Here is a 144,179-nt window from a genome sequence, read left to right on the forward strand (position 1 = left end):
GGAAGAAAAGAATGATGACCTGATGTTTACAATCGTTTGACCAAGTTTTTTCATCAAGAATTTTTTTTTAACATGATCCTGTTAGAGGGAGTATTATTGATGTGTTTAACCTGGATACTTTTGTTTGCAGAATTGAAACTTTGTGTGGATCATTTCAGTTCAATTCAATCTTAAATGGCTGTATCTTTTTAGAATTTGTTCTCCTGATGGTTGTTGGTTTTATTTGACAGGAAGAGTCATTAATACTGACATGGACCATGGTAACTCGATGCTTCCCATCCCGCTCCAAGTTCCTGTTCAGCACAGAAGAGATGCCCCGAACCTTGGCACCAGGTTGAGAACACAGCCTTCAGGACTCTCTGTGTTTGCTGCAGAGAATAATAGTTCCATCATCCCCCTGAGGGCTGTGCTGTCCTCTGCACTGAGAGCAAGGAATTTGTACCAATTGGACAAGACAATGACCAAGGCTACTTGAATCACAGTGGTAGCCATCAACTCCCACATAATACAGATGCTCAATTATCTCTATTCTATTTCATTTAATAATTTGCATGTTAAGTAATTTTACAGCTAATTGACTAACTGTACAGACATAGCATCATACAGTTCTGAAGTCCGAACCAACAAAATATTGCTCTAAATCTACATGAGTCTCATTTTCTAGCACTTGGCCCATAACTTTGATTTATCAAACGTTTTAAGGGTCTATCCACATGCTTTTTAAAAGCTGTGAAGTTACCTGCCACACAAATCCTTTCGAAACGTCCGGTCCTTCACCTTAAAATTATGCCCCTTTGTTATTGACCTCTGTCAGGGATCCTCCCACCTCCACTCCCCTCCAAAGAAAACCACCTGAGCCTATCCAGCCTGTGTTCATAGCTAAATCCTTCCATCCCAAGGCAACATCCTGGTGAATCTCCTCTGCACCCACTCCAGTGCAGTCCCATCCTTCCTATAGTACAGAGACTAAAACTGCCCACAGTATCCCAGCTGTGGCCTCATCCCAGTTCAGTGTGGTTCCAACATGACCACGTTCCTGTTCTATTCTATGCCCCGACTGATAAAGGCAAGTGTCAGACGTTGGTCCATCGATAACTTGATGTTGTGTCTGTGGACGGAGTACGAGACATATTATACCTTGGACATATTCCTTGTGCATGGTCTGTTTGGGGGAGTGCACAGGTTTTTGTAGATGCAGTAGCTGATGCTGTAGGGTCCTGTCGCTGCCAATAGCCTTTCCTGCCACCTGCTTTCCAGAATGGTTTGATATCTGGACGCTTCCTTGCGGAAGGCCACCCCTTCTCCATGTCTTGCTACATTTGGGTGTTCCTTTGATTAGTCACGCTGCAAATGCTTCTTCTGGTTTTGCATTTCCTGTTGCAGCTGCCTTGGTACAGGGTTCCAATGTGGGAAAACACCAAACATTGTCCTTTAGCTGCTGTGAACCTCCGAAAGGGTTGTTCAAATTACTTTGGCTGCTGAGAGCCTGGAGTGAAATTCGCAGCACACAGGGATAGACAGGGATCCCAAACAGGAGAATGTGGATCGCAGAGTCTCCCTTCCACTGTATAAAGATACTGCTCAAGTGACTTGTGGTAACTCATGGGGGCCCTGTGGGGAACTTACCCACAGCAGCGAGCTGGAGGGAGCAATGAAATGAGGAGAGCCAGGACAGAATATGCCTGACCTTAACTGGAGCTTGGTCCCATTTAACGGAGCTTTGGTGTGGGATAGCAGCAGCTGGAAGAGTACCTTGCATGTTGACATTCAAAGACTACGAACCTTAAATGTGAATCCTTTTGATTTATTGCAGCAGAGCAGCAGCTAAGGGGTTGTTTTTAAATGGTGACAACTTTAGTACATTAATTATTCCAGCTCCTTGCCTGGATGGAGTGAATATTTGAAATGGCCTGAGCCATTCCCCTTCTTTCTGACAAGTGTTTACGAAAAGACTAGAAGATAAACCTTTCTCTGGCTCTGTCTTTCTGGAGGAGAGACTGGAACTGTCAGCCTTTGGAGAAGCTGAGAACAAAGGCAGCCCCACAGTTTGCTGCTGACTCCTCGTGAGTCTTCTCCTGGCTGTGAGAGATCAGTACCAGCTCCTTGTGCCAACTGATGGGTGGAGGGCACCTCCCAGAGAGAAGAAAACATTTCCCCCATCCCCTGGGATAGACGTGGCAGGGGAAGGCAGCAGTTGGAGGGTGACAGATTCAGAGTCTTCGAGTTGTTGAGCAGAGAAACAGACCCTTTGGACCCTTAGGCCCATATTCCTCTAACCCCTCCCTATTCATATACCCATCCAGATGCATTTTCAATATTGTGATTGTACCAGCCTCCACCATCTCCTAAGGCAGCTCATTCCATAACTGTACCACCCCCTGTGTGATATAGTTACCCCTTAGGTCTCTTTTATATCTTTCCCCTCTGACCTTAAACCTATGTCCTCTAGCTCTGGACTCCCCTACACTGGAAAAAGACCTTTATTATTTATCCTATCCGTGCCCCTCATGATTTTATAAACCTCTGTAAGGTCACCCCACAGCTTCCGATGCTCCAGGGAAAACAGACCCAGCCTATTCAGCCTCTCCCTATAGCTCAAACCCTCCAAACTTGGCAACATATTTGTAAATAACCTTTGAACCCTTTCACAGTTAACAACATCTTTCTGATAGCAGGGAGACCAGAATTGAATGCAGTATTCCACCAGTGGCCTAACCAATGTCGTGTACAGCCACAACATGACATCCCAACTCTTACACTGAATGTACTAACCAATAAAGGCAAACATATCAAACACGTTCTTCACTCGCCCATCTAAATGTAACTCCACTTTCAAGGAACTATGAACCTGCGCCCCAAGGTCTCTTTGTTCCATAACACTCCCCAGGACCTTACCATTAAGTGTACAAGTCCTGTCCTAATTTGCTTTTCCAAAATGCAACACCTCGCATTTATCTAAATTAGGCTCCATCTCCCACTCTACACCCCATCGGCCCATCTGATCAAGATCCCATTGTACTCAGAGATAATTGTCTTCACTGGCCACTGCACCACTAATTTTGGTATCATCTGAAAAGTTAGTAAGCATTCCTTCTGTATTCACATCAAAATCATTCCTATAAATGACAAAAAGCAGTGGACTCAGCACTGATCCTTAAGGCACACAGCTGGTCACAGGCCTCCAGTCCACCACCCACTGTCTCCTAGCTACGAGCCAATTTTGTATCCAAATGGCTAGCTTACACTGTATTCCATCTGATCTAACTTTGCTAACTAGTCTACCAATTGGAACCTTGTTGTCCGATTTACGGAAGTCCAGATAGACAACGTCCACCACTCTGCCTTCATCAGTCTTCCTTGTCACTTAGAGTCATAGAGATGTACAGCATGGAAACAGACCCTTCTGTCCAACCCGTCCATGCTGACCAGATATCCCAACCCAATCTAGTCCCACCTGCCAGTGCCCGGCCCATATCACTCCAAACCCTACCTGTTCATATACCCATCCAAATGCCTCTTAAATATTGCAATTGTACCAGCCTCCACGACTTCTTCTGGCAGTTCATTCCATTTACGTACCACCCTCTGTGTGAAAAAGTTGCCCCTTAGGTCTCTTTTATATCTTTCCCCTCTCACCCTAAACCTTTGCCCTCTAGTTCTGGACTCCCCCACCCCAGAGAAAAGACTTTACCCTATCCATACCCCTCATAAATGTGTAAACCTCTATAAGGTCACCCCTCAGCCTCTGATGCTCCAGGGAAAACAGCCCCAGCATGTTCAGCCTCTCCCTATAGCTCAAATCCTCCATCCCTGGCAATATCCTTGTAAATCTTTTCTGAACCCTTTCAGGTTTCGCAGCATCTGTCCAATAGGAAGGAGACCAGAATTGCACACAATGTTCCATCAATGGCCTAATTAATGTCCTGTACAGCCGCAACATGACCTCCCAACTCCTGTGCTCAATACTCTGACCAATAAAGGAAAACATACCAGACACCTTCTTCACTACCCTATCTACCTGTGACTCCACTTTCAAGGATCTAGGAGCCTGCACTCCAAGGTCTCTTTGTTCAGCAACACTCCCTAGGACCTTACCATTAAGTGTATAAGTCCTGTTAAGATTTCCTTACCCAAAATGCAGCACCTCGCATTTATCTGAATTAAACTCCATCTGCCACTTCTCAGCCCAATGGCCCATCTGGTCAAGATCCTTTTGTAATCTGAGGTAACCCTCTTTGCTGTCCACTACACTTCCAATTTTGGTGTCATCTGCAAGCTTATTAACTGTACCTCTTATGCCCACATCCAAATCATTTATGTAAATGACAAAATGTCGAGGACCCAGCACCAATCCTTGTGGCACTCCACTGGTCACAGGCCTCCAGTCTGAAAAACAACCCTCCACTACCACCCTCTTTCTTCTGCCTTTGAGCCAGTTCTGTATCCAGATGGCTAGTTTTCCCTGTATTCCGTGAGATCTAACCTTCGTCATCAGTCTCCCATGAGGAACCTTGTCGAACGCCTTACTGAAGTCCATATAGATCACATCTACCGCTCTACCCTCATCAATCCTCTTTATTATTTCCTCAAAAAACTCAATCAAATTTGTGAGACATGATTTCCCACTCACAAAACCATGTTACTATTCCTAATCAGTCCTTGCCTTTCCAAATACATGTACATCCTGTCCCTCAGGATTCCCTCCAACAACTTGCCCACCACTGACGTCAGGCTCACTGGTCTATAATTCCCTGGCTTGTCCTTACTGCCCTTCTTAAACAGTGGCACCACGTTAGCCAACCTCCAGTCTTCTGGCACCTCACCTGTGACTATCAATGATACAAATATCTCAGCAAGAGGCCCAGTAATCACTTTTCTAGCTTCCCACAGAATTCTAGGATATATCAGATCAGGTCCTGGGGATTTATTTACTTTTATGCATTTCAGAATATCCAGCACTTCCTCCTCGGTAATATGGACATTTTGCAAGATGTCACCATCTATTTCCCTACAGTCTATATCTTCCATATCCTTTTTCATAGTAAATACTCATTTAGTATCTCCCCCATTTTCCGCGGCTCCACACAAAAGCCGCCTTACTGATCTTTGAGGGGCCCTATTCTCTCCCGAGTTACCCTTTTGCCCTTAATGTATTTGTAACACCTGTTTGGATTCTCCTTAATTCTATTTGCCAATGCTATCTCATATCCCCTTTTTTCCCCCCGATTTCCCTCTTAAGTATACTCCTACTTCCTTTATACTCTCCTAAGGATTCACTGTCTATCCTGTCTATACCTGACATATGCTTCCTTCTTTTCCTTAACCAAACCCTCAATTTCTTTAGTCATCCAGCAATCCCTATACCGACCAGTCTTTCCTTTCACCTTAACATGAATATACTTTCTCTAGATTCTCATTATCTCACTTCTGAAGGCTTCCCATTTTCCAGTTGTCCCTTTACCAGTTTTCAAAAGTTCATGCCTAATGCCGTCAAAGTTGGCCTTTCTCCAATTTAGAACTTCAACTTTTAGATCTAGTCTATCCTTTTCCATCATTATTTTAAATCTAATAGAATTATGGTTGCTGGCCCCAAAGTTCTCCCCCACTGACACCTCAGTCACCTGCCCTGCCTTATTTTCCAAGAGTAGATCAAGTTTTGCACCTTCTCTAGTAGGTACATTCACATACTGAATCAGAAAATTGTCTTGTACACACTTAACAAATTCCTCTCCATCTAAACCCTTAACTCTATGGCAGTGTCAGTCTATGTTTGGAAAGTTAAAATCTCCTACCATCATCACCCTATTATTCTTACAGATAGTTGAGATCTCCTTACAAGTTTGTTTCTCAATTTCCCTCTGACTATTGGGGGGTCTATAATACAATCCCAATAAGGTTATCATCGCTTTCTTATTTCTCAGTTCCACCCAAATAACTTCCCTGAATGTATTTCCAGGAATATCTCCCTCAGCACAGCTGTAATGCTGTCCCTTATCAAAAATGCTACTCCCCCTCCTCTCTTGCCTCCCTTTCTATCCTTCCTGTAGCATTTGTATCCTGGAACATTAAGCTGCCAGTCCTGCCCATCCCTGAGCCATGTTTCTGCAATTGCTATGAGATCCCAGTCCCATGTTCCTAACCATGCCCTGAGTTCATCTGCCTTCCCTGTTAGGCCCCTTGCATTGAAGTAAATGCAGTTTAATTTATTCGTCCTACCTTGTCCCTGCCTGCTCTTGGCAAAAGCCCTCAGTCAAACTGGAGAGACATGATTTCCCACACACAAAGCCATGTTGACTATCCCTAATTAATCCTTGCCTTTCCAAATGCATGTAAATCTGTCTTTCAGAATCCCCTCCAACAACTTACCCAACACTGACGTCAGGCTCATCAGTCTACAGTTACATAGCTTTTTCTTACAAGCGTTTTATAAATAATATCACATTAGCCAACCCCAGTCTTCCAGCACATCACCTGTGGCTATCGATGATACAAATTTCTCTGTAAGGAGCCCAGCCATCACTTACCTTACTTCCTGCCAACTTCTGGGATACACCTGATAGGGTCCTTGGGATTTATCCACCTTTATGTGTTTTAAGATGTCCAGCATCTCTTCCTCTATAATACAGACACTTTTCAAGATTTCCCCATTCACCACTCCAAGTTCTCTCGCTTCTATATTCTTTTCCATAGTAAGTACTGATGGACAGGACTCGTATGTCACGTACCACTTGAGGTTCTGTACATAGGCAAACTTGGTGATCTTTAAGGGGTCCTATTCTCTCCCTAGTTACTCTTTTGACCTTAATGTATTTGGAGACTCTCTTTGGATTTTCCTAAACGCTATTTACCAAAGCGCTTTTGTGTCCCGTTTCTGCTCTCCTGATTTCCCTTTTGGGTAAAACTCATACTGCCCTATGCTCTTCTCAGGATTCCCTCGACCCGAGCTGTCTGTACCTGACACATGCCTCCTTCGTTTTCTTGACCACAGCCTCGATTTCTCTCAGCATCCAGCATTCTCTATTCCTACCAGCCTTGTCCTTCTCATGAACAGGACCATACTGTCTCTGGACTCTCATTTTCTCAGTTTTGAAGGTCTCCCACTTTCCAACTGTCTCTTTTCCTGCAAATATTTGCTTTCAATTAACTTTTGAAAGTCCTTGCCTAATACCATCAAAATTGACCTTACTCCAATTGAGAACTCTCACTTTGAGATCAGTTCGATCCTTTTCCATCACTATTTTATAACTAATACAATTATGGTGCTGGCCCCAAAGTGCTCCCCCACTGACACCTCAGTCACTTGCCCTGCCTTATTTCCCAAGAGAAGGTCAGGCTTTGCACCTTCTCTGGTAGGTACATCCACATACTGAATCAGAAAATGTTCCTGTACCACTTAACAAATTCCTCTCCATCCAAGCTCATAGCACTATAGCAGCCCCAGTCTATATTTGGAAAGCTAAAGTCCCCTATCTTTACAATCCTATTATTCTCAAAGATCGCCTTATAAATTTGTTTCTCAATATCTCACTAACTACTGGGGGCCTATACTCCAATCCCAATAAAGTGATCATCCCTTTCCTATTTCTCTGTTCCACCCAAATATCTCCACTGGATGTGTTCCCCAGAATATCTTCTCTATGTACAGCCATAAAGTTATCCCGGAACCAAAAATGCCTCTCCACCTCCACTCTTGCCCCCCTTTCCACCCTTCTGATAGCATCTATACTCTGGAACATTATGTTGTCAGTCCTGCCCTTCCCTGAGACATATTTCTATCATAGATGTTATCCCAGTCCCATGTTCCCATCTATGCCCTGAGGTCATCTGCCTTACCTGCCAGGCCTCTTGCTTTGAAATAAATCCACTTTAATTTATCAGACTTACCTCATTCTCTGCCTTGTTCTTGCCTGCATTGACTATCTGACTTGCTCCTCTTCCCAACTGTACCAGCCTCAGACTTATCTCTTTTCTCATAATCCCTTTGGGTACCCCCTAGTCTTACTAGTTTAAAGCCTCCCGAGTAGCACTAGCAAACCTCCCCACCAGGATATGGCTCCCCTTCCAATTCAGGTGCAAACCATCCTTCTTACACAGGTCTCTTCCCTAACACTAACCTTAACCCTATCCCTAAACCTATCCCTAACCCTAACCCTGTCCCTAACCCTAACCCAAACCCTAACCCTAACCCAAACCCTAACTCTAATCCTATCCCTAACCCTATCCCTATTCCTAAACCTAACCCTAACCTTAACCATGTCCCTAACCCTATCCCTAACCCTAACCCTAACCCAGCCCTAATCCTAACCCCATCCTTAACCCTATCCCTATCCCTATCCCGATCCATAACCCTAACCAAAGATTCCAAATTCCAAATTCCTATCCCGTCCATCCGCTCCTTAGTGACACATTCACCTGCTCTATCCTCCTATTCCTACTCTCATTAGCAAGTGACAGCGGGAGTAATTCAGATCATCCGACCGTCAAGGACCTACTTTCTAACCTCCTGCCTAATTTCTGACATTCTCTCTTCAGAAGCTGGTCCCTGTCTCTTCTACATCGTTGCTATCAATGTGTACAATGACCTCCTGGTTGTCCAGAGAAACTGGTCACAGGACCATGAAAGGCTCACAGACCTGTTAAGATCCACCAGGCCAAGTGTGGAACCATTTCTGAGATGATCCTACAGGGAAGGGGGTGGGTCAAGTGCAGCACTGTCTAGAGCCTTGCCCAAGTGTCGAGGTGGCATGAAGCAGCATGCCAACAACAAAGGGATTTTTAGGGAGGTGGCGATTTCTGAACAGTAATGTCTGTTCATTGGCAAAGAACACTGAGCAATGTGGCTCATTGAGACAGGACGTGTCACCAACACAGTTGGAGCTTGACATATGTCTAACCATGTCACTTTGTCATTACAGAAGAAGACACATAGTGCCTGAGATATGGATAGGCTGAGGGTGGTCTTCCCAACCTGATCATTCTCCACCTGATAGAGGGAGAGGAACTGTCATAGGGTTAGGGTTAGGGTTAGGGTTAGGGTTAGGGTTAGGGTTAGGGATAGGGATAGGGATAGGGATAGGGATAGGGATAGGGTTAGGGTTAGGGATGGGGTTAGGAATAGGGTTAGGATTAGGGCTGGGTTAGGGTTAGGGTTAGGGATAGGTTTAGGGACATGGTTAAGGTTAGGGTTAGGTTTAGGGATAGGGATAGGGATAGGGATAGGGATAGGGTTAGGGATAGGATTAGAGTTAGGGTTAGGGTTAGGGTTAGGGTTTGGGTTAGGGTTAGGGACAGGGTTAGGGTTAGGGATAGGTTTAGGGATAGGGTTAAGGTTAGCATTCGGGATAGAGTTAGGGTTAGTGTTAGGGTTATGGTTAGGGATAGGGATAGGGATAGGGATAGGGATGGGGATAGGGATAGGGATGGGGATAGGGATAGGGATAGGGTTAGGGTTAGGGTTAGGGTTAGGGATATGGTTAGGGCTAGGGATAGGGTTAGGGTTAGGGTTAGGGATAGGGTTAGGATTAGGGTTAGGGTTAGGTTTAGGGTTAGGGCTGGGTTAGGGTTAGGGTTAGGGTTTGGGCTAGGGTTAGGGTTAGGGCTGGGGTTAGGTTTAGGGTTAGGGCTACGGTTAGGGTTAGGGATACGGTTAGGGTTAGGGATAGGGATAGGGTAACGCTTATCAGTCAGGTAAGGTTTAGCGTTAGGGTTAGGGTTAGGAGGAGGGTTAGACTTTGGCATGGGTTAATGTTAGGGCAAGGGTTATGGATCGGGTAATGGGTTAGGGCGAGGTTGAGTCAAGATTTGGTTTAGGGATGATGTTAGATTTAGGGATGGGGTTAGGGTTAGGGCTAGGGTTAAGGCTAGGGTTGGAGTTAGGGCAAGAGTTAGGGTTAGGTTTAGGACTAGCGTTAGGGTTAGAATTAGGAGTACGGTTAGGGCTAGGATGAGTGTTATGTTTAGGAATAGTGTTGGGGTAGGTTTACGGATAGGTTTAGGTTTATGGTTAATGCTATTGTGAAGGTGAGGGTTAGTGTCAGGCTTAAGGTTCAGGTTTGGGTTAGGATTAGGATTAGATGTGGGGTTAGGTTTATGAGTAGGGTAAGGGCTTTGGTTACAGTCAGGAATAGGCATAGGGCTCAGGTTAATGTTAGGGTTAGGGAATGTATGTTTCAGGATGAGGGTTATGGTTAGGGCTTGGGTGAAGGTGTGGTCTAGGTTTAGAATTAGGGTGATAGGGTTAGGGTAGAGGTTAGGTTAGGGTTAGGGTTCGGATTAGGTTCAGAATTAGGGCTAAGGTTAGAGATAGGACTAGGGTTAGGTTTAGGGTTTGGGCTAGGTCTAGGGCTAAGGTTAGGGTTCGAGCTAGGGTTAGAGTTAGAGCTAGGGTTAGAGTTAGGGTGTTGTTTATGGATTTGGTTAGCGTTAGGGCTAGTGTGAGGTATTCGGGCTAGGGTTAGAGTTAGGGCTACGGTTAGAGTTTGGGTTAGGGTTAAGGCTAGAGTTAGACTTAGGAACAGGGTTAGGGTTAGGATTAGGGTTAGGTTTAGAGTTAGGGCTCGGTTTATGGTTCGGGTGAGAGCTTGGATTAGGGTTAGTGTTAGCAATAGGGTTAGGGCTAGCGTTAGGGATAGTGTTAGGATTAGCTTTAGGGTTATGGATAGTGTTAAGGTTTACAATTAAGTCTTGAGTAAGGGTTAGGGCTAGGGTAAGGGTTAGGGTTGGGATTAGTGTCAGGCTTAGGGTTTAGGTTCAGTGTTGTGTTAGGGTTAGGTTTCCGGCTGGGTGGGGTTTAGAGTTAGGGATAGGATTAGGGATAGGTTTAGGTGCATGGTTATGGTTAGGGCTAGGGTTATAGTGAGGTCTAGGTTTATGATTAGGGCACGGTTTCTTGATAGGGCTCGGGTTAGGCTTAGGGTTAGGGTTAGTGTTAGGGTGAGGGCTCGGGTTAGAGTTAGGGCTTGGATTAGGGATTGATTTAGGGTTAAGGCTAGGGTTAAGACTATGGCGAGGGTTAGAGGTTGGGCTAGGGTTAGAGTTCGGGCAAGGGTTAGAGTTTGGGTGAGGGTTACGCTTAAGGTTAGGTTTAGGGATAGGGATGTGGTTATGGTTAGAATTGGGGTTAGGGTTTGGGTTAGGACTAGTGTTCGAGTTTGGGATAGGGTAAGAGTTAGGTCGGGGGTTAGCGGCAAGGTTAGGGTTCGGGCTAGGGTTAGGGCTAGGTTTAGGGTGAGGGCTAAGATTAAAGTTAGTGTCAGGGTTAGGTGAACGGTTAGGTTTAGGGATATGGTTAGGGTTCGGGTAAGGATTAGGGCTAGGGTTCGGGTTGGATTAGGGCTAAGGTTAGAGTTAGGTCTAGAGTTAGGGTTAGGAATAGGGTTAATGCTCGGGTTTGTGTTAGGGTTAGGGGTAGCATTTGGGTTAGGGTTAGGGTTAGGAATAGGTTTAGGTTGAGGGTTAATGCTCGGCTGGGGTGAGGGTGAGGGCTAGGGTGAGTGTTAGTGTCAGGCTTAGCGTTTAGGTTTGGGTTAGGGTTATGGTTTGGTTTAGGGCTCGGGTGAGGTTTAGAGTTTGGGATAGGGTTAAGTTTAGTTCTCAGGTTATTGTTGAGGCTGCGGTTAGGTTAAGTTTGGGTTTAGAATTAGGGTTAGGTTTCGGGATAGGGCTATGGTTAGAGATTGGGTTTGGGTTCGGGATACGGTAGGTGTAGAGCAAGGGTTTGTTTTAAGGCTAGGGTGAGAGTTAGGGCGAGGGTTAGGCCGACTGTTAGGGTGAGGGATCGGGTTAGAGTTAGTGTTCGGGTTTGTGTCCATCTTAGGATTCAGGGCTAAGCTGAGGTTTAGATTTAGGGATAGGGTTAGGGTTAAGTCGAGGTTTGTGATTAGGATTAGGGTTAGAGTGAGGCCTGGGTTTAGGATTAGGGCTAATTTTAGGGATAGGTCTAAGGTTAGGTTTAGGGTTTGGGTTTGGATTAGGGCTAGGGTTAGGGATCGGATTAGGTTAGGTTTAGGGTTTGGGCTAAGGCTAGGGTTAGGGTAAGGGCTGGATTTAGGGATTGTGTTAGGGCTAGGGTTAAGATTTGGGTAGGGTTAGGGTTAGGGTTTGTGTTAGGTTTAGCGCTAGGGTTGGGGTGAGGTCCAGGTTTGGGATAAGGGATAGGTCTAGGGTTCGGTTTTAGGTTTAGGACTAGAGTGAGATTTAGGGCTATGGTTAGTGATAGGGCTAGGGTTATAGTTAGGGTTAGGATTAGAGTTAGGGCTAGGTTTGTAGTTAAGGTTAAGGTTATGATTATGTATAGGGTTTGGGTTAGAGCTAGGCTTAGAGTTAGATCTCGGAGAATGGCTCGGGTTAGGGTTAGGACTAATGTTCAAGTTAGGGCTAGGTTTAGATTTAGGGTTAGGACGAGGGTTAGGTTATGGGATAAGGATGGAGTTAGGGTTAGAATTATAGCTATGGTTAGTGTTAGGGTGAGGGATACTATTAGGGTTATGGTTTGGGTTAAGGCTAGGGTAAGGGTTAGTGTTAAGGCTCGGGTAAGGTTTAGTGTTACGGCGAGGGTGAGTGTTAGTGTCAGGATTTGGATTTGGGTTTTGACTATGTTTAGGGTTAGGGTTAGGGTTGGGGCTCAGGTGTGGTTTAAATTTAGGGATAGAGTTAGGATTAGGTCTAGGGTTAGGGTGAGGTCTAGCTTTAGGATTAGGGCTAGGTTTAGGGATAGGGATAAGCTTAGGTTAGGTTATGGATCAGTGGTGCTGGAAGAGCACAGCAATTCAGGCAGCATCCGAGGACAGGCAAAATCGACGTTTCGGGCAAAAGCCCTTCATCAGGAATAAAGGCAGAGAGCCTGAAGCATGGAGAGATAAGCTAGAGGAGGGTGGGGGTGGGAGAGAGTGGCATAGAGTACAATAGGTCAGTGGGGAAGGAGATGAAGGTGATAGGTCAGGGAGGAGAGGGTGGAGTGGATAGGTGGAAAAGGAGCTGGGCAGGTCGGACAAGTCCGGACAGGTCAGGGGATCGAGTTTCTGGAGGTTAGAAGCTAGGATGAGGTGGGGGAAGGGGAAATGAGGAAACTGTTAAAATCCACATTGATGCCCTGGGGTTGAAGTGTTCCGAGGCGGAAGATGAGGCGTTCTTCCTCCAGGCGTCTGGTGGTGAGGGAGCGGCGGTGGAGGAGGCCCAGCACCTCCATATCCTCGGCAGAGTGGGAGGGGGAGTTGAAATGTTGAGCCACTGGGCGATGTGGTTGATTGGTGCGGGTGTCTCGGAGATGTTCCCTAAAGCGCTCTGCTAGGAGGCGTCCAGTCTCCCCAATGTAGAGGAGACCGCATCGGGAGCAACGGATACAATAGATGATATTAGTGGATGTGCAGGTAAAACTTTGATGGATGTGGAAAGCTCCTTTGGGGCCTTGGATGGAGGTGAGGGAGGAGGTGTGGGCGCAGGTTTTACAGTTCCTGCGGTGGCAGGGGAAAGTGCCAGGATGGGAGGGTGGGTCGTAGGGGGGCGTGGACCTGACCAGGTAGTCACGGAGGGAACGGTCTTTGCGGAAGGCGGAGAGGGGTGGGGAGGGAAATATATCCCTGGTGGTGGGGTCTGTTTGGAGGTGGCGGAAATGTCGGCGGATGATTTGGTTTATGCGAAGGTTGGTAGGGTGGAAGGTGAGCACCAGGGGCGTTCTGTCCTTGTTGCGGTTGGAGGGGTTGGGTCTGAGGGCGGAGGTGCGGGATGTGGATGAGATGCGTTGGAGGGCATCTTTAACCACGTGGGAAGGGAAATTGCGGTCTCTAAAGAAGGAGGCCATCTGGTGTGTTCTATGGTGGAACCGCTCCTCCTGGGAGCAGATACGGCGGAGGCGGAGGAATTGGGAATACGGGATGACATTTTTGCAAGAGGTAGGGTGGGAAGAGGTGTAATCCAGGTAGCTGTGGGAGTCGGTGGGTTTGTAGAAGATGTCAGTGTCAAGTCGGTCGTCACTGATGGAGATGGAGAGGTCCAGGAAGGGGAGGGAGGTGTCAGAGATGGTCCAGGTAAATTTAAGGTCAGGGTGGAATGTGTTGGTGAAGTTGATGAATTGCTCAACCTCCTCGCGGGAGCACGAGGTGGCGCCAATGCAGTCATCAATGTAGCGGAGGAAGAGGTGGGGAGTGGTGCCGGTGTAATTACGGAAGATCAACTGCTCTACGTAGCCAACAAAGAGACAGGCATAGCTGGGGCCCATACGTGTGCCCATGGCTACCCCTTTGGTCTGGAGGAAGTGGGAGGATTCAAAGGAGAAATTGTTAAGGGTGAGGACCAGTTCGGCCAAACGAATGAGAGTGTCGGTGGAGGGGTACTGTTGGGAACGTCTGGAGAGGAAAAAACGGAGGGCTTGGAGGCCCTGGTCATGGTGGATGGAGGTGTAGAGGGATTGGATATCCATGGTGAAGATGAGGTGTTGGGGGCCGGGGAAACGGAAGTCTTGGAGGAGGTGGAGGGCGTGGGTGGTGTCTCGAACGTATGTGGGGAGTTCCTGGACTAGGGGGGATAGGACAGTGTCGAGGTAGGTAGAGATGAGTTCAGTGGGGCAGGAGCATGCTGAGACAATGGGTCGGCCAGGGTGGTCAGGCTTGTGGATCTTGGGAAGGAGGTAGAACCGGGCAGTGCGGGGTTCCCGGACTATGAGGTTGGAAGCTGTGGGTGGGAGATCTCCTGAGGTGATGAGGTTCTGTATGGTCTGGGAGATGATGGTTTGGTGATGGGGGGTGGGGTCATGGTCAAGGGGGCGGTAGGAAGAGGTGTCCTCGAGTTGGCGTTTGGCTTCAGCGATGTAGAGGTCAGTGCGCCAGACTACCACTGCGCCCCCTTTGTCCGCTGGCTTGATGGTGAGGTCAGGATTGGAGCAGAGGGATTGGAGGGCTGCGCGTTGTGAGGGTGAGAGGTTGGAGTGGGGGAGGGGGGTCGACAGGTTGAGGCGGTTAATGTCCCGGCGGCAGTTGGAAATGAAGAGGTCGAGGGCAGGTAATAGGCCAGCGCGGGGTGTCCAGGTGGATGCAGTGTGTTGGAGGTGGGCGAAGGGGTCCTCAGAAGGTGGGCGGGAGTCCTGATTGTGAAAGTAAGCTCGGAGGCGGAGGCGACGGAAGAATTGTTCGATGTCACGGCGTGTATTAAATTCATTGATGCGTGGACGGACGGGGACGAAGGTGAGTCCTTTGCTGAGGACTGATCGTTCGTCCTCAGTGAGGGGGAGGTCTGGGGGGATGGTGAAAACTCGGCAGGGCTGGGAGCTGGGAGCTGGTGTGGGTGTAGAGCTGGGAGTGGGGTCGGAGCCAGTACCTGGAGTGGGTGTGATGGTGGGGGGAATAGGTTAGGTTATGTTTAGGGTCAATGTTGGTGTTAGGGTTAGGGTTAGGTTTAGTGTTTGGGTTAGGATTTGGGTTTGGATTATGACTAGGTTTAGGGTTAGGGTTAGGTATAGGGTTAGGGTTAGGGTTAGTGCTATGGTTGGGATTACTGTTAGGGATAGCGTTAGTGTTAGGGATGGTGTCAAGGTTAGGGTAAGTGTTAGGGTTAGCGTTAGGTTTAGGGTTATGTTTGTCATTAGGTTTATTGTTAAGGGTCAGGCTCGGGCACCAATCAGAGTTGTTCTATGAACTTACATTAGCTAAGGCGAGGTTGGGGCAAGGTCCCAGGGTTGTGAGATTATAAGGCACACAGCCCTCTCCTGTGCTGAGGTCCTGGAGAGATCCCAATGGCATGAATATGACATTGATGAACTTTGACATTGGAGGCTTGCAGAGCTTGGTGAGGAGAATGGGTCTCAGGATTGTGCTTAGCGTTAGGGTTAGGGTTAGGGTTAGGGCTAGATTTAGGGTTAAGATTAGGGTTAGGGATTGGTTTAGGTTTGGGTTATGGCTAGGTTTAGGGTTAAGTTTAGGGTTAGGATTGGGGTTGTGGTCAAGGTTAGGATTAGGGCTAGGGTTAGGGTTAGGTTTAGACTTCAGGTTAGGGTTAGGGCAACATTTAGGGGTAGGCGTAGGGAGAGGGTTAGGGCTGGAATTAGGGTTATGGCTAGGTTTAGGGATTGGGCTAGGCTTAAGGTTAGGGTTCGGGTTAGTTTTGGGGTTAGGGCCAGGGTCAGTGTTAGGGCTAGGGTTATGGTAAAGGACAGGGTTAGGGTTAGGTTTTGGGTAAGGGTTAGGGTTAGAGTTGGTGTTAGGCTTAGGTCTAAATCTATCATTTGGGACAAGGCTAGTGTTAAGGCTAGGTTTACGGATACATTAAGTGTTAAGGATTGGCGTCAGGGTTAGGTTTGTGTTTAGGGTTAGGGCTAGGATTAGGGTTTGGGCTAGAGCTAGGGTTAGGATTGGGGCTAGGGTTAGAGATTAGAGCTAGGGTCAGAAGTGTCAGGCTTAGGGTTTGGGTAAGGGTAAGGGTTAGGGTTACGTCTAGGGTTATGGTTAGGGCTTGGGTTAGGGTGAGGTCTAGGTTTAGGATTGGGGCTAAGTTTAGGATAGGGCCAAGGTTAGGTTAGATTTTGGGTTAGGGTTCGGGTTAGGGTCAATATTGAGGTTAGGGATAGGGTTAGGGATGGTTTAGATTTCAGATTAGGATTTTCGGTTTGGATTAGGACTGGATTTAGTGTTCGGGTTAGGTATAGGGTTAGGGTTAGGGATAGTGTTATGGCTAGGATTACGGTTAGGGATAGTGTCAAGGTTAGGGTTAGGGTTAGGAACAGGGTTAGGGTTAGGGTAGCACTTAGAAATAGGTTTAGGTGTGGGTTAGGGCTGGTGTTAGGATTAGTGTTTAGGGTTTGGGTTAGGGTTGGGGTTTGAGTTTGGCTTTTGGTTAGGGTTTGGGCAAAGATTATGGTTAGGATAGGGCTAGTATTAGAGTTTGGGTTTCGGGCTAAGGTTAGGTTTAGGGATAGAGTTAGTGCTCGGGATAAGTTTAGGGTTAAGATTGGAGTTAGGGTCAAGGTTAGGATTAGGGCTAGGGTTAAGGTTAGGGCTATGTTTAGGAATAGGCTTAGTTTAAAGATTGCATTAGGGTTAGGGTGAGGGTTGGGGTTAGGGTTTGAGCTAGGTTTAGGGTTCGGGCTAGAGTTAAGGACAGCTTTAGGGCGAGGATTAGGGTTAGGGCCAAGGTTAGTGACAGGGTTAGGGCGAGGATTAGCATTACAGCTAGTGTTATGGATAGGGTTAGGGCTTGCAATTTGGCCCATCGCTCCCAGACTGACTCTCCGAAGAGCATCCTACCCAGACTCACCCCTACCCTGTAATCCTGCATTTCCCATGGCTACACCACCGAACCTGTACACCACTGGATATTATGGGCAAGTTAGAGCAGCCAATTCACCCTGACCTGCACATCTTTGGGCTGTGGGAGGAAACAGCAGCACCTGGAGGAAGCCCACCCAGACACGGGGAGAATGTGCAAACTCCACACAGACAGTCGCCCGAGGGTGGAATCGAACCTGGGTCCCTGACACTGTGAGGCAGCAGTGTTAACTACTGAGCCACCGTACCCTTGTGTAGGTCAGGTGTTTCTCATATGTTGGTGTAGACTTGATGGGCTGAAGGGCCTCTTCGGCACTATGGCTCTCTCAGAATTCAGTACATCCTGCTGAAAGGTTTAGCATCTCATTTCCCACAGTGCAACACTCCCTTGGCCCTGTTACTCGAGTGTTCGACATTGTGTTGGGTTCTGGGCTGAAACTCTGAACCTTTTCACTTAGCGGTGAGAGTCTGTCCTCACAACCAAGGCTGACACAAAGGTTCGATCTGAAACAATTTGAGGGGAAGTTCAAACTTTCGGATATAAGCAACAACTGCCTGAAAGACAGCGGCACAAGTTGCAATTTCTTCAGTTCTCTATAGAAAAGACTAAAGGAATTATTTTCCAGGATATTCACAGGCATAATGTCTAAATGCATTGGAAATTGCAGAAGAAAAAACTTTAACAGGTGATCCACAAACTTACTGCAGACCATCATCAAATGTCAAACTGAAATGTTAATACAGACAAGATATAAAATGAAGATTAACATAAAGGTATAAGTGAGCAGGGAATAGATGATTTTTGTTGCATTGACTTCACTTGTTTGTTCATTGAAGTGCAATTAATATCAATCATGATGTAACTGAATTATCTGAATAGAAATTTCCCTCCGGTATAAATACGTAGCTCCCTTGTGCTTAAAGTGATACAATGCCACCGTCTGCTGGTCTCCCTACACCATTGCACAGGGTTCAGTTCAGGTTAAACTTGTGAGTAGGGATTCAGTCAGGGGGAGAGAGGAAGGGACCAGCTCACAACACACACAGACTGGGGGAACAACACCCTATCTTCCGCCTGGGCAGCCTACAGCCCAGAGGACTCAACATTGAGTTCTCCAATTTCAAATAACCTCCCTCCCCATCACTCAACTCCCTTTCCAGCCTATCCTCTCCTCTTCCATTCCTCTGGCCAACCCTTCCTTCTAACTACCAACAGGTTCTTTCATCTCATCAACCAACCAAGCTGTACCCTCTACTTGTATTCACTCTTCACTGCCTCACCACTCCACCCCTCTAATATACTGGCAGGGAAATTTGCTAGAGCTGCTCGGGAGGATTTAAACTAGTAAGGTGGAGGTGGGGAGGGTGGGGGGAAGGGGGTGTGCGGGAGGGTGCGGGGCAGGTGGGACCCAGGGAGATAGTGATGAAAGATATCAACCTGAGACTGGTACAGTTGAGAACAGAAGCGCGTCAAACAGTCAGGGCTGGCAGGGACACGGTAGGACTAATAAATTAAACTGCATTTATTTCAATGCAAGGGGCCTAACAGGGAAGGCAGATGAACTCAGGGCATGGCTGGGAACATGGGACTGGGATCTCATAGCAATTACAGAAATGTGGCTCGGGGATGGGCAGGACTGGCAGCTTAATGTTCCAGGATACAAATGCTACAGGAAGGATAGAAAGGGAGGCAAGAGAGGAGGGGGAGTGGCATTTTTGATAAGGGATAGCATGACAGCTGTGCTGAGGGCAGATATTCCCGGAAATACATTCAGGGAAATTATTTGGGTGGAACTGAGAAATAAGAAAGGGATGATAACCTTATTGGGATTGTATTATAGACCCCCCAATAGTCAGAGGGAAATTGAGAAACAAACTTGTAAGGAGATCTCAGCTATCTGTAAGAATAATAGGGTGATGATGGTAGGGGATTTTAACTTTCCAAACATAGACTGGCACTGCCATAGAGTTAAGGGTTTAGATGGAGAGGAATTTGTTAAGTGTGTACAAGACAATTTTCTGATCCAGTATGTGGATGTACCTACTAGAGAAGGTGCAAAACTTGATCTACTCTTGGGAAATAAGCCAGGGCAGGTGACTGAGGTGTCAGTGGGGGAGCACTTTGGGGCCAGCGACCATAATTCTATTAGATTTAAAATAATGATGGAAAAGGATAGATCAGATCTAAAAGTTGAAATTCTAAATTGGAGAAAGGCCAATTTTGACAGTATTAGGCAAGAACTTTCGAAAGCTGATTGAGGGCAGATGTTCGTAGGTAAAGGAACGGTTGGAAAATGGGAAGTGAGATAATGAGAATCCAGAGAAAGTATATTCCTGTCAGGGTGAAAGGAAATGCTGGATGACTAAAGAAATTGAGGGTTTCATTAAGAAAACGAAGGAAGCATATGTAAGGTATAGACAGGATAGATCGAGTGAATACTTAGAAGAGTATAAAGGAAGTAGGAGTATACATAAGAGGGAGGTCAAGAGGGCAAAAAGGGGGCATGAAATAGCTTTGGAAAATAGAATTAAGGAGAATCAAAAGAGTTTTTACAAATAGATTAAGGACAAAAGGGTAACTAGGGACAGAATAGGGCCCCTCAAAGATCAGCAAGGCAACCTTTGTGTGGAGCTGCAGAAAATGAGGGAGACACTAAATGAGTATTTTTGCATTAGTATTTACGATGGAAAAGGATATGGAAGTCATAGACTGTAGGGAAATAGATGGTGACATCTTGGAAAATGTCCATATTACAGAGGAGGAAGTGCTGGATGTCTTGAAATGGGTAAAGGTGGATAAATCCCCAGGACCTGATCAGGTGTACCCTAGAACTCTGTGGGAAACTAGAGAAGTGATTGCTGGGCCTCTTGCTGAGATATTTGTATTATCGATAGTCTCAGGTGAGGTGCTAGAAGACTGGAGGTTGGCTAATGTGGTGCCACTGTTTAAGATGGGCAGTAAAGACAAGCCAGGGAACTATAGACCAGTGAGCCTGACCTTGGTGGTGGGCAAGTTGTTGGAGGGAATCCTGAAGGACAGGATGTACATGTATTTGTAAAGGCAAGGACTGATTATGGATAGTCAACATGGCTTTGTGCGTGGGAAATCATGTTTAACAAATTTGATTGAGTTTTTTGAGGAAGTAACAAAGACGATTGATGAGGGTAGATGTGATCTATATGGACTTCAGTAAGGCGTTCAACAAGGTTCCCCATGGGAGTCTGATGAGCAAGGTTAGATCTCATGGAATACAGGGAGAACTAGCCATTTGGATACAGAACTGGCTCAAAGGTAGAAGACAGAGGGCAGTGGTGGAGGGTTGTTTTTCAGACTGGGGGCCTGTGACCAGTGGAGTGCCACAAGGATTGGTGCTGGGTTCTTGACTTTTTGTCATTTACCTAAATGATTTGGTTGCAAGCATAAGAGGTACAGTTAGTAAGTTTGCAGATGACACCAACATTGGAAGTGTAGTGGACAGCGAAGAGGGTTACCTCAGATTACAACAGGATCTGGACCAGATGGGCCAATGGGCTGAGAAGTGGCAGGTGGAGATTAATTCAGATAAATGCGAGGTGCTGCATTTTGGGAAAGCAAATCTTCGCAGAACTTATACACTTATGGTAAAGTCCAAGCGAGTGTTGCTGAACAAAGAGACCTTGGAATGCAGGTTCCTAGCTCCTTGAAAGTGGTGTCGCAGGTAGATAAGGTAGTGAAGAAGGTGTCTGGTATGTTTTCCTTTATTAGTCAGAGTATTGAGTACAGGAGTTGAGAGGTCATGTTGCGGCTGTACAGCACATTGATTAGGCCACTCTTGGAATATTGTGTGCAATTCTGGTCTCCTTCCTATTGGAAAGATGTTGCAAAACCTGAAAGGGTTGAGAAAAGATTTACAAGGATGTTGCCAGGGTTGGAGGATTTGAGCTATAGGGAGAGGCTGAACATGCAGGAGCTGTTTTCCCTGAAGCGTCAGAGGCTGAGGGATGACCTTACAGAGGTTTATAAAATCATGAGGGGTTTGGATAGGATAAATAGGCAAAGTCTTTTCTCTGGGGTCAGCGAGTCCAGAACTAGAGGGCAAAGGTTTAGGGTGAGAGGGGAAAGATATAAAAGAGATCTAAGGGGCAACTTTTTCACACAGAGAGTGGTATGTGTATGGAATGAGCTGCCAGAGGATGTGGTGGAGACTGGTACAATTGCAACATTTTAGAGGCATTTGGACAGGCATATGAATAGGAAGGGTTTGGAGGGATATGGGCCAGGTGCTGGCTGGTGGGACTAGATTGGGTTGGGATATCTGGTCAGCATGGATGGGTTGGACCGAAGGGTCTGTTTCCGTGCTGTACATCTCTATGACTCTATGACTCTAAATGTGCAACTTGAAAGATTCACAGGAACTGGTGCTTTCCAAGAGATTATCTGCACATTCTGCAGTGGCACAGGTAGACCAGCAGAGGGTAGCATCTTATACTTCAAACACAAGATGGATAGTCAGGAGAGGGAGAGAGATTCAAAGTTTTTGATCATCAATTTTTCTTTCGTTCATTCAAACTTCCTCCAGGACAAAGTGTGTCCCATTGCACGCTAAGGTGGACACACACCCACACACACTAAAACACAGAGGCACACATAGAAATACACATCATGTGACCATCAGCATTGTACCACTTTGAACACAAGAGGAATTTACAGAGAGAGAGAGAGAGAGAGGAGGTTTAACTCAATTTCAATGAATTCATCTCCAAAACAACAGAGAGCCTATCGCACAGAGATACAGACATAGGGATACACACAAACATAGAAACTGACACTAACTCACTCACTAATATACACTAACACACACAGACCTACAAACGCACAAAGATAGTCAGATATAGATAGACTAACATACAGATACAGAGAGAGAAACATTGTCCCAGTTGGATACATATCCTTCATTGTCAGTGTGCATTAACATGAGGGCGAGCTGGTCGTGTTATTTTTGTTGTAAGCTGAAGCTCATATATTCTGGTGGTGAGTCTCCTGCTCGTGTGTCCTGTATAATGTTTCTCACAGTTGCTGTGTGGTATTTTGTATATCACATTGGTCCTGCATGTAGTGGGTATGGGGGCTTCTGTCTGGGATAGCAGCTGGCAAAGTGTGGCTGTTTGTCGCTTTTCCCATAGAACATAGACGTCTTGTAGTTGGTTCTGAGACTTTTCTAATATAGGGTGAGGTCCAGGTTTATGATTAGGGCAAGGTTTAGAGTTAAGGCTTGGGTTAGGTTTAGGGATTGGGTTAGGGTTATGGTTAGAATTAGGGCTAGGATTAGGGATAGGTTTAGGGCAAAGGTTAAGATAGGTTTAGGGTTAGGGCTAGGTTTCGGGTTAGGACGAGTGTTAGTGTTTAGGGTCAGGTTAGTGATTGGGGTAGAGTTAGGATTAGGGTTAGGGCTAGGGTTCAAATTAGGGTTCGGGTTAGAGTTAAGGCTCGGGTTAGGGCTAGTGTTAAGATTAAGGTTAGGGCTAGGATTAGAGTTAGGGCTAGGGTTAGGTTTAGGGATAAGGTTTGGGTTATGGTTAGGATTAGGGCTAGGATTAGGTTAGGGTAAAGGATAGGGTTAGGGTTAGGGCTCATGTTTGGGTGAGGGTCAGCGTTAGGTTTAGGGTTAGAGTTAGGGCTAGGGTTAAAATCATGGTTAGGATTAGATTTAGGGCTACGGTTAGATTTAACGTTAGGGTTAGGGCTAGGGTTAGGGATAGGCTTAGGATTAGGGCTAGCGTTACGGTTAGGGTACTGGTTAGGGTTAGGGTCAGTTCTCAGGTAATGGTTAAGGCTAGAGTAGGGTGAGGTCTAGATTTAGAATTACGGCTAGGTATAGGGATAGGGCTAGGTTTATATCTAAGGCTAGCGTTAAGGATAGGGTTAAGGATCAGTTATGGGTTCGGATTATGGTTAGGGTTTGGGTTAGGGTTAGAGTTAAGGCTAGGGTTAGGGTTGGGGATAGGGTAAGAGTTAGTTCTCGGGTTAGAGTTAATATTTGGGTTAGGTTGGGATTAGGGTTAGGATTAGGGCTTGTCTTAGGGTTAGGGCTATGTTTAGAGTTAGGGCTAGGTATATGATTCGCGTTAGGGATGGGGTTAGTGTTAGGATTAGGAACAGGGTTAGGGCTAGGGTTAGTGTTAGGTTTAGGGATAGTGTTAGGTTTAGGTGTAGAGTTTGGTGTAGGTTTAGCGTTCGGATTAAGACTTGGGTAAGATTTAGGACTCGAGTAAGTGTGAGGCTTAGGTTTCGGGTTCGGGTTCGGGTTCGGGTTAGGGTTAGGTTTAGGGCGAAGGTGAGGGTTAGAGTTAGGGCTAGGATTAGATTTAGGGCGAGGGTTCAGGATAGGATTAGGGTTGGGGCTAGGTTTAGGGATTGGGCTAGGGTCAGGGTTAGGGCTAGGCTGGGGTTTTCAATGATGATTAGGGTTACCGTTAAGGTTAAGATTAGTTCTAAATTGAGGGTTCGGGTTAGGGTTAGTTCTAGGGTTATGGTTATGGCTAGAGTTAGGGTGTTACAATACTGGGGCAGGCAAAACAAAGCCAATCCTGGGAATGCCTGGAGGCCTGGTGTTGATCCACTGATGCCAGAAACAAACATGTTGAGATAGACCCCCATCTACAGACCTTTACAGTACAAAGCCGGAAATAGAAACACACTCCATGACTGATGAAAACCGTAGGAGAAAGTGAGGTCTGCCGATGCTGGAGATCAGAGCTGAAAATGTGTTGCTGGAAAAGCGCAGCAGGTCAGGCAGCATCCAGGGAACAGGAGAATCGTCGTTTCGGGCATAAGCCCTTCTTCAGGAATCCCGTATAAATTCTGGGGAGGGTCACAACAACAATGCTTGATCCAGAGGCTGCCCCGCACCAACGATGTCACCCAGAAGGGGGACGAAGTGTTTGCAAAAATCAAACCGGCTCAGTGAACCGAACACCAACACGAACACAACCTGAGAGACAGATCTTCACCAAAACCGGAAACTGAGGTGAGTATTGGGGTTAGGGTTTGGGTTAGAGTTAGGGATAGGTTCAGGGTTAGGGTTTGGGTTAGAGTTAGGGATAGGTTTAGGGTTAGGGTTAGTGTTAGGGTTTGAAGCCTGGGGCTCAGCACTGAGATTGCTCAAAGCACTCCACCGAGGGCCATATACCTGCTCCCCCTCCAGTAGCTGAAACTACCCGGCAATATTTATTCTGTGGGGGAGGCAACAAGGAGACTGAGAGTCATTCTAACTGGAGTTGAGCTTAGAGAGAGCCATATCCTCAAAACACTGGAACCCTTGGGTGGTGGCAGCCAGAATCAAACTCTCAGGTCCTTCAAACTTGAAAGTTACCTTCCTCATTGAATTCTCCAAGCCTCCAATGTCAAAGGTTACTAATACTAGCTCCTCACCATTGAGCCCAGAGTTGAACAACCTCTCCAGCCCCTTATCCCAGGAGAGTAGTTTATGCTGTTGTAATCTTGTCATTCTGGGACTTAACCTCAACTCACCTAATGGGTCAACTCCATTGATTGGTGTCCAAACCCTAACACTAACCCTAACCTTAACCCTGACCCGAACCTGATACAAATCCTAACACTAACCCTGACTCTAAACCTAACCCTATCACAGCTCCTCCTCCTCCCCCCTCTCCTCCATTCAGGGGTCAAAAGTCACACTGTGAAGACCATCTTCGGCTCTATCCCTGTCTCAGGCATCATGTGTTTTCTTCGTCTGAAAAGAGAAAGCGACATTGTAAGGAAATGATCAAACTCCAATTATGGTTTCAATTGTGGGAATGACAAGCCACATTGCTCAGTGTTCCTTGCCAACAGACAGACATTGCTGTTCAGGAACTGCCACCCGGTAAAAATCCCAGGATGTTCCCGGGAGTACGTCCAGTGAAGTTATGGGTGGAATTGAGAAAAGGAAAGGGATGATCACTTTATTCCGATTGTACCATAGGCCCATCCAGTAGTCAGCAGGAAATTGAAAAGCAAATTTGTGAGGAGTTCACAGATACCTAAATAACAATAGGATTGTAATAGTAGGGGATTTTAACTTTCCAGACATATCTAGGACTGCCATAGTGTGAAGGGCTTGGATGGAGAGCAGTTTGTTAAATGTGCACAAGAAAATGTTCTGATTGAGTATGTGGATGTACCTACTGCAGAAGGAGCAAAGTGTGACCATCTCTTGGGAAATAAGGCAGGGCAGGTTATCAGTGGGGCAGCACCTTGGGCCTAGTGATCATAATGCTATTAGTTTTAATATGGTTTTGGAAAAGGACAGATCTGATCTAAAAGTCAAAGTTCTCAATTGGATTAAGGCCCATTTTGACAGTATTAGACAAGAACTTTCAAACATTGTCTTCGATCGGACATTCAGAGGTAAAGGGATCATTAGAAAATGGGAGGCCTTCTAAAGTAAGACCACAAGAGTCCAGAGGCAGTATGTTCCTGTTAGTGTGAAGGGCAAGGCTGGTATGTGCAGGGAATGTTGGATTATGAGAGAAATTGAGGGTCTGGTCTAGAAAAAGACAGAAACATATGTCAGGTATAGACAGATGGGATCGAGTGAATCCCTCAAGGAGTACAAGTCTATTCAAGAGGGAAACCAGGAGGGCAAAAAGGAACATGAGATCGCTTTGGCAAATGGAGATTAGGAGACTCCAAAGAGATTCTACAAGTACATTAAGGGCAAAAGAGTAACTAGGTAAAGGATGGGGCCCCGTGAAGATCAACAAGGCCATCCATGTGTGGAACTGTAAGAGATGAGTGGTATTTGAGTATTTTGTATCAGTACTTACTGTGGAGAAGAACATAGAAGTTAGAGAACTTGGAGAAATAAATAGTGGTTTCTTGCAAAGTATCCATATTACAGAGGAGGATTGGCTGGACATCTGAAAATGTATAAAGATAGATACATTTCTGGGATCTTATCAGTTATATCCCAGAACTTTGCAGGAAGCTGGGGAAGTGATTGCTGTACCCCTTGCTGAGATATTTGTATCACTGATAGTCACGTGTGAGGAGCTGGAAGACTGGAGGTTGGCTAATGTTGTGCCATTATTTAAGAAACGTGATGGGGTAAAACCAGGAACTGGGTGCCTGACGTCAGTGATGGGTAAGTTGTTCAAAGGGATTCTGAGAAATAGGATTTACATGTATTTGGAAAGGCATGGACTGATTAAGAGTAGTCATTAAGGTTTTGTGTGTGGGAAATCATGTCCAACTAACTTGATTGATGTTTTTTGAAGAAGTGATAGAGAAGATAGAAAAGAAGATTGATGGATACAGTAGACGTTGTCGATATGGACTTCACTAAATCGTACAACAAGGTTCCGCATGATAGACTCATTAACAAGGTTAGATCACATGGAATCCAGAGTAAGCTCGCCATTTGGTACAAAGTTCCCTTGCAGCTCGGAGACGGAGGGTGGTGGGTGGACCATTGTTTATCGGAGTGAAGGCCTGTGACCAGCAGTGGTGTGCCACAAGGATTGGTGCTGAGTCCACTGCTTCTTGTCATTTATATCAATGATTTTGATGTGATTATAAGAGGAATAATTCATAACTTTTCAGAAGACACCAAAATTGGTGACGTAGTGGACTGTGAGGCAGTACTGTCTCACTGTACCAGACATCCGTGATCCGATGGGCTGCAGAGTGGCAGATGGAGTTTAATTTAGAGAAATGTGAGGTGCTCCATTTTGGGAAGCAAAATCAGAGCAGGACATATACACTTAATGGTTGGGTCTTGGGAAGTGTTACTGAACAAAGAGACCTTGGGGGGGGGGGGGGGGGGGGCAGGTTCACAGTTCTTTAAGGTGGAGTCACAGGTAAACAGGGGAGTGAGGAAGGTGTTTGATATGCTTGCCTTTATTGGTCAGTACATTGAGTGTAAGAGTTGGGATGTCATGTTGCAGCTGCACAGGACATTGGTTCTGCCAGTTATGGAAAACTGGATTCAATTCTGGTCCCAAAACTAGAGGGCATAGGTTTAAGGTGAGAGGGGAAAGATTTAAAAGGAAAATTAGGGGAACTATTTCTTGCTCAGTTATGGAATGAACTGCCACAGGAGGTGGAGGCTGGTGCAATCACAACATTTAAAAGGCATCTGGAAGGGCATTTGAATAGGAAGGGATTAAAGGGATATGGCCCATAGTGTCTGAAGGATCTGTTTCTCCGCTGGGCAACCTGATGACTCTCAGACTCTATAAACCCACAACTGGTGACTTCCTCTGGCACGTCTATGCCGGGGGATGGGGGAATGTGCCCTCCAACCATCAGTGGGCACAAGACCTGGCACAGATTTCTCACAGCCAGGAGAAGACTCACGAGGGGCCAGCATCAAATTGTAGAGCTGTCTTTGTTCTCAGCTTCTCCAAGGCTGATGGTTCCGGTCTCTCCTCCAGAAAGACAGAGACAGTGAAAGGTGAGTCTTTTCATAAACACGTGTCAGACAGAAGGCGAATGGGTTAGGTGAATTCAAATATTCTCTCCACCTCGGCAAGGCTCTTGAATAATTCATGAGTTGTACCAAAATCATCAACATTTAAATATATGACATTATCCACTGTTCTAATAAATCAAAGAATCACATTTATAGTCTTTGAATTTCAATGTGCAAGATGCTCCCTCCAGCTGCTGCTATCCCATACCAAAGCTTCTTTAAATGGGGCCACACTCCAGTTAACATCCTGCATGTTATGCCCTGGACTTGGTCATTTCATTGCCGCTCACTGTCGTGGGCAAGTTCCCCGTGAATTGTCATGAGACACTTGAGCAGCATCTTTATACAGTGGAAGGGAGACTCCGCGATCCACATTCTTCTGGGTTGGACCTCTGTCCATCAGTGTGTACAGCGAATTTCACTTCAGTGTTTCAGCAGCCAAAGTAATTTTAACAACCCTTTCTGAGATTCACACTTGGGAAAGAATAACGTTTGGCATTTTCACACATCAGAAACATTTATCAAGGTGGCTGCACCAGAATATGCAAAACCAGAATAAGCATTTGCAGCTTCACGAGAAATGAATGGCTGTATATTGCTCAGGTCACCCAAGATTGAGAAGTTACGTTCACGTTACTTCATATTTTTATTTTAAAGACTGTTGCTCAGCAAAGTTTCTCTACTACCTATTTGAGCAATTTGGGTGTAAAAGGAAGGGAAACTATGTCCTTAGGAGACTCATTGCATCCATACGCATTCCAGTCCCACCTTGTGTCTCATATCCCGTTGAATCTCCAAGTCTCACCACTATGTCCCAGCGAGGCCAGATCCATCCCCAGTCTAAAGTCCCAGATGTTGCTGTACATGGAGCTCTCCCTTCAGTGTTGCAAGGCTCTGGTATTGCTGGGACGATTGAGCAGTGAGCCATTGGGATTGGTGTTCAACAGCAGGAAGGGGCAAGAGTTCCACTTTCAGCTCATTAAAGCCTGGCCTTTTCTTCTGGTAGTCAACCCTTTAGAGAGCCAGCAAGCTGAAAAATGGACTATTCCACCAGGGTTCGTAAATGGTGTGATAGTCCCATGGAACTCACCCCCAATCCAGAACATAACATATCGGAGCAGGATGTTGCAGGATCTGAAGAATTAGAGCAGTGAAGAGCAAATGAAAGATGGACCTAATTATGAAGTAATCCTCACAGGTCGACCAAGCTTATGGACCTTGAATACAAATTCAATGATTGAGACAATCACAAGAACACCCAAACATAGCAAGCCATGTAGAAGGTGTAACCCTCTATATGCGCCAAGAAAGCATTCAGATTCAAACCATTTGACAAGACAGATTGTAGAAAAAGCTATTTGCAGAGGCATTGCACAACAGCATTAGCTAATGTATCCAAACACGAGCTGTGCATGACCCAAACAGACTATGCACAGGGAGTATCTGCATTCTACAATAAAGACTATCTGGTACCCCATCCACAGATATTAAATCAAGTGATTGATGGACTTGTATCCAACACAGTTGATTCTACACATAGACTTGGTGGGCTGTTACATGCTGCAAGTTTTACTTTCACATGTTTTGTCATAGTTTTTCATGTATATGGGGACATGCTTTTTAACATCCACATGGTTAGCACTATGGCACTTACCCCCATAACATTCTTAGCCAATAGTGAATAATTATCAGCAGAAATTGCTGGAAATCACTGTGAGATGGACCATGAAGTTGATTAATGGACCAGAGCCTGACAATGTATATGAGTCGACAAGGAAGTGTGAACTTAGGCTTCCCATGGTCAGCCCCATGAAGAATATTGCTGTCATCACACTGTCTCAACTGTTTGCAGTAATTCTCACTGTCTGTCCTCACAAAGCTGATAACTGCTGATAAAAAGGGAAAGAGCTGTCGATGCTGGAAATCAGAAACAAAAAGATAAATTACTGCGGAACACTTGGCAGGTTAGTCTTGAAGAAGGGCTATTGGACCCGAAACGTTAACTTTGATTGCTCTCTGCACCGATGCTGCCAGATCTGTTCCCAGTCTGTCTCACAAAGCCACACGTTGACATACGCTATTCACTGTCCATCTCACAGTGATTTCCAGCAATTTCTGCTGATAACTATTCACTATTGGCTAAGAATGTTAAGGAAGTAAGTGCCATTGTGCTAACCATCTGGATGTTAAAAAGCATGTCCCCATATACATGACAAAACATGTGAAAGTAAAACATGCAGCATGTAACGGCTCACCAAGCCTATGCATAGAATCAACTGTGTTGGATACAAGTTGAACCCAACAAGTCAATGTCCATTTTTGACATGACAGACATTGCTGGGACCAACATGCTGTGATCTACTATTAGTCACAATCTATGCTGTCAGTCTAACATCAGAAACCTCGCACAAACTACAGCAGATGATTCAAGAAACACTTGCAGAACTGAATGTGAAAGAAGAGGAGAAAACTTCACTTCCAGCAGAAGTAGTGGAGCTCAAAGTTGAGTTCTTTTCTCTGGTGAGAAGAATGATGGATCAAGATAAAAAAGCTGAACTGCGAACTCAGGATGAATCTAACATTAAGCATCAACCCAGCTAAAAGATTGCCAGCCTTTCAGAAGACATATAGCAATTCACTGTAAAGAAGGTCACGCTCATCAGGAGCAGCTACAGGAACAGAGGGCTGAGATCAAAACTATTTCAGAGAAAAGTCTGGAGAGCACAGCATACAGAACAAGAGGTGCAAATCACTCATGAGACAGTCTGTTCAGAAATAAATGAATCAGCTCAAGCAGTTTATAGGGCATACTCAGTGAAACAACAATCAGAAGAGGATAAGACTGGAACCTTTTCTAATAATTGTCCTCTCTCATTGACTTCATTTCATCATTTCTTGATGACTGGAGAGGCTGCTACCTTCAGTCCATCACAATCAAACCTAACCCCAAGATTATATTAACATTTTGATAGGCAAACACTGATCCACCCTTGTAGCTACATCAATCAGTGTCACTGTGAGACAGATTGGGAAGAGTGTACATCAATCAGCACCACTGTGAGACAGACTGGGAACAGTGTCTATCAATCTGCATTACTTTGAGAAGGACTGGGAATAGTACATGTTAATCAGTGTCACTGTGAGACAGACTGGGAGGATTGTTCAGAAATTCAGCACCTAGTGTGAAGCAGACTAGGAGAGTGAATCTGTTTGGGAAGGTCAATGGCAGCAACAGACAAACCCATGTGGCAGAGAGAGATCCCACAAAGCTGTTCCTAATTATCAGAGCCAATGCATGATGTTACAGCAAAACAGATGGATAATTGGTGAGTATATCATCTGCCTTTCTTTTGGATGACCAAGTAATTAAGATCAGGAGACAATGTCACAGCTAAGGAGTACATAATAATACATGGCATCCAGGGTAACTTGATAAGTTGATAACTGGTTTTGTGACAGTAGGCTGAGACTGTAGGGAGAAGGCTGTTTGTGCGATTGGAACCTGGTGTCCAGGGGCAGACAGGTGACCCAGGGTGGAGAGTGAGGAGAGTGAGCGAGTGAGGGAGGAAATGAATGACAGAGAGAGAGAGAGGGAGTGCATGAGAGTGAAGGGGGGAGGGTATGAGTGACATACGGTGGGGGAGTAAGAGTGAGGGAAAGGAGTGTGTCCAATTGCAGTAACTTTATGAAGTGAAGTTTCTCCAGGTGCTTTTCTGAATCCAAGAATACAAACCAAAGTGGCTGAAGGCTGAGTCATCAACGCTGGGCTGAAGGGCGTGAGGGAGGCAGGAATGAACAGGATCAGAATGGCAAAGAATTCTGGAGTCAGGGAGAAAGTGTGCAGTTAAGGAAGAAATCGAATTGTAAAGGAATTTAAACACAATGATCACCATTTTAAATAGAAGTCATGGGATAACCAGAGGAGTGGTGATAGCCGAGTGGTATTATTTCTAGGTTATTAACCGAGACACGCAAGTAATGATCTGCAGATCTGGGTGCAAATCCCATCACAGCAGATATTGAAATTCGAATTCAATAAAAATCTGGAATTAAGAGTCTAATGATGACTATGAGTTGTTTGCTGGGAAAAACCCATCTGGTTCACTCATATCCTGAAGAGAAGGAAACTGCTGTCCTTGCTTGGTCTGGCCTACATGTGACTCCAGACCTACAACAATGTGGTTGACTCTTAAACTGGCCTCTGGGCAATAAATGCTGGCCGAGCCAGGGACACCTCATCTTGCAAATGAATTTTTAAAAAGGCTAAAGAAAGTTGATAGAGATGGGGGGTGGGCGGGGGGGGGGGGGGGGGGGGGGGGGGTGGGGTGGGGTGGGGGATCGTGAGAGGTGTAAGGTGTAGGGTTGTGTATAGACTGTAGATTTCCCAATGAGCTGCATGTTATTGAAAATGGTGAATGATGTTGTAGCTGGAGGGAGATCAGAACCAGCTCTCATCTCTCATTCCTTTCCTCTATGTAAATTTCCTTATGTCTCTTTGAGGCAATTCAGGAAATTGTTCTTTGCCATAGATGGTGTAAATATTTTATTCTATCATAAACAGATGAATTTTCACATGACTGTCTCCACTTACTTGCTTTATGAAGTGTAACTAATATTTCTAACGAACGTCTCAATTGCAGAATTCCCTCCTGTATAAATATAAGGTTTCTCTGAATGAGATCAGGCAGTTTTATTGTCTACAACTTTAGTGGGATCTGATACATCTCACAGAAAATGCGTGAGCCAACAATACTGCATCAAATTGAAGATGTTTACTACCCTGTTCTCGCAGTTGTTGGGGTTCTTGGTAAGGAACTCTAATGGAAGGAAATACCTTTCGGTGTATGTCTTACTTACAATTGGAACTGGAGCTGTTTGATCATGTTGTTTTGTGACTGAGCTGGTGACTTGAACGTCTTCCTTAATTTCACTGTTAAATCCTTGTGAAATGAAAGGTAAATATGAATCACACAATACTGTGTACGCTGTTACTGAACTTAATTAAATACTGAAACAGCATAAGCAGAATTGGAATGAAAGATAGTCTGAAGGAAGAGATTAAATAGAGGAAAGAATTACAGGTAAAAAAGGGCCTAAAGGTTTGAAATTAAGAGGCGTTTGAATGACTAAAAAATTTCATCTGTGTAAATAGCTTAAGAGCAATAGCTTAAAAATTTTTAGACCAGGTACTGTCAGAACAATCATGGAAAATAACCTCTCACAATTCCTGATGAACACAGGTTCACATTGTGTTACTAAAATGGCAATTGCTTTACCTATCCAACATATTGGCAGGAATATTGAGGCTGGACGTTTTTCTACTGCTACATAATTTACATCATCAAGAGTATGGTGCTGGAAAAGCACAGCAGGTCAGGCAGCATCCACAGAACAGGAGAATCGACATTTCAGACATTTCAAGCCCTTCATTAGGCCTGATGAAAGGCTAATGCCCAAAATATCGATTCCCCTGCTCCTTGGATGCTATGTGACCTGCTGTGCTTTTCCAGCACCACACTCTCGACTCTGGTCGCTAGCTATTGCCTTCGCCTTCAAATATTTATATACCTTTCCCTCAAATACAATGGTTCACTTCAACTGCATTCTGCGATTGTGAGTTTCATGTTCTTATTCCTTCCTGGGATACATGCTCATTCAAAACCAAACAAGAGCTTATTACTTATTTTCAATTCAATTTTTTAAACATATTAAACTCAAACAGCAGCTGTGATGGGATTTAAACTCATGCCCCCAGAACATTAACACAGGGTCTTAGATTAGAGAACATTGATCAGGAGAAAATCTATTGACTGGGAATGAGGTTTTTGTCAAACCGTGGGAGACAGAAACATGGGTTTCAAGCATTTCAAATGTAACTGGTATTGCTCCCTCAGGGATTTGTTGGTGAGATTTGAGCATCACGTAAAGCTGTCATTTATTATCCATCTCGAATTGTCCTTGAGAAAATTGCAATGATGAAGGAATAAACAGAAACTTGCCTCACTTTGCTGACAACACTGAGTGAGTCTGGAGAAGCAAGTTGCAAAGAGAGCTGGATACTGTGAGAGAATGCAACTCAGACAGCACTGTCATCTAATTAGGGTCCAGAAAAGATTGATCAGAGCATTTTGTAAATGGAAGAAGGATTGGAACAGTCAATGAGAAGGGAATTTATATCAAATATGACATGATTTAATGTCATGGATACGCTCAACAAGTTATTCCCACAAGTCTAATGGAATGTTGGCCTTTATCTTAAGATTAATTGGTGTTGAAATTGTGTTCAGGCTATACAGAGCATATCTGTAGGTTGCATTCAGTTGTGGACATCATAGTTTGGGGGGATTGAATAAACCTTGGAATGGATGCTACACAGAGTCACCAGGAGGACATCAGAAGTGTCACATTGCTAGAAAAGCTGAATGGCCTGAAGGTTGACCAGATGGACTACCATGAGGGAGATAGCAGAAGAGATGGTGGAGGCGTTAGTAGTGATCTTTCAGAAATCACTAGAATCAGAGGACTGGAAAATTGCTAATGTGACACCCCTGTTTAAAATATAAGTAAGGCAAAAGACGGACAATTACAGACTGATTGGCCTAATCTTGGTCATGGGTAAGATCCTGGAATCCATTGTGAAGGATGAGATTTCTGAATATTTGGAAGTGTATGGTGAAATAGAACAAAGTCAGCATGGTTTCATCAAAGGGAGGTCATGCCTGACAAATCTTCTAGCATTCTTTGAAGAAATAATGAGCAGGTTAGACCAAGGACAGCCAATGGATATTATCTACCTGGACTTCAAGAAGGCCTTTGACAAGGAGCCTTAGAAGAGGCTACTGAGCAAGACAAGGGCCCATGGTGTTAGAGGCAAGGTGCTCGCATGGATAGAAGACTAGCTGTCTGGCAGAAAGCAGAGAGTTGGGACAAAAGGGTCCTTCTCAGAATGGCAACTACAAGTGGTGTTCCACAAGGCTCAGTGTTGGGACCGCAATTTTTCACTTTATACATTAACAGTCTAGATGAAGGAACTGACGGTATTCCAGCTAATTTTGTAGATGATACAAAGGTAGAATGACAGGTAGCATTGAGGAGGCAGATGGATTTGGACAGATTAGGACAGAGGGCAAAGAAGTTGCAGATGGAGTACAATATGGAAAAGAGTGAGGTAATACACTTTGGTAGGGAGAATTGAGACATGGATGACTTTTTTTAAATGGGGAGAAAATTCAGAAGTCTGAAGTGTAAGGAGACTTGGGTTTTCTAGTCCCAGATTCTCTCAAGGTAAACGTGTAGGTTCAGTCAGTAGTTAGAAAAGCAAATGCAATGATGACATTTATTTTGACAGGACTTGAATATAAAAGCAGAGCCTCTATAAGGCTCTGGTCAGACCACATTGGCATATCGTGTACAGTTTTGGGCCCCATATCTCAGGAAATGTGTACTGTCCTTGGATTATGTTCAGAGGAGGCTCATGAGAATGGTCCCAGGGATGAAAAGCTTAACATATGAGGAATGTTTGAGAATTCTGGTTTGATACTCGATGAGTTGAGAAGGAAGACGGGGGATCTAATTGAAACATACAGAATACTGAATGGCCTGGACAGAGTAGATGTTGGGAAGATGTTTCCATTGGTAGGAGTGACTAGAACCTGAGGGAAAAGCCTTAGAGAAAAGGGAAGACCTTTCAGAATGGAGATAAGAATGGGGCAGCATGATGGCTCAGTGGTTAGCACTGCTGCCTCAGGGCACCAAGGATGGGGGTTCAATTCCAGCCTCAGGTAATTGTATGGAGTTTGCACATTCTTCCCGTGTCTGCGTGGGTTTCCTTTGGGTGCTCTTGTTTCCTCCCGCAGTCCAAAGACGTATGGTTTAGGTGAATTGGCAATGCTAAATTGCCCATAGTGTTCAGGGATGTGTAGGTTAGGTGCATTAGTCAGGGGTAAATGTAGAGCAATATGGTAGGGGAATGGGTCTGGGTGAGTTACTCTTCAGAGGATTAGCATGGACTTGTTGGGCCAAATGGTCTGTTTCCACACTGTAGGGATTCTATGATTCTATAAGGAGAAACTTCTTCAGCCAGGGAGTGGTGAATCTATGGAATTCGTTGCCACAGAAGGCTGTGGAGGTCAGGTCATTGAGTACATTTAAGGCTGAGATAGATAGGTTCTTCACTATCGAAGGAATCAAAGGTTAAGAGAGTAAGCGGGAAAATGTATTTGAGAAACTTATCAGCCATGATTGAACAGCAGAGCGGTCTCGATGGGGTGAATGACCTAATTTCTGTTCCTGTGTTTTCTGGTGTTATGGTCTATTATGAGGTCATGTTGCATAGATTTAGCTTGTAATACCTTGAATATAGGGGGATAAGAGCTGATCACCTTCAAGTCATTAATGCCTTAGTTGATAACACTCTCACATCTGATCTGAAACATTGTGAGTACCACATCAGCACCTCATTGCTATAAAGTTGTCATGCTAGTGCGTTACTAGGGGAGTATTGTACTCTCAGATGTGCTGTATTCCACATTGGATATGAAATTTGGGCTTTGTCTTCCCTCTCAGATAAAAATGGAATGGTTATGAAAATGTGTAAGGAGGTTCTGGTCAATGTGTCTTCTTTAAGGATGGATTATCTAGATGTAATCATGTTACTATCTGTGAAAGCTTGCAAAAGTTAGTCATTTCATTTTCTACATGAGAGAGAACTTACAATTAAAAGTACTTCTTTGGCTACAAAACAAACTCAGGTAATATATATTCAAAAAGCAGCAATATTAATGCAATTTTTTCCAGTTTAAATGATTAAAAAATATTGTGCAGTAGGTAAGGGATTATTTCCTTTGATAAGGGAGTACAAAATGAGAGGCACAAAGTTAAGGTAAGTGTTAGGCTGTTCAGAGTTGACATCAGTAGCAATGTCTTATATAGAATGTACTGGCATGTTGGAATTATCTCACTAGTGTCACTGAGCCAAATCTATTCAATAACTCCAAGCTATTAATGTTTATCATTGATAATTTCCATCTATATCTCCCTTCTTTCTTTTTGCATTTGTTCCAGTTAACGCAGTAGCTATTCTGATCCTATCACAAGGAAAGTGCGGACTCTCAAGATGTGTCACTCACTACCTGGTGTCCATGGCAGCAGCTGATCTTCTGGTCGTTTTCATTGATGTGATACTGTTTACAGTTATTCCCTTTCATTTCCCAGGTACCTACTTGAACATCACATCCATTGTTTCTCTCTTGCTTGTCCTGCTTTCTGCAGCCACAGATATTTCTGTTTGGTTCACCGTCACTTTCACATTTGATCGATTTGTTGCAATTTGTTGCCAGAAATTGCAATCAATGTATTGCACAAAGAAAGCAGCAGTTGTGGTCATTACAACAGTGAGTGTGCTATTCTGCTTGAAAAACATTCCTTGGTATTTTGTATATGAACCTGAATATGTAATTGACAATGTACCTTGGGGAGGAGTTGTCTCAGAAAGTTTTCATACAGAAACTGTCTGGATAATATTTGACTTCAGCTGTATTATTTTAAACCCTTTCCTCCCATTCATTCTGATTTTACTACTCAATGCTCTGACTGTCAGACACATTTTAGTGACTAGCAGACTCCGCAGGAAGCTACTGTGTCACAGCAAGAGAGAGAATCACACTGACTCAGAGATGGAGAGTCGCAGGAAATCCATCATTTTACTCTTTACCATATCAGGCAGTTTTATACTGTTATGGATGACAAATGTTGTGTATTTCCTTTATTGGCGAATTGCAAATATTTATGATTATACAGGTCCCCATGATCCTGCATATATCACTGAACAATCAGGCTACATGCTGCAGCTTTTGAGTACCTGCACCAACACCTGTATTTATGCAGTGACCCAGACTAAATTCAGAGAGCAGCTGAAGGATGTAGTCAAATACCCATTCACTGTAATTGGGAAATTACTGAAATGATTGAAAGATTTCAATCAAATGCCCATGTTTTAAGGGGTGCAACTCTGACCTTTTTTACAATTGTGTGTTGAACATGGTGGAAAATGAGATTCCTGAATTGATTTAAATATTTCTTGACCATGCCATTGACTCAACAAATATTTCAATTTCAGATCACTGAATATATTTCAATTGATTTGGTGATTAAGGCTGGAATTGAACAATATCTGGATCCTGTAATTGTATCAGATACATCCATTTTGTCACACCAATTAAAATCAAGTAGAATCTTTGCAAGAGTTACTTTGCTGCAATTGTGTCTGTTTTATTAATGCTTACATTTTTAAATTAAATCTGTACTGTTTGTTTCACCCATTAATTGCTTATGAATGTCCTTTGAAAGGGTAAGCGGCGACCAATATAATGAACCCCGAGGTTCTGCAGCTATTCTGCTGATGTAACATCACTTAGAGTTTGCAAACAGTGAGAGAAATGGTCTATAATGCTGGAGCTGGTGAACCACAACATTTCCTGGGCAAATCCTTCATATGTTACTGTGAAAAACTAGAAAATTCCTTTTAGGGCTTGGAACAACTAGCTTTCTAACACTTGATACCATTGGCCGTTTGACCTAAGGACATAAATCAGTAATCCAACATTTAGGCTGCCTTTGAATATAACCCAATCTAATCACTGCTGGTAGGGAATTTCGATTCAGCTCATTAAATAAACAGAAATTAGGAGTTAATGTCAGTATTGGTGATCATGAAACTATGAGATTATTATAATATCTGTGCCAGTTCACAAGTCACTTTAGGAAGAAAACCATCTGCTCTTACCTGGACTGATCCAGGTGTGTCTCCACATCTCGAGCTCTTAAATATTGTCTACAATGGCCACTCAGTTGTATGAAGCTGTTATGACTAAATACATGAAGTCTAGTCTTCAAACTGTCCTCTCCTCAGAAACTTGTCTTTCCTTCCCATTTAAGGTATTCACCTCAACATCCTTTAATGGCATCTCATTGAAACCTTTGAGGAACCTGTTTCCTTTACTTTTAATCATGAGAGATTGCTATTATAGGTTCCCAACCTCACAACTTCCCAACTGCTTTATGACCAATGCATTACCATTGGGATTTACTCTCTGTGATTCAGCAGTAACTGCATTAGCCTGTTTGGCACTGTAACATCCTATAGGTAATTTAGGGTTTTCGGTTTTAATTTAAGATTTAAGTTGTGTGTTTTGGGAGAGCTTTTACTAGTTTTTACTGGTCTAACAAGCCCAAAATGCCATTTTATGAATAACATTGCTCCATTTCTACTGAATTACAGCTAACAGATCCAGATTAATGACAATTCTAAAGGTGAGCAGTGTACAAAACCACATCAATTATATAAGTAAGGGATTAATGATCAGTAGCAAATAAAAGGCATTTTTCCAATTCATTTCAAAACATCTTAATAACTATATGCATCTCAAAAATGATCACTGTTAGAAACTTATGGGAATGAAATCAGGAAGGTACCTCCAGTTAATTGATTTTTTACAGGAGAACGCAGACTGAATAAGATACTGTTTTTTTGAATATATATTGATATTAAGAGACACTCCAGCCTCTTAGACTGAGAGATCATATGGAGATATCATCATTTAAAAAATCCACTGCATGATTAACAAATTGGAGTTGAACAACAGCTTTTAATTTGGGTGTGAGGGTGTGGGGGATTTCATCCAAAAGGGATTACTCATGAAGATTTCAAACTCCAAGACTTTTATACATGTGCACAAGATCTCCAGGTAACTGAGGGCAGAGATGCATGGACTAAGTCATCGAGTTAGAGTGATGCAACATGGAATTTGGAGTTCAATTTGGATAAATGTGAGGTATTGTATAGATTAGATTACTTACAGTGTGGAAACAGGCCCTTCGGCCCAACAAGTCCACACCGACCCGCCGAAGCGCAACCCACCCATACCCCTACATTTACCCCTTTAACCTAACACTACGGGCAATTTAGCATGGCCAATTCACCTGACCCGCACATCTTTGGACTGTGGGAGGAAACCGGAGCACCCGGAGGAAACCCACGCAGACACGGGGAGAATGTGCAAACTCCACACAGTCAGTCGCCTGAGTCGGGAATTGAACCCGGGTCTACAGGCGCTGTGAGGCAGCAGTGCTATATTGGGACAACAACTGGGGGCTGGACTTAAACAAGTAATGGTAGAGCATTAAGTAGTGTTGTAGAGCAGAGGAACCTAGGGGTTCAGGTGCATAATTCTTTGAAGTTTATGTCACATATAAACAGTGTGCTTAAAAAGTTATTTAGCACACTTGCCTTCTTTACTCAGTCTTTTGGATATAGGAATTGGAAAGTAATGTTGAGGTTGTACAGGACATCAGTGGGGCCGTTTCTAGAGTACTGTGTCCAGTTCTGGCTGCCCAGTTATAGAATGGATATAGCTAGAGAGGGTTCAGAAAAGATTTACCAGGATGTCACCAGGTATGGAAGATTTGAGTTTTAAAAAAAGACTGGATAGGCAGGGATGTTACTCACTGGAGCGGAGGAGGTTGTGAGAGAACATTATAGAGGTTTATAAAATCATGAGGGGTATAGATAGGATTAATAGTAGGTGTCATTTTGCTAGGATGGGGATTTCAAAACTAGGGAGCATATTTTTAAGTTGCGAGAAGTCTGTCCAAGGAACATTTGAGTAAGGAATGAAGTGTTTTCCTTTCAAAAGCAGGGTTTTGCTAGTTTGAAGTCGGTCATGTATTTCTGATAAATGTCAGATTTTATATTTTTTGTTTGCTACTTAAAAGTTTTTAGTGGTTAGGTAACTGTCTTATTAAGGTTGGAGATTATCTGTTTCCTCAAAGCTCTGTTCTTGCCCAATGGTGTATCTCTGGTGAACCTTGGATATTTACATTTTATAGTTTGAAGGGATCAATTTGACGCTTGATATTAGATGACCTCAGTCAAATTGAACTCATCGAAAATATTGTAAATTCCTCTAAAAAATGTACAATTCCACAAATGGAAAATGAATGATTGTGTCAGCTACCCTTTGGTGGTGGTCATTGACAATACTGTCGAGAACATCAGGAAGACTCTGTGCTGCAAATCATACCAGAACCTCTCTTCTGACCAACAGTATGCAGAGGAACCTCGGTTATCCGAATATCAATTATCCAAATTTCAGATTATCCAAAAAAGATCTCAAAGTCCTGATAGAAACATTTCATCAAAGAGGTGTTTCAACACTGATCACATTTTTTGTTTACAATGATTAAAAGTGAATTTGGCTCATGAAATGCTGCAGAGAACAGTCCTGGACATTGATGGGAGCTCAGGTACCATCTCCAAATGACTGACCACCCACTCTCTCTCTCTCCCCCCTCCCCGACACTTTCCCTGGAGTTCTACAGAGGGGTGTACCTAAATCCCACCCCATCCCCGCCCCAGATAATCTCTCCAATATTGTCCTGTACCTGGCAAAGGTGGAACCTGTCAAAAAATTGCAGTAAAAAGTTGTGTGTGTGTCAGCATGTGAGTGTCTGTGTGCACGCATGTATGTGTGTGTGTGTGTGTGTGTGTGTGGGGCTGTGTGTGTCTGTGTGTGCATTTGTGTGTATGTGTGTATGTGTGCGTGTGTCTGTGTGTGTGCGTGTGTGTATGTGTATATGTGTGTGTTCATCAGTGTGTGTGTGTGTGCGCGTGTGTCTGTTATAACCATTTCCTGTTATAGCAATAGCTTTGTTTGGTTCTTGCTTGGAATTGGTTTATTCCTCTTACATCATCATGTCCAGAAAGGGGTGGAGATTTTTCAGGTGAACAAATGGAGATTGCTTCAAAGCTAAAAAAGGATAGCAAAGAATTTGCATTCATACATCACCTGCCGCAACCTCAGGATATCCCAAGCGCTGTGCACTAAACTAATTAATTTTGAAACACAAACAGAAATTTCTGGAGAAACTCCACAGTCATAAACTCATAGAGATGTACTCCACAGAAATAGAGCCTTTAGTCCAACTCATCCATACCAACCAGATATCCGAGATAAATGTAGTGTCATTTCTCAGCATTTGGCCCATATCCTCTAAACACCTCCTATTCCTATACCTATCCAGATGCCTTTTCAATGCTGTAATTGTACAAGCCTCCACCTCTTCCTCTGCAACTCATTCCATACATACACCAACTCTCTGCATGAAAAAGTTGCCCCTTTTAAATCTTTCCCGTCTCATCTTAGACCTGCGCCCTCTAGTCCTGGACTCCCCCATCCGAGGGAAAATACTTTGTCTATTTATCCAATCCACGCTCCTCATGATTTATAAACCTCTATAAGGCCACCCCTCAGCCTCCGATCCTCCGGAGAAAACAGCCTCAGCCTATTCAATGCTTACCTAGAGCTCAAACCCTCCAACCTTAGCAACATTCTTGTAAATCTTTTCAGAACCCTTTCAAGTTTCACAACATCCTTCCTATATCACGGAGAGTGGAATTGCACACATTATTCCAAAAGCGGCCCAACCAACATTCTGTATAGCTGCAACATGACCTCCCAACTCCAATATATAATGCTTTACAAATAAAGGAAAGCATACCAAATGCCTTCTTCACTATCCTATCTATCTGTGACTCCACTTGTAGGGAACTATGAAACCAGAACTCCAAGATCTAATTGTTCAGCACTCCCCAGGACCTTACCATTAGGCATGTAAGTCCTGCTCTGGTTTGCCTTTCCAAAATGCAGCATCTCATATTTATCTAAAATAAACTCCATCAGCCAGTCCTCAGCCCATTGGCTCATCTCATCAAGATCCCATTTTACTCTGAGGTAATCTGCTTTGCTGTCCACGACACCTTTATTTTTTGTGTCATCTGCAAACTTACTAAACATATCTCCTGTGTTCACATCCAATTCATTTTTAAATGATGAAAAGCAGTGGACCCAACACCAATTCTTGTGGCACTCCATTGGTCACAGGCCTCCAGTCTGAAAAGCAACCTTCCACCACAACCCTCTGTCTTCTACTCTCGAGGCAGTTCTGTGTCCAAATGGCCAGTTCTCCCAGTATTCCATGCGATCTAACCTTACCAACCAGTCTACCATGAGCAATCTTGTCGAACACCTTACTGAAGTCCACATAGACCACAGCTACCACTCTGCCCTCAACAATCTCTTTGTTACTTCTTCAAAAAACTCAATCAAGTTACCTGTATTATCAGACTTTATGATTTGTGGTACACATTTTATTATGAATATTATGTGGCAATGATGACTTGCGTTACAATAAAGTCTTTACAACACTGTGGCTTGATGCTTTGATCATTTCTCATTGGATTTTAATTGAAAGACTGAGTGGTTTAAGGTGTTGCAGAAATTCTGACTCTGTGTCCTCACAGTCCCATTGGGACCAAGACAGCAGATAGCTGGAGAAAGGGTCATGGCTGAAAATGGCCACTTGCGCCATCAGCTGCTCATTGTCATCCATTAGAAAGATCTGACGCCAAACTTGAAAAATATCCCTGGGCATTTCCAGTCCTGTGTGTTTCAGCATTTCCTTATCCATCTGTGGGGCATGGGCATCACTGAGCAGTGCAACATTCATTATCTAGACCATGCTGCCGGTTCACTGAGGGGATTTTAGAACATTTCAGACAATTGCTGTGGGTGAGACAGGGGTTTCTGTAGTGTGGTGGTAATGTCCCAACCTCTGAACCAAGAGGTCTGGCTTCAAGACCCATCTGCTCCTGCCGGTGTCCGATAACATCTCTGAACAGGTTAATTAAGAATACCTTAACCAACAGATTTCCATTCCTAAAGGATAAGAGCAAATAAGATAGATTTTTGCAGACGTCAGTGATAGTTGTCATCATAACGGAGACTCAATTGAGTTGCACATTTATTATATTTAATTTGAATTCCACCAGCTGCCATGGTCGGATTTGAACCCATCTTCCCAAAGCATTATCCTGAGCCTCTGGATTATTCCAGTCCAGTTATTTTCCCACTGTATCTCCAACTCATTGAACTTGTTACCATTGTCCCAGATCTTCCAATGCTACCTCACAGCACCAGGGACACAAGTTCAATTCCAGCCTCGAGCAACTGTGCAGAATTTGTACATTTTCCCCGTGTCTGCGTGGGTTTCCTACCATCATCCAAAGATGTGCAGGTCAGGTGAATTGGCCATGCTAAATTGCCCATAGTGTTTAGGGATGTGTAGGTTTGGTGCATTAGTCAGGGGTAAATGTTGAGTAATAGGATAGGGGAATGGGTCTGGAGAGTTACTCTTCAGAGGGTTGACATGGACATGTTGGGCCCAATGGCCTGTTTCCACACTATAGGGATTCTACGAAATACAAAGAAGGTGAACTGCAAAAACCAGCAGTAGGTTGTTAATTGGTTGAATCCTATTTAATTTTGAATCCTCACACTCACTTACTCATGGACCATACCTCTCCAATATTTCACTCTTTGGGTTTTTCCGAAGTTATAAGTTCCTAATGCATGTGCTACTAGACGACTCTCACATGGTTTTTAACATATGTCTTGTCTTGAGTAACTGATTCACATTGCCATTTGAAGGAGACCAACTCTGAGAAAACACAATAAGGCTAACTTCAGCCAGAGTACTGGTGGAAATTGAGTGTATGAAACTGATGAGAGTAAGGGGAGGATAGTTCTGGTGAGAGTGGAGCGGACAGTAATGGGAAAGCCTTGGAAGATGATGGTGGAATCAACACATAAGAATTAACTGAGGGATGGAGACAAATAAGGAATGTTAGTCAACGGTGATCACAAACTCAAGCAGTAACACTTGTGGCTTTGATAAGGAACCAACTCAGAAGCTATGACAGGCTAATTAGAAGGATTGAAACTTGGGAATTGAGGGAAAGGTGGTCACAGATTTGTAGGTGATCATACATTCAATAGCTTTGGAAAGAGAGGATTGGTTAGAGATGGGCTGCTACTTTACACTAACAGAGGGCTGAAGGGAAATTGTTTAAGGTAAAGGGTGGTAAGGTCAGATGTGAAAAGGGAGGGCTTCTCCTGATCCCCTGACAATACAGATCAACACGTGAACCAGGAAGTTAATGGCGAGAATAAGTACATGGGGTGCTGATCCTCCCGGTCTAACCCCCTTTCCTCCCTCATGACCAGAGCCACAGCCTGCCCTCTAAAGTTGCAAGTCCCAGTCACTGGGCCATGATATAACTCCTGTCCTGGATCCTGGTGAACGTAGCCTAATTTTATTCACATTCCACAGCAATATTGCATGATGTTGTTTGGTTATAAATGAAGCAAATTGTCTCACAAGAAATGTGCTGAACAGAAGGAGACTTTGAGTGCTGAAAAGCAGCTCATTCCAGAGTGGTCCATGTAAATACCAATGACTCTTTCTGTCAAAAATATCAAACAACCATAGGAAATATTATTTAAGAAAGATGGACAATTAAGATGATTTGAAAGGAAATGTTTCAGAGAAAATTTCAATTCTGCAGTGGAAGTATCAAGGTTAAACACATCAATAATGCTCCTTCATGTTAAAAAGAAATTTCTGATCACGTATCTTGGTCAAAAAGTATTCTTTTAATGAAAGACTGTTCATTATTCCTAACTTCTTTGATGAGGAAGTGAGCTTTCAGATGAGTGTCTTCACTTGTTTGTTCAGTAAATTGTAATTGATATGAATGATGATGTAACTGGCATCACACTGATGCTGTCCCACCTTCATAAATGTGTGACTGCTCTCAATGGATCTGAGAATCAGTTGGAGTCTCTGGCATCAACAAAACCCAAAACATGCGTGAACCAACAATCCTCCATCAGATCGAAGACGTTTACTACCCTGTTCTTGCAGTTCTTGGCATTTTTGGTAAGCCAGTTAACAATTCAATGTTCTGGATGACAGCTTCGACGTCACCTAGTTTTCTCATTTCTTTTTAATGAGCTTGTGTTTGAATACGTGAATCTGATTGTGATTGTTAACAAAATCTGAAGAACGTCTCTCTTATTCTCAGTCGTTTTACAAATGAAAATTTTGGTGATTGAATCAAATCATTGATACTTATAGTGCGCCACATGGAGTAAAGTCAATGTGGTTCTACTAGACCAAAAGGGCTGGTCTCGTGGAGGTTCACCCTGACGGTCATCACACCTCAGGTGAGGAGAAGATGATGAGAAGTTAGATTTCTTCATGGTAGCCTCAGATGTTACAGGAATTGAACCCTCGCTGTTGGCATCAGTCTGCGTTGTGGGCCAGCTGTCCAGCTAACTGATCCCTTCAGCTCTTGACTGCCAGCAAATGGGGTTTTGCAAGAAGGGTTACGAGATCATATTGCAGTTTTTCTGAATGGGGTCAAACTGAGAACTGTGGATTAGTAGAGAGAAGTTGATCTAAATGCAGAAATTATGAAAATCCTGTGGAAAAATATGTAAAATTATGAAAATGTATAATGGAATGTTTTGATTGATTTCAAGTCTCACTGGAATACAAAAGAATGGATGTGTTACGTTATATATTACAGCATCTGGAACTCATTTGGACTATTGGACTTTGTAAAACAGTTCTGTCTTAAACTGTCTGTCTTGATAGAAGCTGAAATGAAGTATCCTGGAGACAGAAATGGCACAAAATATATACAGCAAAAGCCAAAAGTGGTTTAATACTAACTCACCCCAGACACAAACACAGTTGACCTGCTTGTTATGAAGTAGACACTCAAATTAAAACGTATTCAAAGTCATGTGATTGTTTTATTATCTCGACACATGGTTTAGGTTCGGGTACACTGTTATTATGTGAGAACCTGAGATTAAAAGTGCAAGAACAATAAGTTTTAGGTTTCCGTTCTGTGAAGGACATTGGCATTTTGAAAAAACATAGGTCAGAAAGTCATTTTGGGCAGAGGATTAAAGACACACTTACTGCTTTTTCAAGCAGCATGTTTTCAAGCTGAGAAACTCCTTTGCACCGTGTTACCTTTGCAAAGTTTCCTGTTGGCATATGGTTAGCACTGCTGTCTCACAGCAACAGGGTTGTGGGTTTGATTCCACCCTCGGGCAAGTGGCTGTGTGGACTTTGCATGTTCTCCCTGTGCCTGTGTGGGATTTCTCTGTGTGCTCTGGTTTCCTAAGATGTGCAAGTTAAGTAGATGGCCATGCTAAATTGCCCATAGTGCCCAGGGATGTAATGATTAGGTGGATTAGCCATGGGAAATGCAGGTATAGGGTAGCTGGTGGATAAAGGTGGGATACTGTTTAGAGGGGTGGTGTGGACTTGATAGGCTAAATGGTCTACTTCTGGATTAGTGGTGCTGGAAGAGCACAGCAGTTCAGGCAACATCCAAGGAACAGCGAAATCGACGTTTTGGGCAAAAGCCCTTCATCAGGAATAAAAGCTTTTGCCCGAAATGTTGATTTTACTGCTCCTTGGATGCTGCCTGAACTGCTGTGCTCTTCCAGCACCACTAATCCAGAATCTGTTTTCCAGCATCTGCAGTCATTGTTTTTACCTAAATGGTCTACTTACACACTCCAGGGATCCTAAGAAAGCATGTGAGTTGATCCAAATTCTATGAGGAGCTGAATGTTTATAAAATTGAATTTATGACCGACAGTACATTTTGTTGCAATCTCCAGGCTGTGAGAGTTGTAGTTTATAGCAAGCTCCAGACTGTCAGAGTAGAGTTTGTAGTGTTGCCTGGCAACTGCGTTCGACAACAGTTATTGGTGAGGCACAAAGAGGCCGAGATTAAAATTTGTATCAACTATCCAATAATGTACTAATATACAATTCAAACTATCTCATTAAGAAAAGGTTAACACTTGGCATGCAATTCATACAAGGCTAACATCCAAGCACACACCTATTGGGTTTTCCAATAACATTCCCTATAGCGTGAACAGAAATAAAGAATACTCCAAGAATAGAAGCTTATCCTGGCCAAGTGATTTCTCCCTGGATTTGGGGTACTCTCCACACTCCCATGCAACTTCATAAAGACTGCTGTCCAGAGGTTTTGCTGATGGTGCACTGAAATCATTCATTTTTATCCTTTCTTCCTATCTTCCTGAATTGTGGTGTCTTGGCCTTACCTCATCCAATGAACCAGTGTCTTTCCACTGCAGGCTCACTCCATGGTCACTTTTAGTATTTGCTCATTACTCCTCCACTAAAAGAGGATATCCCCCTTATGTTATTCTCAGAGATGAATCAGCTCAAAGAGGTTCAAGCCCAAGGTTAGGGCTCGGGTAACTTCAGTTCATAGTGACTGTCTTTACATGCGAGCAGCCCTTGACTAAATTGTCTTATAAATGTGTAGTTTTAGCTTTTACACCTCTTTTATAATGAACTTGTGTTTATTATAATAAACGTTATTAAAAACAAAGTGAAAAACTAAAACAAATGTTCAACAACCCAGGAGTGATTGAAAAGTTGATAGAGAATGCCTTTGATGTGGTCTAGTGCACTAGGTACCTGCAAAGGAATGTTTAGCTAATGTTAATTTTAGTCAATTTGTTACAATAAACATCTGAAAACATAAAATCTTGCTGTGCAATCCTTTGATCACTGGTATTTTCTAAAAAGTGATCTATCTCCATGAAGATCAAAAGAATGGGTGTACTTGCTGTGATTGAGCTGTCTTGCAAAGTCATGAGAATGGTATCAGTGATGGAAAGGTGATGAGCCAAAGTTCAATGGACTGATTTTTTTTCTTTTGCACATCTAAGTCTAAGACACATGCAGCTGAAATCTTTAAGATGAGGGCACTATTTGATACGGTACTTAGAAAGTATTTCTGCTGCTTAAAAGGTGCAGAACAAGGGAATACTTAAAAAAACTTAGAGCAATGTTTAGAGGTGTGTCAAGAGGCAGTTTTCTGCTAAGAGGATGGTGAATGTCATTAATTAACTCCTCCATACGCTGCTAAGGTAAGTAAACCATGATGTGGAGGTGCCAGTGTTGTAGTGGGATGGACAAAGTCAGAAGTCACATGGCACCAGGTTATAGTCCAACAGGTTTATTTGAAATCACAAGCTTTCAGAGCACTGCTTCTTTGTTAAGGGAAGGTCAATTCTAAACTTCAAAAATAGTACTAATAGACTTAACTAAGGAGATTTAAGCTTTACAGCCTTGAGGCAGATAAAGAGAAGCTATCAATCATTCATAGTTAATTAAATGGCAAAATAAATTCTGGTGTGCTAACCCAGTTTTAAAGTACACATGATTTGATTTAATTGTGAAGTTCCAGGAGATGCCTATCCCTGATTCCCTTGTTTTTTTCTTATGCATTCCAGTGAACACAGTGGCAATTCTGATCCTGATTCAAGGAAAGTGTGGACTTTCTAAGTGTATCACAATCTACCTGGTGTCCATGGCAGTGGCAGATCTACTGGTCATTATCACTGATGTGATACTGTTTACAGTTATTCCTATTCACATCCCAGGTACTAACTTGAACATTACTCCCGCAGCATCATTCTCTCATGTTTTACTTTCCGCATCCACAGACATTTCAGTCTGGTTCACTGTCACTTTCACCTTTGATCGATTTATTGCAATTTGTTCTCAGAAGTTTAAAGCAAGATATTGCACAGAGAAAACTGCAACTGTGGTCACAGCAACGTTAAGTGTCCTGTTCTGCCTGAAAAGCATTCCTTGGTACTTTGCATTTGAACCTGAATATATAATTGACAATGTGCCCTGGGGAATTGCTGCATCACTGTCCTTTTACACCAGTGCTACTTGGATAGCATTTGACTTCAGCTGTATTATTTTAACACCTTTCCTCCCATTCATTCTGATTTTACTGCTCAATACTCTGACTGTCAGACACATTTTAGTGACCAGCAGAATCCGCAGGAAGCTACTGGATCACAGCAAGAGTGAGAATCAAACTGACCCAGAGATGGAGAGCCGCAGGAAATCCATCATTTTACTCTTCACCATCTCAGGCAGTTTTATACTGTTATGGATGACCAATGTTGTGTATTTCCTTTATTGGCGAATTAGCAACACTTACTACTATACAGGTCCCCATGATCCTGCGTATATCACTGAACAATCTGGCTACATGCTGCAGCTTTTGAGTACCTGCACCAACACCTGTATTTATGCAGTGACCCAGACTAAATTCAGAGAGCAGCTGAAGGATGCAGTCAAATACCCAGTCACTGTAATTGGGAAATTATTTCATCAATAACGTGGAGCATCTGGAATCAGAGCTGTCAATCTATCACTGACTCTAAACTCTGACACTCCTTCTTTACCTTCTTAATCTCCTTTATCAAATTATCTTCAATTTCTGTTTTGCCTGCTTGGGTGGCATGTAGTGTCTATTACATGGTTTAGTGAATATAGGACTTTATTTGGCCATTTTTAATTTAAAAAATATTTTAAACCTGGAGGGTTTTAATAAAATTGACGCATTACTCGTTTCACTCCAAAAAATCCATCTGGCTTAGCTCTTTCATAATCAGCACATAAATGGTGAAATAAACACAATACACTTCAAATCCAAAACATTGAGCACAATCAAGGAAGCAGTGGAATGGGCTCGGATTTTACCGCACAGGAACAGCCCTTTGGCCCATGATGCCAAATTAAACTAATTCCTTCTACCTGCCCAAGGTCCATATCCTTCCTATCCTTGCATATTCATATGCTTATTCAAAAGGCTCTTAAACATCCGTATGGTATCTGCCTGTACCGCCTACCTTTCCAACCTGCTCATAAAACTGGACCAAGTGCTGGAAAACAGGACTAGAATAGTGAACTGTTTGTTTTTGACATGCACAGATTCAAAAACCAAAGTGCTTTTGGAATTCATTGGTAGGACATGAGAATCACTGGCTTGACCAGAATTTACTGCCGACTCTTAGTTGCCCAAAAGTGGTGGTGAGCTGCCTCCTTGAACCGCTGCAGTCTATGAGCTGTAACGTGACCCATAATGCTCTTAAGGAGAGAATTCCAGGATTTTGACCCTGTAACATTGAAAGAATGGTGACTTATTTTCCAAGCCAGGCTGACGGAGTGGATTGGAGGGGAACTTGCAGAGGGTGCATTCCTGCTGCTGCTACTGAGCATGAGCTATGGATCTCTATGACTCTGTGACTGATCACAAAAGAAGTTATCCCGAAGTCCTACAGTGGTGTCCCCTATCAATGACAGCAATCCAACATGCAATAGCATGTCTGACAAGAATGTAATGATTTTCTGAGGTTTGTCATGAATAAGTGGTTCGATTCTAGTTTTGGTAAAACCTGTGTGATCCATGTTACTACACACAAACAGCAGTTATTGAACTGTTATTACCTCTATTGGATAGGGGACACAGTTTAGGAATAAGAGGTTTCCCTTTGCAACTGAGAAGATGAGGTCTATGTTCACACGTGTTATTAGTCTGTGAATTGTGAAATCCTTACATTGTGGAAAAAGGCAAACTCAGTTTTCTGCATTTGCCCGATGGTGTATCTCTGTTGAATGTGGATATTTGAATAGTACAATTTGAAAGGGTTAATTTGAGGATTTTAATTGGATGACCTCAATCAAATTGAAAAAAATCAAGCTAATATAAATTCACGCTTAAAGCACATAATCCTAAAACTGGGAAATGAATGGATATATAGGCTGTCTTTGCTGTTGGTCAGTGAAAAATATCATCCACAACATGAAGAAGTTGCCCCTTAGGTCACTTTTAGACTTTTTTCCTCTCACCCTAAACCTATGCCCTCTAGTTCTGGATTCATCTACTTCAGGCAAAATTTACTTTTCCTATTTACCCTATCCATGCCTCTCATGATTTTATAAACATTTTTAAGGTCACCCCTCAGGCTCCAATGCTCCAGGGAAAATAGCCCCAGCATATTCAGCCTCTCCCTATAGCTCAAACCCTCCAGCCCATGGCAACATGCTTGTAAATCTTTTTTTGAGCCCTTTCAAGTTTTACAACATCCTTCCCAGAGCAGGGAGACCAGAACTGCACACAATATTCCAAAAGTGCCCAACTAATATCCTGTAAAACTGCAATATGACATCCCAACTCCTATACTCAATGCTATGACCAATAAAGGAAAGCATACCAAACACCTTCTTCGTAATCCTGTCTACCTGTAACTCCACTTTCAAGGAACAATGAACCTGCACTCCAAGGTCTCTTTGATCAGCAACACTCCCCAGGACCTTACCATTAAGTATATAAGTCCTGCCCCAATTTGCTTTTCCAAAATGCACCACCTCACATTTATCTAAATTAAACTCCAACTGCCACACCTTTGCCCATTCCTCCATTTGGTGAAGATCCTGTTGTAATCTGAGGTAACCTTCTTTGCTGTCTACTATACCTCCAATTTTGGTGCTACCTCAGTGCTGTACTGAAGCACAGCTTTGATCATGTCTTCAAGATTGCTTTAGAGAACACTAGGGTCAAAAATTCAAGGTCACACCATTTCAATTTATCCATTTTTTCACTTGCTGGATAACCGAAGTCATTACAAGGCTATTTTAGCAAAGCACTTTCTGTTATTCTTTAATCTGTGGTGGTTTGAATTAGATGCATTTTTTTTCTTTCACACCTCTCAATCTCAAAACCATCTCCCACAATTTTATTTCGATGAATTCAATCATTCACACTTTGCCACATATCAGCTAAAGGCATGAATGATGTAGGAAGCAGCGAGATATTGTGCTCTCTGAAATCAGAGATTGTTGATTTTGTTGGCAGTGACTTTAATCAGGAAGCCCCAGTGTGATAACAGTTCAACTGATCCAGGAACACATCAACAGAGATTTCGAAGCAATAGTAAGTGGACAGTTGTCATTAGCTATTTCGGTAGATGACAGTAATATTAATACAACAGATTCATTTACCTTCAATCATAAGTCAATGCCGCTATTGATATGTCAAGAAACAGGCGGCTTTTTTTGAAAACAAGATATTTGACAATGTGCAGGTGGTCCCCAATTTATGAAGGTCAGATTTAGAATTGCTTTTGCTTTTGAATGAGATCCCATTTTAACATTATTTTTACGGATCTGGCTCATATTTATGAGCATGTATTTGAGATTGTACTGTATGTGTTTTGACTTTTGTACACATTGACTTAGGAACATACTCAGAAATGGTGTCCATTTGGCCCGTAACAGGGAATAGAACAGTTTACCTCATGCAACGTATCATTTTCAGAAATATTCACATTTCCATCTGGCTCCATCTGGTGGCAATCCACAATCAGCAGCTCAGGATCCCACTTCCCACAGAGTCCTCATTACATTATTGAACATGATTGTTGAAGGAAGATGCTGTCTATGTGCACGTCATTCACTTTAACTGTCCTCCTTTCCTTGAAAAATGTTTGGGTCACCTGAAAGAATAGATAGATTCCCCGGCCTCTCTATCTTATTGGGAAGACAGTCCTTCCCTCAGTGCAGCATTCCCTCAGTACTGCAACAGGGGTGTCCATCTTCACCTTTTAACAGGGGTTCTTCCCCCAGAAGTTGGAGGAGATGGCATCCTCTTTGACCACACAGTGACTGGTGAAACCAACAGCAGGCATGTGGCTCTTCAAAGCTGGAAACCTTGTACTGAGAGGAAGCAGAAGCTCAGGTGGTACGAAAGGTGAGTGGTGTCACATGTTCAGGTGCCTGCTCCCACATTCTGAGGGTCGCGGCATTCTGCTGCACAGTGCACCACAACACACCATGAGACTGTTCTCCATCTCTTCCTTCCTGAATCTTCACATCTCCTCCACCTGAGCAGACAGCATTCATCTTAATGCCCCCACACATTATAGTGCAGAGAGAGGCTATTCAGCCCATTCAGCCTGCCCTGATTCTATCACCTGGTGTCAATCTGCTACCTTTTCCCCAAATCCCTGCAACCCATTTCTCTCCTAATAACCATCTCATGCTCTCTTGAATCAACCTCCAGCACATTTGCAGGCAATACATAGAATCTCTACAATGTGGAAAATGGCCATTTGCCCAACAAGTCCACACTGACCTCCGAAGAGTAACCCACCCAGACCCATTCTTGACGTATACAAAATAATTGCAAGAAAATGGGGTATGTACAAGATGGGTGGATTACAATGCCGCTAGACTGGGACACGTAACCTGTCCAGGGCATTCATAAAAAAGAAAATCTGGAATTAAGCGTCTGATGGTGACAATGAATCTATTGGCAATCGTTGGAAAATTCAATCAGATTCACTGATGTCCTTCAGGGAAGGCAACGGCCATCCATACCTGGTCTGGCCCACATGTGACTCCAGACCACAGCAGTGTGATTGGCTCTTCACTACCCTGTGGGAAATTAGGGATGGATAATAAATGCAGGCCCAGCCAGCGATACTCTCATCCTCTGAATGAATAAAAGGAAACTAACATTGTTGGGAGTTGGGGAACAGGGGGTTTCAACGAGAATGAGAAGGAGATCAGAAATCTGAGAGGGAAGGCAAGAGAGAGAGGGACACAAAGATGGAGAGGAAAGATGGAAAAGTAGGAAGCAAAAGTGGAAGGCAATAGAAACACTGACCAGCAGTAAACAGAGCAGGAGTACTGAAGGAAATACATACCAATATCAAAGAGACAGGGCTTAAAATATTATATCCGAATGCAAGGACGATCCACAATAAGGTAGACAATTGAACAGAACAGATAGCTCTAAGCAGGTGCAATATAAATCTGATGACAGGGACACGGTGACAAGATGGGGGAAATTGAAGATCGAGGAGTATTTAATCTTTTGAAAGGACTGGTATAACAGAAAACAGAAAAACTGAATCAGTGTAATAGTTAGAAAGGGTATTGGCAGAGAAAATCTAGAGGTGGAATCAGTCTGGGTGGAGCTGAGAAACAACAAGGGATGGGAAATATTAATGGAAGTTGTCTATCGGCCTCCAAACAATGGTGGTAAGTTAGGGGGTTGCATTAAACAGGAAATTAGAGATGCATTCAACAAAGTGCTGCAGTAGTCATTGTTAATTTTAATCCACATCTCGACTGGGCAAACCATGACCTGAATAATATTGTGCTTGGTGAATTCTTCACTGTACACGATGGGGGTTTTAGACCAGGTCATTGTGGAACTAACTCGGAAACAGGCTATCCCAGATTTTGTTTAGTGCAATATAATAGGATCATGCAGACTCAAAGCATTAATTCTGCCTCTCTTTCTCTCTCTGTCTCTCTGTCCATCTGTCTCTCTGTCCAGACACTTCCAGAGCTGCTGTGTTTCTCCAGCATTTCCTACACTTTGTTTCAGATTTTCAGTAGCTGCAGAAGTTTCTAAAACAAAACAGTAAGCTGGGTGATTGGGAGCTCAGCAAAGAAAGCAATGGGTTGATTGATCGAGTAAAGATGGAATGTGGATGTAAATGTGCAAAGAATATAAACTGAGATTGTAAGAGCTTTCATAATTATGTAAAGCAGAAAGATGAGTGAAAGTAAATGTAAGCCCCTGACAATGTAAAATGGGAGATTTGATAACAGAGAACAAAGAAATGGCAGACCAATTAAACAGCTCCTTTTGTGCTGTCTTCACAGAAAGAGACGCACTAAATGCTTCCTAGAATTGCTCAGGAAGAAGTTACTATTGTGAAGAAGGCATTGAAGGAAGTTAGTACGAATAAATTAGAAACAAATATGCTGAAGAAATCAATGGCATTGAAACCTGACAAATCTCTACATCCCAGAGCACGAAACGATATGGACATGGAAATAATAAATGCATTGATGAGCATCTTACAAACTTCTGAAGAGTTTGTAACAGTCCCAGCAGATTGGAAGGTGGTAAAATGAGATACCGGATGGAAGAAGGAAACAGGCAATTTCAGACCCACTCAGCCTAATATTAGGAGCAGAGAACATGCAGGAGTCTATAATAAAGGATGTTGAACCAGAACACCTGAAAAATACCAATGGATTTGTTAAGACGGACCCGGAGGGTCCCGTCTTTGCGTGTTCTTTTGGAAGGAGAGACTCACACTGGCAACTATGATTAGACGCAGACAGCAGTTTATTCACAGAATCTTAACTGATACAACGAATCTACAGGCATGCATTCGTTGGAGAAGGCGTTCTGCCTTCCCGTTCAAAGTTGACACAATTATACTTCGCGCTGCCTGGAGTCCCCGGTCAGTTCGCCTTCCCCATTGGTCCATTCATCTGCGCGCGCTGGGGATCCGTCCTCCTATTGGCCGCATCGAAGTGCCTGTTCAGCTCCTGCTGTGCTTGACAATGGCTCAGCCATCCCTGGGAGCGGTTCCGATCCCGTATTCAATAGTCCATTGTTTCAAGGAATTACTATGCGTCTGACAGGCTAGCCATTTTCAATAGTTTTAGTTTAACTAAATTGTCAATTACACTTATCAACTTTAGACTTAAATAGAGCCATTCACACTCACTAGTTACAGGTTCCGATAGAGCAATTCACACTTGTCTAACAGTTACAGATTCCGATCAGTTTCTTTATTAATCCCGAGTTTCGATGGGGCAATTGATACTGGCTGGTATTTACAGGCTCCAAGATTTAATTAACATTATGCATATCCCTTACAAGCTCCAGCAGTCATGCAATCGCCTGCAGCAGCTCGCTTGGCTGTTGTTAACCATTTCAGGGCTGGAAGTGTCACCCTCCCTAGCCCTACATTAAACACCGCAGTGAAATCTCCCCAACAGATTCCACAAAGCTAACATGTAGTTATGAAAGGGAAATCACGTTAGACATACTTACTCAAGTTTCTTTTTGAGGATGCAATCAAAAAAATTGATGAGGGAGAACCAGTGGATGTGGTGTGTTTAAATTTTCATAAAGCTTTTTAAAACGCCCCAAATTAGAGGTGATTGTGTAAAATCAAAGCACATGGTATTAGGGGGCAATGTACTTGTATGGACTGAGAATTGGTTAACAGCTGGAAACAGTGAGTTGGAATTGTTTTCAGGTTGGAACGTGGTGGCAAGTGAGGTACCACAAAGATCAGTTGCTTGGATTCTGGCCATTTACAATATACTATCAATGATTGGGATCAGGGAATCAAATGTCATATTTTCATGTTTGCTGACAACACACAACTGGGTGGGACTGGGGGTGTGAGTGGTGAGGAGGACAGAAAGGTTCTTCAAGGTGATTTGGACAAGTGAGTGGGCAAAGACATGGCAGAAGCAATACGATGTGAATAAAGATGAGGTTGGCCACTTCAATAGGAAAAGCATATGGCAGAGTATATTTTAAATGGTGATAGATTGGGAAATGTTGATGTACTTAATGACCTTGTGTCTTTGTAGATTGGTCACTGAAAGCAAGCGTGCAGTGCTGCAGGCTGTTAGGAAGACAAATCGCAACATTGGTCTTTACTGGAAGAGCTGGAAATGTGTTGCTGGAAAAGCGCAGCAGGTCAGGCAGCATCCAGGGAACAGGAGAATCGACGTTTCGGGCATAAGCCCTTCTTCTCCTGTTCCCTGGATGCTGCCTGACCTGCTGCGATTTTCCAGCAACACATTTCCAGCTCTGATCTCCAGCATCTGCAGACCTCACTTTCTCCTTTACTGGAAGAGGGCTCGAGTACAGGAACAAAGATGTTTTACTGAAGCTGTACAGGATCTTAGTGAGACCACACCTGAAGCATTGCCTGCAACTTTGAAATCCTTATCTACAAAAAGCTATACGCACCCTGGAGGGAGTGCAGCAAACGTTAATCAGTCTGATTCCTAGTTTGGTAGCTTTGTCATAGAAGGAGACATCAGTTTCATTGGAACTGTATTCACTGGAAGTTAGAAGAATGAAAGGGAATCCCATTGAAACATATAATATTCTGATAGGGCTGACCAGAATGGATGCTTATTGAGCAAAACATTCAGAAGGGTTATGATAGTATTGTGATTTGATGTGAGGAATGTACTCATGATCTTGCCTCAGTACTTCACAAGTCACACTATTAGCATAAACTCATTGATTTACTTATCTAAATGACCAATTGTTTCTCAATTAATAATCCTTTTCAGACTTAAAATATTTTTCTCTGTGATTCTTAAATGAGCTGAAGAATACTTTGCCTATTATAAATCAAAACTGGTTTCTGAAGCAAGTGCAAAACTGCTTAACTTTGAAGATATCCTCCAGAATGACGCAAGTATATTATAGAATCCCGACACTGTGGAACCAGACCATTTGGCCCAACAAGACCACACTGACCCTCCAAAGAGTAAACCACCCAAACCCATTCCCCTACCCTATTACTTTACATTTACTCATGACTAACACACTTAACGTACACATCCCTGAACACCATGGCCAATTTAACCAGTCAATTCACCTAACCTGCACATTTTTGGATTGTGGGAGGAAACTGGAGCAAACACAGGAAACCAACGCAGACACGGGGGGATTGTCTGCGCACAGACAGTCGCCTGAGGCTGGAATGTAACCCAGGTTGCTAGCGCTGTGAGGCAGCAGTGCTAACCACTGAACCACCATGGCACTGTTTCTATAAACCTTTTAATCTTATCCAGATAGAGACAATTACAAAACAGGAAAGAAAACAAAGACTCTGCAAAGATGCTTTGAAAAGAGCAAATCGAAAGTATCTTATTCTCCAAAGGTCAGAAAAGCAACAGATAGGATTTGGTGAAACCTCACAAACCCCCAGCTTTCCTATTGACAACGTTGAATTGCTGACAGCTGCAGGCTGATGTCAGATTTTCCAAGTGTGTCAAATACATTGGGTAAGTAAACTAAATATTGTCTTAAAATGACTGACTTTAAATATTACATGGAAAGGAAACAGCTGTAGAAAATGTGCAAATGATAAATGAAAATACCGATGTTACATTAATCAGTAATATTCCTCAAATTGGTTTATATGAAACTATTTTCCTTAATAGTATGTCTGGCTTTGAGGCACTGGTTCCTACAATTAATTACAGTTTATTTCATGAGTTACATGATTTTTCACATGATTGTCTCTATTTGTTTGTTCAATGACCTGTGATTGATATGAACAATGAGGTATCTGTCACCTCTCTGTACTTTTCTCTCCATAAATATGATGCTCCTCTGAATGCTTCATGTAATCAGACAGAGCTATTATCTGTGGCACCAGCAGGAAAATCTCTCCGCTCACACAACAATGTGTGAATCAACAATACTCCATCAGTTGGAAAATGTTTACTATTCTGTTCTTGCAGTTGTTGGAGTTCTTGATAAGACATTTAATAGTTTCAAGGAAATGAATTTTTAACATGTAACTTAACCTTGTTATCTCTGATTTTGTTTTTCTTTAAAAGTTCCGTTTAAAACCATATTTTGGTGATTACAGCTCTCACTTACAATCAATGACAAAGCTTTCTTTATAGAAAAAGCAATCTGAATGATTCAAGTGTAAATGTAATTGTTACATATTTTACATTCCCAAACTAAATGTTTTGTTCCAATATCGATTGTTGGTGTGAATCTATGACCAGCAAAGACTTGCAAATAGACTCGCAGCTAACCTGGCTAATAGTTCTGACCTAACACAAAGCTCCATAACCTCAGGGAATCTGGTGTCTGGAAATTCACACAGACCAGCCAAGGACAGAATACTTACACAGACCTGGTAAGGCTTTGATGTTAGGGCTGAGAGGGGATCAGAGTGAGTTGCATAGAATTTGAAGGGCATGGACAGGGTGGATAGAAAGTAACTGTTTCCCTTTAGTTGAAGGGATGGTAAGAAGGGGACATAATTTGAAGGTGAAAGACATGAGACTTCAAGGAGATTTGAAGAAAATGTTTTTCACCCAAAGAATTATGGGAAGCTGGAATGCACTACCCCGGGTACGTATTTGAAGTGGGTAAACGCACAACATTTAAAAAGTATTTGAATAAGCGCTTGAGATGTTCTAACAGTCAAGGATATGGGCCAAGTACTGGAAAGGGGCATTAGTGTAGATGTACATTGTTGTTTGTTGTTGCAGACTCAATGGTCCGAAAGGCCTGATCTGAATTGTATGATTCTATGAACCGTAAATATAAAATATGGAACTGGCAGTGAAAGGTGGCACAGCTGAAGGAACAAGTCTAGCTACCAATCATATAGCAATGTTTGATAAAGATGAAGAGAGTGAATATGTTGCATGTTGCATGTGTATGTATCTGTTTGTCATCCTAATTTTTGTGGTATTACATATTTTATATTGACATTGTAACAGAACTTACAATCATCAAAAATTAGAAACACCATCCCTCATGGTAGTTAAAATGGACTTCCCTCATTTGGTTATAATACCTGGAACTCTTAATTCATATCCTTGCACTAAAATCATTTTAAAAAGGAAAGAACTATTGACCTATGGTGGCTAAAATAGTCACTTTATCATATGTTAAACCAATTCACAAAACCATCAAAAAAGACTATTGTTTCGTTTATACCTTTCTGGAAGTATCACATAATGGAATGGAAGTTGCCTGCAAATTATCTCTGTTTGGAGCCAGACATTGGAATACACAATGGAACTGCCTTTCCAACAAAGCAGGCTGAAAATTGATCAGTTCCATCATCAGTACTGGAAGGTGTGTTCTCCCACTCTCTTTATCAACCTGTTTCTCTCTTGACCTTTTAAAAGTCAACATTCAGTGAAAAGCAGAGAACTCAAGGATATCTGCAGATGATACAGGTCATCAATTAAATAACTGTCAGTTCAGGTTAAGCCTAACTCTTCAACGACTCTTAAGAATGTTTTAAACTGTACATTCTTCATCTTCAGGGAACCAACATATCACCTCGCATCCACTAATTTGTAAGAAAATGTGGAACTCCCTGTCCAAAAAAAAGGCATTTAAGCTCAGACTATGCAAACTTTCAAAATAAATTGCAAGGTCAATGTCAGGGCCTTATAATATAAGTATATTGTATGGCAAAAAATGATTCCTGGGACTCCTATGATACAGTGATATAGTTCCTCCCTCGGAGCAACAAATTCTGAATTCAAATTGCATCTTCCCAGATATTTGTCGTAACATCTCTGAAAAGTTTGATTAAAAGTATCTGTAGCGAGGTTCAGATAAGTCAAGACTGACCCCATGACACTGACATCAGTAACACACCAGTCTAGAGTAAGCATGTGCAGAGAGAGAGAGATCTCAAGCTATGCATGAGAGCCATATTCAATAATCGACTATGTACAGATATGAATAAAGAGGTGCTACAGGATGTAAGGAGTTGAATGCCTTGCTTAGAAATAGTGAGCAAGCAACCTCAAGAATACTCATAAACCAAGATACCTGGACCAGTATTTCAATGTAAAGGCAGCAATATTGGCTCAAGGCAGATAACAGGATCAGTCAGGGCTCACTTCAAAGACAGAACAAGATTTTGGTTGTTGAATAATTTATTCATTGGTAAAGTGCTTGTGAATTCATGTCATTCACATGCTAGTTGAGATTCAAATCTATAATTCCGTATTTATCCCCTGTATGTTTTTCAGTTAACTCAGTATCGATTCTGATCCTATCACGAGGAAAGTGTGGACTCTCGAAATGTATTACTCACTATTTGGTGGCCATGGCAGTGGCAGATTTACTTGTTGTTTTCACTGATGTGATACTGTTTACAGTTATTCCTTTTCATTTCCCAGATACCTACCTGGACACCACTCCTGCACGCTCTGTCTTACATGTCCTGCTTTCCACAGCCACAGACATTTCAGTCTGGTTCACTGTCACTTTCACCTTTGATTGATTTATTGCAATTCATTATCATAAGTTGAAAACAATATATTGTACAGAGAAAACTGTGACCATGGTTATTGCAACTGCAAGCATGCTGTTCTTCTTGAAAAATATTCCTTGGTACTTTGTATATGAACATGAATATATAATTGACAATGTGCCCTGGAGTTACATTGCAACACCAAGTTTTCACTGAAACTGCCTGGATAGCATAATAATACTGCCTCAGTATTATTTTAACTCCTTTCCTCCCATTCATTCTGATTTTACTGCTCAATGCTCTGACTGTCAGACACATTGTAGTGACCAGCAGAATCCGCAGGAAGCTACTGGATCACAGCAAGAGTGAGAATCAATCTGACCCAGAGATGGAAAACCGCAGGAAATCCATAGTTTTACTCTTTGCTATTCCTGGTAGTTTTGTAATGCTATGGCTGACAAATGTTATGTAGTTCCTTTATTGGCAAATTGCAAATATTTATGACCATACAGGTCCCCATGATCCAGCATATATCTGGCTACATGCTGCAGCTTTTGAGTACCTGCACCAACACCTGTATTTATGCAGTGACCCAGACTAAATTCAGAGAGCAGCTGAAGAATGCAGTCCAATACCCAGTCACTGTAATTGGGAAATTACTAAAATGACTGAAGTAAGTCAAATAAAATCAGAGCCATCTTTCTATCTCTTATTCTGGTTACAGTGTTTCTTCAAAAGATTGCAACCTATTTTCTTCCTCGGTCTATGTCTGACTCCATCTCCATTGGAAATCTTCTCTCTCTGGCCTCCAGGATGGTAGCTTTCAGATTCCAGTTTCCATATCAATGCTCATAAAGTGACCACTCCTGGAAGACCCATTGCTCAAGCCTTTTCTTTTCAAATGGTCCATTATATATGATAATGCTCAGGTAGGTGGGGGCTCAGTTCCCATGTGGGGATGACCATTTATCATTGCTGATACCACAGCTCTGTGTGGTCTCACTTTGTCCTTCCAGGAATGGCAGACAATTTCTCAGTTAACAAGAGTGCAGTGGGCAGCATAGTGGGTCAGTGATTAGCACTGCTGTCTCACAGCACCAGTGATCCAGGTTCAATTCCCACCTCAGGTGATGGTCTGTGTGGAGTATTCACATTCTCCCCGTGTCTGCATGGGTTTCCTCCGGGTGCTTAAAAATGTGTTGCTGGAAAAGCGCAGCAGGTCAGGCAGCATCAAAGGAGAAGGAGAATCGACGTTTCGGGCATAAGCCTTTCTTCAGGAATGAGGAAGGTGTGCCAAGGAGGCTAAGATAAAAGGTAGGGAGGAGGGACTTGGGGGAGGGGCGTTGGAAATGCATTAGGTAGAAGGAGGTCAAGGTGAGGGTGATAGGCCAGAGAGGGGGTGGGGGCGGAGAGGTCAGGAAGAAGATTGCAGGTCAAGAAGGTGGTGCTGAGTCTGAGGGTTGGGACTGAGAAAAGGTGGGGGAAGGGGAAATGAGGAAGCTGGAGAAATCTGCATTCATCCCTTGTGGTTGGAGGGCTCCTAGGCGGAAGATGAGTCGCTCTTCCTCCAGGCATCGTGTTGCCATGGTCTGGCGATGGAGGAGGCCAAGGACCTGCATGTCCTTGGCGGAGTGGGAGGGGGAGTTAAAGTGTCCCAGAGATGAAACGTTCCGCAAGTAGGTGGCCTGTCTCCCCAGTGTGTTCCAGTTTCCTCCCATGGTCCAAAGATGTGCAGGTTAGGTGATTTGGCCATGCAAAATTTTCCCATGATGTTCAGGGATGTTCAGGGATGTGCAGGTTAGGTGCGTTGGTCAGGAGTAAATGTCGAGTAATATGGTAGGAGAATGGGTCTGGGTGGGTTATTCTTCGGAGTATCGGTATGGACTTGTTGGGCAAAATGGCCAGTTTCCACAATGTAGGGATTCTATGGTTCAATAATTACATGAAGATGAGGATCTGTCACACACCTCCATCACTACACAGTAGGTATTTCCCCATTGCAAAAGAAAACAGGTTACTTGGATTAACATTTCCTCAATGAGTGTAACTACCTGGTGCATCCACAAATTCCAATAAATGGTTCAAGTTCATAAGACAACAGCTATCCTGGATGATGATGATGATGATCATCATCATCATCATCATGCTGTGATTGTATTTGCCTGTTTTGAGGAAGGGGGTGTGGGTCTTCTTGAGGTTTGGCTGGAATCAGCCTTCAGATCGGTCAGTCGCTCTGCAGTGCCGTCATTCTTCAAGCACCGTCACATTCTAAACAACATTGACATTGGGACAAGAGGATCTGTGCTTCTAAATTTGTGAGTCTCAGTGTCTCAGTCCAGAGTTCATCCCAGTAACCAGGTGGATACTTCATTCTGTTAATGCATCTCAACCACTGTTTTTCTCCAGCTCATCTGACCAAGGGACTTCACCAAGTTGACCCTACCCAAGGGCCACATGGTCTATTAAATATTTTCACTTCAACTGACTCCTCCTTTAGGATTGACGATTAACAAGCCACTCCACACATGGGCTCTATTATTTCTATTGAGCAGCATTATTGACAAGATTGACATTGTGAATGATTCCTGTGAACTGCTAGTCCTGTTACACTAAGTATTTTGCTTAGTTATGACCCGTGTTCATCTGCAGTGGCTTACATTCTTTGCGCTCTCAGAACAATGTGTCCCAGCTCCTTATGAAGCAAAGAGAATCCCAATCAGCCAGAATCGCACCCTACCTCAACTCACACAATCTCAGCTCAACAAATCACTTCGGGAGAGTAATGGCATCCTCAATCCAACATTCCCGGGCAAGGCTAGCCAATAAAGGCTCATATCAACATGGGAATGTTGATGTGACACAATGCACATGTCACCTTCCCAATGATGCCAGAGGGAAACCTGTGGATTTGCAATAAACCTTTGATATATTTAAGGCTTTGTTTAGCCTGAAGACATGGGCATCACTGTGGAGAACCTGAACCGAACATTTCCACTCAAGAGGTTAAAAGGGGGATTTGACTTGTCACACTTGCTGATGGTGAGTGCAACACTAAAACACAACCTTCACTCAGGTCAGGTGTTGACTCAATCTTACGCAAGATTTCCCAGCGGATACAAATCATTGCAGCAGATCTGACCAATGCCTTTTACTGGGATTCCATGAGTAGTATTTTCAAAGGGAGAACTTTACAATGGTCCAGTGCAATCGACACATGGGAACACCACCTTCTGTAAATTCCCCTCCAAGTCACTCACCATTCCTGACTTGGAATGATGTTGCTGTTCTTTCAGTGTCCTTCAAATTCCTGCAACTTATGTCCTAATATCACTAACCAATATGGCAAGGACTGCAGCAGTTCAGGATGGCAGATCACCACTACCATTTCCAGGGCAATGTGATAGGCAGTAAATACTGGCCCAGGCTGTGACATCCGTATCCCTTGAATGGATTCTAAATTACACCCTCCAAAGATGTTAGTACAATCACTCAATTCACCATAGACCTATCTTGGTCTGAACCTGCAGCTCCTCATGTCAACTGAGGAATTGACATGGCGTTATGTTGGTGATGTTGGGCATGGTTGACTGCAGCAGCTGTGGTGTTAAGAAATACTTAGTAACATTTGCCACATGTGACCATGAGTTACTAGAAGAGGGTCTTCTGCTCTAAGACTAGAAATTGTCTGGGATAGAGTCAGCTCCTGACACCTTGCCATCTGGACTACACTATGTGGCCACCCCATCAGTCTGCTCTTCACTGGAGAAAGCAATGGATTGAGATATTCCATTGGAGCTGACAAAGTGCTTTGGAGAGTCCTCGCTCATTGTAGCTGTAAGACAGGTCACTTGGACACTGTTACCATCAGACATCTGTTTTAATGAGAGAGCTGAATGATGGATTCACCAAGAACAGGCTTCCAAATGGTACAATCTGCACCTTCATCAACTAAAGACATGAGCCCTTCCTGTCAAACAATCATCCATGGGCTGTCACAGAGTTTGCTGCTCAAAAGAAAAGCATCATAATCACCCTGTATACCATCCATGACAACAGACCCAAACTTGCTGTTTTGTTGGTGCCAGATTGTGGCATTGCGAAGTCACACTGTGTCTTGTGAAACTGAAGTCCAGTCCATCACCGACTCAACTGAGCACTTCAATGCAAATATTGTCCAGTCTCAGCAGTGACCCAGTGTCCATATAAACAGCAAACCTGTGGGTTGCAATTCTCTTACAAACTGAGCAGTAGAGAGTGCTCGAGCAATGCCACAATTAATACTTGCCTTTCCACAGACATCCTGCTCGAATATCCCAGTGGGATTCTCTGGATTGTGAGGGCTGACATTTCAAATGTGTTCCATCATCCTCCCAAGCTCAGATTCCACCATTCGTCAGCTACCCAATAATGTCATTGTATCAACACCTCTCCCTTTCATCAGAAAGACCACCAGGGTTAGTTATGGATGATTTCCCCCATGGTCACAAATCAGTCCATCTAATAGAAGACACCCACACTGCAAAGATATATGATATCAAATGCTGCCTACAGATGGATACCATTGCACCAAATATTTCACTCTTTGTGCAGCACTATGAACATCTCACCCCGTCCATCAAATGTAGGGTGTTCTGGAAGAAACTTATCTGCATTCTTCGCTTATGTCTTGATTGCCCACGGATTGGTCACTCAGTGATATTTCTAGCCACTCACCATGGATGCCCCTATTAAATGGGTGACTCCTAGCTGCCATATTTGCACAGTTTTGCACGTCACCAGCACTCTGGTCCTCAGAGGAGGTAGGAACCTCATTTGCTGCTAACAATATCAGTTGAGAGTGACAACTCATTTTGATTCATTGAAAGAATGTGATATTTCCTCTACTGTTTCTGGTGTCATTGCCAATGACCAACATGACATCTGGAGAGATGTTCTGTCCAATTGTACACTCTCTGGATGGTCTGTAAACTATCATATGGACTGAACCTGACCTTGGCTTCTCAACCCTGTTGGGTGACAGTCTCTTTTGAGACACCGGTACTGCCATTGTGCTCAGGAGAGTATCGATGCCGGAAACAGCAAATGGAGGATGAGCTCCTTTTCCACAAGCCACATGAAGAACGTCAAAAGTCATTGGCTCTGTCTCTTGCCTTTACATGACTCAACATCCACCTTCATTCTTCAAGCCTTTCGGTGCCAGAGTAATGGACACAGAGCAACCAGTTCACAAATGGTGCAGATTCCTCTGTCCAATGGCAGTGTCATTGAGATTCAACAACACCTCAACAACATCAATCTCACAAACAGTTAGACTTGTAAGGCTTCCCAGGGAGTGCATTCAGCACTTCCATCAGATGACCCTCTCACTAATCACAACAAATCACAGGCCCACCAACACAATGTGGTGATGTCTGTTAAGGACAATTAGAACCTAGAACATCATAGTGCAGTACAAGCCCTTCGGCTCTTGATGTTGCGCTGACCTGAGAAACCAATCTGAAGCCCACCTAACCTTTACTACTCCGTTATCATCCATATGTTTATCCAGTGACCATTTAAATGCCCTTAAAGTTAGCAAGTCTACAACTGTTGCAGTCAGGGCATTCCACGCCCTTACTACTCTCTGAGTAAAGAACCTAGCTCTGACATCTATCTTATATCTATCACCCCTCAATTAAAGCTATGTCCCCTCATGCTAACCATCACCATCTGAGGAAAAAATGTTTTCACTGTCCATCTATCTCATCCTCTGATCATTTTTTATGCCTCTATTAAGTCACCGCTTAACCTTCTTCTCACTAATGAAAACAGCTTCAGGTCCCTCAGCCTTTCCTCCATACCAGGCAACATCCTGGAAAATCTCCTCTGCACCCTTTATAATGCTTCCACATCCTTCCGATAATGCAGCGACCAGAACTGCCTACAATACTCCAAGTGCGGCTGCACCAGAGTTTTGTGCACAAGAGTTTTGTACACCTGCAACATGACCTCATGGCTCCAACACTCAATCCCTCTACCAATAAAAGTTACCACACTGTATGCCTTCTTAACAACCCTGTCAACCTGGGTGGTAACTTTCAGGGATCTATGTACATGGACACCAAGATTTCTCTGCTCATCCACACTACCAAGAATCTTACCATTAACCCAGTAATAGGTATTCCTGTTATTCCTACCAAAGCTCACACCTTTTCACATTAAACTCCAGTTGCCACCTCTCAGCCCAGCTCTGCAGCTTATCGACATCCCTCTGCAATCTGTAACATCCTTCCGCATAACGCCACCAACTTTATTGTCATCCACAAATTTACTAACCCATCCTTCTATGCCCTTATCCAGATAAATTTTAAAATTGACAAATAGCAGTGGTCCCAAAACAGATCCTTGTGGTACAAGACCAGTAATTGAACGCCAGGATGAACATTTCCCATCAAGCACCACCCTCTGTCTTCTTACAGCTAGCCAATTTCTGATTCAAATTGCTAATACCTTATCAATCCCATGCCTCCTATTTTGTGCAAAAGCCTATCAAACGCATTACTGAAATACAAAAAGACCACATCAACTACCTTGCCCTCATCCACCTATTTGGTCACCATCTCAAAGAACTCAGTAAGTTTTGTGAGGCACAACCTACCCCTCACAAAACTGTGTTGACTATCCGTAATCAAATTATTCCTTTCTAGGTGATTATATATTCTTTCTCTTAAAATCCTTTCCAACACTTTACCAACACCGAAGTAAGGCTCACTGGTTTATAATTTTCAGGGTTGTCTCTACTCCCCTTCTTAAACAAGGGGAGAACGTTTGCTATCCTCCAGTTATCTGGCACTATTCCTGTACACAGTGACGACATAAAGATCAAAGCCTAAGGCTCGGCAATCCCCTCCCTGGCTTCCCAGAGAATCCTCAGATAAATCTCATCCAGCCCAGGGGATTTAGCTATTTTCACACTTTCCAGAATTGCTAACACCTCCTCCTTGTGAACCTTAATCCCATCTAGTCTCGTAGCCTATATCACAGCATGCTTCTTGACAACATTGTCCTTTTCTAGTGTGAGTACTGATGAAAAATATTCACTTAGTGCTTCCTCTATCTCCTCTGGCACCAGGCCCAACTTTGCACTACTATCTTTGATTGGTACTAATCTTACTCATTCTTTTATTCCTCATATACCTATAGAAAGTCTTAAGGTTTTCCTCTCTGCCAATGACTTCTCATGTCTGCTCCTAGGTCTTCTTAGATCTCTCTTTAGGTCTTTCCTGGCTAATTTGTAACTGTCAAGTGCCCTAACTGAGCCTTCAAATCTCATCCAAACATGATAAGAGATAGACAAGAGATTCAACTTCCTTAGTAAACCACGGCTCCCTTGCTCAACAATTTATTCCCTGCCTGACCAGTACATACTTATCAAGGACACACTGTAGCTGGTCTTTGAATAAGCTCCACATTTCAATTGTGCCCATCCCCTGCAGTTTCCTTCCCCATCCTATGCATCCTAAATCTTGCCTAATCGCATTGTAATTGCCTTTCCCACAGCTATAACTCTTGCCCTGCGGTATATAGCTATCCCTTTCCATCACTAAAGTAACCATAAACTAATTATGGTTACTATCATCAAAGTGCTCACCTACTTTCAAATCGAACACCTGGCCTGGTTCATTCCCCAGTACCAAATCTAATGGAGCCTCACCCCTTGTTGGCCTGTCTACATACTGTGTCAGGAAACCCTCCTGCACACATTTTCAAAAACTGACCCATCAAAAGTACTTGAACTATAGTATTCCCAGCCAATATTTGGAAAGTTTATGATCCCCCACAATGACTACCCTGTCACTCTCACTCCTATCGAGAATTATCTTTGCAATCCTATCCTCTACATCTCTGGAACTATTCGGAGGCCTATACAGTATGCTAACAGATTATCTCTCCTTTCCTGTTTCTAACTTCAGCCCATACTACCTCAGTAGATGAGTCCTCAATCATCCTATCTGCCACCATAATACTGTCCGTGACTAACAATGCCACACTCTGCCCTTTACCATCTTCTCTGTTATAGAATGTAGAACATAGAACAATACAGCACAGAACAGGCCCTTCGACCCTCGATGATGTGCCAACCTGTGAAGTAATCTAAGCCCATACCACTACACTATCCCATCATCATCCATGTGCTTATCGAAGGTTTGTTTAAATCACCCTCATGTGGCTGAGTTAACTACATTGGCAGGCAGGGCATTCTACGCCCTTACCATTCTCTGAGTAAAGAAACTGTCTCTGACATCCGTCTTAAATCTATCAACCCTCAATTTGTAGCTATGCCCCCTCGTACAAGCTGACGTCACCATCCTAGGAAAAAGATTTTCACTGTCTACCCTATCTAATCTTCTGATCATCTTGTTTGTCTCTATCAAATCTCTCCTTAGCTGCCTTCTTTCCAATGAGAACAGACTTACGTCTCTCAGCCTTTCCTCATAAGACCTCCCCTCCAGACCAGGCAACATCCCGGTGTACCTTTCCCAATGCATTCGCATCATTCCTGTAATGGGGTGACCAGAATTGTATGCAGTATTCCAAGTGTGGCCGCACCAGTGTTTTGTATAATTGCAGCATGACATTACAGCTCCGGAACTCAATCCCTCTACCAATAAAACCTAATAAACCTTAAACAGCACTATCAACTGGCAACTTTCAGGGATCTATGTACATGGACACCAAGATCCCTCTGCACATCCACACTACCATGAATCTTCCAGTATTCTACCTTCCTGTTATTCTTCCCAAAGTGATTCACCTTACATTTAGCTGCATTGAACTCCATTTGCCACCTCTCAGCTTAATTCTGCAGTTTATCCCAGCCCCCCTGCAACCTGCAACATTCTTCCACACGGTCCACCACTCCAGTAACTTTAGTGTCATCTGCAAACTTACTAACCCATCCACCTATGCCTGTGTCCATGTCATTTATAAAAATGACCAACAGCAATGGTTCTTACTGAAACATCTAAATCCCAGAATCTGTGATAACCATTCCTTATCCTGCTCTATCCATGTCTCTGAAATGGCCACAACATTGAAATCCCGGGTAGCAACCAATGCTGCAAGTTCACCCACCTTATTCCGGATGCTCCTGGCGTTGAAGTAGACACACTTCAAAATGACTTCCTGCTTGCCAGTGCCTTCTTGTGACCTGGATTCCTTATTTCTGACCTCACTACTCTCAACCTCCTGGACACTGGAACAATTTAGGTTCCCATCCCTCTGCTGAATTAGTTTAAACCCACCAAAAGAGCAGGAGCAAATTCCCCCCCACCCCAGGATATCGGTACCCCTCTGGCTCAGGTGAAGACCATCTTGTTTGTAGAGGTCCCACTTACTCCAGAAAGAGCCCCAATTAACCAGGAATCCAAATCCCCTCACCCCCCCCACCCCCCACCCACCATTCCTGTAGCCATGTGTTCAACTCCTCTCTCCCTATTCCTCTCTTCACTAGCATGTGGCATGAGCAACAAACCAGAGATAACATGTCTGTTTATTCTGGCTCTAATTTTCCACCTTCGCTCCCTGAATCTCTGCCCGATCTCTCTTCCTACATGTCGTTGGTGCCTCTGTGGACTATGACACAGGGTTTCAACCATCCCCTCAAGGATCCTGAAAACATGATCAGAGATATCACGAATCCTGGCACCTAGGAGGCAACACACCAACCGTGAGTCTCTCTCATTCCCATAGAACCGCCTACATGTCCCCCTAACGATGGAATCCCCAATGTCTAATGCTCTGCCTCACTCTCTCCTTCCCTTATGAGCAACAGGGACAGAATCTGTACCAAAGACCTGTGCCCCATCGCTTATTCCTGATAAGTCGTTCCCCCCCCAACAGTATCCAAAATCGTATACTTGTTGTTGAAGGGAAGAGCCACAGGTGATCCCTGCACTGCCTGCCAGTTCCTTTTCCATCCCCGATAGTAACCCATCTACCTTCTTCTTTTACCTGAGGTGTGACTACCTCCCTGTAACTCTTCTCAATAGCACCCTCCACCTCCCGAATGATCCAAAGTTCATCCAGCTCCAGCTCCAATTCCCTAACTGGGTTTTCGAGGAGCTGGAGTTGGGTGCACTTCCCACAGATGCAGTCAGCAGTGACACTACTGGTGACCCTTACCTCCCACATTTTGCAGGAGGAACATTCAACCGTCCTATCACTCTAATCACTTTTTAGAACTTTGGGATCCCTATCTGCAGCTAGGTTTGTAAATATGTTGTGATGTATAACATTGTCGAACATTTTATTAGGGTCACTAATATGGCACGTATGGGTGTCTCAGATCTTTGTATCTATTAAAAGTTTGGAATATGGAATAGAGAGCTATATGTGTAAGTTTGGGATGATGTTAAGTCAGATGGGAGCAGCAAGTTTCAAAAAGACAATAAAAATATGAACTGGAAGACAGAAATTATGATAAATAGGGTTTAATGGAGGTCAGTCTACAAACACTATACAGAGTGAAATCAGAATGCGCAAATTGAAACACACTAAAAGCTAAAAACATTGAAAAATGTAATATAATGTAATCCTTAGACTCAAGGTTGCTGGACCACTGGTGCTGGAAGTGAGGTGATATGGGTAGAGTTGAGAAATACCAAGGGGATAAAACATCAGTGGGTGTTATATATACATCTCCAAATCTCAGTGGAGATGTTGGGAAAAGCATCAAACAGGACATTAGAGTTGCATGTGACAAGGGAGTATTGGTAATTTCAATCTGCACATAGTTTGGGCAAATCAAATTAGTCACAATGTTGTAGAGGAGGAATTCCTGGAATGTATATGGGATGGTTTTCTTGACCAATGTGTGGAGGAACCAGCAAGAGAGCAGGCCAACTTAGACTGGGTACTGCGTAACGCGAAGGGAATCATTACCAATCTAGCCGTGTAAGTCCCCTTGGGGATGATAACATGACAGAATTTTTTGTCAAGATGGAGAGTGAGATAATTTATTCAGAGACCAGGATGCTGAATCTTAATAAAGGAAACTATGATGATATGAGGTGTGAGTTGGCCTTGATAGATTAGGGAGAGTTACCTAAAGGAATGATGGTACATAGGCAATAGCAAACATTCAAGGAAAGCATGGGAGAGCTACAAAAACTGTTTGTTCTTGTCTGGCACAAAAGCAAAATGGGAAGAAGGACAATCTATGTCATACAAAGGAAATTAGACACAGTATCTGATCCAAGTTAGAAGAATTCAGATTGGCCAGGAAAAATAAAAGGCCTGAGTATTGAGAGCTGCTGAGAATTTAGCAAAGAAGGAACAAGGAATTGATTAAAAAGGGGAAAATACAGTACAAAAATCAGCTTGCAGGAACATAAAGACTGATGCTAATAGTTTCTATAGGTACGTGAAGAGAATAAGATTAGCAAAGACAAATATACGTTCGCTACAGACAGAAACGGGGGAATATACAATCAGGGACTAAGAAATGGCTGAGCAACTGAATACATTGGTTCTGTCTTCACAAAAGAGGACACATATCAGATACCAAAAATGTTGGAGAATGCAAGATTTAGTGAAAGGGAAGAACTGAAGGAGATCAATATTAGTAGAGAAATGCTGCTGGGAAAATTGAGGGGATTGAAGGTGGATAAATCTGCAGGGCCTGATAATCGACATTCCAGAGTACTTAAGGCAGTGGCTATAGAAATAGCAGATACATTGGTAGTCATTTTCCAGGATTCTATAGACACTGGTACAGTCCTTGCAGATCGGAGGGTAGCTAATGTCACTCTAATATTCATAAAGGGAGGTAAAGAGTAAAAAGGGGAATTATGGATAAGTAAGCCTAACCTCAGTATGTGGGGGGAAATTCTTGAATCCATTATCAAGGACTTCATAGCTGAGAATTTCGAAAGTAGTGGCAGGATCAGGCAAAGTCAGCATGGATTTATGAGGGTAAATCATGCTTAACAAATCTGTTTGAATTCTATGAAGATGTAACTAGTAGAGTTGACTGGGGGGACCCTGTCAATGCTGTATATTTTGACTTTCAGAAAGCGTTTGACAAAGTCCAGCATTATTGTGCAAGTTTTAAAAATTCTAACAGGATTAGAAGGGTAGATGCAGGGAAGATGTTCCCAATGACGTCTAGAACCAGGGATCACAGTCTGAGGATTCGCGGTGGACCATTTAGGATGATGATGAGGAGAAATATCTTCACCCAAACAATGGTGCGTCTCTGGAATTCATTACCACAGGAAGTAGCTGATACCAAAACAGTAAGGTGTATTCTAAAGGCAGCTGGATATATCACTTGGGGCAAATGGAATCAAAGGTTCTGGGGAGAAAGCAATATTAGGCTATTGAGTTGGACAATCAGCCATGATTGTGATGAATGGCACAGCAGGCTCAAAGGGCTGAATGGCCTCCTCCTGGTCCTTACATTTTTTTTTTCTATGTTTCTATTTGCACAGAATTCTAGAGCATATTGGAAAGGTCCTGTTCAGTTCCGAACTGCTTATGTCAGCACTGATTGGCCTTGTGGAAGGTGAGAAATATCACTGGTGTAAATAAAGCTAAATTACAAACACAACTTCTGTTATCTGGCTCTATAATTACATGAAAGTGAAAAATTAAGGGGCCAACTAATTAGAATGTCTGATGCAATGAAAAGATCTGATTGGGAAAATGAAGATTGTTTATGATTCACATGCTATCTGAGATACTTATATTTAAATCTTTTATCTATTTTTACTGAATTATTCCAGTTAACTCAGTGGCTATTTTGTTCCTGTCATGAGGAACGTGTAGACTCTTGAAAGGTATCACTCACTACCTGGCTACGGCAGTGGCAGATCTTCTAGTCATTTTCTCTGACATGATACTGTTTACAGTTATTCCATTTCACTCCCAAGTTACTTATCTGGAGACCACACCCACACGCTCTCTCTTACTTGTACTGGTTTCCGCAAGCACAGACACTTCTGACTGGGTCACTGTCACCTTTACCATTGACCGATTTGTGGTAGTTTGTTGCTGGAAGATGAAAACGAAAAGTTGCACTGAGAAGACTGCAGATATGGTCATTACATCAGTGAGTGTGCTGTTCTACTTGAAAAATATTCCTTGTTAGTTTGGATACGATCCTGAATATGTCATTGACAATGTATCCTGGAGCTGCACCCTATCACTGAATGTTTACACTGAAACGACGTGAGTTGCATTTCACAGTGATAGTGTTATTTTAACTCCTTTCCACCAATTTATTCTGATTTTATTGCTCAATACTCTGACTGTCAGACACATTTTAGTGACCAGCAGAATCCGCAGAAAGCTACTGGATCACAGCAAGAGTGAGAATCACACTGACCCAGAGATGGAGAGCCGCAGGAAATCCATCATTTTACTCTTTTCCATCTCAGGCAGTTTTATATTGTTATGGATGACAAATGTGGGCTTTTTCGTTTATCGCCAATTTACTGACAGATTTTCCTACACAGGTCCCCGTGTCCCTGTGTATATCACTGAACAATCTGTCTACAAGCTGCAGCTTTTGAGTACCTGCACCAACACCTGTATTTATGCAGTGACCCAGACTAAATTCAGAGAGCAGCTGAAGAATGCAGTCAAATAACCATTCACTGTAATTGGGAAATTACTGAAATGATAAAAGTAGGACAAATTAAATCAAGCTGTCATTTTCATCACTGTCTCTGCTCACTGTACCTCTCACACACAAATCTCAATGCAACTCTTCAACACATAGTGCCCTTCACTCAGTGCAAGCTGGGTGAAGGGCACCACAATTTCTACTTAGGCACTTTACAGTCTCTCCAACTCAACATTGAGTTCAATAAATTCAAGGCATGACCTCTTGCCTCCGCTTTGACCACAGCCACATAACCCCTGTCCTAGTCGTGTCTTGTTTATGCGTTATTGGCCTTGCACTGAATGAAGCAGGCTCCTTTTCTCCTTTTCACACTAAACATACACATCTACCTCTATCTCTCCATCATCACCACATGAACTCCCTATCTCTTTGCTCTGGGACCCCTCAATTATGTTCTAATCTCTCCTCTTCATCCTCTAACCACAGCATTAAGAAGTTCATTTAATGGAAATACATCGCACATTCTTTACTGAGGAACGATTGAGAAGAATCATCAGTTAACATAAGTCTTCTGAAGGAATTTTTTAACAAGAAGGTTAGGGTTAGTGTTATTTAAATGAGAGAAGAATGTGTGTACAAAGTACCAGATTCAGAGGTAATGATATTCCTGAGTGGTTGTAGTCATTACAGAAATAAGAATATATGAAGCTGCCATGGGAATTAAGCATGGGGACATCATCCTAACTTGATTGATGGGAAGAGGAAAGAATAATGCAAGTCAACAGAAAAGGGGAGTATAAACTTGAGGGGGACAAATATCCTTACAGACAGGTTTGCTAGAGCTGTTGGGGAAGCTTTAAACTGGGTTGGCAAGGGAGTGGGAACCAGAGCATCAGGTCAGAAGATGCAGCAGTTGGTGTAATGGTAGATGCACTGAGCAGAGAGACTGCGATGAAGGGATAGACTAAAATGGCAAGAGGATGGGAGTCCAGGCAGAAAGGCAATGCAGAGACCAGGGCGAAAGGTAGAAAAGAGAAAAGTAAAATTGGGTGACAGAATCACATGCAAAAGACAGGGAGATTGCTAGATTCTAAAGGGACAATGAGTACAAGGGCACTTGATCTGAATGCCTGTAGTATTCAAAACAAAGTTGATGAACTTGTTGTGCAAATCAGTATAAAGGGGGATGATTTAGTTGCCATTACAGAAACTGATTGCAGGGTGGTGATGACTGGGAATTAAATATACAAAGGCATTAGATAATTAGGAAGGATAAGCAGGAAGGTAGAGCAGGTGGGATCATACTCTTAATTAAGGATGAGATTCGGGTGATAGGGAGAGACAATTGAATCCATTTGAGTAGAAATCCGGATTAGTAAGGGGAAGACGTCACTGGTGGGCGTAGTCTATAGGCCACCCAATAATAATGCTACAGTAGCACAGGTGGTCAATCAAGAAATATCTGACGTATGTATGAATGGAACGGCAGTCGTCATGGGAGACTTTAACATGCACATTGATTGGCTGAATCAAGCTAGTAGAGGCCGTCTTGAAGAAGAGTTCACAGAACTCATCCATGATAACTTTCTTGAACTGCATGCTACCGAACCTACAAGAGAGTGTGCATTCTTAAATCTGGTCCTGTGTATTGAGGCAGGTAAAATTAATGGTCATGTAGAAAATGATCTTTCAGAAAGTGTGATCACGGTATGATTGAATTTCAGATACAAATGGAGGGTGAAATATTATCACCTAAAATCAGGGTGTTATGCTTAAGCAAGGGAGACTGGAATGGGATGAGGAAGGAGTTGGCTAAATTCGACTGGGAGCACTAGTTATATGGTGGAACAGTTGAGGAACAATGGAGGACTTTCAAAGTGATTTTTCACAGTGCTCAAGGTAAGTATACCTTGGTCAGAAACAAGGATAGCAAGGGTAGGAAGAGCCAGCCTTGGATAACCAAGGAAATCAAGGAAGGCATCCAAGTAAAAGTTCAGGCTCACAAAGTAGCCCGAAGTAGTTGGAAATAGGAAGAGTGGGAAAACTTTAAAATGCAACAAAACAAACACAAAGTAAGCAATAAAGAAGGAAAGATAGATTATGAATGAAAACTAGCGCAGTATATAAAAACAGGTAGGACCGGTTTTATAAATATATGAAACAGAAAAGGGTGGCTAAAGTGGACGTAGGCCCCTTGCAGGATGAGAAAGCGGAATTAATATTGGGTAATGCTGAAACGGCTGAGGCCTTGAATAACTATTTTGTGTCAGTCTTCACAGTGGAAGATGTGTCTAACATGTCAAAGAATGATGTTCAGGATACGATGGGAGGTGAGGACAATTCAATTGTTATCACTGAAGGGATGGTGTTGAGCACACTTGAGGGTCGAAAGGTAGATTAGTCCCCTGGTCCTGATGGAATGCATCGCAGGATGCTGAAAGAAATGGTGGAAATTATAGTAGATACTTCAGTGGTAATTTACCAAAATTCACCGGACTCAGGGCAAGTCCCAGTAGATTGGAAGCTAGTAAATGTCACACTGCTGTTTAAAAAAGAGTGTAGGCAAAAGGCAGGTAACTATAGGCCAGTTAGCTTAACGTCTGTATTCAGGAAAATGCTGGAGGCTACCATTAAAGAAGAAATAGTGAGACATCAGGATGGGAAGGGTTCCAGCAGGCAGACGCACAATGGATTCAGGAAGGGAAGGTCATGTTTAACAATCTTACTGGAGTTCTTTGAGGCTGTAACAAGCATAGTGGATGGAGGGGAACAGGTGAATGTTGTATACTTGGATTTCCCGAAGGCATTCAATAATGTGCCACATAAAAGACTCATCCATAAGATAAGAATGCATGGAATTGCGGGGAACATATTAGCACAGATAGAGGACTGGTTAACTAACAGAAAGCAGAAAATTGGGATACATGGCTGTTTCTCTGGTTGGAGATCAGTGGTGAGTGGGGTGCCACAGGGATTGGAGTTTGGCCCGCAACTGTTCAGGATATATATAAATGATCTGGAAGAGGAGACCAAGTGTAATGTATCTAAGTTTGCTGATGGCACTAAATTGAGTAGAAAGGCAAACAGAGGATGTGGAGGGTTTGCAGAGAGATTTAGATAGGTTAATTGAGTGGGCAAGGGTCTGGCAGATGGAGTACAATGTTGGCAAATATGAGGTTATCCACTTTGGAAGTAAAAATAGTAGGTCAGAGTATTATTTAAATGGTGAAAGATTGCAGCATGCTGTTGTGCAAAGTGACTTAGGAATGCTCATACATGAATTGCCAGAAGTTGATTAGCAGGTACAACAGGTAATCCAGCAGGCAAACAGAATATTGGCTTTCATTGCTAGAGGGATTGAAGTTATGAACAGGGAGGATCTGCTGCAATTGTGTAAAGTGTTGGTGGGGCTGCACCTGGAGTATTGTGTGCACTTCTGGTCTCCTCATTTGAGGAAGGATATACTGGCTTTGGAGAGGGTGCAGAGGAGGTTCACCAGGTTGAGTCCGGAAATGAGGGGAGGTTGAGCTGTCTCGAACTGTGCTCACTTGAATTCAGGAGAATGAAAGGGAATCTTATAGAAACATATAAAATAATAAAAGAGATAGATAAGATAGAGCCAGGCAAGTTGTGGTGGGTGAGATGAGGACTAAGGGACATGGCAGTAAGATTAGGGGGAGTAGAAAAAGCACAGGGATGAGGAAGAACTTCTTTTCCCAGAGAGCAGTGAATCTATGAAATTCTCTGCCCAAGGAAACGTGCAGTTGGATGGGTTTTTGCATGGTGGAGGAATTAACAGTTATGGGGATAATGCAGGTAGAAGGAGCTGAGATAGTGGATGGATCAGCCATGATGTTAATGATTGGCGGAGCAGACCCAATGGGCCAATGGCCTACTCCTGCTTCTATTGCTATGAAACTATGAAACATAAGAGTCTTCTTGCAGTTTAGATTTTCAGTTAAGCTGAAGTGTAATAAAGATGAAAACAGCATCCCATCAGGGAAAGTGTGTAAGTATTTGAATCTGGAATTGGCAAATCCAACAGACATTTTTAATTTGTTTGTAATGGTCAGAATTTTTTTTTTCACTCTTCGAATGGAAGTACATCAGGCAAACATTAAAAAATGTTTAAAATTGCCTGGTGGTTAATTTTAAACAGAAAGGGCACAGTTCATTTAGAAAAAGTCAAAACCATTGATTAATATTTTGTTGAAGTATTTCTCTCACAAAGTATCATATATGTGTCATTATAATATATGCTGTAAATAAAGCCAACCCATGTTTAACACCCACAGAGAATTGTACAAAATGGCACCCAGAAGTCACATGACTAATCTTGTGGAGTTCAGCCTGCACATATTTCAGGATGGAATCACAAGAGACTTTTTGAAATTCAATGAACATTTCCAGGGGTCATCAGAAACTCACTGATTGTGGATACCTTGAATGTATGAATCATACCTCATAGATCATCATGACATGACAGTGGGAACCATCCAAGCCAAAAGCTAAGCCAGTTCATAAATGTAAATCACCTTGACTAAAAGACAATTAGGTTAACCCAATACCAAACAGGGAAGCATGACCTGCCTATTTCTAGATAGTAGCCATTTTAAAGCTTGTTAGGATAGGTTATGAGCAACCATTTTGTTGTAACTCCTCCAATGGAGCTCTGTGAGACTCCATAAGGGAGAGGGTTCTCAGCCAAAGGGAGGAGAGGGAAGAAGACAGATGGAAACCAAATGCTGCTGACCTGGAAAAGTCAGGCAATCTGCAAATGTCTTAACCAAAGAACTAGTGAGGACAAGGAAACCTCATGTTCTCCCAAGTTCTGTTTACTTGTTAAGTGCACCTGAAAAAGCAAAGACTAACTATCCAATGACTGAATCCAACACAGCCGCTGAAGCAGCTGACCTCAAGTTTTCATCTCCTTCATGTCAGAAAGAGAATCTTCAACAAAGCAACAGAACTGCAACTATCTTAAAGACTTATCTTCCTTTCATCTTCAAAAGTCACTTTTTATCCTTGTCTACTTGTAAACCTGTGTGTCTGTGCTGTTATTAACTTTATAATTTTCACTCTAATAACTTCCAGTAATGGTAGTCAAGACTAAAGCTTTGTTGCTGGTTATTTTTAAAAGGTTGCTGAAAGAGCAATGTACATTTGTTGTTCATCGGTCACTCTGAAGATTCAGTGTGGCCATGTCACGGGGCAGAGAAATGATAATTCCTGTGGACTGTCTTGCTTTATGATGCAGAAGGTAACAGGTAATTATATTTCATCCCATTGTTCCTATGTCAGTTTCCCCAATGATCACACTTGTTTATTCAATTGAATATTATGAAATTAATAATGATGTAACTGGCACCTCACTGGAGTTTTCCCTCCTGTATAAATACAAGACATCTCTCAATATATTGATTAGGAAAAGCTGTTGCCTTTAAGCACCACTGGAAACTGTTACATCTCACAGAAAATGCACGAACCAACAATATTCCATCAGATAGAAGACATTTATTACCCTGTTCTTGCAGTTGTTGGAGTCCTTGGTCAGCATCTTAACAACTTCATAGAAGCCAATAATTTTTGACATACAGATTTATCTGAGTTACTTTGAAAGTTTTTGTTTCTCAAGAATTCTCCTTTGATCATTTTAAGGCTGGTGTTTGCATAGTGGTAAACTCATGAAACCATTAATCTGGATTCCCAGGGCTAATGTTCTGGGGACATGAATTCAATTTCCACTCTGATAGATGGTGACATTTGAATTCAATTGTTTTTTTAAAATCTGGAATAAGATGCTGATCCAATGTCAATCGTGTAAACATTGTTTACTGTCATAAATACTGATCAGGTTCATTAATGCCCTTTAAGGAAGGAAATCTGACATACTTGTCTCGTCTCATCTACATGTGATTTCAGGCCCACAGCAATGTGGTTGACTCTTAATTGCAACTTGGGCAATAAGGGGTAGGGACCAATTATTTATTTTCTTTAAAAATTGAGTGACGTCCAATGTCAGTGATTAGACTCAACTCAAGGCTTTTTCTCACTTTCTTATTTATCTGCAGGAAGTGGCCATCACTGCATGTACAATAATAACATGGATACAAAATTGGCTGAGAGATAGTAAAAGTTGGGTAGTGGTTAATAAATGTTCTTCAGACAAGATGAAAGGTAGTATTGGAGTCCCCCAGAAGTCAGTGTTGGATCTTTACTGCTGTGTATAATATGTTATGTACGTACACACCTTTTTAAATAAATATTAAGGACCAAGACCTTGGCATACAGACCCCAATTTCAATTAATTCTATTGATTGTACACAATTTGAGAGTGTTGTGAAATGTGAGAGGGCTGTTGTGAAGCTTCAGAAGAACATAAACTGATTGCTATAATGGGCAATCAAGTGGAAAATGAATTTTAATGCAGACAAGTGTGAAAGAATATAATTTAGAAGGAACGTCAAGGAGAGACAATATAATATCAAGACTCCAGCCTTGGATGGGCTATTACACCCAGTCCTGTGCTCTACATATTAAGAAAACTGTGAAGGCATCAGAGCAAGTGCAGGTTAAATACAGGAGGATAAGCCGAGAGATGAGGAAATTCAGTTGCATTGTCAGATTGGAAAAATAGGGACTGTTTTCAAAAGAAGAGAAGAGAAATTTAAAAGAAAATTTGACAGAAGTGTTAAAAATTGTGAGGGGTCTGCACACAGTGTGAAAGGACAAACTACTCCCACTGGATTGAGAATATATGGACACATATTTAAGGTAATGAGCAAAGTAATCTGGAATATTCTGCCTCCCAGTTTGGTGGAGATAGGTTCAATTGAGGTGTTTAAGAGGCAATTGCCTTGTTATGTGGAATGGAAAAATATGCAGAATTACAGTGCCAGGTAAATTTCTCCTTTGAAGAGCTGGCATACACACAACAGATTGTGACCTCCTTTTGTCTGTATCAATCCTTTGACTGAGACTATGAAAGCTGTTGGACAAAGCTTTGAAGTTTATAGATCTAATACAAATTAACAATGTTCAGATATGCATCAGCAATGATCTGGTTGAACAAGATTAATAGATTGGCAGCCCTTATGTGATCATGTTATTCTCAAATCCTCTGAGAATCCAATCTTAAACCTTGTTTTCTATTTCTCTATGTATGCCAGTTAATTCAGTGGCTATTATCATCCTGTCACGTGGTATGTGTGGACTCTCCAAGTGTATCACTCTCTACCTGGTGGCCATGACAATGGCAGATCTATTGGTCGTATTCACTGATGTAATACTGTTTACAGTGATTCCATTTTACTTCCCAGGGACTTACCTGGAAACTACTCCAGCTCATTCTCTTCTGCTTGTCCTGCTTTATGCAGCCACAGATATTTCTGTCTGGTTCACAGTCTCCTTCACTTTTGATCGGTTTGTTGCAATTTGCTGCCAGAAGTTGAAAACAAGATATTGCAAAGAAAAAACTGTGACTGTGGTTATAAAAACAATGAGTGTGCTATTCTGTTTGAAAAACATTCCTTGGTACTTTGTGTATGAACCTGAATATATCATTGACAATGTACCTTGGGGCTACAGCCTGCCAGTGAACTTTTTCAGTGAAGCTGCTTGGGTAATATTTGATACACTCAATATTATTTTAACTCCTTTCCTCCCATTCATTCTGATTTTACTGCTCAATGCTCTAACTGCGAGACACATTTTAGTGACCAGCAGAATCCGCAGGAAGTTACTGGATCACAGCAAGAGAGTGAATCACACTGATTCAGCGATGGAGAGCCGCAGGAAATCCATCATTTTACTCTTCACCATCTCAGGCAGTTTTATCCTGTTATGGATGACAAATGTGGGCTTTTTCTTTTATCGCCGATTAACTGACAGGTTTTACTACACAGGTCCCCATGATCCTGCGTATATCACTGAACAATCAGGCTACATACTGCAGCTTTTGAGTACCTGCACCAACACCTGTATTTATGCAGTGACCCAGACTAAATTCAGAGAGCAGCTGAAGAATGCAGTCAAATACCCAGTCACTGTAATTGGGAAATTACTGAAATGATGGAAGCAGTTTATCTAAAAGTTGATTCCGGTCACAATATGTTTGCTTATTTAATCTCTTGACATTTCATCACAGCATCTGCATGATTTCTCAGTCCAGCAATGACCATCTCCTTTGAAAATTATCCACTTATGATCTTCAGGCACACAGCTCCCAAACCCTGCAAACTCGGTTTTCCTTCGAAATGTGCACACACCGGGTAGTCCTGGCAGACCACCACCTGAAACTGTTCTTGTCACAATGAACTTTATTCCTTGTTGTACTGAAAATATTTTACCTCTCCCTTCCCATTCTCCTCTGTAACATATTCAAGTTTGATTCAACCCCTAACATTGTCCAGTTCCATCAACTTTGCTGCAAAGTTCTCTTTTCACTTTCATAAAATGGCTTCAAAAATGAGAACTGGGAAAGATATTTGCAAGGGACTAAAACACCATAAGACAATAAGATGTAGCAGCATACACAGGCCATTCAGTCTATCAAATCTGCTCTTTGCAATGAGGTCACGACTAATCTGATAATCCTCAATTCCACTTTTTTGTCTTTTCCACATAACCCTTGATTCTCTTACTGATTAAAAATCTGACTCTCTCAGCCTTGAATACATTGTATGACCAAGGCTCAACAGGCCTCTACAGTGACCTGAGACAAGAAATTCCTCTCATCTCTGACTTAAATGTGCAACTCTTACTCTGAGGTTATGCCCTTTGTGCCTAGATCAACACAGCATTCTGCAAATGATAAAGTATGGGAGAGGGAGAGCACTAATTTATAAATATATTAATCTGACATTCATTGTCAGGAGGTTATTAAAGTCTATGTTTCTGATTAGAATGAACACTACAAACAATTTCAGCCAGACAGAGCTAGAACTCCTCTGAAAACTTTGCCTTGGCGACAATATCAGATTCTGAAAAGAGATAAGACCTATAAATGCGCAAGAGAAGGGTTCCATTCTGGCTCTGTACACATAGATGGGCATAACTACATCAGGCCCATTGTCACAAGGTCAGTGGAATGCAAGCTGTTTGTATACATGGGCAGGAATATACATAAGTGGAGAAGACAAGTCTTAAATAGGCAGGAGATGTTATTTGGAACATGAAAAATTGCACACCCAAAGCCAGTTCCATTAAAGCAATTTTCATACGACCCTGCAGTGGAGTTGAAAGACATCAGCAGACAGGTGGCAGGAGGGCTAATGCAGTTTTGGAAAGTGATATTTCTCCTCGGAGGGTCGACAGTAAGGAACCTGTTGAATAGATTGGGATCGGGGACTGGGGACGAGGCAAGTAAGTCATCTACTGATAGAGAGGAGTAATATACTACTGACTCAGGGGTGAAGAGTGTCCTGTGGGCCTGTATAAATAAGTTGTTCGTGGATTGAGGAGTTTCCTCTATCAGGCTTCTTTTTTTTTTAGTAGGCCGTCCTGCAAAAAGTGGTGGTGCTCCTGGTCCTCCTTAAAACAGTTACTACAGTAACGGGGTTGATAATTTCTATCCTCACTGGGCTTACGTCTGCAGGTAAAATCAATTGTCCAGATGGACCATACGGTCTTTCTGATGCAAACATCCATTGCAATAATCAGCCTTAGTCATGCTCCAAATGCCGAAGGTGTCTGGTCCGGTGCACTGGGTAACATCTCCTCAGCATAGGTGGTAGATATTCTCGGATCATTCCAGATTTCATTGATGTTTAGTGGCTTTCCCATTAGGATGTCGTATGTGATCAAACAGGTCAGTAGGTAAGCGATCTCCCACATGTCTCTCCTCTTAGTTCAAGTATCTGTAATAAGAATAACATTAAAACAACAGCAACAATCAGAAACCCAAATGGACAGGATCTTGGTTCCCTAGGATTCCAGTATTCTCTCCTCCTCTCTCCCCTTTTGATTGGTGCAGCCAATCAGTTTACAATGGGACAGGTGGTCCCAAGCCGAACAACCAGTGACTTTGACAGCCATAGGGGTGGGAAGTAAAACCTGGAAGGGACCATCCCAGTGAGGTTGGAGAGCCTTTGTGACAAGCACAAACAAACCCGGCTCCACCCGTGATGAGGCTGAAAGGGAGGGAACATTGCCATAGGCCATGGGCACCTGGGAGTGAAAGGCGTGCACAACGTTAGTTAGAGCAAGAACATAGCCAATCATTTCTTCGGTCATGTGGTGGAAGTGAACTGAGGAGGGTCCGCAATCGTTCCAAAGAGTATGGAATGGGCGACCGTAGAGAATCCCGGCTGGAGACAGCCGAGTTTTGCCCGCAGGCCTGATCGCATCTGGAATAAGGCCTCAGGGAACAGCATAACCCAGGAGAGGACAGTCTCAACCACTGTGTTGGCAAGTTTAGTCTTAAGAGTCTGGTTAAAATGTTCAACAAGGACGGCAGTCTGAGGACAATAAGCACAATGCAGTTGCAGATGAATAGAAAGCTGGGAACAGAGTTCTTCATTAATATAACTCACAAAGTGCGGTCCATTTTCTGAGCTAATGCACACAGGTCTATCGAAGTGGGGAATAATTTCCTTAAGCAACATCTTCACCACAGTCTCAGCAGTAGCATTAGTAGTAGGGTAGGTTTCAATCCACTTAGAAAAGACATCAACAATAACAAAAACATGTTTATAACATTGGCATTTACTCAACTCAATGTAGTCCAGTTGAAGTATCTCAAAAGGGATCACAGGGAACATCCTTGCTGGGGTTGTGCTCCTGACAGATCAGGCAACAGTCACAAACTCTCTGAACCAAAATACCGCAGGCGGGGATGCCACCAGCTGCTCAGAAGTAAGGCACTGACCGCTCTGGCCCCACAATGAGTTGTGCAATGAACACATTCAATAACCCACAGAGCAAGATCATCAGACATACAAGTTTGACCCACGGGAGTAGTCCAGAGTTGAGTGTCAGGGTCATACAAACAGCCCAACTCGGACCATAACAGCTTATCAGTGTCAGGGGCATCCCCCTGAAGTTTAACAACATCTTGGATGGTTGGCATTAATTCATGTCTCAATTTAGACACCACTATAATTCTAAACCTATCATCTTTAAACCTTTTCTTTTTGTTTGAACTGCTAACCGGTATTTTGCGTCAAAACTTATATGGATGTAGATTTCTGTTGCCAATAATTTGTCGGGTTGGATCAAGTTTGACCAAAGTTAGCGAAGGGTCGAACTGCCCTGAAATAAGTGAGAGGAAAACCAAACGGACAGTCATTCCCCAGCACCTAATCTGTCGACAGTCTGTCTGTACCGATTCGGGTCACAGCACCAAATGAGGGGGGTCACTCAGTTCCATGACCAGTCAATAAACACACCTGGAAACGACTATTTGTCCATCACACAAGCAGTGACGGCCGGGTCGGTAGATTATTCTGATACGGCCGGGTCAGTAGATTTGATCAGCCCAGAAGTATGGGTACCTCTAGACCACCAAAGAATCCGACCCCTTTACAGAGTTTGCGGAGGGTTCATATACATTGTTTGTAGGCAGGCAGGGAGCATGATCACTTGGTAATAACTAATGAAATAGCATAAAGCATTTGTGCATACCATCTCATCCTAACACGATTTCTTGTAAACAACTTGTTATTAGAATGATCTTTGTCCTGCCTTGTGATTAGAATTAACTGTTATTTCTGTATTTTTATCAGAATTACATCAGTCTGCCATTTCTTGTTTCTGTCAGGTTCAGTGCAAACTAATTTGTCATAGAGTCATAGAGAAGTACAGCATAGACAGACCCTTTGGTCCAACTTGTCCATACCGACCAGATATCCTAACCTAATCTAGCTCCATTTGCCCACACTTGGCCCATGTCCCTCCAAATACTTCATATTCATATACCCATCCAAGTGCTTTTTAAATGCTGCAATTGTACCAACCTCCACCATTTCCTCTGGCAGCTCATTCCATACACGCACCACCCTCTGTGTGAAAAAGTTGTCTCTTACGTCCCTTTTACATCTTTCTCCTCTCACCCTAAACCTATGCCCTCTAGTTATGGGCTCCCACACTTCAGGGAAAAAGACTTTGTCTATTTATCCTATCCATGTCCCTCATGATTTTATAACCCTCTATAAGGTCACCTCTCAGCCTCTGATGCTCCAGGGAAAACAGCCCCAGCCTATTCAGCATCTCCCTATAGTTCAAATCCTCTAACCCTGGCAACATCCTTGTAAATCTTTTCTGAACCCTGTCAGGCCTCACAACATCCTCCCTATAGCAGAGGGACCAGAAGTGAATGCAGTATTCCAAAAGTGGCCCAAACAATGAACTAACCAGTACAGCCGCAACATGATTTTCCAACTCCTATACTCAATGCACCAACCAATAAAGGTAAGCATACCAAACACCTTCTACACTATCGTATCTACCTGTGACTTTACTTTCAAGGAACTATGAAGCTGCACTCCAAAGTCTCTCCCCACGACTTTCCCATTAAATGTATACATCCTGCTAAGATTTGCTTTTCCAAAATGCAGCACCTCGCCTTTATCTAAATTAAACTCCATCTGCCACTCCTCAGGCCATTGGCCCAACTGATCAAGATCCCTTTGTAATCTGAGGTAACCTTCTTCGCTGTCCACTATACCTCCAATTTTGTGTCACCTGCAAACTTAAACTATACCTCCTATGTTCACATCCAAATCATTTATATAACTGATGAAAAATAGTGGATCCAGCACCGATCCTTATGGCACTCCACTGGTCACAGGCCTTCAGTCTGAAGAGCAACCCTTTGTCTTCTACTTTCGAGATAGTTCTGCATTCAAATGGCTAGTTCTCCCTGTATTCCATGAAATCTAACCTTGCTAACTAATCTCTCATGGGAAACCCTGTCCAATGCCTTACTGCAGTCCATATAGATCACAACTGTTGATCTGCCCCCATCAATCCTCTTTGTTACTTCTTCAAAAAAACCCAATCAAGTTCGTGAGGCATGATTTCTCACGCACAAAGACATGTTGACTATCCCTAATCAGTCCTTGCCTTTCCAAATACATGTACATCCTGTCCCTCAGGGTTCCCTCCAACAACTTACCCACAACTGATGTCAGGCTCACTGGTCTATTGCTCCCTGGCTTTTCCTTATCACCTTTCTTAAATAGCGGCACCACATTAACCAACATCCAGTATTCCGGTACCTCACCTGTGATTATTTATGATACAAATATCTCAGCAAGGGGCCCAGCAATCACTTCCCTAGCCTCCCGCAGAGTTCTAGCATATACCTGGTCAGGCCCTGGGGATTTATCCACCTTTATACATTTCAATACATCCAGTACTTTCTTCTCTTTAATATGGACATTTTTCAAGGCGGTATCACTATCTATTTCCCCACATTCTATATCTTCCATGTCCTTTTCCACAATAAACACTGTTGCAAATTATTCATTTAATACCTCTCCATTTCCTGCAGTTCTGACCTTTCTGAACTTTGAGGGGCCCTATTCTCTCCCTCGTTACCGTTTTGTCCTCAATGTATTTATACAACCCTTTGGATTCTCTTTAACCCTATTTGCCAAAGGTATCTCATGTCCCCTTTTTGCCCTCCTGATTTTCCTCTTAAGTATACTCCTACTGCCTTCATATTCTAAGGTTCTCTTGATCTATCCTGTCTATACCTAATATATGCTTACTTCTTTTTCCTTTGTGTTTGGTGTTCAAGTGAGTTTTACAACTATGCCGAAGGAAACCTCTGAAGAGGAATCTCAGTGGATGCCAGATGTCAACTCTGTTTTTCTCTCAACAGAGGCTGTCAGACCTATTGGATTTCTGCAGCACTTTTTGTACATTTTTCAGATTTCCAGCCTCTACAGTATTTGGCGATGACATATATTGATATCGTGTCTTGCATGATCTCAGAGCAACCCAAAACATTAAATCCAATTAAGAACCTTCTGAAATGCAACGTAGGAAAGATCACAGTCAATTTTATGCATGGCAAGCTCCCATTGTGATGGTGACCAACTAACCTAACCTAACCTTTCTAGCTACACTGGTCAAGGGTTGACACATTGGACAATTCCTCTGCTCTTCTTCTAAGTTGTGCTATGGGGTGTTTTATGGACAGTTAAGGCCTTGGTTTAATATCACATCTGAAAAAAGTGGCAGTTCCAACAGTACAGCTTTAGTATCCCATTGGAAATATAAGCCAAGATTTGTTGCTCAATGCCCCCCTGTGAGAATAAGGTTTAGAAAGGAATAACCAGACCATCAGAGCTACACAGGAGATTCCTAGCCATCAGAGCTGGAAAGATGCATTTGAGCTCGAAAGATGTATCAGATATGGAAAGACGTATCAGAGCTGGAAAGAAATATCCAGGCCATCAGAACCAGCAAACAAAACATTCAGGTCATCCAAGCGGGAAAGCAATATCCAGGTCATCCAAGCTACAGAAAGTATCCGAGCTGGGAACAAGTATCCTGGCCACCAGAATTAGGAAGGATCTTATCCTGCTTTAGGAGTCCAAGGGAATTGGACTCAAAATGAAGGTGTTACAGCAGGAGTGATACTTCAGTGAGATTTAATTACTGTCGATGATACTTCTGGAGAAAGGATTGGATTTTTTTGTTTATGGTAAAATCTTTCTCAATTGTCTAACAAATTTGTCGTTGTATTAGATGTATAAAATTTGCATTCTTTTATTTGTGTCAAACTGCAAATTAAGACTTTTGACTAACCTGGGTGTCACTCCGAGTTCCGAACTGCTGATGCCTCACATCGACTGGAATGATACTGACACAGAGAAAGAGAGAGCTGCTCTTGGTATTGTCCAGGAACTCTCAGAATCTCAGAGCCAGCCAGAGAGAGGTCAGTGAAGAAGGCCCACTACAGGTGCAATTCTGTGGAGCTGGACATAAAGAACTTTTTCCAGTTTAATCATCAAGCAGAAGACCAATGAGCACAGATTTCTGGTTCAAAGAAACATTAAAGACCAAGATTCACAAACGGTACTTTCATACTGGAAGGGGATTTGAAGAGTTGGGTGAAGAGGGGTTGGGTTAATAGACACTGGAGGATTTGCCATGATGTGGCAGAGAGAAGTAATCCTGTTAAATTTGGGAGACTAATAACAACACAACATTTCGGTAAAGAAGGAAGCAAAGAGAATAAAATGGTCAGGGATTTTCAGTTGTGTTTATAGAGAATGCCTTTTTTGTCGTCCAGCGCATTAGTTGCCTGCTAAGTAATGCTTACTTAATGTTAATTTGTGTCTCATTGTTGCAGTAAATATCTTAAAACCTAACATCTTGTTGTCCGATGCTTTGGGCTTGTCACTGTGACTTTTGTTTTTTGAGGTAATTGGTCTCCATGGAGATCAACGCAATGGATTTTGACCCTGATTGGGATGGATTGCAAAACCATGAGAATGATATTAGTGATGAAAATGTTACACTATGAGCCAAGTTTCAACAAACTTACCTTTATTCTCTTGCATGTACAACTCTAAGAAGCCAATTAGTTGAAATCTTTAACCTGAGTAAAGTATTTGATGGGGTTGATAGAAAAAAAAGCATTTCTGTTGGTTAAAGTTCCAGAACAAGAAGACTCAATAAAAATATTACAGCAGAGTTACTTAGAGGTGATGTTAAGGATGGACAAATGCCTTAAGTTCACTCCTCAGTAAACTGTCAAGGAAAGGTCATTCTAAGTTTCAAAAATAGTAATGATTGATATAGTCAAGTATATTTAAAATCAAAGATAAATAATGGTAAAATATTGATCAGTCATAGCTAATTGAATGATAGCATAAGCTCTGATGTGCTGACTGGCCAATCTCTCTTTTGATGTATCAATGTTCCAACTTAATTGCTGTGTTCCAGGAAATGACAACCCATCATTCTGTTTTCTCTATTTATTACAGTTAACTCAGTGGCTGTTTTGATTCTGTTTCAAGGAAAATGTGGACTCTCTGAATGTATCACCCGTTATCTGGTGGCCATGGCAATAACAGATCTACTTGTCATTTTCACTGATGTGGTATTGTTTGCAGTTATTTCTTTTCATTTTCCAAACATATAAAATGGTCACAACTCCTGCAATTTCATGCTCTCACATTTTCCCTCCTGCAGCCACAGGCATTTCAGTTTGGTTCAGTCACTTTCACCTTTGATCAATTCATTGCAAATCATTGTCATAAGTTGAGAACAATATATTGTACAGAGAAAACTGTGACTATGGTTTTTGCAACAGTAAGATACTGTTCTTCCTGTAAAATATTCATTGGTACTTTGTATATGAACCTGAATATATAATTGACAATGTGCCCTGCAACACCAAGTTTTTCACTGAAACTGCCTGGGTAGCATTTTACTGCCTCAGAATAAGGGTAACTCCTTTCCTCCCATTCAGACTGCTCAATGCTCTGACTGTCAGACACATTTTAGTTGCCAGCAGAATCCGCAGGAAGCTACTGGATCACAGCTAGAGTTAGAATCACACTGGCTCAGAGATGGAGAATTGCAGGAGTTCCATCATTTTAATCTTTGCTATATCTGGTAGTTTTCTAATCTGTGGCTGACAAATATTATATATTTCATTTATTGGTGAATTGCAAATATTCATGATTACACAGGTCCCCATGATCCTGCAGGTATTAGATTTTTAGATTAGATTACAGTGTTGAAACAGGCCCTTCGGCCCAACAAGTCCACACCGACCCGCCGAAGCGAAACCCACCCATACCCCTACATTTACCCCTTACCTAACACTACGGGCAATTTAGTATGGCCAATTCACCTGACCTGCACATCTTTGGACTATGGGACGAAACCGGAGTACCCGGAGGAAACCCACGCAGACATGGGGAGAACGTGCAAACTCCACACAGTCAGCCGCCTGAGGCGGGAATTGAACCCGGGTCTCTGGTGCTGTGAGGCAGCAGTGCTAACCACTGTGCCACCGTGCCGCCCACAATAAAATTCTACAATAAAATCAACTCTCATTCTTCTAAACTTTGAGTATAGACCTAACCTAACCTGTTCAAGCTTTCCACATAAGGCAATCTCTTCAGTGAACTTTTATGATGCTGCCTCCAATGCAAGCAGTATTCCTCCTTTGATTGAGACTGCAATTACCCCATACAGTTTATGCAAAAATTCCCTACTTGTCTGCAACTCTCACCCACCCAATATTCGCTTTGCCTTCCACTGTATCTGCAAGTTAACCTTTTTTGATCCTTGTACAAGGACATCCAGATCCATCTGAATTGCAGCATGCTCTAGAGTCTCTCTACTCAAATCTACTCATTCATTCTTTCCACTATAGTGGTCAATTTCATATTTTCCCATATTTAACGCCATCTGTCATATGTTTGCTCACTTGCTTTATCTTGTATCCCATTGCAGGCTTTGTGTATTTAAGCTGGTTTTCTAGAATCGTAAGAATTTTGGTGTGCGCTTAACTGTAATTGTAAGATCTAAATCAATGACAATTATAGATTATTTGTTTGAAAGAGTCACTAAGTTTGTTCATCCCAATAATTACAAAACCCATACATAAAACAAATGTGTTTTCACAAATATTCAAAGTTTTTAAGTTTATCATAACTAGTATAAAAGAAATAAAAAGTGACTTTTCAGCTCATTCACTTTGGAATGCCAATTTGTAACTCTAGTTGTCTGGACACATGTCTCCTGTCCTGAAGCTTCTGTTGGCTGAAGTGTTCCTTGTGCTTTGAGTCTTCCTCCTTGTACCCTAATCCTAAGAATCACTACTTATTAATACCCTTAATAACCAACAAACGTTTGACTGATAAGAGACATCCTAGACTGTAATTGAATTAGCTTTATTGTCACGTACTCAAATGAGTACAGTGAAAAGTTTATAAGTTGTCAGGTTTCATTCAACAATTTGGCTACATGCTGCAGCTTTTGAGTACTTGCACCAACACCATTATTAATGCAGTGACCTTGACTAAATTCAGAGAGCAGCTGAAGAATTCAGTCATATACCCATTCAGTGTAATTGTCAAATTCTTTCAGAATTTAAGGAGGACACCTAGCATCAACACTCTTTCTAACACTGACTCTTAGCACTGACTATGCTTCTTTACCTACTTAATTTTGCACAAAAACCTTGATTGGTTGACACAGTGGCTCAATGGTTAGCACCGCTGCCTCACAGTACCAGGGACTGGGGTTCGATTCCACCCTCAAGTGACTATCTGTGTGGAGTTTGCACATTCTTCCTGTGTCTGTGTGAGTTTCCTTTGGGTGCTCTGGTTTCTTCCCACAATCCAAAGATAAATTGGCTGTAGTGATCAGAGATGTGCAGGTTAGGTGAATTATCCATGCTAAATTGTGCACAGTGATTAGGGATATGTAGGTTAGATGCATAAGTCACGGGAAAGTAAAGTAATTGGGTAGGTCATGGGTCTGGGTCAGATACTCATTGTAGGATTGGTATAGACTTCTCTGGCCAAGTGGCCTGTTTTCACGTAGTAGGATTTCTATGGTTCTATGTCAATAGATCACTGCATTTATTTCATTTCCCAGATTCGCAAACACTTTATCTCTTTTGGAGATTTTCTTACAATGGTCTCCAAGCCAATCAATTCATTGCAATTCATTGTCATAAGTTGAGAACAATATATTGTACAGAGAAAACTGTGACTATGGTTATTGCAACAGTAAGATGCTGTTCTTCCTGTAAAATATTAATTGGTACTTTGTATATGAACCTGAATATATAATTGACAATGTGCCCTGCAACACCAAGTTTTTCACTGAAGCTGCCTGGGTAGCATTTAACTGCCTCAGAATAAGTGTAACTCCTTTCCTCCCATTCAGACTGCTCAATGCTCTGACTGTCAGACACATTTTAGTGGCCAGCAGAATCCGCAGGAAGCGACTGGATCACAGCAAGTTAGGTCTCAAGCTTGATGATATGATCCCTGTCGACATTGTGGTGCTGGAAAAGCTTCCTCCCTGGCTGCGGAGAGGCGACTTTATCACCTTAACCTATAACCCAGAGGGATATCTGTTTTATGCGAAGTGTTTGAAGAGGAATGTTAATAAGAGGATCCTCATGGTATTTGGATAATCAACTGTTCCATACGCTGCAGAGATTTTCTGCAGTTTGGCCTCAGACAGACTCACTCAAGTGTAACAATTGCAAAAACCGATTCTCAGCCTCCAGCCATTGATTATTTAAAAATCAAGACACCAATTACTTAATAGGCATCTAAGACAGTAAACTGCAATGAATATAGTTTCCCCATGAGCTAACCTTGTTGATTGTCTATCAGCAAGCCACCTATTTAGCAAGCTGTTCATTTGTGAAATCTCTGTGTGCAGTGTTGTTCAACATTCAAGTCGCCTTTGTACAGATGCTTGTGAAATCCAGTTTTTACTGGCACTTCAAATTCTGGGGAGATGTATCTAATGTTTCTTTCTTAGTCAGAATATCAAAACAAAGCACTTTCCAAAGTGATGTGCTGGAAAAATGACGTAGAGGTAGATGCTTAGCCATGATCTGTTTGAATAGGCCTCGTTTCTATATTTTTTTCTATGTCACTGCTTTGGTCTTCAGGCCTGATGCCAATCAAGTCATTGGAAATGTCACATTTCATGAAAGGTTTATCATCAAAAACACAATGCATATACTCCAGCTAATATTGGGTTTTGAGTTGGAAATGTTATTGTTTTTATTTAAATGTTAAGGTAAACTTACTTTAACTATTTAATGTAATTGATTTTTGCTCATTTAAAGTTACTTTGCTTCTCAATGCAGCCGAGCATTGAGAGGGGTAACACATCTTCCAATCACTGGGATTGCTGTGACAAATATTATATGGAACTAGGTTTCAAAACTAAAAAAAGAATTATATTGACTTCATAACACATTGATTAACAATCACATTTTCAATAGACCTTGGTACTTTATGTGAGGACTGCAGACGCTGGAGATCAGAGCTGAAAAATGTGTTGCTGGAAAAGCGCAGCAGGTCAGGCAGCATCCAAGGAGCAGGAGAATCGACGTTTTGGGCATAAGCCCTTCTTCAGGAATGAGGAGAGTGTGCCAAGCAGGCTAAGATAAAAGATAGGGAGGAAGGACTTGGGGGAGGGGTGCTGGGAATGCGATAGGTGAAAGGAGGTTAGATGACCCTGGGGGTGCAGTGAGAGAGGGACTCACTGAAATCCTTGCAGAGGGAGGAAGAGAGCTTCTTCAAGGAAGGCATCCTTGCAAGACCTGCTGCGCTTTTACAGCAACACATTTTTCAGCTCTCATCTCCAGCATCTGCAGTCCTCACTTTCTCCTAGTTGATTTTAACCTACTGCGAATCCTCTTGCAAGAAGTTATTAATTTCAGTGGAGTGTACATATTTAAATATCTCAAGTTCAGAGGGATATGGACCAAATGCTGGCATATTAGGATGTCTGATAAACTGTGCCTCTTACACGCTCAATAAGCCATCAGAAAGTTGCTACGAATCATCGACCACCTGGACTAGGTAACTGTGAGCATGAATGACCCCAAAATCAACAGCTCCAAAACGATCCTGCTCTTGAAAACATTGTCACATTTGCTTTTGGTCATCCCCAGGATGTGGGTGTCAAAGGCCAGGACAGCATTTATTGCCCATCCTTAATTACCCAGAGGGCAGGCAAATGTCAACCACATAGCTATGAGTCTGGTGTCACACGCAGGCCTGACCAGTAAGGACAGTAGATTCCAGCCTTAATACACATTAGTGAACTGGATGGGTTGTTCGGAAAATTGACAATGGTTTCACAGTCTTCACTGGACTCCTATTTCCTTAAACTAATTGAATTCAAATTCCATCTTCTGCTGTGGTGAGATTGGTCCCCAGATCCCCATATGATCATGACCAGGATCTCTGGATTAATAGTCTAGCGATAATACCTGTCGGCCATCAGTTCCCCTCACATCGCGTTCTGTGTGCCCTTGAAAGGGCAAAGATGGAGTTCAGTCTCTCACCTATTTTGAAAAGTGGCACTGTTAGCAATGCAGCACTCCTCAGTATCGCAACGAGCAGTCGAGATTACCTGCTTGTGGCTGGGAGTGTACCTGTCTGAAAGGTATCAGTGCGACCACTGAACCAAAATACAGGAATAATCTAACAGCAATCACAACACCCTGAACTGACACAGCAAATACTCTGGGGAAATGCGAAAACAAAACTGATCACATTTTATATTAAATGGAAAAGAAACCACAGAGAATATCTCAATAATGTCAAAACAATTTGATGGACTAATGCCATTTCATTAGTAGGGTTAGAGTCAATCACATTTTTTACATTACGACAATATGTCAATTATGTTTAATTCACATCAAGCACATTTGTGTTCACGTGATTTCACTCACATGTTTGTTCAGGGAGCTGTAATTAATATCGATAATTGAATGATCTCACTGGAGCTGTCCCTCCTGTACAAATACTAAGCCCATTTGATTGTATCAAACAATCAGGGAAAACGTTTGTCTCCGTGGTCAATGTAAACCATCATCTCTCACAGAAAATGCATGAACCAACAGTATTCCATCAGATCGAAGACATTTACTACACAGTTCTTGCTGTCGTTGGAATTCCTGGTAAGAACTTGCTCACCTCTTAATCACGGTGAATGTGTATTAACATATCTCACATGTGCATCTAAAATGTTGAGTCATGTCATTTTAGACCATATGAAATAGGTTCAGGATTAGTCCATTAAGTCCATCGAGTCAGCCCATTTGGCTGATGTGTTGCTCAGCCCCATTCTCCTGACTTCTCCCCATGACTCTCGACCTCCTTACTCACCAGGAACCCACACATCTCTGCTTTAAATCCATTCAATGACATAGTCTCCACAGCTGTCTCTGACAAAACATTCCACAGATTCATCACTCTTTGGATGAAGAAATTTCTCCTCATCTCGGTTCCCAAAGATTGTCCTTTCACTCTAAGGCTATACCCTCGGGTCCTAGTTTCTCTTACAAGAGGAGACTCCTTCCCCACATCTGCTCTATCCAAGCTTGTCAGTGTTCTGTAACTGTCAATGAGATTCCCCCCTTCATCCCTCTGAACTCCATTGAGTACTGAGTCAGGGTTTTCAAGCCCTCCTCACCTTGTGACTGAGTTGGTAAATTATTCACTTGCTGTTTAATCTGTTGGGGCATTGCCTTCCCTCCTGGTCTTCAGTATCACTGTTAATTCAGGTGAACAGAGATCTATTTATGCACAGTCATAATAATGGACCCAATTAGGAACAGAAAAAGACTAGAGTTGGAATGAAATATGGGATGAAAGAACATGGAGAAAAAAGAAAGATAGAACAAAGAGACAAGAGTGAAGATTTCAAAGTAGAATTCCTTCAGATCTGCTGCTGGACAGCGCATTAACAATGATGACATTGTTGAAGGGGTCAGTCACTCGGGACTTGAAGGACTGTAGTGGTTCTGTGGCAGTATCCTTACTTTGGAGGCAGCAGGTCTACTCCCAGCGACATCACAGATGTGTCCCTGAGTGTGACATTATCCATTTTGGCAGAAAGAATAAAAACAAGCCTACTATAGAAACGGTGAGACATTGTGGTGTTCTGAGATGTAGAGAGATCTGGACATTCCTAATGTGTGAATCACTGAAGGTTAGTTTACAGCTACAGCAAGTATTCAGGAAAGCCTATTGAATCTTATGTCACCTTCAGTATGTGCAGAATTATGTGTATGACGGCACTGTGGCACAGTGGTTAGCACTACTGCCTCACAGCGCTCGAGACCCAGGTTCAATTCCCGCCTCAGGCGACTGACTGCGTAGAGTTTGCACGTTCTCCCCGTGTCTGCGTGGGTTTCCTCCGGGTGCTCCAGTTTCCTCACACAGTCCAAAGATGTGCAGGGCGGGTGAATTGGCCATGCTAAATTGCCTGTAGTGTTCAGTAAGGGGTAAATGTAGGGGTTTGGGTGGGTTGTGCTTTGGCGGGTCGGTGTGGACTTGTTGGGCCAAAGGGCCTGTTTCCACACTGTAAGTTATCTAATCTAATTTCGAGCACCCGGAATGAACATGTGGTAAATGGGGCTGAGGGATACCTGTAAGCTCTCTGTTCAGAGGTGGATTACACATCTCTGGATCAGGTGGGATCTGATCCTTGGCCTTCGGGCCAGCGTTCCCTCTAATTCTCTTACCAGCTGCCTGGGTCTTCATGGTCGATGTTCGGCAATAACTTCCAGAACGGGAAGTCAATGCTGCAGTCGGCGTGCTGATTCCGAACGCTGTGTGCAGAACCTCAGAGTGGCTTATTGGGAATGTTGCTCTAAAACATTCCATCTATCAGCAAAACCCTCTGTTCCCCTCTCCCTCATATACGTATTTAATTCCACTGAACTTCATCCATACCATTCACCTGAACTAATCCCTGTTCCAGCAACCCCCTTCATTCTCACTATTCTCTGGGTTAATATGTTGATACTGATAGTCTCTATGTTGCTGGCCCCCACAGTTAGAAACACCCTCCCTCTCCATGTCCACTCTATAACGCCCACAATAATATTAACACAGCATTGTGAGAGACATTTGTGGAGAATATTGCCAAAATGAAATGGGATCTGGACAGGTCATGATCAAATTGATACCAACAGGTCTGAACAGCCAAGACCCTCCCCTTTACCATCGTCCTCTGACCCACCCGCAACCTCCACCCAGTTTGCTGAGTTGATACACTCCACCACAATGTTCACTGTCCGAGCGGGGCCTTACTGTTATGTTCCACCACAAATCAATCCATGCATTGTCCTTTTGTGCTCCTTTCCTTAACAGGGAATTCCTTGTTCTCTTGGATTACGATCTGGAATCCCCTGGCTCTCTGGGATCACTATCTATGATAGACACATGGAGTCATAGAAATGTGTAGCACAGAAACGACCCTTCTGTCCAACTCATCCATGCCGACCAGACATCCTAAACTAATCTAGTCCCATTTGCCAGCACTTGGCCCATATCCCTGTAAACCCTCCTAATTCATGTATTCATCCAAATGCCTTTTAAATGCTGTCATGGCACCAGACTCCACCACTTCCTCTGGCAGCTCATTCCATACATACACCACCCTCTGCATGAAAACGTTACCCTTTATGCCCCTTTTATATCTTTCCCATCTTACCCTAAATTTATGCCCTCTAGTTCTGGACTGCCCCTGCCCCAGGGAAATGACCTTGCCTACTTATCCTATCCATGTCTCTCATGATTTTCTAAACCTCTATAAGGTCACTCCTCAGTGTCCGATGCTCCAGGGAAAACAGCCCCAGCTTTCCAGTCTCTCCCTATAGTTCGAACTCTCCAACCCTGGCAATGTCCTTGTAAATATGTTCTAAACCCTTTCGATCCTTGCTCCCCAGAATCATTGGCCTGGATTTCCCGATGCCCAGGCATGTGTTATTCCAGCACGGATAAGAGTTGCACAGAGGGACCCTGTGGAATGCCCATCATTGCCCACTCCGAAGGAATTGCCGACGAAATTCTCCTCAAAAATTCCTCATTACCTCGGACATTCTGCTGGTCTCCACAGAGGATTTGGAAGACTCTTCTGAAATTATGTAAATTGGCACTCAGGAGAAGTTAGACCATTAAATACTGAGTCTAATCCCTGAATAGCTATTCAATAAACCCCATATTTACCTCACCTGTAGTTAACCATTTCCCTCCAAAAGCCACATTCAGCATTTCCCACTGTCCTCGGATCCCACCACCAGGCCTCACACCCCTCCGTCCACCACCAGAACAGAACACACTTTCACTGTAGGACCTAACATGCCTCCACAAACCCTGACCCAATATTCCCCCCCTACAGTACTCACAGAAATGGTTCCCACCATGACCTAACCCCCCACAATCCCCCATTCCCCAATGACCCAAGCCAGCCTTGTAATGTATACAGCAGAAAGGTACCCAGGCTGATAGGGTACATGAGAAGAAATACATTCCTGTGGATATGTTGGACTAAGGAGTGATTGACTTGATATGATTAACAGTTAAAAGGTGGAAAAAGTGAACCTATTTTCATCTGTGTGACCGTGCACAGCTATAAAAACTGACCTTGAAGAGCTTTTTATGAACAGCAACGATATTGTGTCTTCAAGAGTGAATACAGGGAAATGACTGACAATGTAGATTATCTGTCACTTGGAGGAATATGGGGGCAACTCAAGAGGCTGAATTATTTATGACTTCAGCATTCTTGTATTGTTTTCAGGGATATCTGTCTATAAATGCTGATGCATAATCCTATTGGTGTAATTGCATTTGTTACAGCTAACTTAGTGGCCATTCTCATCCTGACACGTGACTGATGTGGACTCTCCAAATGTATCACCCACTACCGGGTGGCCACGGCAGTTGCAGATCTACTGGTCGTTGTCACTGATGTGATACTGTTCACAATGATCCCGTTTAATTTCCCAGGAACTTACCTGGACACTACTCCTGCAGTTTCCCTTTCATATGTCCTGCTTTCTGCAGCCACGGACATCTCCGTCTGGATCACTGTCAGTTTTAACTTTGATCGATTTGTTGCAATTTCTTGTCAGAAACTGAAAATAAAGTATTGCACAGAGAGAACTGCAGCGGTGGTTATTCCAACAGTGAGTATGGGGTTCTGCTCGAAAAATATTCCTTGGTACTTTATATATGTATCTGAATATGTCATTGATGATGTGTCCTGGGGGAGGCGGTATTGAGTCAGAGAGATTTTTCACAGAAACTGCATAGACAACCTTTCATACTCTGAGTATTATTTTAACCCCTTTCCTCCCATTCATTCTGATTTTACTGCTCAATGCTCTGACAGTCAGACACATTTTAGTGACCAGCAGGATCCGCAGGAAGCTACTGGATCACAGCAAGAGTGAGAATCACACTGACCCAGAGATGGAGAGCCGCAGGAAATCCATCATCTTACTCTTCACCATCTCAGGCAGTTTTATACTGTTATGGATGACCAATGTTGTGTATTTCCTTTATTGGCGAATTGCAAAAAATTCTTACTGCACAGGTCCCCATGATCCTGCGTATATCACTGAACGATCTGCCTACATGCTGCAGCTTTTGAATACCTGCACCAACACCTGTATTTATGCAGTGACCCAGACGAAATTCAGAGAGCAGCTGAAGGATGCAGTCAAATACCCATTCACTGTAATTGGGAAATTACTGAAATGATAGATACAGTTCATCTTAAAGCTATATTTCTATCACTGTCTTCGCCGACAGTGCTTCTCACTTATTTCATCTCCACACATTTCATCAGAGCATTGACATGATTTTAACCTCTAGAAATGACCATCTCCTTTGGAGATTATCCACCTCTGACCATCAGGCTTGTAGCTCTCAAACCTGCAGAGCCACATTTCCGTCCAAACCAGATAGCCCTGACTGATCATCAACTGAAATTGTCCTTATTACACCAAACGTAATTCCTGCTGTCCTGAAAATATTTTACCTCTCCCTGCCCATTCTCCTCCATAACATATTCAAGGCTGATCCAACCCCTTTGGTGACTGCAGGGAGTGGAACAAGGTCAGTCTGTTGGGCATCATAGAATATGAGTTCCCTCATTGGAGTTGTTAACATGCTCCAAACAGGGAGTCCTGGCTGACAAATATAAGGAGGAGTGTCAGGGGTTCTGTTCACTCTAGGAGTTGGCTCTGAGCTAGCTGGGGTAGTGTCATGTACTTTGCACGTGTAAATAAAGGATGATTTGGTGATGGGATGATGGCACCCGTGGAGTTATTTTCACTTGTTCCAGTTTCAAAGACTTTGCCTCAAAATTCTCTTTTCACTTTCGAAGAGGTTGGAAAGATATTTTCAAGAGATTTTAAACCATGAGATAAGAAAACATAGAAGCAGTGGAGGCCATTCAGCTCATCGAACCTGCTCTGTCTTCAAAAGAGATCTTGGCTGATCTGATGATCCTCAACTCCACCTTCCTGCTTTTCCATATAAGCCTCAATTCTCTTCCTGATTAAAACTCCAGCTATCCCAGCCTTGAATACATAATGACCAAAGCTGAACAGCCCTCTGCAGTAAAGAATTCCACAAATTGTCTACACTCCAGAGAGTAGTTTAATGTTGTAACAGAGACTAGACCAGCTTCAGTACATGATCTTCAGGAATGTTCATCTTCTGCTGGTGTCATTGGGTGGGAATCCAGAAACAATATTGTTCCCTTTGAAATAATCCCTTCTGTTTCTCCCAGTCCAAGATTCCTCTTTACTGCTGCCATTGCAGTGAGAGGTTTGTTTAACTGCTGCTGTCCTGGCATTTTGTTTTCCCCATACTACCATGGAGAGTAAGGGCTGGGCGCCTGCTGGCTTACCCATAGGAGATAGTACAACAGCTACAAAGCCTAACAGAGGATTTACATTGACAGGTCACACAGCTCAACCTCAGGATGTCCTGAATCCTTCTTCATCCACACAGTACATTTGAGGTGTAGTCAGTGTTGGACTGTAGAATGTAAAAGAGTCACTTTCTACACAGCAAGCTCTTCCAGACAACCATTGGTTAATGGGTGTCAAACCTGTTTTAATTTTTGTTGCTTGAGTGTGTTACAGACAAGTGTCAGCATTAGGACTGTGTAAATGTTTCTAGTGTGGATTTTACACTGATTTCAGTGGTGAACACACATAAAATATGAGGCATCACCATCTTCATGCCCACCCTGAGCTGTTCCTTATTAGGTGGATGGGTGTTGCGTACTGACAGTGGTCATTTCAGCTTCTTAAACCTCTTCTGGCTCTGAGTCCCCTCATCCCAGATGCTGAGTTCAAGGAGGAACTGTTCAGAGAGGTAACCAAAGTCTTTGGTTAGAGGTGGGTTTTAAGAAAAGGTGTTTAAAACGGAAATGGTGGCAGAAAGACCAAGAGATTGAGGAAGGAAATTGTAACAGTCCCAGTGTAGGTGAACGATGGCTGAGCTGCCAAAGGTGGGTCAAAGGGACCAGGGGTGGGGGTGGGGGTGGAGGGATATGGTGCACGAACGATCTAAGTCATACCAAAGGGACATTTTGGACTGAAGTATAATGTATGAGGTGACAGAGATAGGTACATTAAAGCTGCACAGAGCATGTAGATGTCTAGTTTCAGTTTGAAGCATTGCTGGACAAGAGTCCAGTGTAAGTCAGCTGGATAGTAGTCAGAAGAGCGAAGGACAAGGTGTGAGGGTATGGGCTGGACAGCTGCTGCTGGGAAGCATTGCACTAACCGAGCTTCAAATGCTCAAAGCCAATGGAAAAAGGTTTCAGTCATCATTAGATTGAGGCAAGAGAAAAGGCAAGAGGTTCCCCAGAGCTGAAAGCAAATACCCCAATGGTGGAAATGATAAGGGATTAGTGGCATAACTCAGATAGAGTGGCAGAGTTGGGAACAGACTCCGTGATTGACCAGGGTGGAGAATGGTGCTTGTGGTAAAGGTTTTGCTCTTCTCAATGTTTATCTGGAGGAAATTTTATATCATCCCAGACAAAGACACATTGGCATCATAGGCACAGGACACCTGTCATTGTATCAAACTGACTGAGGTGAAATTGGGAACGTTGGACATGGGAGCAGAGGTAGGCTATTCTGCCCTTTGACCCTGCTCCACCATTCCATCAGATCATGGCCTATCTGGTGATGGTCTTAACCCCACTTTCCTGTCTGCTCCTATCACACTTCACTCTTCTGTCCATCAATAATCCATCTCCCTCTGTGCTTGAATAAATGCAATGGTGCTGCTTCCACTGCTTTCTGGTGACTTTCTGGGCACTTGCTGTCTTACCCACAGGAGTTAGTACAACAGCTACACAGGCCAACAGAGGATTTACATTGACGTGTCATACAGCTCAACCTCAGGATGTCTCGAAATCCTTCTTCATCCCCACAGAACATTTGAGGTGTACTCAGTGTTGGACTGTAAAATGTAAAAGAGTCACTTTCGACACAGCAAGCTCTTCCAGACAGCCATTAGTTAATGATTCTTACCACCTCTGTTTTAGAGGATTACCTGTACAGATCCGATTGGGGTTAGTTCCTTAGATGTCCCGATATAATCTTCTGGTATTGGGATGGTCTTCTGCAGAACCAAAAGTGCTACTTTTTCTTTCTGGGCGTCTTCTCACTAAAGATGGTATCATATACTAAGTAGGTATCCTCCAGTCCTGTCTAGTAGCTGATACTCTCCCATCGTGAATGGGTCAGTCACCTACAGGCAGAAGCTGTTGTTACTTGCACAGACCAAGTTACCAGAATAAGACTGCCTCTCACTGGTCAGGAAACACCATTGAGTCAATGACACCAGGAATGATTTGAAGGCATCCTTTAATTGCAAGACCCAGAATGTGATTTTGTTCATATTTGTCAATACAAGAGCGAACTATACAGTTTCTTGACTCCACACAGTAAGACCTAACTACTCACATGGGAGAGATCATTGCATCACACAATGGACACAATTTTTCCTAAGAACCTCAAGGGTGGCTCAGTGTCTCACAGTACCAGGGACCCATGCTCGATTCCACCTTCAGACCACTGTCTGTGTGGAGTTTGCACCCTCTCCCTGTGTCTGTGTGGGTTTCCTCCAAGTACTCCAGTTTCCTCCCACTGTCCAAAGAGGTGCAATTTAGGTGGATGGGCCGTATTAAATTGCCCATAGTGGTTCCGGGCAGGATGTGCTTTCGATGGTCGGTTTGGATTCAATGGGATGAATGGCCTGCTTCCTTGCTGTAGGATTCTACTGTTGGCTATTTGGAAAGATCCCATTTGGACAGTGTTCTGTGGAATGATTGTGAAGAATCTGATCACCATTTTGCTTCCCCCTTTCTCTGGGTTGGGTCATTGTCAACTCTCCCCTCTCCTCGTGTAAGGTTATGAGGTTCAGTCAATAAAGTGACTCTAATATTGGTTCAGGAATTGTCCCAAATGACATCATTACTATTTATTATTGTGGCATTTTTATTAAAAGCAATTGATGAAATTCATAGTTTTGACACTATTTTGTTCCTAAAATTTGAAAAATGTCACTACAAAATATTTCAACTTAAATAACTTGGAATGTGCAGTCAAAGTAAACTTCCCTCGACATCACAAACAATATCCCTCTGATTGGACATCCTCCTCAGAGAAGTGTAAACTTTAGGACCACATCTTTTCTCTTCCATGATCACAAAGTGAGCTTTCGGATGATTGTCTTCACTTCTTTGTTCAGTTAACTGTAACTCATATGAATGATGATGTAACTGGCATCTCACTGATGCTGTCCCACCTTTATCAATGTGTGACTGTTCTCAATGGATCTGAGAATCAGGTGGAGTCTCTGGCATCAATAAAACCCAGAAAACATGTGAACCAACAATACTCCATCAGAGTGAAGACATTTACTATCCTTTTCTTGCTGTTAGTCGGTAAGGCAATTAACCATTTAAGATCAGTGAAGAAATGTTCACATATAAATTTAATCATATTATTTTTAAATTCATTTCCTTTTTTAAAAGTTCTGTTTTAAAACTTCAAGTGGTGATCACAGATTTCAATAGCTGGTCCATGAGGACCAAATCTCTTCAACTGTTCAGTCCTCTCCAGTTTTAAACCCAACGTTCATCAATCATCAACTCCCTTCTTCCATCATCTCACCTTCCTGCTGCTGTGTCTTCCAACTTTATTGAGGTTCAGTCAATTGGAGTTTTAAAAATCAAACCTGCTTCAGTAAGCATTTGTTCCCTGATCTACTCTTCCCCACAACCTAGCACTCTGAAGAAGAGTTACACCCAAAACGTCGACTCCTTCACCTCCTGATGCTGCCTGGCTTGCTGTGTTCTTCCAGCCTCCTGTCTGTGTAGTTCAGGTAATGATAGCAGATTTCCATCTCTAAAGGATAATAATGAGCAAGATGTGTTTTTAAAACATTCAGTAATAGTTGTCATGGTCATCATGACTGAGACTCACTCATGTTCTACATTTTAAATTAGATTCCCTACAGTGTGGAAACAGGCCCTTCGGCCCAACCAGCCCACACCGACCCTCCGAAGAGGAACCCACCCAGACCCATTTCACACTAACCAATGCACCTAACACTATAGGCAATTCAGCATGGCCAATTCACCTGACCTGCACATCTTTGGACTGTGGGAGGAAACCAGACAGTGGGAGGAAACTGGAGTACTTGGAGGAAACCCACACAGACACAGGGAGAGGGTGCAAACTCCACACAGACAGTGGTCTGAAGGTGGAATGGAACATGGGTCCATGGTACTGTCAGACACTGAGCCACCCTTGAGGTTCTTAGGAAAAATTGTGTCCATTGTGTGATGCAATGATCTCTCCCATTGAGTTTGTTAGATCTTACTGTGTGGAGTCAAGAAACTGTATAGTTCGCTCTTGTATTGACAAATATGAACAAAATCACATTCTGGGTCTTGTAATTAAAGGATGCCTTCAAATCATTCCTGGTGTCATTGACTCAATGGTGTTTCCTGACCAGTGAGAGGCAGTCTTATTCTGGTAACTTGGTCTGTGCAAGTAACAACAGCTTCTGCCTGTAGGTGACTGACCCATTCACGATGGGAGAGTATCAGCTACTAGACAGGACTGGAGGATACCTACTTAGTATATGATACCATCTTTAGTGAGAAGACGCCCAGAAAAAAAAAGTAGCACTTTTGGTTCTGCAGAAGACCAACCCAATACCAGAAGATTATATAGGGACATCTAAGGAACTAACCCCAATCGGATCTGTACAGGTAATCCTCTAAAACAGAGGTGGTAAGAATCATTAACTAATGGCTGTCTGGAAGAGCTTGCTGTGTCGAAAGTGACTCTTTTACATTCTACAGTCCAACACTGAGTACACCTCAAATGTTCTGTGGGGATGAAGAAGGATTTCGAGACATCCTGAGGTTGAGCTGTATGACATGTCAATGTAAATCCTCTGTTGGCCTGTGTAGCTGTTGTACTAACTCCTGTGGGTAAGACAGCAGGTGCCCAGAAAGTCACCAGAAAGCAGTGGAAGCAGCACCATTGCATTTATTCAAGCACAGAGGAAGATGGATTATTGATGGACAGAAGAGTGAAGTGTGATCGGAGCAGACAGGAAAGTGGGGTTAAGACCATCACCAGATAGGCCATGATCTGATGGAATGGTGGAGCAGGGTCAAAGGGCAGAATAGCCTACCTCTGCTCCCATGTCCAACGTTCCCAATTTCACCTCAGTCAGACTGATACAATGACAGGTAGCCTGTGCCTATGATGCCAATGTGTCTTTGTCTGGGATGATATAAAATTTCCTCCAGATAAACATTGAGAAGAGCAAAACCTTTACCACAAGCACCATTCTCCACCCTGGTCAATCACGGAGTCTGTTCCCAACTCTGCCACTCTATCTGAGTTATGCCACTAATCCCTTATCATTTCCACCATTGGGGTATTTGCTTTCAGCTCTGGGGAACCTCTTGCCTTTTCTCTTGCCTCAATCTAATGATGACTGAAACCTTTTTCCATTGGCTTTGAGCATTTGAGGCTCGGTTAGTGCAATGCTTCCCAGCAGCAGCTGTCCAGCGCATACCCTCACACCTTGTCCTTCGCTCTTCTGACTACTATCCAGCTGACCTACACTGGACCCTTGTCCAGCAATGCTTCAAACTGAAACTAGACATCTGCATGCTCTGTGCAGCTTTAATGTACCTATCTCTGTCACCTCATTCCTTACACTTCAGCCCAACATGTCCCTTTGGTGTGACTTAGATCTTTCGTGCACCATACCCCTCCCACTCCACCCCCACCTCTGGTCCCTTTGACCCACCTTTGGCAGCTCAGCCATCGTTCACCTACACTGGGACTGTTACAATTTCCTTCCTCAATCTCTTGGTCTTTCTGCCACCATTTCCGTTTTAAACACCTTTTCTTAAAACCCACCTCTAACCAAAGACTTTGGTTACCTCTCTGAACAGTTCCTCCTTGAACTCAGCATCTGGGATGAGGGGACTCAGAGCCAGAAGAGGTTTAAGAAGCTGAAATGACCACTGTCAGTACGCAACACCCATCCACCTAATAAGGAACAGCTCAGGGTGGGCATGAAGATGGTGATGCCTCATATTTTATGTGTGTTCACCTCTGAAATCAGTGTAAAATCCACACTAGGAACTTAACACAGTCCTAATGCTGACACTTGTCTGTAACACACTCAAGCAACAAAAATTAAAACAGGTTTGACACCCATTAACCAATGGCTGTCTGGAAGAGCTTGCTGTGTAGAAAGTGACTCTTTTACATTCTACAGTCCAACACTGACTACACCTCAAATGTACTGTGTGGATGAAGAAGGATTCGGGACATCCTGAGGTTGAGCTGTGTGACCCGTCAATGTAAATCCTCTGTTGGGCTTTGTAGCTGTTGTACTATCTCCTATGGGTAAGCCCGCAGGTGCCCAGCCCTTACTCTCCATGACAGTATGGGGAAAACAAAATGCCAGGACAGCAGCAGTTAAACAAACCTCTCACTGCAATGGCAGCAGTGAAGAGGAATCTTGGACTGGGAGAAACAGAAGGGATTATTTCAAAAGGAACAATATTGTTTCTGGATTCCCACCCAATGACACCAGCAGAAGATGAACATTCCTGAAGATCATGTACTGAAGCTGGTCTAGTCTCTGTTACAACGTTAAACTACTCTCTGGAGTGTAGACAATTTGTGGAATTCTTTACTGCAGAGGGCTGTTCAGCTTTGGTCATTATGTATTCAAGGCTGGGATAGCTGGAGTTTTAATCAGGAAGAGAATTGAGGCTTATATGGAAAAGCAGGAAGGTGGAGTTGAGGATCATCAGATCAGCCAAGACCTCGTTTCAAGACAGAGCAGGTTCGATGAGCTGAATGGCCTCCACTGCTCCTATGTTTTCTTATCTCATGGTTTTAAATCTCTTGAAAATATCTTTCCAACCTCTTCGAAAGTGAAAAGAGAATTTTGAGGCAAAGTCTTTGAAACTGGAACAAGTGAAAATAACTCCACGGGTGCCATCATCCCATCACCAAATCATCCTTTATTTACACGTGCAAAGTACATGACACTGCCCCAGCTAGCTCAGAGCCAACTCCTAGAGTGAACAGAACCCCTGACACTCCTCCTTATATTTGTCAGCCAGGACTCCCTGTTTGGAGCATGTTAACAACTCCAATGAGGGAACGCATATTTAATGATGCCCACCAGACTGACCTTGTTCCACTCCCTGCAGTCACCAAAGGGGTTGGATCAGCCTTGAATATGTTATGGAGGAGAATGGGCAGGGAGAGGTAAAATATTTTCAGTACAGCAGGAATTACGGTTGATGTAATAAGGACAATTTCAGTTTATGATCAGTCAGGGCTATCTGGTTTGGACGGAAATGTGGCTCTGCAGGTTTGAGAGCTACAAGCCTGATAGTCATAGGTGGATAATCTCCAAAGGAGATGGTCATTTCTAGAGGTTAAAATCATGTCAATGCTCTGATGAAATGTGTGGAGATGAAATAAGTGAGAAGCACAGTCGGCGAAGACAGTGATAGAAATATAGCTTTAAGATGAACCGTATCTATCATTTCAGTAATTTCCCAATTACAGTGAATGGGTATTTGACTGCATCCTTCAGCTGCTCTCTGAATTTAGTCTGGGTCACTGCATAAATACAGGTGTTGGTGCAGGTACTCAAAAGCTGCAGCATGTAGGCAGATCGTTCAGTGATATACGCAGGATCATGGGGACCTGTGTAGTAAGAATTTTTTGCAATTCGCCAATAAAGGAAATACACAACATTGGTCATCCATAACAGTATAAAACTGCCTGAGATGGTGAAGAGTAAGATGATGGATTTCCTGCGGCTCTCCATCTCTGGGTCAGTGTGATTCTCTCTCTTGCTGTGATCCAGTAGCTTCCTGCGGATCCTGCTGGTCACTAAAATGTGTCTGACAGTCAGAGCATTGAGCAGTAAAATCAGAATGAATGGGAGGAAAGGGGTTAAAATAATACTCAGAGTATGAAAGGTTGTCTATGCAGTTTCTGTGAAAAATCTCTCTGACTCAATACCGCCTCCCCCAGGACACATCATCAATGACATATTCAGATTCATATATAAAGTACCACGGAATATTTTTCGAGCAGTACCCCATACTCACTGTTGTAATAACCACCGCTGCAGTTCTCCCTGTGCAATACTTTGTTTTCAGTTTCTGACAAGAAATTGCAACAAATCGATCAAAGTTAAAACTGACAGTGATCCAGACGGAGATGTCCGTGGCTGCAGAAAGCAGGACATGTGAAAGGGAAACTGCAGGAGTAGTGTCCAGGTAAGTTCCTGGGAAATTAAACGGGATCATTGTGAACAGTATCACATCAGTGACAACGACCAGTAGATCTGCAACTGCCGTGGCCACCCGGTAGTGGGTGATACATTTGGAGAGTCCACATCAGTCACGTGTCAGGATGAGAATGGCCACTAAGTTAGTTGTAACAAATGCAATTACACCAATAGGATTATGCATCAGCATTTATAGACAGATATCCCTGAAAACAATACAAGAATGCTGAAGTCATAAATAATTCAGCCTCTTGAGTTGCCCCCATATTCCTCCAAGTGACAGATAATCTACATTGTCAGTCATTTCCCTGTATTCACTCTTGAAGACACAATATCGTTGCTGTTCATAAAAAGCTCTTCAAGGTCAGTTTTTATAGCTGTGCACGGTCACACAGATGAAAATAGGTTCACTTTTTCCACCTTTTAACTGTTAATCATATCAAGTCAATCACTCCTTAGTCCAACATATCCACAGGAATGTATTTCTTCTCATGTACCCTATCAGCCTGGGTACCTTTCTGCTGTATACATTACAAGGCTGGCTTGGGTCATTGGGGAATGGGGGATTGTGGGGGGTTAGGTCATGGTGGGAACCATTTCTGTGAGTACTGTAGGGGGGGAATATTGGGTCAGGGTTTGTGGAGGCATGTTAGGTCCTACAGTGAAAGTGTGTTCTGTTCTGGTGGTGGACGGAGGGGTGTGAGGCCTGGTGGTGGGATCCGAGGACAGTGGGAAATGCTGAATGTGGCTTGTGGAGGGAAATGGTTAACTACAGGTGAGGTAAGTATGGGGTTTATTGAATAGCTATTCAGGGATTAGACTCAGTAGTTAATGGTCTAACTTCTCCTGAGTGCCAATTTACATAATTTCAGAAGAGTCTTCCAAATCCTCTGTGGAGACCAGCAGAATGTCCGAGGTAATGAGGAATTTTTGAGGAGAATTTCGTCGGCAATTCCTTCGGAGTGGGCAATGATGGGCATTCCACAGGGTCCCTCTGTGCAACTCTTATCCGTGCTGGAATAACACATGCCTGGGCATCGGGAAATCCAGGCCAATGATTCTGGGGAGCAAGGATCGAAAGGGTTTAGAACATATTTGCAAGGACATTGCCAGGGTTGGAGAGTATGAACTATAGGGAGAGACTGGAAAGCTGGGGCTGTTTTCCCTGGAGCATCGGACACTGAGGAGTGACCTTATAGAGGTTTAGAAAATCATGAGAGACATGGATAGGATAAGTAAGCAAGGTCATTTCCCTGGGGCAGGGGAAGTCCAGAACTAGAGGGCATAAATTTAGGGTAAGATGGGAAAGATATAAAAGAGGCATAAAGGGTAACGTTTTCATGCAGAGGGTGGTGAATGTATGGAATGAGCTGCCAGAGGAAGTGGTGGAGTCTGGTGCCATGACAGCATTTAAAAGGCATCTGGATGAATACATGAATTAGGAGGGTTTACAGGGATGTGGGCCAAGTGCTGGCAAATGGGACTAGATTAGTTTAGGATGTCTGGTCAGCATGGATGAGTTGGACAGAAGGGTCTGTTTCTGTGCTACACTTTACTATGACTCTATGTGTCTATCATAGATAGTGATCCCAGAGAGCCAGGGGATTCCAGATCATAATCCAAGAGAACAAGGAAATCCCTGTTAAAGAAAGGAGCACACAAGAACAATGCATGGATTGATTCGTAGTGGAACATAACAGTAAGGCCCCGCTCAGACAGTGAACATTGTGGTGGAGCGTATCAACTCAGCAAACTGGGTGGAGGTTGCGGGTGGGTCAGAGGACGATGGTAAAGGGGAGGGTCTTGGCTGTTCAGACCTGATGGTATCAATTTGATCATGACCTGTCCAGATCCCATTTCATTTTGGCAATATTCTCCACAAATGTCTCTCACAATGCTGTGTTAATATTATCGTGGGCGTTATAGAGTGGACATGGAGAGGGAGGGTGTTTCTAACTGTGGGGGCCAGCAACATAGAGACTATCAGTATCAACATATTAACCCAGAGAATAGTGAGAATGAAGGCGGCCTCTGGAACAGGGATTAGTTCAGGTGAATGGTATGGATGAAGTTCAGTGGAATTAAATACGTATATGAGGGAGAGGGGAACAGAGGGTTTTGCTGATAGATGGAATGTTTTAGAGCAACATTCCCAATAAGCCACTCTGAGGTTCTGCACACAGCGTTCGGAATCAGCACGCCGACTGCAGCATTGACTTCCCGTTCTGGAAGTTATTGCCGAACATCGACCATGGAGACCCAGGCAGCTGGTAAGAAAATTAGAGGGAACGCTGGCCCGAAGGCCAAGAATCAGATCCCACCTGATCCAGAGATGTGTAATCCACCTCTGAACAGAGAGCTTACAGGTATCCCTCAGCCCCATTTACCACATGTTCATTCTGGGTGCACGAAATTAGATTAGATTACTTACAGTGTGGAAACAGGCCCTTTGGCCCAACAAGTCCACACCGCCCCACCGAAGCGCAACCCACCCAAACCCCTACATTTACCCCTTACCGAACACTACAGGCAATTTAGCATGGCCAATTCACCCGCCCTGCACATCTTTGGACTGTGTGAGGAAACTGGAGCACCCGGAGGAAACCCACGCAGACACGGGGAGAACGTGCAAACTCTACGTAGTCAGTCGCCTGAGGCGGGAATTGAACCTGGGTCTCTAGCGCTGTGAGGCAGTAGTGCTAACCACTGTGCCACCGTGCCGCCATACACATAATTCTACACATACTGAAGGTGACATAAGATTCAATAGGCTTTCCTGAATACTTGCTGTAGCTGTAAACTAACCTTCAGTGATTCACACACTAGGAATGCCCAGATCTCTCTACATCTCAGAACACCACAATGTCTCACCGTTTCGATAGTAGGCTTGTTTTTATTCTTTCTGCCAAAATGGATAATGTCACACTCAGGGACACATCTGTGATGTCGCTGGGAGTAGACCTGCTGCCTCCAAAGTAAGGATACTGCCACAGAACCACTACAGTCCTTCAAGTCCCGAGTGACTGACCCCTTCAACAATGTCATCATTGTTAATGCACTGTCCAGCAACAGATCTGAAGGAATTCTACTTTGAAATCTTCACTCTTGTCTCTTTGTTCTATCTTTCTTTTTTCTCCATGTTCTTTCATCCCATATTTCATTCCAACTCTAGTCTTTTTCTGTTCCTAATTGGGTCCATTATTATGACTGTGCATAAATAGATCTCTGTTCACCTGAATTAACAGTGATACTGAAGACCAGGAGGGAAGGCAATGCCCCAACAGATTAAACAGCAAGTGAATAATTTACCAACTCAGTCACAAGGTGAGGAGGGCTTGAAAACTCTGACTCAGTACTCAATGGAGTTCAGAGGAATGAAGGGGGTATCTCATTGACAGTTACAGAACACTGACAAGCTTGGATAGAGCAGATGTGGGGAAGGAGTCTCCTCTTGTAAGAGAAACTAGGACCCGAGGGTATAGCCTTAGAGTGAAAGGACAATCTTTGGGAACCGAGATGAGGAGAAATTTCTTCATCCAAAGAGTGATGAATCTGTGGAATGTTTTGTCAGAGACAGCTGTGGAGACCATGTCATTGAGTGGATTTAAGGCAGAGATATGTGGGTTCCTGATGAGTAAGGAGGTCAAGAGTCATGGGGAGAAGTCAGGAGAATGGGGCTGAGAAACACATCAGCAAAATGGGCTGACTCGATGGACTTAATGGACTAATCCTGAACCTATTTCATATGGTCTAAAATGACATGACTCAACATTTTAGATGCACATGTGAGATATGTTAATACACATTCACCGTGATTAAGAGGTGAGCAAGTTCTTACCAGGAATTCCAACGACAGCAAGAACTGTGTAGTAAATGTCTTCGATCTGATGGAATACTGTTGGTTCATGCATTTTCTGTGAGAGATGATGGTTTACATTGACCACGGAGACAAACGTTTTCCCTGATTGTATGATACAGTCAAATGGGCTTAATATTTGTACAGGAGGGACAGCTCCAGTGAGATCATTCAATTATCGATATTAATTACAGCTCCCTGAACAAACATGTGAGTGAAATCACGTGAACACAAATGTGCTTGATGTGAATTAAACATAATTGACATATTGTCGTAATGTAAAAAATGTGATTGACTCTAACCCTACTAATGAAATGGCATTAGTCCATCAAATTGTTTTGACATTATTGAGATATTCTCTGTGGTTTCTTTTCCATTTAATATAAAATGTGATCAGTTTTGTTTTCGCATTTCCCCAGAGTATTTGCTGTGTCAGTTCAGGGTGTTGTGATTGCTGTTAGATTATTCCTGTATTTTGGTTCAGTGGTCGCACTGATACCTTTCAGACAGGTACACTCCCAGCCACAAGCAGGTAATCTCGACTGCTCGTTGCGATACTGAGGAGTGCTGCATTGCTAACAGTGCCACTTTTCAAAATAGGTGAGAGACTGAACTCCATCTTTGCCCTTTCAAGGGCACACAGAACGCGATGTGAGGGGAACTGATGGCCGACAGGTATTATCGCTAGACTATTAATCCAGAGATCCTGGTCATGATCATATGGGGATCTGGGGACCAATCTCACCACAGCAGAAGATGGAATTTGAATTCAATTAGTTTAAGGAAATAGGAATCCAGTGAAGACTGTGAAACCATTGTCAATTTTCCGAACAACCCATCCAGTTCACTAATGTGTATTAAGGCTGGAATCTACTGTCCTTACTGGTCAGGCCTGCGTGTGACACCAGACTCATAGCTATGTGGTTGACATTTGCCTGCCCTCTGGGTAATTAAGGATGGGCAATAAATGCTGTCCTGGCCTTTGACACCCACATCCTGGGGATGACCAAAAGCAAATGTGACAATGTTTTCAAGAGCAGGATCGTTTTGGAGCTGTTGATTTTGGGGTCATTCATGATCACAGTTACCTAGTCCAGGTGGTCGATGATTCGTAGCAACTTTCTGATGGCTTATTGAGCGTGTAAGAGGCACAGTTTATCAGACATCCTAATATGCCAGCATTTGGTCCATATCCCTCTGAACTTGAGATATTTAAATATGTACACTCCACTGAAATTAATAACTTCTTGCAAGAGGATTCGCAGTAGGTTAAAATCAACTAGGAGAAAGTGAGGACTGCAGATGCTGGAGATGAGAGCTGAAAAATGTGTTGCTGTAAAAGCGCAGCAGGTCTTGCAAGGATGCCTTCCTTGAAGAAGCTCTCTTCCTCCCTCTGCAAGGATTTCAGTGAGTCCCTCTCTCACTGCACCCCCAGGGTCATCTAACCTCCTTTCACCTATCGCATTCCCAGCGCCCCTCCCCCAAGTCCTTCCTCCCTATCTTTTATCTTAGCCTGCTTGGCACACTCTCCTCATTCCTGAAGAAGGGTTTATGCCCAAAACGTCGATTCTCCTGCTCCTTGGATGCTGCCTGACCTGCTGCGCTTTTCCAGCAACACATTTTTCAGCTCTGATCTCCAGCGTCTGCAGTCCTCACATAAAGTACCAAGGTCTATTGAAAATGTGATTGTTAATCAATGTGTAATGAAGTCAATATAATTCTTTTTTTAGTTTTGAAACCTAGTTCCATATAATATTTGTCACAGCAATCCCAGTGATTGGAAGATGTGTTACCCCTCTCAATGCTAGGCTACATTGAGAAGCAAAGTAACTTTAAATGAGCAAAAATCAATTACATTAAATGGTTAAAGTAAGTTTATCTTAGCATTTAAATAAAAACAATAACATTTCCAACTCAAAACCCAATATTAGCTGGAGTATATGCATTGTGTTTTTGATGATAAACCTTTCATGAAATGTGACATTTCCAATGACTTGATTGGCATCAGGCCTGAAGACCAAAGCAGTGACATAGAAAAAAATATAGAAACGAGGCCTATTCAAACAGATCATGGCTAAGCATCTACCTCTACGTCATTTTTCCAGCACATCACTTTGGAAAGTGCTTTGTTTTGATATTCTGACTAAGAAAGAAACATTAGATACATCTCCCCAGAATTCGAAGTGCCGGTAAAAACTGGATTTCACAAGCATCTGTACAAAGGTGACTTGAATGTTGAACAACACCGTACACAGAGATTTCACAAATGAACAGCTTGCTAAATAGGTGGCTTGCTGATAGACAATCAACAAGGTTAGCTCACGGGGAAACTATATTCATTGCAGTTTACTGTCTTAGATACCTATTAAGTAATTGGTGTCTTGATTTTTAAATAATCAATGGCTGGAGGCTGAGAATCGGTTTTTGCAATTGTTACACTTGAGTGAGTCTGTCTGAGGCCAAACTGCAGAAAATCTCTGCAGCGTATGGAACAGTTGATTATCCTTATACCATGAGGATCCTCTTATTAACATTCCTCTTCAAACACTTCGCATAAAACAGATATCCCTCTGGGTTATAGGTTAAGGTGATAAAGTCGCCTCTCCGCAGCCAGGGAGGAAGCTTTTCCAGCACCACAATGTCGACAGGGATCATAATATCAAGCTTGAGACCTAACTCTTGCTGTGATCCAGTAGCTTCCTGCGGATTCTGCTGGCAACTAAAATGTGTCTGACTGTCAGAGCATTGAGCAGTCTGAATGGGAGGAAAGGAGTTACACTTATTCTGAGGCAGTTAAATGCTACCCAGGCAGCTTCAGTGAAAAACTTGGTGTTGCAGGGCACATTGTCAATTATATATTCAGGTTCATATACAAAGTACCAATTAATATTTTACAGGAAGAACAGCATCTTACTGTTGCAATAACCATAGTCACAGTTTTCTCTGTACAATATATTGTTCTCAACTTATGACAATGAATTGCAATGAATTGATTGGCTTGCAGACCATTGTAAGAAAATCTCCAAAAGAGATAAAGTGTTTGCGAATCTGGGAAATGAAATAAATGCAGTGATCTATTGACATAGAACCATAGAAATCCTACTGTGTGAAAACAGGCCACTTGGCCAGAGAAGTCTACACCAATCCTACAATGAGTATCTGACCCAGACCCATGACCCACCCAATTACTTTACTTTCCCGTGACTTATGCATCTAACCTACATATCCCTAATCACTGTGCACAATTTAGCATAGATAATTCACCTAACCTGCACATCTCTGATCACTATAGCCAATTTATCTTTGGATTGTGGGAAGAAACCAGAGCACCCAAAGGAAACTCACACAGACACAGGAAGAATGTGCAAACTCCACACAGATAGTCACTTGAGGGTGGAATCGAACCCCAGTCCCTGGTACTGTGAGGCAGCGGTGCTAACCATTGAGCCACTGTGTCAACCAATCAAGATTTTTGTGCAAAATTAAGTAGGTAAAGAAGCATAGTCAGTGCTAAGAGTCAGTGTTAGAAAGAGTGTTGATGCTAGGTGTCCTCCTTAAATTCTGAAAGAATTTGACAATTACACTGAATGGGTATATGACTGAATTCTTCAGCTGCTCTCTGAATTTAGTCAAGGTCACTGCATTAATATTGGTGTTGGTGCAAGTACTCAAAAGCTGCATCATATAGCCAAATTGTTGAATGAAACCTGACAACTTATAAACTTTTCACTGTACTCATTTGAGTACGTGACAATAAAGCTAATTCAATTACAGTCTAGGATGTCTCTTATCAGTCAAACGTTTGTTGGTTATTAAGGGTATTAATAAGTAGTGATTCTTAGGATTAGGGTACAAGGAGGAAGACTCAAAGCACAAGGAACACTTCAGCCAACAGAAGCTTCAGGACAGGAGACATGTGTCCAGACAACTAGAGTTACAAATTGGCATTCCAAAGTGAATGAGCTGAAAAGTCACTTTTTATTTCTTTTATACTAGTTATGATAAACTTAAAAACTTTGAATATTTGTGAAAACACATTTGTTTTATGTATGGGTTTTGTAATTATTGGGATGAACAAACTTAGTGACTCTTTCAAACAAATAATCTATAATTGTCATTGATTTAGATCTTACAATTACAGTTAAGCGCACCCCAAAAGTCTTACGATTCTAGAAAACCAGCTTAAATACACAAAGCCTGCAATGGGATACAAGATAAAGCAAGTCAGCAAACATATGACAGATGGCGTTAAATATGGGAAAATATGAAGTTGACCACTATAGTGGAAAGAATGAATGAGTAGATTTGAGTAGAGAGACTCTGGAGCATGCTGCAATTCAGATGGATCTGGATGTCCTTGTACAAGGATCAAAAAGGGTTAACTTGCAGATACAGTAGAAGGCAAAGCGAATATTGGGTGGGTGAGAGTTGCAGACAAGTAGGGAATTTTTGCATAAACTGTATGGGGTAATTGCAGTCTCAATCAAAGGAGGAATACTGCTTGCATTGGAGGCAGCATCATAAACGTTCACTGAAGAGATTGCCTTATGTGGAAAGCTTGAACAGGTTAGGTTAGATCTATACTCAAAGTTTAGAAGAATGAGAGTTGATTTTAATGTAGAATTTTATTGTGAGCGGCACGGTGGCACAGTGGTTAGCACTGCTGCCTCACAGCGCCAGAGACCCGGGTTCAATTCCCGCCTCAGGCGGCTGACTGTGTGGAGTTTGCACGTTCTCCCCATGTCTGCGTGGGTTTCCTCCGGGTGCTCCGGTTTCCTCCCACCATCCAAAGATGTGCAGGTCAGGTGAATTGGCCATACTAAATTGCCCGTAGTGTTAGGTAAGGGGTAAATGTAGGGGTATGGGTGGGTTTCGCTTCGGCGGGTCGGTGTGGACTTGTTGGGCCGAAGGGCCTGTTTCCACACTGTAATCTAATCTAAAAATCTAATACCTGCAGGATCATGGGGACCTGTGTAATCATGAATATTTGCAATTCACCAATAAATGAAATATATAATATTTGTCAGCCACAGATTAGAAAACTACCAGATATAGCAAAGAGTAAAATGATGGAGCTCCTGCAATTCTCCATCTCTGGGCCAGTGTGATTCTAACTCTAGCTGTGATCCAGTAGCTTCCTGCGGATTCTGCTGGCCACTAAAATGTGTCTGACAGTCAGAGCATTGAGCAGTCTGAATGAGAGGAAAGGAGTTACCCTTATTCTGAGGCAGTTAAATGCTACCCAGGCAGTTTCAGTGAAAAACTTGGTGTTGCAGGGCACATTGTCAATTATATATTCAGGTTCATATACAAAGTACCAATGAATATTTTACAGGAAGAACAGTATCTTACTGTTGCAATAACCATAGTCACAGTTTTCTCTGTACAATATATTATTCTCAACTTATGACAATGAATTGCAATGAATTGATCAAAGGTGAAAGTGACAGCGAACCAAACTGAAATGCCTGTGGCTGCAGGAGGTAAAATGTGAGAACATGAAATTGCAGGAGTTGTGACCATTTTATATGTTTGGAAAATGAAAAGGAATAACTGCAAACAATAACACATCAGTGAAAATGACAAGTAGATCTGTTATTGCCATGGCCACCAGATAACGGGTGATACATTCAGAGAGTCCACATTTTCCTTGAAACAGAATCAAAACAGCCACTGAGTTAACTGTAATAAATAGAGAAAACAGAATGATGGATTGTCATTTCCTGGAACACAGCAATTAAATTGGAACATTGATACATCAAAAGAGAGATTGGCCAGTCAGCACATCAGAGCTTATGCTATCATTCAATTAGCTATGTCTGATCAATATTTTACCATTATTTATCTTTGATTTTAAATATACTTGACTATATCAATCATTATTATTTTTGAAACTTAGAATGACCTTTCCTTGACAGTTTACTGAGGAGTGAACTTAAGGCATTTGTCCATCCTTAACATCACCTCTAAGTAACTCTGCTGGAAGATTTTTATTGAGTCTTCTTGTTCTGGAACTTTGACCAACAGAAATGCTTTTTTTTCTATCAACCCCATCAACTACTTTACTCAGGTTGAAGATTTCAGCTAATTGGCTTCTTAGAATTGTATATGCAAGAGAATAAAGGTAAGTTTGTTGAAACTTGGCTCATAGTGTAACATTTTCATCACTAATATCATTCTCATGGTTTTGCAATCCATCCCAATCAGGGTCAAAATCCATTGCGTTGATCTCCATGGAGACCAATCACCTCAAAAAACAAAAGTCACAGTGACAAGCCCAAAGCATCGGACAACAAGATGTTAGGTTTTAAGATATTTACTGCAACATTGAGACACAAATTAACATTAAGTAAGCGTTACTTAGCAGGCAACTAATGTGCTGGACTACAAAAAAGGCATTCTCTATAAACACAACTGAAAATCCCTGACCATTTTATTCTCTTTGCTTCCTTCTTTACCGAAATGTTGTGTTGTTATTAGTCTCCCAAATTTAACAGCATTACTTCTCTCTGCCACATCATGGCAAATCCTCCAGTGTCTGGTAACCCAATCCCTCTTCACCCAACTCTTCAAATCCGCTTTCAGTCTGAAAGTACCGTTTGTGAATCTTGGTCTTTAATGTTTCTTTGAACCAGAAATCTGTGCTCATTGGTCTTCTGCTTGATGATTAAACTGGAAAAAGTTCTTTATGTCCAGCTCCACAGAATTGCACCTGTAGTGGGCCTTCTTCACTGACCTCTCTCTGGCTGACTCTGAGATTCTGAGAGTTCCTGGACAACACCAAGAGCAGCTCTCTCTTTCTCTGTGTCAGTATCATTCCAGTTGATGTGAGGCATCAGCAGTTCGGAACTCGGAGTGATACCCAGGTTAGTCATAAGTCTTAATTTGCAGTTTGACACAAATAAAAGAATGCAAATTTTATACACAAAATACAACGACAAATTTGTTAGACAATTGAGAAAGATTTTACCATAAACAAAAAAATCCAATCCTTTCTCCAGAAGTATCATTGACAGTAATTAAATCTCACTGAAGTATCACTCCTGCTGTAACACCTTCATTTTGAGTCCAATTCCCTTGGACTCCTAAAGTAGGATAAGATCCTTCCTAATTCTGGTGGCCAGGATACTTGTTCCCAGCTCGGATACTTTCTGTAGCTTGGATGACCTGGATATTGCTTTCCCGCTTGGATGACCTGAATGTTTTGTTTGCTGGTTCTGATGGCCTGGATATTTCTTTCCAGCTCTGATACGTCTTTCCATATCTGATACATCTTTCGAGCTCAAATGCATCTTTCCAGCTCTGATGGCTAGGAATCTCCTGTGTAGCTCTGATGGTCTGGTTATTCCTTTCTAAACCTTATTCTCACAGGGGGGCATTGAGCAACAAATCTTGGCTTATATTTCCAATGGGATACTAAAGCTGTACTGTTGGAACTGCCACTTTTTTCAGATGTGATATTAAACCAAGGCCTTAACTGTCCATAAAACACCCCATAGCACAACTTAGAAGAAGAGCAGAGGAATTGTCCAATGTGTCAACCCTTGACCAGTGTAGCTAGAAAGGTTAGGTTAGGTTAGTTGGTCACCATCACACTGGGAGCTTGCCATGCATAAAATTGACTGTGATCTTTCCTACGTTGCATTTCAGAAGGTTCTTAATTGGATTTAATGTTTTGGGTTGCTCTGAGATCATGCAAGACACGATATCAATTTATGTCATCGTCAAATACCGTAGGGGCTGGAAATCTGAAAAATGTACAAAAAGTGCTGCAGAAATCCAATAGGTCTGACAGCCTCTGTTGAGAGAAAAACAGAGGTAACATCTGGCATCCACTGAGATTCCTCTTCAGAGGTTTCCTTCGGCATAGTTGTAAAACTCACTTGAACACCAAACACAAAGGAAAAAGAAGTAAGCATATATTAGGTATAGACAGGATAGATCAAGAGAACCTTAGAATATGAAGGCAGTAGGAGTATACTTAAGAGGAAAATCAGGAGGGCAAAAAGGGGACATGAGATACCTTTGGCAAATAGGGTTAAGGAGAATCCAAAGGGTTTTTATAAATACATTGAGGACAAAAGGGTAACGAGGGAGAGAATAGGGCCCCTCAAAGTTCAGTAAGGTCAGAGCTGCAGGAAATGGAGAGATATTAAATGAGTATTTTGCAACAGTGTTTATTGTGGAAAAGGACATGGAAGATATAGAATGTGGGGAAATAGATAGTGATACCGCCTTGAAAAATGTCCATATTAAAGAGAAGAAAGTACTGGATGTATTGAAATGTTTCGAGGTGGATAAATCCCCAGGGCCTGACCAGGTATATGCTAGAACTCTGTGGGAGGCTAGGGAAGTGATTGCTGGGCCCCTTGCTGAGATATTTGTATCATAAATAATCACAGGTGAGGTACCGGAATACTGAATGTTGGTTAACGTGGTGCTGCTATTTAAGAAAGGTGGTAAGGAAAAGCCAGGGAGCAATAGACCAGTGAGCCTGACATCAGTTGTGTGTAAGTTGTTGGAGGGAACCCTGAGGGACAGGATGTACATGTATTTGGAAAGGCAAGGACTGATTAGGGATCGTCAACATGTCTTTGTGCGTGAGAAATCATGCCTCACGAACTTGATTGGGTTTTTTTGAAGAAGTAACAAAGAGGATTGATGAGGGCAGAGCAACGGTTGTGATCTATATGGACTGCAGTAAGGCATTGGACAGGGTTTCCCATGAGAGATTAGTTAGCAAGGTTAGATTTCATGGAATACAGGGAGAACTAGCCATTTGGATGCAGAACTATCTCGAAAGTAGAAGACAAAGGGTTGCTCTTCAGACTGAAGGCCTGTGACCAGTGGAGTGCCTTAAGGATCGGTGCTGGACCCACTATTTTTCATCAGTTATATAAATGATTTGGATGTGAACATAGGAGGTATAGTTTAAGTTTGCAGGTGACACAAAATTGGAGGTATAGTGGACAGCGAAGAAGGTTACCTCAGATTACAAAGGGATCTTGATCAGTTGGGGCCAATGGCCTGAGGAGTGGCAGATGGAGTTTAATTTAGATAAAGGCGAGGTGCTGCATTTTGGAAAAGCAAATCTCTAGCAGGATGTATACATTTAATGGGAAGGTCCTAGGGAGAGACTTTGGAGTGCAGCTTCATAGTTCCTTGAAAGTAAAGTCACAGGTAGATACGATAGTGAAGAAGGTTTTTGGTATGCTTACCTTTATTGGTTGGTGCATTGAGTATAGGAGTTGGAAAATCATGTTGCGGCTGTACTGGTTAGTTCTTTGTTTGGGCCACTTTTGGAATACTGCATTCACTTCTGGTCCCTCTGCTATAGGGAGGATGTTGTGGGGCCTGACAGAGTTCAGAAAAGATTTACAAGGATGTTGCTAAGGTTGGAGGATTTGAACTATAGGGAGATGCTGAATAGGCTGGGGCTGTTTTCCCTGGAGCATCAGAGGCTGAGAGGTGACCTCATAGAGGGTTATAAAATCATGAGGGACATGGATAGGATAAATAGACAAAGTCATTTTCCCTGAAGTGTGGGAGCCCAGAACTAGAGGGCACAGGGTTAGGATGAGAGGAGAAAGATGTAAAAGGGACGTAAGAGGCAACTTTTTCACACAGAGGGTGGTGCGTGTATGGAATGAGCTGCTAGAGGAAATGGTGGAGGTTGGTACAATTGCAGCATTTAAAAAGCATTTGGATGGGTATATGAATATGAAGTGTTTGGAGGGACATGGGCCAAGTGTGGGCAAATGGGGTTAGATTAGGTTAGGATATCTGGTCGGTATGGACAGGGTCTGTCTATGCTGTACTTCTCTATGACTCTATGACAAATTAGTTTGCACTGAACCTGACAGAAACAAGAAATGGCAGACTGATGTAATTCTGATAAAAATACAGAAATAACGGTTAATTCTAATCACAAGGCAGGACAAAGATCATTCTAATAACAAGTTGTTTACAAGAAATCGTGTTAGGATGAGATGGTATGCACAAATGCTTTATGCTATTTCATTAGTTATTACCAAGTGATCATGCTCCCTGCCTGCCTACAAACAATGTATATGAACCCTCCGCAAACTCTGTAAAGGGGTCGGATTCTTTGGTGGTCTGGAGGTACCCATACTTCTGGGCTGATCAAATCTACTGACCCGGCCGTATCAGAATAATCTACCGACCCGGCCGTCACTGCTTGTGTGATGGACAAATAGTCGTTTACAGGTGTGTTTATTGACTGGTCATGGAACTGAGTGACCCCCCTCATTTGGTGCTGTGACCCGAATCGGTACAGACAGACTGTCGACAGATTAGGTGCTGGGGAATGACTGTCCCAGGCGTGAGTATTTTCTCCCCCGTTTGGTTTTCCTCTCACTTATTTCAGGGCAGGTTCGACCCTTCGCTGACTTTGGTCAAACTTGATCCAACCCGACAAATTATTGGCAACAGAAATCTGCATCCATATAAGTTTTGACGCCAAATACCGGTTAGCAGTTCAAACAAAAAGAAAAGGTTTAAAGATGATAGGTTTAGAATTATAGTGGTGTCTAAATTGAGACATAAGAAGGCGGTTTAGGTTCTGAGATGGAAGTCCGATGGGACACGAGTCAGTGGTTCAGGTTCTGAAACGGAATGCTGATGGGTCACTGACTTTGTGATAAACGGATTTTATATTATTGTGTGAGAAGAGAGACGTCAAGAACTTTCACGATATATTGTAATGGTCCGATAAACTGAGAGATTGTACAAAAGGTGGTTCTGGTTCCGAAACGGAATGCTGCCGGGAGACTGACCCTGTGATAAAATGGTCAAAAAGGAAATGACTGAGAAGTTGTGATTTTTGTTCATTAAAAGGAGATTGCCAAGAGAAATATTTATAGGCACTGAGTTACTTGGACTAACAGTAATATAAGGTAAAAGTTGTAACTCCCGAGGTAATTGAAGAAAAAGTAAACCAAAATAAATTTAGGAGGATAATCTTGTGTTAAGGGATAGCGTTTAAAACCATGCCAGTTGTATATTTTCCCGCATTGCAGACTAATGAAACGATATTAAAAACTTGTCCTGAATTAAATAGTGAAAGAGGAAAACGTTAGAGAGAGTATGCGTGTGCGTGTGTGTTTGTGTCTGTGTGTGTAAGAGAGAGAGAGCAAGAGCGGTTTGGTTCCTTTCAGCCTGTCGAAAATTTAACTCATTGTTGTCTGGTTTGAATGCCCATTTGTTTATTAGTGTTTGAATGTTTGTGTCCTGTTCTCCGGATCTCCAAACGTAAAACAATGGTCTTGATTAAAGAAATTGTGATTTAGACATTTAAATTTGATTTGAAAGTTGTATTTTAAAGATTTAAGTTTCCTTTGAAAAGTCTTTTAATATTTGGTTGTCTAATATGTTGAAATATTCATCTGTTTTAAATTGTTTTGAAAATAAGAAATACTGGGAAATTGAATAGATTTGACTGTTGAGAAAGGTTATCCTTTGCAGGCGTTATGTGATAAATATCTGGAAAAAGCCCAAAGTTTTAGACAGTTGTCTGGTGACCCAAACAAAACATTGGGTGATGAACAATGGCCATTGGGAGGTCTGAAGATTTTAGACATGGTAGTGTCAGCCCTGCAGCAAATTTGACGAAAATATATGGGCTCAAAAACTAAAGAATTAATTGGACTTTGGCATCAATATTGTCAGGAACTTAAAGATAATTCTTTATGAATCTCTTGGTATGTAAATGCTACTAAATTGGGCATTAAATTGACCAAAGCAGGTGTTCTTAAACCGGTTGAAGTTCTTAAAAAGGAATGTGCACATGTGAAAAGGTTACAATCTGAGAGATCTCTATGTAAATGTAATGACAATACTAAAGAACTGCACAGTTCAATGGTTGGCCTTAAATTAACGAGGGAGATGTTGAAAATGTGGATCTTAATTGTTGGACATCAATAATTCAAATGGGGAAATGAATCTACATCAAATTCCATTTAATTCAAAAGACAACATAGCTCAGTGGGGATACTGTTGATAGTCAACTCGGACTCACTGCTGAGGTAGCACCATACCTGGGAAAGCATCAAAACAGTCAAGTCTGTAAGTGACAACGGTATAATCTCCAGCAGATTCAGTGACAAATTACGGAGAAAGATGCAGAGGTACAAGTGAACGACCTCTGATAGAAAGGATGTGAAGCTGGGACTGCAATTCAAAATCCAACAGGTACCATGATAAAAACTGTAGCCTGACAGTGGATGATGGCTTAACATTTCCGAAGTTTCACCACAGTCTGAAGTTTGATTTGAAGAAATTCTGGATCACTCAACACTGGATTTTGGAATAGTAGCCTTGCAGTATGGAGAGAGAGTGGATGAGTTCGGAGGCTTTGAGGAGGAGCAAAATCGAATGCTACAAAATAAAAATGGAAAAGGAAGACAGATCAAGAGGTTGTCATAAACAAAGTTGACAGCTGATACATTTATTAAATGTACTGCCCATAGTAATAGCGAAGGTTTAGTTGACATTGGCAACCGTTTGTCAGATGCGGCAGCAAAAGTAGCCTCTAAAGGGGATCTTGTGGTTGTGCCCAGAATGATGAGGCAGCCTACAAATTCAAACAAACACCAATCTACTTTGGATGAATTAATGCCAAAAAACCAAGGTGTTGTTAAACTTCAGGGGGATGCCCCTGACACTGATAAGCTGTTATGGTCCGAGTTGGGCTGTTTGTATGACCCTGACACTCAACTCTGGACTATTCCCGTGGGTCAAACTTGTATGTCTGATGATCTTGCTCTGTGGGTTATTGAATATGTTCATTGCACAACTCATTGTGGGGCCAGAGCGGTCAGTGCCTTACTTCTGAGCAGCTGGTGGCATCCCCGCCTGCGGTTTGTTGGCTCACAGGGTTAATGACCATTACTTGATCTGTCAGGAGCATAACCCCAGCAAGGGCATTCCATGTGATCTGGGGAAGGTACCCTTCACCAGGTGGCCCCATTGAGATACTCCAACTGGACTATGTTGAGTTGAGTTGAGTAAATGCCAATGTTATAAATATGTTTTAGTTATTGTTGATGTCTTTTCTAAGTGGATTGATGCCTACCCTACTATTAACGCTACTGCTGGGACTGTGGTGAAGATGTTGCTTAAGGAAATTTTTCCCTGCTTCAGAACACCTATGTGCATTAGCTCGGAAAATGGACTTTGCTAGTTACATTAATGAAGAACTCTGTTCCCAGCTTTCTATTCATCTGCAACTGCATTGTGCTTATTGTCCTCAGGCTGCTGTCCTTGTTGAACATTTTAATCAGACTCTTAAGACTAAGCTTGCCAAAGTAATGGCTGAGACTGTCCTCTCCTGGGTTATGCTGCTCCCTGTGGCCTTATTCCAGATGCGATCCATGCCTGCGGGCAAAACCCGACTGTCTCCAGCCGGGATTCTCTACGGTTGCCCGTTCCATACTCTTTGGAACGATTCGGGACCCTCCTCAGTTCACTTCCACCACATGACCGAAGAAATGATTGGCTATGTTCTTGCTCTAACTAACGTTGTGCACGCCTTTCACTCCCAGGTGCCCATGGCCTATGGCAATGTTCTCTCCCTTTCAGCCTCATCACGGGTGGAGCCGGGTTTGTTTGTGCTCATCACAAAGGGGTCTCCAACCTCACTGGGATGGTCCCTTCCAGGTTTTACTTCCCACCCCTACGGCAGTCAAAGTCACTGGTTGTTCGGCTTGGGTCCACCTGCCCCATTGTAAACTGATTGGCTGCACCAATCAAAAGGGGAGAGAGGAGGAGAGAATACTGGAATCCTAGGGAACCAAGATCCTGTCCATTTGGGTTTCTGATTGTTGCTGTTGTTTTAATGTTATTCTTATTACAGATACTTGAACTAAGAGGAGAGGCATGTGGGGGATCGCCTACCTACTGACCTGTTTGATCACTTGCAACATCCTGATGGGGAAAGCTACTAAGTATCAATGCGACCCTGAATGATCCGAGATTATCTCCCACCTATGCTGAGGAGATGTTACCCAGTGCACCGGACCAGACACCTTCAGCATGTGGACCATGACTAAGGCTGATTATTGCAATGGATTTTTACATCAGAAAGACCGTATGGTCCATCTGGACAGTAAAAATCAGTGGAAATTACTATCTCAGTACCAAACCTGTCTTTTTGATTTTACCGACAGACGTAGGCCAAGCGAGGATAGACATTATCAACCCTGTTACTATGGTAAATGTTTAAGGAGGCCCGGGAGCACCATCCCTTTTTGCAGGACAGGCCAACTCGAAAAAAGAGAAGCCTGATAGGGGGATCTCCTCAATCCACAAACAACTTATTTATACAGGTCCACAGGACACTCTTCACCCGTGGGCGGCACGGTGGCACAGTGGTTAGCACTGCTGCTTCACAGTGCGAGATTCCCGGGTTCAATTCCCACCTCAGGCGACTGACTGTGTGGAGTTTGCACATTCTCCCCGTGTCTGCGTGGGTTTCCTCCGGGTGCTCTGGTTTCCTCCCACAGTCCAAAGATGTGCAGGTCAGGTGAATTGGCCATGCTAAATTGCCCGTAGTGTTAGGTAAGGGGTAAATGTAGGGGTGTGGGTGGGTTGCGCTTTGGCGGGTCGGTGTGGACTTGTTGGGCCGAAGGGCCTGTTTCCACACTGTAAGTAATCTAATCTAATCAGAGTCAGTGGTATGTTACTCCTTTCTATAGGTAGATGACTTACTTGCCCCGTCCTCAGTCCCCAATCCCAATTTATTCGTCAGGTTCCCTACTGGCGACCCTCTGAGGAGAAACATCACTTTACATTACTGCATTAGCCCTCCTGCCACCTGTCTGCTGACGGCTTTCAACTCTACTGCAGGGTCGTATGAAAATTACTTTCATGGAACTGGCTTTGGGTGTGCAATTGTTCATGTTCCACATAACATCTCCTGCCTATTTGAGACTTGTCTCGTCTACTCGTGTAAAACAAAGGGGCCTAATACCTCCTGTCCATGTATACAAACAGCTTGCATTCCACTGACTGTGCCACAACAGGCCTTATGTGGCATAAGTAATTATGCCCATCTGCATGTACGGACCCAGAACAGAACCCTTCCCTTGCACATTTATAGGTCTTTTCTCTTTCCAGAACCTGATACAGTTGCCAAGACCATGTGCAATTGAGCGAAGGGAGAGCCTCAAACGACACCTCTTGCAAATATCAGCCCTTTACTCCTGTAGACCTGACTAGAACCTCTGCTCTAACATTTCAGTAACCTAGATGAACAAACCTACCCTCATGTACACCAAACCTGGCTATTATTTCTTCAGCCAAGGTAAAGCTACCGATTTCCTTGTCCTTGATGGCAAAGATGTTCCCCCCTAAGAGTGCTATCGGAACCTTGTTCCTCCAACACTACCTTGTCCTGGCCAGTGGACAAGTCGATGGAACCTTCATCTGAAGAGGACACAGCGGTCGGTCTGACCTGGCTTTTGCTCCAATTGGAAGGATCCCAAGGGGCTGGGTAACAATACAGGACACTCAATAGGCCTGAGTACTCTGAGTTTAGGAGGATGGGGAGGGGGGGGGGGGGGGGAAACGCGGAATAAGTTAAAAGAACCGCAGCCATCTCATCTGCGGCCTGACCATTCTAGGAAATACCACCAAAGAGGCTCTGGAACAGATTAAACTGGGATTGTCAGATCTGCATCATTACTATATGCAGAATCGGTACGCCATCGACTATATACTAGCCTGAGAAGGTGGGCTCTGCACAATTGTCCAAGATACATGCATTATTAGCATTCCCGATCGCACTGGCAATCTTACTAAGTTACAAGATGAGATCCAGGTGTTCCTTGACAGAATGGCTGAAGGGACCAACTGGGGAAACTGGGGGTTGGAATCTTGGAACAATTGGCTTATCAATTTAGCAATGTATATCGGAATCAGTCTCCTCTGTCTGTTTGTTGGTATTGCTATTGTTAAGTGTTTAATTGTTAAGCGTATGAGCTCCCTCCGTGATATAGACTCACCCCAGAAAATGCTCCATTTGTGATCCGATGGCTCACCCACATGTGTTGATGGTGATGATAAATGTGACCAGGTCAGTGGCAAAATCATTGATTACCTCTCTGAATATTTCCTCCTTGAACCCAGTGTCAGAGAGGACTCAGAGCCAAAAGAGGTTTAGAGATCAATTGCCTTGGTAAGAAGCTGAAATGACCTTTGACATACACCACGCTCATCTATCTAACATTTTATAGGGAATAGGTCAGGGGAGGGAAGAAGATGGTGAGATGGAGATGCCTCATGTATTATGTGTCTTCAGTACTCCCCACCTGTGAAAACAGTGTAAAACCCAGACCAGGATTTAAGCACAAACCCAAGGCTGATTTCTTTGCAATGCACTCAAACAACAAACATTAAAACTAAAAATCACACAACATCAGGTTATAGTCCGACAGGTGTATTTGGAAGTACAAGCTTTTGGAGCGCTGTTCCTTCATCAGGATCATAGAACACCAGCGCCACCACATTATAAAAATTAAAACAGCAGAGATGTTCATTAGCTCATGGCCATCTGAAAAACCTTGCTGTGTAGAAAGTGACTCCTTTATTATTCTAAAAGGGACAATGTTTCGCAGATGTTATTGTTGGATAACCACCAGGTGGCAGTAGCAGAAGATGAATATTCCGAAAGGTCATATGCTGCTTTAACTGAAGCTGGTCTAATCTCTGTTACAACATTAAACAACTCGTTACATGTTTTGTTGCTGTACAATTTTGAACTGGAAGCCCATTGTTTCTGTTATACTCTAGAAACGAGGATTGACATAGTTTTGAAGAAAATTGAAGTAAATAAACAAAAATAAATATCCCTTTTTGTCTGTGCCATTCAGCCAATTTCCTAATGGGGTCAGTAATTTTCCCTCAGTTCCTGTGAGCATCAATTTTAATTAACTGTCTCTATGGTGCCGACCTGGACTTTACAGAAACAATACCCAATACATTTCTGAAACCACTACCTCGTTCAAAGCTTTCAGACAAGTCCTAGCTCCCTCTGGCTGAAATTGTTTGTGGTGTTCACTCTAACCAGAAACACAGACTTTAATAACCTCCTGACAATGAATGTTAGCTTAATATATTTATAAATGAGTGCTCTCCCTCTCCCATACTTTATCAATTGCTGAATGTTGTGTTGATCTCAGTCCAATGGGCATAATCTCAGAGAAAGGGTTGTGTATTTAAGACAGAGCTGAGGAGGAATTTCTTGACTCAGAGTGTGGAGAAACAGTGGAATCTTTTACTGTGGAGGCCTGTTGAGCCTTGGTCATACAATGTATTCAAGGCTGAGAGAGTCAGATTTTTAATCAGTAAGAGAATCAAGGGTTATGTGGAAAAGACAAAAAAGTGGAATTGAGGATTATCAGATTAGTCGTGACCTCATTGCAAAGAGCAGATTTGATGGACTGAATGGCCTGTGTATGCTGCTACATCTTATTGTCTTATGGTGTTTTAGTCCCTTGCAAATATCTTTCCCAGTTCTCATTTTCGAAACCATTTTATGAAAGTGAAAAGAGGACTTTGCAGCAAAGTTGATGGAACTGGACAATGTTAGGGGTTGAATCAAACTTGAATATGTTACAGAGGAGAATGGGAAGGGAGAGGTAAAATATTTTCAGTAGAACAAGGAATAAAGTTCACTGTGACAAGAACAGTTTCAGGTGGTGGTCTGCCAGGACTACCTGGTGTGTGCACATTTCGAAGGAAAACCGAGTTGGAAGAGTTTGGGAGCTGTGTGCCTGAAGATCATAAGTGGATAATTTTCAAAGGAGATGGTCATTGCTGGACTGAGAAATCATGCAGATGCTGTGATGAAATGTCAAGAGATTAAATAAGCAAAAGCATTGTGACCCGAATCAACTTTTAGATAAACTGCTTCCATCATTTCAGTAATTTCCCAATAACAGTGAATGGGTATTTGACTGCATCCTTCAGCTGCTCTCTGAATTTAGTCTGGGTCACTGCATAAATACAGGTGTTGGTGCAGGTACTCAAAAGCTGCAGCATGTAGCCTGATTGTTCAGTGATATATGCAGGATCATGGGGACCTGTGTTGTAAAACCTGTCAGTTAATCGGCGATAAAAGAAAAAGCCCACATTGGTCATCCATAACAGTATAAAACTGCCTGAGATGGTGAAGAGTAAAATGATAGATTTCCTGCGGCTCTCCATCTCTGGGTCAGTGTGATTCTCACTCTTGCTGTGATCCAGTAACTTCCTGCGGATTCTGCTGGTCACTAAAATGTGTCTAGCAGTTAGAGCATTGAGCAGTAAAATCAGAATGAATGGGAGGAAAGGAGTTAAAATAATATTGAGTGTGTCAAATATTACCCAAGCAGCTTCACTGAAAAAGTTCACTGGCAGGCTGTAGCCCCAAGGTACATTGTCAATGATATATTCAGGTTCATACACAAAGTACCAAGGAATGTTTTTCAAACAGAATAGCACACTCATTGTTTTTATAACCACAGTCACAGTTTTTTCTTTGCAATATCTTGTTTTCAACTTCTGGCAGCAAATTGCAACAAACCGATCAAAAGTGAAGGAGACTGTGAACCAGACAGAAATATCTGTGGCTGCATAAAGCAGGACAAGCAGAAGAGAGTGAGCTGGAGTAGTTTCCAGGTAAGTCCCTGGGAAGTAAAGTGAAATCACTGTAAACAGTATTACATCAGTGAATACGACCAATAGATCTGCCACTGCCATGGCCACCAGGTAGAGAGTGATACACTTGGAGAGTCCACACATACCACGTGACAGGATGATAATAGCCACTGAATTAACTGGCATACATAGAGAAATAGAAAACAAGGTTTAAGATTGGATTCTCAGAGGATTTGAGAATAACATGATCACATAAGGGCTGTCAATCTATTAATCTTGTTCAACCAGATCATTGCTGATGCATATCTGAACATTGTTAATTTGTATTAGATCTATAAACTTCAAAGCTTTGTCCAACAGCTTTCATAGTCTCAGTCAAAGGATTGATACGGAACAAAAGGAGGTCACAATCTGTTGTGTGTATGCCAGCTCTTCAAAGGAGAAATTTACCTGGCACTGTAATTCTGCATATTATTCCATTCTACATAACAAGGAAATTGCCTCTTAAACACCTCAATTGAACCTATCTCCACCAAACTGGGAGGCAGAATATTCCAGATTACTTTCTCATTACCTTAAATATGTGTCCATATATTCTCAATCCAGTGGGAGTAGTTTGTCCTTTCGCACTGTGTGCAGACCCCTCACAATTTTGAACACTTCTGCCAAATTTTCTTTTAAATTTCTCTTCTCTTCTTTTGAAAACAGTCCCTATTTTTCCAATCTGACAATGCAACTGAATTTCCTCATCTCTCGGCTTGTCTTCCTGTATTTAACCTGCACTTGCTCTGATGCCTTCACAGTTTTCTTAATATGTAGAGCACAGGACTGGGTGTAATAGCCCATCCAAGGCTGGAGTCTTGATATTATATTGTCTCTCCATGACGTTCCTTCTAAATTATATTCTTTCATACTTGTCTGCATTAAAATTCATTTTCCACTTGATTGCCCATTATAGCAATCAGTTTATGTTCTTCTGAAGCTTCACAACAGCCCTCTCACATTTCACAACACTCTCAAATTGTGTACAATCAATAGAATTAAGTGAAATTGGGGTCTGTACGCCAAGGTCTTGGTCCTTAATATTTATTTAAAAAGGTGTGTACGTACATAACATATTATACACAGCAGTAAAGATCCAACACTGACTTCTGGGGAGCTCCAATACTACCTTTCATCTTGTCTGAAGAACATTCATTAACCACTACCCAACTTTTAATCTCTCTCAGCCAATTTTGTATCCATGTTATTATTGTACATGCAGTGATGGCCACTTCCTGCAGATAAATAAGAAAGTGAGAAAAAGCCTTGAGTTGAGTCTAATCACTGACATTGGACGTCACTCAATTTTTAAAGAAAATAAATAATTGGTCCCTACCCCTTATTGCCTAAGTTGCAATTAAGAGTCAACCACATAGCTGTGGGCCTGAAATCACATGTAGATGAGACGAGACAAGTATGTCAGATTTCCTTCCTTAAAGGGCATTAATGAACCTGATCAGTATTTATGACAGTAAACAATGTTTACACGATTGACATTGGATCAGCATCTTATTCCAGATTTTAAGAAAACAATTAAATTCAAATGTCACCATCTATCAGAGTGGAAATTGAATTCATGTCCCCAGAACATTAGCCCTGGGAATCCAGATTAATGGTTTCATGAGTTTACCACTATGCCAACACCAGCCTTAAAATGATCAAAGAAGAATTCTTGAGAAACAAAAACTTTCAAAGTAACTCAGATAATTCTGTATGTCAAAAATTATTGGCTTCTATGAAGTTGTTAAGATGCTTACCAAGAACTCCAACAATTGCAAGAACAGGGTAATAAATGTCTTCTATCTGATGGAATATTGTTGGTTCGTGCATTTTCTGTGAGATGTAACAGTTTCCAGTGGTGCTTAAAGGCAACAGCTTTTCCTAATCAATATATTGAGAGATGTCTTGTATTTATCCAGGAGGGAAAACTCCAGTGAGATGCCAGTTACATCATTATTAATTTCATAATATTCAATTGAATAAACAAGTGTGATCATTGGGGAAACTGACATAGGAACAATGGGATGAAATATAATTACCTGTTACCTTCTGCATCATAAAGCAAGACAGTCCACAGGAATTATCATTTCTCTGCCCCGTGACATGGCCACATTGGATCCTCAGAGTGACCGATGAACAACAAATGTACATTGCTCGTTCAGCAACCTTTTAAAAATAACCAGCAACAAAGCTTTAGTCTTGAACAGCATTACTGGAAGTTATTAGAGTAAAAATTACAAAGTTAATAACAGCACAGACACACAGATGTACAAGTAGACAAGAATAAAAAGTGACTTTTGAAGATGAAAGCAAGATAAGTCTTTAAGATAGTTGCAGTTCTGTTGCTTCTTTGAAGATTCTCTTTCTGACATGAAGGAGATGAAAACGTGAGGTCAGCTGCTTCAGCGGCTGTGTTGGATTCTGTCATTGAATAGTTAGTCTTTCCTTTTTCAGGTGCACTTAACAAGTAAATAAACTTGGGAGAACATGAGGTTTCCTGGTCCTCACTAGTTCTTTGGTTAAGACATTTGCAGATTGCCTGACTTTTCCAGGTCAGCAGCATTTGGTTTCCATCTGTCTTCTTCCCTCTCCTCCCTTTGGCTGAGAACCCTCTCCCTTATGGAGTCTCACAGAGCTCCTTTGGAGGAGCTACAAGAAAATGGTTGCTCATCACCTATCCTAACAAGCTTTAAAATGGCTGCTACCTAGAAATAGGTAGGCCATGCTTCCCTGTTTGGTATTGGGTTAATCTACATTGTATTTTAGCCAAGGTAATTTACATTTATGAACTGGTTTCGCATTTGGCTTGGATGGTTCCCACTGTCATGTCATGATGATCTATGAGGTATGATTCATACATTCAAGGTATCCACAATCAGTGAGTTTCTGATGACCCCTGGAAATGTTCATTGAATTTCAAAAAGTCTCTTGTGATTCCATCCTGAAATATGTGCAGGCTGAACTCCACAAGATTAGTCATGTGACTTCTGGGTGCCATTTTGTACAATTCTCTGTGGGTGTTAAACATGGGTTGGCTTTATTTACAGCATATATTATAATGACACATATATGATACTTTGTGAGAGAAATACTTCAACAAAATATTAATCAATGGTTTTGACTTTTTCTAAATGAACTATGCCCTTTCTGTTTAAAATTAACCACCAGGCAATTTTAAACATTTTCTAATGTTTGTCTGATGTACTTCCATTCGAAGAGTGAAAAAAAAAATTCTGACCATTACAAACAAATTAAACATGTCTGTTGGATTTGCCAATTCCAGATTCAAATACTCACACACTTTCCCTGATGGGATGCTGTTTTCATCTTTATTACACTTCAGCTTAACTGAAAATCTAAACTGCAAGAAGACTCTTATGTTTCATAGTTTCATAGCAATAGAAGCAGGAGTAGGTCATTGGCCCATTGAGCCTGCTCCGCCAATCATTAACATCATGGCTGATCCATCCACTATCTCAGCTCCTTCTACCTGCATTATTCCCATAACTGTTAATTCCTCCACCATGCAAAAACCCATCCAACTGCACGTTTCCTTGGGCAGAGAATTTCATTGATTCACTGCTCTCTGGGAAAAGAAGTTCTTCCTCATCCCTGTCCTATATCTACTCCCCCTAATCTTACTGCCATGTCCCTTAGTCCTCATCTCACCCACCACAACTTGCCTGGCTCTATCTTATCTATCTCTTTTATTATTTTACATGTTTCTATAAGATTCCCTTTCATTCTCCTGAATTCTAGTGAGCACAGTTCGAGACAGCTCAACCTCCCCTCATTTCCGAACTCAACCTGGTGAACCTCCTCTGCACCCTCTCCAAAGTCAGTATATCCTTCCTCAAATGAGGAGACCAGAAGTGTGCACAATACTCCAGGTGCAGCCTCACCAACACTTTACACAATTGCAGCAGATCCTCCCTGTTCATAACTTCAATCCCTCTAGCAATGAAAGCCAATATTCTGTTTGCCTGCCGGATTACCTGTTGTACCTGCTAATCAACTTCTGGCAATTCATGTATGAGCATTCCTAAGTCACTTTGCACAACAGCATGCTGCAATCTTTCACCATTTAAATAATACTCTGACCTACTATTTTTATTTCCAAAGTGGATAACCTCATATTTGCCAACATTGTACTCCATCTGTCAGACCCTTGCCCACTCTATTAACCTATCTAAATCTCTCTGCAAACCCTCCACATCCTCTGTTTGCCTTTCTATTCAATTTAGTGCCATCAGCAAACTTGGATACAATACACTTGGTCTCCTCTTCCAGATAATTTATATATATCCTGAACAGTTGCAGGCCAAACTCCAACCCCTGTGGCACCCCACTCACCACTGATCTCCAACCAGAGAAACAGCCATGTATCCCAATTTTCTGCTTTCTGTTAGTTAACCAGTCCTCTATCTGTGCTAATATGTTCCCCGCAACTCCATGCATTCTTATCTTATGGATGAGTCTTTTATGTGGCACATTATTGAATGCCTTCGGGAAATCCAAGTATACAACATCCACCTGTTCCCCTCCATCCACTATGCTTGTTACAGCCTCAAAGAACTCCAGTAAGATTGTTAAACATGACCTTCCCTTCCTGAATCCATTGTGCGTCTGCCCGCTGGTACCCTTCCCATCCTGATGTCTCACTATTTCTTCTTTAATGGTAGCCTCCAGCATTTTCCTGAATGCAGACGTTAAGCTAACTGGCCTATAGTTACCTGCCTTTTGCCTACACTCTTTTTTAAACAGCAGTGTGACATTTACTAGCTTCCAATCTACTGGGACTTGCCCTGAGTCCGGTGAATTTTGGTAAATTACCACTGAAGTATCTACTATAATTTCCACCATTTCTTTCAGCATCCTGCGATGCATTCCATCAGGACCAGGGGGCTTATCTACCTTTCGACCCTCAAGTGTGCTCAACACCATCCCTTCAGTGATAACAATTGAATTGTCCTCACCTCCCATCGTATCCTGAACATCATTCTTTGACATGTTAGACACATCTTCCACTGTGAAGACTGACACAATATAGTTATTCAAGGCCTCGGCCATTTCAGCATTTCCCAATATTAATTCCCCTTTCTCATCCTGCAAGGGGTCTACGTCCACTTTAGCCACCCTTTTCTGTTTCATATATTTATAAAACCGTTCACCTACCTGTTTTTATATACTGCGCTAGTTTTCATTCATAATCTATCTTTCCTTCTTTATTGCTTACTTTGTGTTTTTTTTGTTGCTTTTTAAAGTTTTCCCACTCTTCCTATTTCCAACTACTTCGGGCTAATTTGTGAGCCTGAACTTTTACTTGGATGCCTTCCTTGATTTCCTTGGTTATCCAAGGCTGGCTCTTCCTACCCTTGCTATCCTTGTTTCTGACCAGGGTATACTTACCTTGAGCACTGTGAAAAATCTCTTTGAAAGTCCTCCATTGTTCCTCAACTGTTCCACCATATAACTAGTGCTCCCAGTCTAATTTAGCCAACTCCTTCCTCAACCCATTCTAGTCTCCCTTGCTTAAGCACTCATCCCAGTGGTGCCTGCTTGCTGTGTCAAAAAGTTCGCACTCGCACCTTCTTGCCAGAGTTGTGTTGCTGGTCACACAGCTCCACCTTCTGTTGCAGCCTGTTATGATTTGTCGATCCTGGTATCAGTCCAGCAGTCACTGTTAATTCTACCTGGAATATCTTACCGCTGTTCCACAAGCGTGCCTGCTTCTCATTCTCTTTGGAGTTTGCACGTTCTCCCCGTGTCTGCGTGGGTTTCCTCCGGGTGCTCCGGTTTCCTCCCACAGTCACAAAGATGTGCAAGGCCAGGTGAATTGGCCATGCTAAATTGCCCGTAGTGTTAGGTAAGGGGTAAATGTAGGGGTAACTGTAGGGGTATGGGTGGGTTTCGCTTCGGCGGGTCGGTGTGGACTTGTTGGGCCGAAGGGCCTGTTTCCACACTGTAATGTAATCTAATCTAAAAACCTTGATTTTAGGTGATAATATTTCACCCTCCATTTTTATCTGAAATTCAATCATACCGCGATCACACTTTCTGAAAGATCATTTTCTACAAGACCATTAATTTTACCTGCCTCAATACACAGGACCAGATTTAAGAATGCACACTCTCTTGTAGGTTCGGTAGCATGCAGTTCAAGAAAGTTATCATGGATGAGTTCTGTGAACTCCTCTTCAAGACGGCCTCTACTGGCTTGATTCAGCCAATCAATGTGCATGTTAAAGTCTCCCATGACGACTGCCGTTCCATTCATACATACGTCAGATATTTCTTGATTGACCACCTGTGCTACTGTAGCATTATTATTGGGTGGCCTATAGACGACGCCCACCAGTGACGTCTTCCCCTTACTAATCCTGATTTCTACTCAAATGGATTCAATTGTCTCTCCCTATCACCCGAATCTCATCCTTAATTAAGAGTATGATCCCACCTGCTCTACCTTCCTGCTTATCCTTCCTAATTATCTAATGCCTTTGGATATTTAATTCCCAGTCATCACCACCCTGCAATCAGTTTCTGTAATGGCAACTAAATCATCCCCCTTTGTACTGATTTGCACAACAAGTTCATCAACTTTGTTTGTATACCCCAGGCATTCAGATCAAGTGCCCTTGTACTCATTGTCCCTTTAGAATCTAGCAATCTCCCTGTCTTTTGCATGTGATTCTGTCGCCCAATTTTACTTTTCTCTTTTCTACCTTTCGCTCTGGTCTCTGCATTGCCTTTCTGCCTGGACTCCCATCCTCTTGCCATTTCAGTCTATCCCTTCATTACAGTCTCTCTGCTCGCTGCATCTACCATTACACTAACTGCTGCATCTTCTGACCTGATGCTCTGGTTCCCACTCCCTTGCCAACCCAGTTTAAAGCTTCCCCAACAACTCGAGCAAAGCTGTCTGCAAGGATATTTGTACCCCTCTAGTTTATTCTCCCCTTTTCTGTTGACTTGCATTATTCTTTCCTCTTCCCATCAATCAAGTTAGGATGATGTCCCCATGCTTAATTCCCATGGCAGCTTCATATATTCTTATTTCTGTAATGACTACAACCAATCAGGAATATCATTATCTCTGAATCTGTTACTTTGTACACACATTCTTCTCTCATTTAAATAACACTAACCCTAACCTTCTTGATAAAAAAATCCTTCAGAAGACTTATGTTAACTGATGATTCTTCTCAATTGTTCCTCAGTAAAGAACGTGCGATGTATTTCCATTAAATGAACTTCTTAATGCTGTGGTTAGAGGATGAAGAGGAGAGATTAGAACATAATTGAGGGGTCCCAGAGCAAAGAGATAGGGAGTTCACGTGATGATGATGGAGAGATAGAGGTAGATGTGTATGTTTAGTGTGAAAAGGAGAAAAGGAGCCTGCTTCATTCAGTGCAAGGCCAATAACGCATAAACAAGACACGACTAGGACAGGGGTTATGTGGCTGTGATCAAAGTGGAGGCCAGAGGTCATGCTTTGAATTTATTGAACTCAATGTTGAGTTGGAGAGACTGTAAAGTGCCTAAGTAGAAATTGTGGTGCCCTTCACCCAGCTTGCACTGAGTGAAGGGCACTATGTGTTGAAGAGTTGCATTGAGATTTGTGTGTGAGAGGTACAGTGAGCAGAGACAGTGATGAAAATGACAGCTTGATTTAATTTGTCCTACTTTTATCATTTCAGTAATTTACCAATTACAGTGAATGGGTATTTGACTGCATTCTTCAGCTGCTCTCTGAATTTAGTCTGGGTCACTGCATAAATACAGGTGTTGGTGCAGGTACTCAAAAGCTGCAGCTGTAGCCAGATTGTTCAGTGATATACACAGGGTCACGGGGACCTGTGTAGGAAAACCTGTCAGTAAATTGGCGATAAACGAAAAAGCCCACATTTGTCATCCATAACAGTATAAAACTGCCTGAGATGGAAAAGAGTAAAATGATGGATTTCCTGCGGCTCTCCATCTCTGGGTCAGTGTGATTCTCACTCTTGCTGTGATCCAGTAGCTTTCTGCGGATTCTGCTGGTCACTAAAATGTGTCTGACAGTCAGAGTATTGAGCAGTAAAATCAGAATAAATTGGTGGAAAGGGGTTAAAATAACACTAACACTGTGAAATGCAACTCACGTCGTTTCAGTGTAAACATTCAGTGATAGGGTGCAGCTCCAGGGTACATTGTCAATGACATATTCAGGATCGTATCCAAACTAACAAGGAATATTTTTCAAGTAGAACAGCACACTCACTGATGTAATGACCACATCTGCAGTCTTCTCAGTGCAACATTTCGTTTTCATCTTCCAGCAACAAACTACCACAAATCGGTCAATGGTAAAGGTGACAGTGACCCAGTCAGAAGTGTCTGTGCTTGCAGAAAGCTGGACAAGTAAGAGAGAGCGTGTGGGTGTGGTCTCCAGATAAGTAACTTGGGAGTGAAATGGAATAAGTGTAAACAGTATCATGTCAGAGAAAATGACTAGAAGATCTGCCACTGCCATAGCCAGGTAGTGAGTGATACCTTTCAAAAGTCTACACGTTCCTCATGACAGGAACAAAATAGCCACTGAGTTAACTGGAATAATTCAGTAAAAATAAATAAAAGATTTAAATATAAGTATCTCAGATAGCATGTGAATCATAAACAATCTTCATTTTCCCAATCAGATCTTTTCATTGCATCAGACATTCTAATTAGTTGGGCCCTTAATTTTTCATTTTCATGTAATTATAGAGCCAGATAGCAGAAGTTGTGTTTGTAATTTAGCTTTATTTACACCAGTGATATTTCTCATCTTCCACAAGGCCAATCAGTGCTGACATAAGCAGTTCGGAACTGAACAGGACCTTTCCAATATGCTCTAGAATTCTGTGCAAATAGAAACGTAGAAAAAAAAAATGTAAGGACCAGGAGGAGGCCATTCAGCCCTTTGAGCCTGCTGTGCCATTCATCACAATCATGGCTGATTGTCCAACTCAATAGCTTAATATTGCTTTCTCCCCAGAACCTTTGATTTCATTTGCCCCAAGTGATATATCCAGTTGCCTTTAGAATACACCTAATTGTTTTGGTATCAGCTACTTCTTGTGGTAATGAATTCCAGAGACGCACCATTGTTTGGGTGAAGATATTTCTCCTCATCATCATCCTAAATGGTCCACCGTGAATCCTCAGACTGTGATCCCTGGTTCTGGACGTCATTGGGAACATCTTCCCTGCATCTACCCTTCTAATCCTGTTAGAATTTTTAAAACTTGCACAATAATGCTGGACTTTGTCAAACGCTTTCTGAAAGTCAAAATATACAGCATTGACAGGGTCCCCCCAGTCAACTCTACTAGTTACATCTTCATAGAATTCAAACAGATTTGTTAAGCATGATTTACCCTCATAAATCCATGCTGACTTTGTCTGATCCTGCCACTACTTTCAAAATTCTCAGCTATGAAGTCCTTGATAATGGATTCAAGAATTTCCCCCCACATACTGAGGTTAGGCTTACTTATCTATAATTCCCCTTTTTACTCTTTACCTCCCTTTATGAATATTAGAGTGACATTAGCTACCCTCCAATCTGCAAGGACTGTACCAGTGTCTATAGAATCCTGGAAAATGACTACCAATGTATCTGCTATTTCTATAGCCACTGCCTTAAGTACTCTGGAATGTCGATTATCAGGCCCTGCGGATTTATCCACCTTCAATCCCCTCAATTTTCCCAGCAGCATTTCTCTACTAATATTGATCTCCTTCAGTTCTTCCCTTTCACTAAATCTTGCATTCTCCAACATTTTTGGTATCTGATATGTGTCCTCTTTTGTGAAGACAGAACCAATGTATTCAGTTGCTCAGCCATTTCTTAGTCCCTGATTGTATATTCCCCCGTTTCTGTCTGTAGCGAACATATAGTTGTCTTTGCTAATCTTATTCTCTTCGCGTACCTATAGAAACTATTAGCATCAGTCTTTATGTTCCTGCAAGCTGATTTTTGTACTGTATTTTCCCCTTTTTAATCAATTCCTTGGTCCTTCTTTGCTAAATTCTCAGCAGCTCTCAATACTCAGGCCTTTTACTTTTCCTGGCCAATCTGAATTCTTCTAACTTGGATCAGATACTGTGTCTAATTTCTTTTGTATGACATAGATTGTCCTTCTTCCCATTTTGCTTTTGTGCCAGACAAGAACAAACAGTTTTTGCAGCTCTCCCATGCTTTCCTTGAATGTTTGTCATTGCCTATGTACCATCATTCCTTTAGGTAACTCTCCCTAATCTATCAAGGCCAACTCACACCTCATATCATCATAGTTTCCTTTATTAAGATTCAGCATCCTGGTCTCTGAATAAATTATCTCACTCTCCATCTTGACAAAAAATTCTGTCATGTCATCATTCCCAAGGGGTCTTACACGGCTAGATTGGTAATGATTCCCTTCGCGTTACACAGTACCCAGTCTAAGTTGGCCTGCTCTCTTGCTGGTTCCTCCACACATTGGTCAAGAAAACCATCCCATATACATTCCAGGAATTCCTCCTCTACAACATTGTGACTAATTTGATTTGCCCAAACTATGTGCAGATTGAAATTACCAATACTCCCTTGTCACATGCAACTCTAATGTCCTGTTTGATGCTTTTCCCAACATCTCCACTGAGATTTGGAGGTGTATATATAACACCCACTGATGTTTTATCGCCTTGGTATTTCTCAACTCTACCCATATCACCTCACTTCCAGCACCAGTGGTCCAGCAACCTTGAGTCTAAGGATTACATTATATTACATTTTTCAATGTTTTTAGCTTTCAGTATGTTTCAATTTGCACATTCTGATTTCACTCTGTATAGTGTTTGTAGACTGACCTCCATTAAACCCTATTTATCATAATTTCTGTCTTCCAATTCATATTTTTATTGTCTTTTTGAAACTTGCTGCTCCCATCTGACTAAACATCATTCCAAACTTACACATATAGCTCTCTATTCCATATTCCAAACTTTTAATAGATACAAAGATCTGAGACACCCATATGTGCCATATTAGTGACCCTAATAAAATGTTCGACAATGTTATACATCACAACCTATTTAGAAACCTAGCTGCAGATAGGGATCCCAAAGTTCTAAAAAGTGATTAGAGTGATAGGACGGTTGAATGTTCCTCCTGCAAAATGTGGGAGGTAAGGTTCACCAGTAGTGTCACTGCTGACTGCATCTGTGGGAAGTGCACCCAACTCCAGCTCCTCGAAAACCCAGTTAGGGAATTGGAGCTGGAGCTGG

General features: G+C 42.5%; 3 protein-coding genes and 7 pseudogenes across 3 annotated transcripts; 6 read left to right on the forward strand and 4 right to left on the reverse strand.

Moving 5' to 3' along the window:
- The first annotated feature begins 32,440 nt into the window (after positions 1-32,440).
- LOC148149458 (putative G protein-coupled receptor 139) lies at positions 32,441-37,704 on the forward strand (annotated as a pseudogene).
- Positions 37,705-45,468: 7,764 nt separating this feature from the next.
- Positions 45,469-49,871, forward strand: LOC148149459 (putative G protein-coupled receptor 139). The gene is made up of 2 exons (XM_087990222.1): positions 45,469-45,541; positions 48,967-49,871. The coding sequence occupies exons 1-2, from the start codon at positions 45,469-45,471 to the stop codon at positions 49,869-49,871; spliced, it is 978 nt and encodes a 325-aa protein (XP_087846348.1).
- Positions 49,872-58,794: 8,923 nt separating this feature from the next.
- On the forward strand, positions 58,795-62,030 carry LOC148149460 (putative G protein-coupled receptor 139; annotated as a pseudogene).
- Positions 62,031-63,429: 1,399 nt separating this feature from the next.
- Positions 63,430-75,019, forward strand: LOC148149461 (putative G protein-coupled receptor 139; annotated as a pseudogene).
- Positions 75,020-80,438: 5,419 nt separating this feature from the next.
- LOC148149462 (putative G protein-coupled receptor 139) lies at positions 80,439-83,033 on the forward strand. The gene is made up of 2 exons (XM_087989487.1): positions 80,439-80,511; positions 82,132-83,033. The coding sequence occupies exons 1-2, from the start codon at positions 80,439-80,441 to the stop codon at positions 83,031-83,033; spliced, it is 975 nt and encodes a 324-aa protein (XP_087845613.1).
- A 13,493-nt stretch (positions 83,034-96,526) lies between these two features.
- On the forward strand, positions 96,527-101,196 carry LOC148149463 (putative G protein-coupled receptor 139; annotated as a pseudogene).
- Positions 101,197-109,572: 8,376 nt separating this feature from the next.
- Positions 109,573-114,242, reverse strand: LOC148149464 (putative G protein-coupled receptor 139; annotated as a pseudogene).
- Positions 114,243-116,692: 2,450 nt separating this feature from the next.
- Positions 116,693-121,062, reverse strand: LOC148149465 (putative G protein-coupled receptor 139; annotated as a pseudogene).
- Positions 121,063-132,121: 11,059 nt separating this feature from the next.
- Positions 132,122-134,716, reverse strand: LOC148149466 (putative G protein-coupled receptor 139). The gene is made up of 2 exons (XM_087989489.1): positions 134,644-134,716; positions 132,122-133,023 (listed from the first exon to the last, which is right to left on the reverse strand). The coding sequence occupies exons 1-2, from the start codon at positions 134,714-134,716 to the stop codon at positions 132,122-132,124; spliced, it is 975 nt and encodes a 324-aa protein (XP_087845615.1).
- A 5,862-nt stretch (positions 134,717-140,578) lies between these two features.
- LOC148149467 (putative G protein-coupled receptor 139) lies at positions 140,579-142,693 on the reverse strand (annotated as a pseudogene).
- Between the last annotated feature and the right edge of the window lie 1,486 nt (positions 142,694-144,179).

The sequence above is a fragment of the Chiloscyllium plagiosum genome, unplaced genomic scaffold (genome assembly GCF_037043375.1).
Source record: "Chiloscyllium plagiosum isolate Xiang-an unplaced genomic scaffold, Cpla_swu_hap1 HiC_scaffold_8, whole genome shotgun sequence".
NCBI lineage: Eukaryota > Metazoa > Chordata > Chondrichthyes > Orectolobiformes > Hemiscylliidae > Chiloscyllium > Chiloscyllium plagiosum.

Bases quoted from the DNA above. Each gene is read 5' to 3' on its own strand.
- LOC148149459 (XM_087990222.1), top strand. From the start codon at position 45,469: ATGCGTGAACCAACAATCCTCCATCAGATCGAAGACGTTTACTACCCT. The intron at 45,542-48,966 runs GTAAGCCAGTTA...TATGCATTCCAG, and splicing joins TGCAGTTCTTGGCATTTTTG to TGAACACAGTGGCAATTCTG.
- LOC148149462 (XM_087989487.1), top strand. From the start codon at position 80,439: ATGCACGAACCAACAATATTCCATCAGATAGAAGACATTTATTACCCT. The intron at 80,512-82,131 runs GTCAGCATCTTA...TATGTATGCCAG, and splicing joins TGCAGTTGTTGGAGTCCTTG to TTAATTCAGTGGCTATTATC.
- LOC148149466 (XM_087989489.1), bottom strand. From the start codon at position 134,716: ATGCACGAACCAACAATATTCCATCAGATAGAAGACATTTATTACCCT. The intron at 133,024-134,643 runs GTAAGCATCTTA...TATGTATGCCAG, and splicing joins TGCAATTGTTGGAGTTCTTG to TTAATTCAGTGGCTATTATC.